This window comes from Pseudophryne corroboree, chromosome 6 (genome assembly GCF_028390025.1).
Source record: "Pseudophryne corroboree isolate aPseCor3 chromosome 6, aPseCor3.hap2, whole genome shotgun sequence".
Taxonomy (NCBI): Eukaryota; Metazoa; Chordata; class Amphibia; order Anura; family Myobatrachidae; genus Pseudophryne; species Pseudophryne corroboree.
The window spans coordinates 38,381,837-38,483,986 of NC_086449.1; the positions used below are offsets into that span (position 1 = coordinate 38,381,837).

The 102,150-nt window shown below is 45.1% G+C and overlaps 25 non-coding genes across 25 annotated transcripts; 17 read left to right on the forward strand and 8 right to left on the reverse strand.

Annotated features, from left to right (window-relative positions):
* Nucleotides 1–5,895: 5,895 nt before the first annotated feature.
* Nucleotides 5,896–5,977, reverse strand: TRNAS-GCU (transfer RNA serine (anticodon GCU)). The gene has a single exon. It is a non-coding gene; the product is annotated as a tRNA-Ser (tRNA).
* A 452-nt stretch (nucleotides 5,978–6,429) lies between these two features.
* On the forward strand, nucleotides 6,430–6,561 carry LOC134938857 (U8 small nucleolar RNA). The gene has a single exon (XR_010181308.1). It is a non-coding gene; the product is annotated as a U8 small nucleolar RNA (small nucleolar RNA).
* Nucleotides 6,562–8,931: 2,370 nt separating this feature from the next.
* On the reverse strand, nucleotides 8,932–9,005 carry TRNAI-AAU (transfer RNA isoleucine (anticodon AAU)). The gene has a single exon. It is a non-coding gene; the product is annotated as a tRNA-Ile (tRNA).
* A 728-nt stretch (nucleotides 9,006–9,733) lies between these two features.
* Nucleotides 9,734–9,867, forward strand: LOC134938849 (U8 small nucleolar RNA). Its single transcript, XR_010181300.1, has one exon. It is a non-coding gene; the product is annotated as a U8 small nucleolar RNA (small nucleolar RNA).
* A 1,395-nt stretch (nucleotides 9,868–11,262) lies between these two features.
* Nucleotides 11,263–11,334, forward strand: TRNAW-CCA (transfer RNA tryptophan (anticodon CCA)). Its single transcript has one exon. It is a non-coding gene; the product is annotated as a tRNA-Trp (tRNA).
* Nucleotides 11,335–17,139: 5,805 nt separating this feature from the next.
* On the reverse strand, nucleotides 17,140–17,221 carry TRNAS-GCU (transfer RNA serine (anticodon GCU)). The gene has a single exon. It is a non-coding gene; the product is annotated as a tRNA-Ser (tRNA).
* Nucleotides 17,222–17,718: 497 nt separating this feature from the next.
* LOC134938847 (U8 small nucleolar RNA) lies at nucleotides 17,719–17,852 on the forward strand. Its single transcript, XR_010181299.1, has one exon. It is a non-coding gene; the product is annotated as a U8 small nucleolar RNA (small nucleolar RNA).
* Nucleotides 17,853–25,287: 7,435 nt separating this feature from the next.
* Nucleotides 25,288–25,421, forward strand: LOC134938841 (U8 small nucleolar RNA). The gene has a single exon (XR_010181293.1). It is a non-coding gene; the product is annotated as a U8 small nucleolar RNA (small nucleolar RNA).
* Nucleotides 25,422–28,601: 3,180 nt separating this feature from the next.
* TRNAS-GCU (transfer RNA serine (anticodon GCU)) lies at nucleotides 28,602–28,683 on the reverse strand. The gene has a single exon. It is a non-coding gene; the product is annotated as a tRNA-Ser (tRNA).
* Nucleotides 28,684–29,161: 478 nt separating this feature from the next.
* LOC134938862 (U8 small nucleolar RNA) lies at nucleotides 29,162–29,293 on the forward strand. The gene has a single exon (XR_010181312.1). It is a non-coding gene; the product is annotated as a U8 small nucleolar RNA (small nucleolar RNA).
* A 3,227-nt stretch (nucleotides 29,294–32,520) lies between these two features.
* On the forward strand, nucleotides 32,521–32,654 carry LOC134938860 (U8 small nucleolar RNA). The gene has a single exon (XR_010181310.1). It is a non-coding gene; the product is annotated as a U8 small nucleolar RNA (small nucleolar RNA).
* Nucleotides 32,655–36,775: 4,121 nt separating this feature from the next.
* Nucleotides 36,776–36,857, reverse strand: TRNAS-GCU (transfer RNA serine (anticodon GCU)). The gene has a single exon. It is a non-coding gene; the product is annotated as a tRNA-Ser (tRNA).
* A 460-nt stretch (nucleotides 36,858–37,317) lies between these two features.
* Nucleotides 37,318–37,451, forward strand: LOC134938854 (U8 small nucleolar RNA). The gene has a single exon (XR_010181306.1). It is a non-coding gene; the product is annotated as a U8 small nucleolar RNA (small nucleolar RNA).
* A 26,094-nt stretch (nucleotides 37,452–63,545) lies between these two features.
* On the forward strand, nucleotides 63,546–63,679 carry LOC134938842 (U8 small nucleolar RNA). The gene has a single exon (XR_010181295.1). It is a non-coding gene; the product is annotated as a U8 small nucleolar RNA (small nucleolar RNA).
* Nucleotides 63,680–66,973: 3,294 nt separating this feature from the next.
* LOC134938856 (U8 small nucleolar RNA) lies at nucleotides 66,974–67,105 on the forward strand. The gene has a single exon (XR_010181307.1). It is a non-coding gene; the product is annotated as a U8 small nucleolar RNA (small nucleolar RNA).
* Nucleotides 67,106–69,311: 2,206 nt separating this feature from the next.
* On the reverse strand, nucleotides 69,312–69,385 carry TRNAI-AAU (transfer RNA isoleucine (anticodon AAU)). The gene has a single exon. It is a non-coding gene; the product is annotated as a tRNA-Ile (tRNA).
* A 722-nt stretch (nucleotides 69,386–70,107) lies between these two features.
* LOC134938853 (U8 small nucleolar RNA) lies at nucleotides 70,108–70,241 on the forward strand. The gene has a single exon (XR_010181305.1). It is a non-coding gene; the product is annotated as a U8 small nucleolar RNA (small nucleolar RNA).
* A 1,473-nt stretch (nucleotides 70,242–71,714) lies between these two features.
* TRNAW-CCA (transfer RNA tryptophan (anticodon CCA)) lies at nucleotides 71,715–71,786 on the forward strand. Its single transcript has one exon. It is a non-coding gene; the product is annotated as a tRNA-Trp (tRNA).
* Nucleotides 71,787–75,682: 3,896 nt separating this feature from the next.
* On the reverse strand, nucleotides 75,683–75,764 carry TRNAS-GCU (transfer RNA serine (anticodon GCU)). The gene has a single exon. It is a non-coding gene; the product is annotated as a tRNA-Ser (tRNA).
* Nucleotides 75,765–76,238: 474 nt separating this feature from the next.
* On the forward strand, nucleotides 76,239–76,370 carry LOC134938861 (U8 small nucleolar RNA). Its single transcript, XR_010181311.1, has one exon. It is a non-coding gene; the product is annotated as a U8 small nucleolar RNA (small nucleolar RNA).
* A 3,179-nt stretch (nucleotides 76,371–79,549) lies between these two features.
* On the forward strand, nucleotides 79,550–79,683 carry LOC134938858 (U8 small nucleolar RNA). Its single transcript, XR_010181309.1, has one exon. It is a non-coding gene; the product is annotated as a U8 small nucleolar RNA (small nucleolar RNA).
* A 1,735-nt stretch (nucleotides 79,684–81,418) lies between these two features.
* TRNAW-CCA (transfer RNA tryptophan (anticodon CCA)) lies at nucleotides 81,419–81,490 on the forward strand. Its single transcript has one exon. It is a non-coding gene; the product is annotated as a tRNA-Trp (tRNA).
* Nucleotides 81,491–96,314: 14,824 nt separating this feature from the next.
* On the reverse strand, nucleotides 96,315–96,396 carry TRNAS-GCU (transfer RNA serine (anticodon GCU)). The gene has a single exon. It is a non-coding gene; the product is annotated as a tRNA-Ser (tRNA).
* Nucleotides 96,397–97,728: 1,332 nt separating this feature from the next.
* On the forward strand, nucleotides 97,729–97,862 carry LOC134938852 (U8 small nucleolar RNA). The gene has a single exon (XR_010181303.1). It is a non-coding gene; the product is annotated as a U8 small nucleolar RNA (small nucleolar RNA).
* Nucleotides 97,863–98,312: 450 nt separating this feature from the next.
* Nucleotides 98,313–98,384, forward strand: TRNAW-CCA (transfer RNA tryptophan (anticodon CCA)). Its single transcript has one exon. It is a non-coding gene; the product is annotated as a tRNA-Trp (tRNA).
* The last annotated feature ends 3,766 nt before the right edge of the window (nucleotides 98,385–102,150 follow it).

Here is a 102,150-nt window from a genome sequence, read left to right on the forward strand (position 1 = left end):
TAGGGGAGGGAGAGGGGGCATCAGGGGGTACGGATTAAGGGGGGGGGGATCCGGCAGCATAGCTGGATTAAGGGGGGGCCCAGGGGGTACGTACCGCGGGCCCCACAGTTTTAGGGAGCCCCCCAGCTGGAGTAGTCCTGTCCCAGCTCTGAAGCTCCCCCGTCCTGCCAGCAACAGCATTGTGTTACAGTCACCACACGCTGCTGTGTGTTGGCAGGTCTGTGGTGTTGCAGGGAGGCAGCAGCCTCCCTGCTTTCTTCTGCCTGTACGGGTGTGTAGGGGGGAGCGACCACCCCCTCTGGATTTACCCCTAGCTAAGGGGCCAAAATCCCATAAAAGAAAAAAACCTGGAATTTGCATAAGGGGGCGTGGCCACGCGGCACATGATTAGGCCACGCCCCCAAACCCACAGCAGGCACAGCAATGAGATAGGGCCCCCCTGTCTCAAGTGCCCTGGCCCTCCCGGACTCATAATCTGCCCCTGGGGGCATGCCAGCAGCTCACAGAGCGCTGGGCATGCCCCCTCACTGACGAAAATGGGGCATGGCTCGCGATCACGGGTCCTCCACGAAGCCACACCGCCTTTCGGTGGCCACACCCCCTTTTTGCCACACGTGTGTCCCTCCTTCTGCCTGAAGAAAGCTGGGAGGTATGCACCCCTGCCTGTGCCATGCCCATACCATCTGCTTCTGTTCCTAGTCTCCTATAGATTTGCCCAGATCTGTGACTCATTTGACTAACTCCGCCCAGTGTTGTGACTCCGCCCAGCGTTAGCAAGTGAGGCACAAAGTCACAGATCTGGGCTAATATACAGGAGATATATATATATATACACATCATACTTGCCTACCTGACCCTCTCCATGAGGGAGAAAATGCTCTGTTCCTGGACTTTCCTGGTAATGTATGATTGCCATCACCTGTGGTGAAACACCTTTCTTATCAATTAACTAGCTCACCACAGGTGATGGCAATCATACATTACCAGGAAAGTCCAGGAACAGAGCATTTTCTCCCTCATGGAGAGGGTCAGGTAGGTAAGTATAATACACATTTATATTCATTCTGAGAACTGCAAGTGATATGTGGCCATTTCATGCCTTTATTGGTGGATGTGGCAGTATATTGGGGGGTAACAATAACAAGCAGATTATGAGTATGTAACACTATCTGGGCTGCTTGTACCTCGCACACAGGCAATATGTAGGGTATAAACAAAAGAACAAATAATCACCTGGCGCCAATTAAATAAATATCCATTTGCCTGGTGCTCTCTGTTATAACAGGGATTACTCAATCCTTTTATTACAAAACCTCCCAGAAAGAAATCAATAAAAAGCGCAGGCAAACAGCAATATATATATATATATATATATATATATGCATGAGTGGTGAGTGCAGACATTGCACCCCGCTTCTGGGGTGGCGATCGCTGTGGATTTATATTTGTTTATATATTGCAGGGTTAATCTTTGGTTAACTCTTATTAACCGTGGTCACAGGCCTTTTTATGCACCCCTATGTAATCTCACTTGTTCTAAACCTGTGTCAGCTGCTCCTTAGCAGGGACGTGCAGTCAGGGGAGGCAGTGCCTCCCCTGTCATTAATAAGTAAAATAATACAAAGAAGATACTTATGACACATAAGTATCTTCTTTATTATTTTACTTGTCATTAAAGTGTGCATAATTAGTTTGGGAGGCACCGATCGTGGTGCCTCCCATAGTGATTGGGAAAAGATATGGGGGCGGGGGGCGGGCGCGGACGGGGCCTAGCAATGGGCAGGAAAAGCCATTAGAGGTGCCGCTTTCATACAGGGACGTGCTTTCAACCTATGAAAGCACGCCCCTGTGAGTGAGGCCACAGTGATTGGTCAGCGGATCCGTCACTGGATCCACTGTCAATCACCGTGTGGGCATCGGTGGCGGCGGAGGTGCGGGATGCGGCGGCCCGGGCAGCGGAGGTGCTGGCGGCTGAGATGCTGGCGGCGGTAGCGGCGGCGGGATGCGGCATTCAGGGCCATCGTGCAGAGTTTGGCAGCGGAAGCGGTACCCATTTCAAAAATGGCGCCTCAGCGTCATTTTTAAATTTCCAGATGGCCGCCACGAGCCAATAATGGCTCCCCACGTCATCGCCCCGCCCCCTCCCGCTGACTTATATAAGTCAGCGCGAGGCAGCGGCGGTCAGTCCGACGGCGATGGAAAAGCAGAGAAGAGCTCCTGAAGACCGAAGACGCCGTGGAAGTCCTGGATGGGCGGTGGCTATGCAAAAGCACTTAGCAGCCGCCGCCCACCACGAGAAGACACTGGAAGTCCTGGGAAAGCGGCGGCCATGCAAAAGAGCTTAAAGGACGCCGCCTCCCAGGTGAAGATGCCGGAGGAAGACGCCAGAAGCCCTGGGGAGGTGGAGCCCCCCCAGGTGAAGATGCCGGAAGCCCTGGGAAGGCGGCAGCCATGCAAAAGAGCTTAAAGGCCGCCGCCCCCAGGTGAAGACCCTGTTTAATAAAGGTTTTTTAAAGAACGTGTAGTTTTTTTAAATATTTTCTTTACAGGTGGACTACAGGTGCCAGCGGGCCCTTTTTGTCCGGGCATGCTGGCACTTGTGGTTCTCCAAGTGCCAGCATTCTGGGGCAGGCTTGCTGGGACCTGTAGGCCACCTGTAAAGAACAATATTACTATTCTTTGCAGGTGGACTACAGGTGCCAGTGGGCCATTTATGTCCGGGCATGCTGGCACTTGTGGTTCTCCAAGTGCCAGCATGTTGGGGCAGGCTTGCTGGGACCTGTAGGCCACCTGTAAAGAACAGTATTAGCATACAATGAACCCCGCACCCACCGCCACTAGGGGTGCGGGGCATAGCACTGGGCTATCAGCACAGTGCTGATTATTGCTCGGGAGGGGGGACCCCATTTTGATTTTTGTGGGGCCCCACTTTCCGAGGAATTCCAGCCCTGGGCTGACTGGTTTGGGGGGTATTTAATGGCATGGCAGGGGGACCCCACACTGAGTGTCTCCCCTGCTGTGGCATTACCCCCCTGGCTGGTTCCGCCTGGTGCTGGTTTTAGCGGTGTGGGGGGAATGCACTCCCCCCCCCCCCACCTGGGTGTGTGTGTTTAGCTGCAGTGCCTCCCCAGCTCCTGACCTCACCGCTTGTCACTGCTCTTTAGTAATTAATCAGCCAGTATCAGGTGACTAGTGTACCTTTAAAAGCCATAAGGTGTGTGGCAGATACACATTAAACCAAGTAGGCTTATTTGCAGTTATATTATGTGTGATACAGTTGCCAGGTTTTAATTTTTGAGACTCTGTGATAGTGTAGGACCTGCAAGAAGGTGGGGGGTACCTTGGCGAGCGGTATGCAAGCTTCCGTGCATTGGCCAATCCACTAACTAAACCCCCATAATTTATTTATTGATGTTGTGAGAATAAGTGAGCTTGCTATGGTGAGTGCTGAACTTTCTCTCTGTATATATATATATATATATATATATATATATATATATATGGAATTCTTTAGTTATCCTTATTTTTATTTATTCCGTTTTCCATATAAAATATCAATAAAAAAAATCAATAAAAAATAAAATAAAGAAAGAAACACTTTCTCAATATCTTTCAGTTGGTCAAACATTACACATTCAATGCTGCTTAATTTGCTTGTACATAATCTGCTATTAAGCATACATTGTTTTTACATGTGCACAGAAAAACATCCTATACATTCAATAAAAAAAAGTCCTCTTATACAGTGCTCAGCATATACATAATATCCTTTGTTAATATAAAGAGAGATCTAGCAAAATGGATATTTGGTATCTTATTGTCAAACAGCTGTTATTTTCCAGATGTATTAACCTGGAGAAGGCATAAGGAAGTGATAAACCAGTGATATGTGCAAGGTGATAAACACACCAGCCAATCAGCTCCTAACTGTTCATTTACATATTGGAGCTGATTGGCTGGTGCGTTTATCACCTTGCATTTATCACTGGTTTATCACTTCCTTATGCCTTCTCCAGGTTAATACATCTGCCTCACAGTTAGATAATTTGTATCCAATTCTTGAAACAGGTGTAATGCTGGGTACACACTGGCAGATATATTGGCCAATCAGTTGGTTGTCCAATATATCTTTTGCTGATCTGCAGGTGTGTACAAGCAATATGTCTGTGAAAGACGTCTCTCACAGATATATTGCATCTGCTCTGCAACACAGCAGATTACCAATATATCTGCAGATATATTAGTGCATCTTTCAGTGTGTATGAACAATCTCTATCTGCATATATAGCTGCAGATAGATTTAACAGCAGATATATCTTTAAGATATATTGGTGCATCTTTCTGTGTGTATGAACAACCACCATCTGCAGATCGATTGAACTGTAGATATATCTGCCAGTGTGTACCCAGCTTTAGTCTTAAGGGCCCCATACACTTAAGGTGGGTACACACTATTAGATATATCTGCAGATCAATTGATCTGCAGATATATCTATGTACGGATCGGGCAGTGTGCTGTGCATACACACAGCCCGATCCGTCGGGGGACTGACGTCATGAACTGGGCGCGCCCGCCCAGTTCACCTGTCAATCACCGCCGGCCGCCGCAGCATGTGTACGGGCGGTCGGACGACCGCCCCGTACACACACAGCGACGCGCCAATATATCGTTAGATATATTGGCTGTCGGCTGTGCTGCGCGGCCGACGCGATACGTCTGTGAACGACGGAGTTCACAGACGTATCGCCCGTACACACTGGCCGACGGTCCCGCGATGTATCGGCCGTTCAAGAGAACGGCCGATACATCGACCAGTGTGTACGGGCCTTTATACGACATGACGGTCCATCATGTCGTATAAGACTTCGTCCAACCTCCCGGCAGCATCCCCGTTGGTAAGATAGTATTAGATATATCGTATGCAGTTTTTTTTTGCATACGATGTATCTTTTACTATCCTATCTATTTACTGCGGGATCCGATATATCACAAGTGCAGCACTCGTGATATGTCGGATCTAGGGGGATCCGATCCAATGCACATGGGAACACAGATCGGGGGAAAAGCACACCGAAAATGCCCGATTTCACCCAATATATCAGGACGAATGCCCGAATTGGGCTGAAATCGGGCATTATTGGTCTAGTGTATGGGGCCCTTTACAGTCCCATTTAAGAAATAATAGGGAAGTTTTCATGCAAAAGTGTGTAGAATTAGAAGCTTAGTTGCTCATTAATTATTAGTAGCTTAATTGTTAGTTAGATCTTAGAACATGGCCATGTCATACATAATTAGAAAAAGTTTTACCACTACTATTGTGGAGATTACGGTCCTGCCAATCTCTGGAAGACTTCTGTGATATCCTCCAGATATGGCTTTATAAAACGGAACCAGCTCCAGAGACGGGAGTCCAGGAGTTGTACTAACCAGAGGAAGGACGTGGTGAAACTTTCTCTAATTATGTATGACATGGCTGTGTACAGGGGGCAATATATTGGGAGTAACAAGCAGTCTGGCAGATAGATCATGGGGTGGATACAGCAATATATTGGGTACTTATCAATAGATAGTGTACAGGGGGCAATATACTGAGGGGAACACACCATCTGGTGGTGCATCATAGGGTACAGCACTGTGTGTGGGGTAATTATCAATAGATAGTATACAGGTGAGATATACTGGTGGTACATCATGGTGGTGGTAGCACTTTGTGTGGGAGGTACTTATCAATAGATAGTATAAAGGTGGCAATGTGCCATCTGCTGGAACGTTATGGGGGTTGTAGATCTTTGTACGGTATTTTGTTTCCTACATTAATGGAGCCTCTGTTCCTGCACATAGTTGTACAGGAAAAGAGCTTGTGAAAAATGGAAGCCAGGAGGAAAACCACAACCCGACGAGGATGGGATTCGAACCCACGCGTGCAGAGCACAATGGATTAGCAGTCCATCGCCTTAACCACTCGGCCACCTCATCCCTGTGTGCAGCCTTTTTCTCATCCCAGACAGGTGTCAGTATCTATTACTTACTAGGGGGTGGGGGATTACCTTCCTGCACACAGGCTACGGCAAGATGGCCACAGCAGGGCCCCCTAAAGACACGCAGTGGGGGAGGGGGGTGGGGGGGTAGTCTGCTTCCATGTATCAATGACCCCACCAGTCTCTCCTAAACATGTTCCACCAGGAAGATGGCCGACGACTGAGATCTTAGGGAGAGCAACAACTGAATGGGCTGGTTTTAGGATAAATTACATAACTAACTCTACCTCCTGTTATGTATATAGAGAGGATGCTTAGTAGAATCCCAGTGACCCAGTCGGGGGAGGGGTGGGGTATAACATGCCAGTGATAGGGTGCATGTGGGTGGTCTCCCTGAGCTCACAAGGAGGGGGCTATGGGGTGTCCCCAGTGTGACGCTATCAGTTAGTATAATCAGTGAGGTTGATCCTTATCTGTTCCTCCTTATGGAGAAACAGACATGATGAATGGGGGAGGCTGAGTATGTGATTATACAGAGCCCCTGCACCACCCTGACCGACAACTGGGGTGTGTCATTCCGACACCATCGCTCACTGATGGTCTTTATTATAGTTTTAATAGTAGATGTTTTTGCTAGGATTGGTTAGTTCTTAATAGCACCATTATTCCTTAACATTTGTTATGTGAAGCTATTGATGTAGAGCCATTGATCCTCAATCTTCAAAAAATGTAGTTTTTTTTATAACTGATGCATCATGATATTCAGATTGATTCTGGAGATTTGACATATGAATGGAATCTATCCGAGAAACACGATGTGGAAGCACCCATGCTCCTACCTGGTCCTAGACGCATGCTCTATTTTTAACTGATTACCTAGAGATGATCAATATCTTATTTTGCCACTGATTTTCTGCATTAACTGCAGACATAGCGATCCTGTATCCATATGAAAGATAGATAAATGACCGCCAATTTGCCACCCCTTTGCATCATAGATGTCCATCACTGCTGTGGGGCTATTTGCCAATCAGGAACAGGGGTGGGGCCAAGCGCTGTGACTCTGGTGTTGGGAAGAAAACTATCAATGAGTGGCTTACATTGATGGTGTGGAACCCAAGATCTCTGCCATCAATGGTAAAACCATTAACCATCTGTGCCAAGCCATCAATGGTTGAGGGTTTTCTCATTGGAGACTAAGGTCTGATCCTTCTTCACCATAGATGGGTGATGGTGTTGTCATTGATGACTAAGTTCTCATCTCCTTCTCCACCATAGATGGTTGATGGTGTTGTCATTGATGACTAAGGTCTGATCTTTCTTCACCATAGATGGTTGATGGTGTTGTCATTGATGACTAATGTCATATATGTCTTCACCATAGATGGTTGATGGTGTTGTCATTGATGACTAAGGTCTGATCTTTTTCCACCATAGATGGTTGATGGTGTTGTCATTGATGACTAAGGTCTGATCTTGCTTCACCATAATGGTTGATGGTGTTGTCATTGATGACTAAGGTCTGATCTTTCTCCACCATAGATGGTTGATGGCCATCCCTAATTTATATTAATTCAATGCATTGCACTGACCGATAACTGAGATGTGTATTATCCTTAAAACCAGGACTGTGATTGAGAAGCTCTGCTGTAGCCTCTGTGCGAGAAGATAATCCTCCCATAATAATATCTTTGCTGTATGGTTGTTGCTATAGGTTAAATAATAGATGTTCCGTGTGTCTAACATAGGTTAGTTCTGGAGTAATAGGTATTTGTATAGACTTCTGGCAAGCAACATTTTATAGTAAAAAGAGCCATCAGGAGATTGCTGATAATATGGTTGTCCTTGTCAGTGTTCTATCACGGGTTATTTCCCATTTTCAGGGAGGTCTGACCAGTAATGTTCCTCAATGGTTTTAATCCATCATCAAAACCCCAAAGATCAGTATTTTCAAAACTCCTCCATTACTGTCCAGGATTTAGAGATATCCATGGTTGAATCCAGATGGTTACATTAAATTGAGTTACTATTTATGTCATCTGAGTTCAAGCATGGATATCCTTAAAACCTGGACTGTAATGGCGGAAAGTCTGAAACTCTGCCATAGATAGTTGAGCCATCATCAATGGTTGACCTGCACCTTCGAGCTACCACAACAACAAAAATGTTGTCATCGGTCAAAGACTATCAATTGTGGCAAAGCCATTGATGGTTGATGGCCATCCCTAGATGCACCGAAGCCGCACTACTGGCCACCAGGTGCCATTCCAAGCACATTGCTTGCCAGATGCAGAGGATGTGGGATAGCGCTCGTACATCACCCCCTCCAGCACGGAAACTGAAATCCCAGGTGGCACTCTACTGCATAGGCATTACCCAAATTGCTTGAGTACAGATTTGTCTAAACTCATGAGATGCAAGGCTCCCTAATCTTAGTTGCTGGTCCAAGCTACCTGGAAGAGTATTCATGTATCCTGGAGCTGCTCACAGCTGCCCAGTGCCGCCCACTTCTCAAGTGAAGTGCGCAGTCCTGGGCAACCAATGATGTGATTCTCGTTGAATAGTGCCATCATTGCCAATCTCCCACATTACAATAACAGCAATCTTGGCATTTTATAGCAGAGGACAGGGCCACTATGACACAATCATGCCATCATGCCTCCTCACCGCCCACCTATGCTATACCCCACACTGTGCCAACTTGGATATCCACTTCAGGAGTGGGCAGCCAGAAAGTAGACAAGCATGGTTTGGTATAGCTCCAGAAGTGGTGTCTTTACAATTATAATGTACTTATGGTTACAATGCTGTAAGTAACATATTGGTTTGTCATTCCAAAATAATGGGACGATACAATGAGAATCTTTATGCATGAAGAAAAGGACATACTGAAAATTATACAGAAAAAATAGTTATATGTCACTTGCTGAGGAAGGGAAAAAAATTCAATGCTGGCCCGTACATGGATCAAACCCGCGACCTTGGCGTTATTAGCACCACGCTCTAACCAACTGAGCTAACTGGCCAATCTGCCTGTTTCACCTGTAATACAAAGCTACACCCCAACTTTTCTACTCTGCTCTGCTTATAATCTCTGTCTCCCCTTTCTATCTTATAGTCCATATGTAATAGGCTGCTATTTGCTGGTCCTGATATGATTTTGGCGATACAGAAAATATATCCTGGTTTTGCTATAAAGCGAATTGCCTCTTTAAATCTAGAAGCTATCTCGCTGAGAACACGCCGTGACCAGCCAGTCCCAGCCTATCACATATGGGCTTATGTCCCATGTCAGTCTGTCTATATCAATAGTCCCTGTTATGCCGTATGCTTAGTGTTAGGTGTGAGCGCTTGATGGTTACATAATATACACTGAAGTGTCCCAGCCTGGTTTATATTCCTGATTATTGCACCGAGTCTCTGATTGTGCTTACTTGTGTGCTATTATAATTATTTGTACTTGTTACTATGCTCAGTTGTATTAATATACTGGTATGTATACTGATTGCTGATTGGCTAACACTGTGGAACTTGTGGTGCCCTATAAATAAATGGAGGTGATGATGATATGTCCTGCTATCTGCCATGTGCTGGACTACATGTAACAGGCTCACCAGCCCATGGGTGTAAGCAGATCCAAAGCTTCTCATTTTGTGATAAAATATAATCATTGTGTAACAGCTGATGTGGAGTCTCCCTGATGTTACTAAACATTTCCAATCATGTGTCCACAGCGTGACGCCATCAGCTGGTATCATTAGTGAGGTTGATTCTTACCTGTTCCTCCTTATGGAGAAACAGACATGATGAATGGGGGAGGCTGAGTATGTGATTATACAGATCCCCTGCACCGCCCTGACCGACAACCGGGGTGTGTGTCATTCTGATACCATCGCTCACTGATGATCACGTGTTATGGTTAAAAACAGAGGAATTGTTGAATAATTGTAAACAAGGGTCAGCTACTGACCATGTATTTTTATTGAAGCATACAGGGCCGTCTTAACAGCAGTGTAGGCCCCTGGGCAAAGCAATGCGCTGGAGCCCCTACCCGTCCTGCAGCAGTAGGGGTGGGGGGTGCTATCAGCGGCAGCTTTGATGTCCCGTGGACGGTAGGGGGTGTTCTGCTCAGCATGTAGGACCTGGAGCAGTAATTTCTGCTAATTACTCCTTTACTACACAGATGGTGGGAGATGGTGCTGGTGGGAGAACACTAAACTGTAGAAGGGGCCATTGGGCTGAAAGAAGGGCCCCGGTACATGACTTACAGGGTGGTAGGGCAAGATTTAATACACAGGGGAGGGGTGGATAGTGGAGTGGACTTATTATTCATAATTTTCCAGTAGGAGGGCAGCTTGCTTGACTGCAGATATCTCCAGTTCCTTGAAATAGATGTCTTAGCTTTCAATTGGGTAAAACTCTAGAGAGTCCCACCTTTTGGGAGGTACTGGGGACACCTTTCAGGAGGTACTGGGGACACCTTTCAGGGGGTACTGGGGACACCTTTCAGGACATACTGGGGACACCTTTCAGGAGGTACTGAGGACACCTTTCAGGAGGTACTGGAAACCCCTTTCAGGAGGTACTAGGGACACCTTTCAGGAGGTACTGGGGAAATATAAAACTGCATACCAGGTGTGTGGAGCTGGAGCATGGACCAGTTGCTGGGGAAGAGTGCAACCTTTTGGAGTATTCCCTCAGAAATACTCCAAGTCAGACAGAACCCGAGATATCTGACTGGGAAGAGCAATTATCAGGCTCGGATGGGGACCACTGCTTTGAAGTCGAATATCTCAGGTTCCCTGGGGACGATTTTAAAAATTTTGGTACCCATGGAAAAAGGAGTCCCTCAGCTATCAGCCTAGAGCCCTTAGACTCCAGGGGCCCTTGGGCAAGAGCCCATTGAGCCCATATGAAAAGATGGCTCTGGAAGCATACTCTGTACTCTTGGTTTCTTTATGAGTAAGTTTTGTTTCATATTGCATCGTTTCAATTCTAGTCACAGACAACTTCAAAAATTTACATAAGCGCTACCACCACCATTTCTCTTATTTAATAATACATTTAGAAGCAAGATGATTTTTTGGATTAATTTTTCCTTTGATCCTACCTATTTTGTTGTTAATAATAATGACTTTGCACTTAAGGGAAGTCAACCAGTCCTATTCTTTATTTATTTTTTATTTTTGCTTTTGCAATTATCTAATTCCCAATTTAGTCTGTGCAGGTGGTCTATTAGTAATATAAAGCACCCGCAGCACATAACAACTGATTTTCACATGGGACCTTGTGGCGCAACGGTAGCGCGTCTGACTCCAGATCAGAAGGTTGCGTGTTCAAATCACGTCGGGGTCAATTATCATTTTATTTTTATGCTACATTAATGTTATTACAGTTGCAATATGTATATATATATATATATATATATATATATATATATATATATATATATACAGTATCTCCACTACGTGGAAAGACAGCACTCTCCAAATTAAAATAGAAAATCAAAAAAGTGAATATTTATTTCAAAGTTTTATCTCACAGTTTTCCAGGTAATATCCAACGTTTCGGTCCACACCGGGACCTTTATCAAGGTAACACAGCAAAAAACATCCATACAGCAGTGCAACGGGAGCCAAAGTTGAGTAGGGAAACTGGAGCACCAGATGGGCCTCACAGGCCCCTATTATATACCCATAAAAGGCGCCAATCCCGCCTTCCTGATGATTGAAAGCGTGGTGGAACGCATGGTGACACGCACGGGGTCACTTCCTGTGAAACCGGAAGTGATCGCGCTTGTTAATATGGACTTAATATAAAGGTCCCGGTGTGGACCGAAACGTTGGACATTACCTGGAAAACTGTGAGATAAAACTTTGAAATAAATATTCACTTTTTTTATTTTCTATTTTAATTTGGAGAGTGCTGTCTTTCCACGTAGTGGAGATACTGTATGTTGTACTATGGGCCCCATCCCCTACGGGATTGGACTCTGACTGGCACCCCACCACTTATCTATGTTAAGTGAGAGTGCAGGGACCCCCCAATATATATATATATATATATATAACTGCAGTAATGTATATATAATGAATATCTCCTATATATTAGCCCAGATCTGTGACTTTGTGCCTCATTTGCTAACGCTAGGCGGAGTCACAACACTGGGCGGAGTTAGTCAAATGAGTCACAGATCTGGGCAAATCTATAGGAGACTAGGAGCAGAAGCAGATGGTATGGGCATGGCACAGGCAGGGGTGCATACCTCCCAGCTTTCTTCAGGCAGACAGGGGTGCATACCTACCAGCTTTCTTCAGGCAGAAGGAGGGACACGCATGTGGTGAAAAGGGGGGGTGGCCACCAAAAGGGGGCGTGACTTCATGGAGGACCCGTGATCGCGAGCCCAATTTTCGTCAGTGAGGGGGCATGCCCAGCGCTCTGTGAGCTGCTGGCATGCCCCCAGGGGCAGATTATGAATCCGGGGGGCCCAGGGCACTTGAGACAGGGGGGCCCTATCTCATTGCTGTGCCTGCTGTGGGTTTGGGGGCGTGGCCTAATAGTGGGACACGTGGCAACGCCCCCTTATGCAAATTCCGGGTTTTTTGTTTTATGGGACTTTGGCCCCTCAGCTTGGGGTAAAACCAGAGGAGGTGGTCGCTCCCCCCTACACACCCGCACAGGCAGAAGAAAGCAGGGAGGCTGCTGCCTCCCTGCAACACCACAGACCTGCCAACACGCAGCAGCGTGTGCTGACTGTAGCACAATGCTGCTGCTGTTGTTGGCAGGACGGGGGAGCTTCAGAGCTGGGATAGAGCTACTCCAGCTGGGGGGCCCCCTAAAACTGTGGGGCCCATGGTACGTACCCCCCGGACGCCCCCTTAATCCAGCTCTGCTGACGGACCCCCCCTTAATCCGTACCCCTGATGCCCCCTCTCCCTCTGTCTCCCCTAAATAGATGCTGTGCGCATGCGTACAGCATCTATTCACCGCTGCTCTGCTAAGCAGAACGGCGAGTACAGGAGCTTCCTAACTGCCTTTCCCCCCCCACGGGACACTGCGGCCCACGGGTGGGACAGACCCAAAAAAATGGGACTGTCCTGCAAAAATCGGGAGAGTTGGGAGGTATCTGGGTGTGTGAGGGGGTATGCCGTACAGACAGACGGGCACCGGCTCAATGTGTGCTTGACCCCCCACATCAGCATACTCAGCAGGGTCTCTCTGGCGCGGAGGAGCGTCACTTTCTGGCACACTCCACGCTTCTTAGCTGCAGTTTTGTGGGGCACCTGCCGCTGTGCAGGTTCCGTACTGCCTCTGTTATCTCCAGCCCCGGCAACCCCACCGCTAGCTGCAGCGCTGCCACCCGCAGTGAGGTGCATCCAGCTCCTTCACAAACTTTAGCCGGCGGGTAGCGCTGCAGAAGTCCGTGCTGCTTGCAGGCTCCAACCCCCTCCAGCCGCAGCGTCTCCTGGGGGCTGACCAGTCACTCCCAGTCTCCCCTTACCACAGCGCCCGGCAGCCGCGCGAGGTCCGCGGTGTGTGACTGAGGAGTGGGGGGTAGGGATACGGGCAGGTAGAGGAAGCAGGACTCCAGCCTGAGAGAGTCAGCCATGCCAAGTCTCCACCAGCAGCAGATCCCAACAGGTTGGAGTGGAACAGCAGCAGCCAGCAGCAGCCAGCAGCAGCGACTGCGGTAAGACACATCTGTCTGTCACCACTGTTCTGTCCCTAATACCAATCTCTCCCGTGCCCTGTGTTCTGTCATGTCCCTGTCACCCCTGGCCTTGCCCTGTCACCCTTATCCTGGCCCTTTCACCCTTATCCTGGCCCTGTCGCCCCTGTCCTGGTACTGCCGCCCCTACCCTGGCCCTGTCACCCCTATCCTGTCCCTGTCATTTCTGTCCTGGCCCCGTCGCCCCTGTTCTTGCCCCGTCACCCCTGTTCTGACCTTGACACCCTTGTCCTGGCCCTGTTACTGAATACCCTCCAACTACCTTTTTGGCAGGTACAGTACCCACAGCGCCTCCCCAATGCACCACACCTACGCACCTTCCCCTCCACCACATGTGGCACCCCACCCCTCCCCCACGCTGTGCCTCCAGACCCCCTACACCACCCGCGGCTCCCACTCCCCTTCCCCTTCACCACCCACAGCACCTCCAGACCCCTCCACCCCCCATATATGTCTCCCCCCACACCTGTCCCCCCTCCACCCGCAGCATCTACAGACACCCTCCTCCATCCGTGGTCCCCCCCCTCACCCACCCCCGCACCTCCACCACCTGCAGCGCCTCCGGACCCCTTGCCCATCCGCCGCACCACCCGCACCTGCCCCTCCCTCACCCGCAGCGCCTCCGGACCCCCTACCCCACTCCTGTCCATTCCCCATCCAGACCCCCCCTTGCATCCGCCCCCTCCACCCGCAGCATCTACAGAAACCCTCCCCCATCCGCAGTCCCCCCCCGCACCCGCTACATTCTGTACATCGTGCCCTGCAGGTGCTGTTCACGCCATCGCAAGGGGCTGCGCCTACTTCACCATCGCACGCCCTTTCATTGTGCAATATTTAACCACTAACAAAGGAATGCAGGTAATACTCCATATAATACAAATATTGAACCCCAGAAAGGCATGCAAGGGTTAAGGGGGCATAGCTCCTTGCGACGGTGTGAAGAGCGTCCATAGAACGCGATGAAGCACCTAGTATATATATATATATATATATATATATATATTTATATTCATTCTGAGAACTGCAAGTGATATGTGGCCATTTCATGCCTTTATTGGTGGATGTGGCAGTATATTGGGGGGTAACAAGCAGATTATGAGTATGTAACACTATCTGGGCTGCTTGTACCTCGCACACAGGCAATATGTAGGGGATAAACAAAAGTACAAATAATCACCAGGCGCCAATTAAATAAATATCCATTTGCCTGGTGCTCTCTGTTATAACAGGGATTACTCAATCCTTTTGTTACAAAACCCCCAGAAAGAAATCAATAAAAAGCGCAGGCAAACAGCAATATATATATATATATATATATATATATATACATACATATATATACATATATATATATATATATATAGTGAGCTTGCTATGGTGAGTGCTGAACTCTCTGTTTGTGTGTGTATGTATGTATGTATATATATATATATATATATATATCTATCTATCTAGAGCATAGGCGAATTGGCACTCCCTAAAAAGTATGAAGCCTGCACCGGTGCCTTTTCCAAATGGATTGTAGCATATACAGGAAAGAAGGAGTGGCACTCGGCGTCTTGAGAGGAGAAAAGTGTATTAAATACACTTTTCTCCATCAAGACGCCGAGTGCCGCTCCTTCTTTCCTTTCTATATATATATATATATATATATATATATATATATATATATATATATATATGGAATTCTTTAGTTATCCTTATTTTTATTTATTCCATTTTCCATATAAAATATCAATAAAAAAAAATCAATAAAACATAAAATAAAGACAGAAACACTTTCTCAATATCTTTCAGTTGGTCAAAATGATTGGTAACTTTTACATTAATCCTTATATGACATCACACATTACACTTTCAATGCTGCTTAATTTGCTTATACATAATTTGCTATACATTGTTTTTACATATGTACAGAAAAACACCCTATACATTCAAGAAAAAAAAGTCCTCTTATACAATGCTCAGCATATACATAGTATCCTGTATTAATATAAAGAGAGATCTAGCAAAATGGATATTTTGTATCTTGTTTTCAAACAGCTGTTATTTTCCAATTCTGTTAGAGCAGCAAGAGAAACTTTAATGCAAAAGCACACAAGGGGGCAGATGTATTAACCTGGAGAAGGCATAAGGAAGTGATAAACCAGTGATATGTGCAAGGTGATAAACACACCAGCCAATCAGCTCCTAACTGTTCATTTACATATTGGAGCTGATTGGATAGTGCTTTTATCACCTTGCACTTATCACTGGTTTATCACTTCCTTATGCCTTCTCCAGGTTAATACATCTGCCTCACAGTTAGATAATTTGTATCCAATTCTTGAAACAGGTGTTACTCTAAAGGGCCCCATACACTTATACGACAAGACGGTCCGTCATGTCGTATAAGATTTCGTCCAACCTCCCGGCAGCCTCCCCGTTGGTAAGATAGTATTAGATATATCGTATGCAGGTTTTTTTTTTTTTTTTGCATACAATGTATCTTTTACTATCCTATCTATTTACTGCGGGATCCGTCATATCACAAGTGCAGCACTCATAATATGTCGGATCTAGGGGGATCCGATCCGATGCACATGGGAACTCGGATCGGGGGAAAAGCACACCAAAAATGCCCGATTTCACCCAATATATTAGGCCGAATGCCCGAATTGGGCTGAAATCGGGCATTATTGGTCTAGTGTATGGGGCCCTTTACAGTCCCATTTAAGAAATAATAGGGAAGTTTTCATGCAAAAGTGTGTAGAATTAGAAGCTTAGTTCATTAATTATTAGTAGCTTAATCGTTAGTTAGATCTTAGAACACGGCCATGTCATACATAATTAGAAAAAGTTTTACCACTACTATTGTGGAGAATACGGTCCTGCCAATCTCTGGAAGACTTCTGTGATATCCTCCAGATATGGCTTTATAAAACGGATCCAGCTTCAGAGACAGGAGTCCAGGAGTTGTACTAACCAGAGGAAGGACGTGGTGAAACCTTCTCTAATTATGTATGACATGGCTGTGTACAGGGGGCAATATATTGGGAGTAACAAGCAGTCTGGCAGATAGATCATGGGGTGGATACAGCAATATATCGGGTACTTATCAATAGATAGTGTACAGGGGGCAATATACTGAGGGGAACACACCATCTGGTGGTGCATCATAGGGTACAGCACTGTGTGTGGGGTAATTATCAATAGATAGTATACAGGTGAGATATACTGGTGGTAGATCATGGTGGTGATAGCACTTTGTGTGGGAGGTACTTATCAATAGATAGTATAAAGGTGGCAATGTGCCATCTGCTGGAACGTTATGGGGGTTATATGGTATATGGTACTTTATTTCCTACATTACATGGAGACTCTGTTCCTGTACATAGTTGTACAGGAAAAGAGCTTGTGAAAAATAGAAGCCAGGAGGAAAAACCACAAACCGACGAGGATGGGATTCGAACCCACGCGTGCAGAGCACAATGGATTAGCAGTCCATCGCCTTAACCACTCGGCCACCTCGTCCCTAGGTGCAGCCATTTCCTCATCCCAGACAGGTGTCAGTATCTCTTACTTACTAGGCAGTGGAAGTTTACCTTCCCGCACACAGTCTACGGCAAGATGACCACAGCAGGGCCCCCTAAAGACACGCAGTGTGGTGGTGGTGGGGGGGGGGGAGTCTGCTTCCATGGTTCAATGACCCCACCAGTCTCTCCTAAACATGTTACACCAGGAAGATGGCCGACGACTGAGATCTTAGGGAGGCAAACAACTGAATGGGCTGTTTTTAGGATAAATTACTTAACTAACTCTACCTCCTATTATATATATATATATATATATATATATATATATATATATATATATATATATAGAGAGAGGATGCTTAGTAGGATCCCAGTGACCCAGTCGGGGTAGGGGGGGGGTATAATATACCTGTGATAGGATGCATGTGGGTGGTCTCCCTGAGCTCACAAGGAGGGGGCTATGGGGTGTCCCCAGTGTGACATTATCAGTCAGTATCATCAGTGAGGTTGATTCTTACCTGTTCCTCCTTATGGAGAAACAGACATGATGAATGGGGAAGGCTTAGTATGTGATTATACAGATCCTCTGTACCACATTGACCGACAACCGGGGTGTGTGTTATTCTGACACCATCGCTCACTGATGGTCTTTATTATAGTTTTAATAGTAGATGTTTTTGGTGCTATTATTCCTTAACATCTGTAATGTGAATCTATAGCTGTAGAGACATTGATCCTCAATCTTCAAAAAATGTTCTCAATCTTCAAAAAATGTTAGTTTTTTTTTTTTATAACCGATGCATCATGATATTCAGACTGATTCTGGAGATTTGACATATGAATGGAATCTATCCGAGAAACACGATGTGGAAGCACCCATGCTCCTACCTGGTCCCAGACGCATGCTCTATTTTTAACTGATTACTTAGAGATGATCAATATCTTATTTTGCCACTGATTTTCTGCATTAACTGCAGACATAGCGATCCTGTATCCATATGAAAGATAAATAAATGACCGCCAAATGGCCATCCCTTTGCATCATAGATGTCCATCTCTGCTGTGGGGCTATTGGCCAATCAGGAACAGGGGTGGGGCCAAGCGCCGTGACTCTGGTGTTGGGGAAAAGAAACTATCAATGAGAGGCTTACATCGATGGCGAGGAACCCTGGATCTCTGCCATCAATGGTAAAACCATTAACCATCTGTGCCAAGCCGTCGATGGTTGAGGGTTTTCTCATTGGAGACTAAGGTCTGATCTTTCTTCACCATAGATGGTTGATGGTGTTGTCATTGATGACTAAGGTCTGATCTTTCACCACCATAGATGGTTGATGGTGTTGTCATTGATGACTAAGGTCTGATCTTTCTTCACCATAGATGTTTGATAGTGTTGTCATTGATGACTAAGGTCTGATCTTTCTTCACCATAGATGGTTGATGGTATTGTCCTTGATAACTAAGGTATGATCTTTCTCCACCATAGATGGTTGATGGTGTTGTCATTGATGACTAAGGTGTGATCTTTCTTCACCATAGATGGTTGATGGTGTTGTCATTGATGACTAAGGTCTCAGCTTTCTCCACCATAGATGGTTGATGGCCATCCCTAATTTATATCGATTCAATGCACTGCACTGACCGATAACTGAGATGTGTATTATCCTTAAAACCAGGACTGTGATTGAGAAGCTCTGCTGTAGCCTCTGTGCAAGAAGATAATCCTCCCATAATAATATCTTTGCTGTATGGTTGTTGCTATAATTTAAATAATAGATGTTTCACGTGTCTAACATAGGTTAGTTCTGAAGTAATAGGGATTTGTATGGACCTCTGGCAAACAACATTTTATAGTAAAAAGTCCCATCAGGATATTGCTGATAATGTGGTTATCCTTGTCAGTGTTCTATCACTGACTAGTGATGTTCCTCAATGGTATTACTCTATCATCAAAACCCCATAGATCAGTATTTTTCAAACTCCTCCATTACAGTCTAGGATTTAAAGATATCCATGGTTGAGTTCAGATGATTACATTTATTTGGGTTACTATTTATGTCATCTGAGTTCAAGCATGGATATCCTTAAAACCTGGACTGTAATGACGGAAATCTCAAACTCTGCCATAGATAGTTGAGCCATCAATGGTTGACCTGCACCATTGAGCTACCACAACAACAAAAATGTTGTCATCGATCAAAGACTATCAATTGTGGCAAAGCCATTGATGGTTGATGGCCATCCCTAGATGCGCCGAAGCCGCACTACTGGTCAACAGGTGCCATTCCAAGTACGTTGCTCATCAGATGCAGAGGATTTGGGATAGTGCTCATACATCACTCCCTCCAGCCTGGAACTGAAATCCCAGGTGGCACTCTACTGCATAGGCATTACCCAAATTGCTTTAGTACAGATTTGTCTAAACTCATGAGATGCAAGGCTCCCTAATCTTAGTTGCTGGTCCAAGCTACCTGGAAGAGTATTCATGTATCCTGGAGCTGCTCACAGCTGCCCAGTGCCGCCCACTTCTCAAGTGAAGTGCGCAGTCCTGGGCAGCCGATGATGCTATTCTCGTTGAATAGTGCCATCATTGCCAATCTCCCACATTACAATAACAGCAATCTTGGCATTTTATAGCAGAGGACAGGGCCACTATGACACAATCATGCCACCATGCCATCATGCCTCCTCACCGCCCTCCTATGCTATGCTACACTCCACACTGTGCCAACTTGGATATCCACTTCTGGAGTGGGCAGCCAGAAAGTAGACAAGCATGGTTTGGTATAGCTCCAAAAGTGGTGTCTTTACAATTATAATGCACTAATGGTTACAATGCTCTTGTAACCCTGATTTAGGGTTTAAACAACACTTATACTGAGGTAGTTATAATATGGTGATTAAAATGGAGTATAAGCATATATATTATTCATATAAAAGGTAATGGATGTTGTAATACTGTATGCATGTTTTGAGGTAAATAATATAGTTCACATATATGTAATTGTATGTACATTGATGTAAATGTAGTGGTGAATACAATTAAGGTTTATTTTATGGTTTCACGGTGTATCTAAAGGGTTAATGTCCTTGTGCTCCTAACTGTCAATCACCTAGTGGGGTGATTGCCATCGGGCGAGACATCACCTCAGAGTGGGTCATGTGATTACGAGAGAGGGGTGGAGAGGCCACCCGTGCTGTGAGTGTAGCTGGGAGAGAGACTGCATATCCCTTGGAGAGAGGACAGAGTTTTTTGCTGCTCCGGCCGTCGCCCGCATTAGAGCTGAGCGGTATACATTGCGGCGGCCGGAGGGGGCTTAGTGTGTGTAGCCAGAACAGGGCTTCCTTACTGTAAAGGTGGTGACAGCAGCATTGAGACTCAGAACTGTCAACTCACCCAGCAGTATTGGAAGGGCGCATCTATGACAGGGAGACAGAGAGGGTTCCTTCCTACCTATTACCGGCACAGACTCTGACAGCCACAACAAAGAAGCCAGGACCAGCAGCAGAGGCTCCATTCTGTGTGGCTGTAAGTGTAAGGGAGGAGTCGGGGGAGCAGCCTGCAGCAGCATCACTAGATGGTAGAAGTGTGAGTGTATAATCCAGCCATTTATATTACCCCTACACTAAGCACAGCAAGCCATAGGTGACTATTGTACATAGTCAATTTCATATTGGGACTAAGGACTCCAGGGCTAGGCCGCTATAACGGCTATTAAGCAGGAGGATAGTAATGGGTCACAGTAGTCAGTGACCGATAATTACAGTAACATGTATGGCTTAATCATAGTGCTAAGGAGAAGGTAGGAAGCACTGGGTATATATATATGTAACAGAAGTGGAGTGAAACTTGAACTGTTTAACGTTTCATAAATGCAGTTTTAAAGCTCCCCACATATATCAGCATCACATCAGTCAAAGGAGAGCCAGAGACATTGTTCTGCAGCGCTAAATAGAAAGTAACACCCTAATTAGCAGAATTAGAGTCAAGGACATTAAAGGTAGCCATACTACAGTGACATTGGATGAATGTTAAAGCCTCTGAGCCACAAAGGATTAGAATATCATCCCAATTCAAGGACTAGCTTGTGGCACTTTAATACAACTGTGTTATATGTATACAGGTTGAGTATCCCATATCCAAATATTCCGAAATACGGAATATTCCGAAATACGGACTTTTTTGAGTGAGAGTGAGATAGAGAAACCTTTGTTTTTTGATGGCTCAATGTACACAAACTTTGTTTAATACACAAAATTATTACAAATATTGTATTAAATGACCTTCAGGCTGTGTGTATAAGGTGTATATGAAACATAAATGAATGATGTGAATGTAGACACACTTTGTTTAATGCACAAATTTATAAAAAATATTGACTAAAATCCTGTGTGTATAAGGTGTATATGTAACATAAATGCATTCTGTGCTTAGACTTAGGTCCCATCACCATGATATCTCATTATGGTATGCAATTATTCCAAAATACGGAAAAATCCCATATCCAAAATACCTCTGGTCCCAAGCATTTTGGATAAGGGATACTCAACCTGTATTCGTGAACCCGTAAGAAGGACTGACACGTAAGAGACTATTAGTTATAAAGTTAAAAGATTTGAGCTCACTGTGACTATGAAAAGAGAAACCATCTCTTGCAGATATATTTAATATAGACTCATCCTAAGAGACAACAATAATTTGAGCCATACAGGAATCAAAAAGCTATATATGCTCTGAAATATAGAAAGCATCAGCTACTTCAAATGGACACAAGGACGCAGCATAACAAAGGTTTATCATAGTAGCTTCTTAGGAGTTTAGTTTATTACTGGACAACTACGGTAACATTTTTACTGAGGAAAGGCTACAGATCCCTTGGTAATCAACTGTTGATGTTACTATCTATGAGCTAAATAGATACTTTCTGTTATCTGCCAATGAGGAACTATAAGTAACCTTACAGGAGAAAGTAATCGCTACCATAAGTAGACTGAGCCAAACATCTTTCTCTTTAACTGAAGGGAGAACTGATAGTTGATACTAAAACATAGTGTCAGACATTCTGTATTAACTGCTGTTATTTTTAGGAAGTTTATGGGCCCTTATAGTGCACTATCATATTAAGAGTACCGGGGTCACTCAAACACCTAAGGGTGTCTTGAAAAGAAAAGGATTTGTTGTATTGCATGCAGGTACTGTGTATAGGCCTAATTGACAGGGGGTTAGCATGGATTAATGACTTAAAGGGGAATGTGTAATTGATGAAATGTTAATGTATACTTAATCCATTTGGTACTGGTCATTAAAGTGTTATACTTTCCATGTGTGTCTGGTCCGTCTGGAAGTTGATCTGAAGATTCTGGAAGAAAGAGACAGGTATATTAGATAATATATCTATGATATAAGGGAATTATCCCCTAAGGATAGAGATCAGGCTTACTCAAGCAAGCCTTAACGGTAGTTAAATACTACACATAGCTTGAGTGGAGCCACAACTATTAGGTAACCATCCCTTAATAGACTACATAGACAGCTCTTGTTCAAGGTATTGAGGGTAGGGTTACACTCTAAGTAACATATTGGTTTGTTATTCCAAAATAATGGGACGATACAATGAGAATCTTTATGCATGAAGAAAAGGACATACTGAAAATGATACAGAAAAAATAGTTATATGTCATTGTGGCCGGAGAGACCCCCCCAGCCACATGTGTAATGACGGCTGTGGCACTGAAGGGGTTAACCCTTAAGTACCTGCACCATTACAAAGGACATTGGGCGCTTGCCACCACTTTTAAATGTATACCGGCACTAGGCACCATCTTTAAAATGTGTGGGCGCTAGGCGCCGTGTATTTAAAAAATGTATATTTATGTGTGCCGCAGTCCCGGACCTCTCCGGCGACTGCGGCAGTGAGGGCAGCCCCCTGCATGCTGAGCTGTGTGTGCGCGCCGGGGGAGAGGAGAGCCGCTGCAGCCGGGAGATCAGCTCCCACTGCAGCACTAAGTGTGTGTGCCGCTGTTGGGAAAGCTCCCAGCGCCTCAGCACTATAGTTGGTCAGCCGTGGCAGCCGGGACGAGTGTCCCATGCTGCTGCGCTGCTGGGGAGGGTGCGCTGCTCACGGGGGACCGGGCTAGCTGGCTCCCTAGCGGCGGGGGCATGTGTAGGGCACGGGACGCTGGGGCCCGGGAGCTACGCTCCCGGCACCTTAGCGCTCCAGACAGACAGAGAGCCACAGTGGCCAGGATGAGCGTCCTGGGCTGCCGGCCTCCAGGAGTGCATCAGGGGTCACCGGACCAGGGGGGTGCGCTGCACGATGTAGCGAGGCCGATAAGTAGTGCTGCACTGAGGGGGCAGGGAGAGCCAGCTCCCTGGACCCCAGTAGCAGGCAGTGTCCAGGCAGGCTGGGGGATAGGGGGGAGCCAGCCCCCATACCTCCAGCACTGGGAGAGCCCTAGCAGCCAGGCTCCCAGCAGCAGTGCCTGGGTATGTGGAGCCTGTGCAGTGCACAGGCTCAGTGTATATTTAAAGAAACATGTACAGTGTATTTAAATGTGTTTTAAAGGTAAAATGCACTTACTGGTTGTTGTGTCCCAGGAGAGGGGAATCCATGGCTGTGCAGGCTGTTGGATTCCTCCAGACCTTTTACCCAAAAACGGAATGCCTTCTCCTCCAGCCTCAAACTTAAAAGTAGCATGGGAAGAGAGAGGAAAAGCTCAGTTTTTCAACAAGCTGAGTGGTTTGCTGGAGCTTTATAGGGATCGCCTTTTGTGAGCAGGAAACCCTGACCAGGGATCCAGGCTGCCCAACTCTGGAGCCCGAATTCAGGCTGCAGATGCTGAGCTGGGTCCCAGGCAGAATCCTGGAAGTAAGTTTCGGCGGGAAACTCCCCCCAATTCAGACTGAAAGTCACCGGGACAGACCCAGATCCTCCAGCGTCTCCAAGCTTCGCCTTCCGCCTGCTACTGGCAGAGGCCTAGCTAAGCGACTAGTGGGGATTGGTCAGCACCACACAGGTGTGGTAAGGCGGCGTGTCGATGCATATAGAGCAGGGCCGTGGTTCCAGACATGGCAGGTTAGGAGTTTGGTGGTGGCAGCGTAGAACCCGCCCACTGCGTAGAGTCAGTAACAGGCGGTTACTGATGGTAAGTGGGAATCCCCTATGTGGCCAGGTCCCGTGTGACCTAAACAGCCATTCTGTGTACTGGGGACGGGACGCGAAAGCAGTGAAGGCTTTCGTACGGGACCGTACGGTCAGTCATTTGCTGAAGAAGGGAAAAAATTCAATGCTGGCTCACAGGGGGATCAAACCCACGGCTTTGGAGTTATTAGCACTATGCTCTAACCCACTGAGCTAACCGGCCAAGTCATCTAGCTCACCCGTACTACAAAGCTACACTCCAGCTTTTCCACTCTGCTCTGCTTATAATCTCTGACTCCCCTTTCTATCTTATAGTCCATATGTAATAGGCTATTTGCTGGTCCTGATATGATTTGGCGATACAGAAAATATATCCTCGTTTGCTATAAAGCCTCTTTAAATCTAAAAGCTATCTCGCTGAGAATACGCCGGGACCAGCCAGTCCCAGCTTGTCCCATGTCAGTCTGTCTATATCAATAGTCCCTGTTATGCTGTATGCTTAGTGTTAGGTGTGAGCGCTTGATGGTTACATAATATACACTGCAGTGTCCCAGCCTGGTTTATATTCCTGATTATTGCACCGAGTCTCTGATTATGCTTACTTGTGTGCTATTATGATTATTTGTACTTGTTACTATGCTCAATTGTATTAATATACTTGTATGTATACTGATTGCTGATTGGCTAACGCTGTGGAACTTGTGGTGCCCTATAAATAAATGGAGGTGATGACGATATATCCTACTATCTGCCATGTGCTGGACTACATGTAACAGGCTCACCAGCCCATGGGTGTAAGCAGATCCAAAGCTTCTCATTTTGTGATAAAAGATAATCATTGTGTAACAGCTGATGTGGAGTCTCCCTGATGTTACTAAACATTTCCAAACATGTGGCCCCAGCGTGACGCCATCTATTGGTATCATCAGTGAGGTTGATCCTTACCTGTTCCTCTTTATGGAGAAACAGACATGATGAATGGGGGAGGCTGAGTATGTGATTATACAGATCCCCTGCACCACCCTGACCGACAACCGGGGTGTGTGTCATTCTGATACCATCGCTCACTGATCATCACTTGTTATGGGTGAAAAACAGGAATTGCTGAATAATTGCAGACAAGGTTCTGCTGCTGACTATTTTTTGACGTTGAAGCATATGCTCTTTGTTTCTTTTTGAATAAGGTTTGTTTCGGAGTGCATCCTTTCAATTCCAGTCACAGACAACTTCAAAAATTTACGTGAAGTCCACCACCAACATTACTCTTATCTAATAATACATTTAGAAGCAAGAAGATTTTTTGGATCCATTTTTCCTTTGATCTTATCTATTTTGTTAAGAAAAATGACTTTGCACTTAAGGGAAGACAACCAATCATTTTCTTTATTTATTTTTTATTTTTGCTTTTGCAATTACCTAATTCCCAATTTAGTCTGTGCAGGTGGTCTATTAGTAATATAAAGCACCCGCAGCACAAGGAATTCTTTAATTATACTTATTTTTATTTATTCCATTATCCATATAAAATATCAATAAAAAAAAAATCAATTCAAAATAAACTAAAGAAAGAAACACTTTCTCAATATCTTTCAGTTGGTCAAAATGAGTGGTAACTTTTACATTAATCCTTATATGACATCACACATTACACTTTCAATGCTGCTTAATTTGCTTATACATAATTTGCTATACATTGTTTTAACGGGTGGTCTTCTGTATGCCGAATGTCGGGATCCCGGCGCACAGTATACCGACAACTATTCTCCCTCGTGGGGGTCCACGACCCCCCTGGAGGGAGAATAAAATAGTGTGGCGCGCGTAGCGCGCCACCGTGCCCGCAGCATGGCGAGCTCAGCGAGCCCGCAAGGGGCTCCTTTGCGCTCGCCACGCTGTCGGTATGCCGGCGGTCGGGCTCCCAGCGCCGGTATGCTTGGCGCCGGGAGCCCGAGCGCTGGCATACCGTACAACATCCGTTTTTACATATGCACAGAAAAACACCCTATACATTCAAGAAAAAAAAGTCCTCTAATACAATGCTCAGCATATACATAGTATCCTTTATTAATATAAAGAGAGATCTAGCAAAATGGATATTTTGTATCTTGTTTTCAAACTGCTGTTATTTTTCAATTCTGTTAGAGCCGCAAGAGAAACTTTAATGCAAAAGCACACAAGGGGGCAGATGTATTAACCTGGAGAAGGCATAAGGAAGTGATAAACCAGTAATAAATGCAAGATGATAAACAAACCAGCCAATCAGCTCCTAAGTGTTTATTTACATATTGGAGCTGATTGGATGGTACTTTTATCACCTTGCACTTATCACTGGTTTATCACTTCCTTATGCCTTCTGCAGGTTAATACATCTGCCTCACAGTTAGATAATTTGTATCCAATTCTTGAAACAGGTGTTACTCTAAAGGGCCCCAAACACTTATACGACACGACGGTCCGTCATGTCGTATAAGATTTCGTCCAACCTCCCGGCAGCCTCCCCGTTGGTAAGATAGTATTAGATATATCTTATGGAGGTTTTTTTTTTTGCATACAATGTTTCTTTTACTATCCTATCTATTTGCTGCTGGACCCGTCATATCACAAGTGCAGCACTCATGATATGTCGGATCTAGGGGGATCCGATCCGATGCACATGGGAACTCGGATCGGGGGAAAAGCACACCGAAAATGCCCGATTTCACCCAATATATCGGCCCGAATTGGGCTGAAATCGGGCATTATCGGTCTAGTGTATGGGGCCCTTTACAGTCCCATTTAAGAAATAATAGGGAAGTTTTCATGCAAAAGTGTGTAGAATTAGAAGCTTAGTTCATTAATTATTAGTAGCTTATTTGTTAGTTAGAGCTTGGAACACGGCCATGTCATACATAATTAGAAAAAGTTTTACCACTACTATTGTGGAGAATACGGTCCTGCCAATCTCTGGAAGACTTCTGTGATATCCTCCAGATATGGCTTTATAAAATGGATCCAGCTCCAGAGACAGGAGTCCAGGAGTTGTACTAACCAGAGGAAGGACGTGGTGAAACTTTCTCTAATTATGTATGACATGGCTGTGTACAGGGGACAATATATTGGGAGTAACAAGCAGTCTGGCAGATAGATCATGTGGTGGATACAGCAATATATTGGGTACTTTTCAATAGCTAGTGTACAGGGGGCAATATACTGAGGGGAACACGCCATCTGGTGGTGCATCATAGGGTACAGCACTGTGTGTGTGGGGTAATTATCAATAGATAGCACACAGGTTCTCAAACTCGGTCCTCAGGACCCCACACGGTGCATGGTTTGCAGGTCTCTTCACAGAATCACAAGTGACATAATTAGCTCCACCTGTGGACCTTTAAAAATGTGTCAGTGAGTAATTAATACACCTGTGCACCTGCTGGGTTACCTGCAAAACATGCACTGTGTGGGGTCCTGAGGACCGAGTTTGAGAACCACTGAGATAGCATACAGGTGAGATATACTGGTGGTAGATCATGGTGGTGGTAGCACTTTGTGTGGGAGGTACTTATCAATAGATAGTATAAAGGTGGCAATGGGCCATCTGCTGGAACGTTATGGGGGTTATAGATCTGTGTGGGATACTTTGTTTCCTACAATACGTGGAGCCTCTGTTCCTGCACATTGGCCCTCATTCCGAGTTCTTCGCTCTGTAATTTTCTTCGCATCGCAGCGATTTTCCGCTAATTGCGCATGCGCAATGTTCGCACTGCGACTGCGCCAAGTAAATTTGCTAAGAAGTTTGGTATTTTACTCACGGCATTACGAGGTTTTTTCTTCGTTCTGGTGATCGTTGTGTGATTGACAGGAAGTGGGTGTTTCTGGGCGGAAACTGGCCGTTTTATGGGAGTGTGTGAAAAAACGCTGCCGTTTCTGGGAAAAACGCGGGAGTGGCTGAAGAAACGGGGGAGTGTCTGGGCGAACGCTGGGTGTGTTTGTGACGTCAAACCAGGAACGACAAGCACTGAACTGATCGCACTGGAGGAGTAAGTCTTGAGCTACTCAGAAACTGCACAGAAAAATCTTTTCGCAATATTGCGAATACTTCGTTCGCTATTCTGCTAAACTAAGATTCACTCCCAGAGGGCGGTGGCTTAGCGTGTGTTCTGCTGCGAAAAGCGGCTAGCGAGCGAACAACTCGGAATGAGGGCCATAGTTGTACAGGAAAGGAGCTTGTGAAAAATGGAAGCCAGGAGGAAAACCACAATCCGACGAGGATGGGATTCGAACCCACGCGTGCAGAGCACAATGGATTAGCAGTCCATCGCCTTAACCACTTGGCCACCTCGTCCCTGTGTGTAGCTGTTACCTCATCTCAGACAGCTGTTAGTATGCAGCCATTTTCTCATCCCAGACAAGTGTCAGTATCTATTACTTACTAGGGGGTGGGGGATTACCTTCCTGCACACAGGCTACGGCAAGATGGCCACAGCAGGGCCCCCTAAAGACACGCAGTGGGGAAGGGGGGAGTCTGCTACCATCTATCAATGACCCCACCAGTCTCTCCTAAACATGTTCCACCAGGAAGATGGCCGACGACTGAGATCTTAGGGAGGGCAGCAACTGAATGGGCTGGTTTTAGGATAAATTACATAACTAACTCTACCTCCTGTTATATATATAGAGAGGATGCTTAGTAGGATCCCAGTGACCCAGTCGGGGGAGGAGTGGGGTATAACATGCCTATGATAGGGTGCATGTGGGTGGTCTCCCTGAGCTCACAAGGAGGGGGCTATGGGGTGTCCCCAGTGTGACGCTATCAGTCAGTATAATCAGTGAGGTTGATCCTTATCTGTTCCTCCTTATGGGGAAACAGACATGATGAATGGGGGAGGCTGAGTATGTTATTATACAGAGCCCCTGCACCACCCTGACTGACAACTGGGGTGTGTCATTCCGACACCATCGCTCTCTGATGGTCTTTATTATAGTTTTAATAGTAGATGTTTTTGCTAGGATTGGTTAGTTCTTAATGGTGCTATTACTCCTTAACATTTGTTATGTGAAGCTATTGATGTATAGCCATTGATCCTCAATCTTCAAAAAATGTAGTTTTTTTTTATAACTGATGCATCATGATATTCAGATTGATTCTGGAGATTTGACATATGAATGGAATCTATCCGAGAAACACGATGTGGAAGCACCCATGCTCCAACCTGGTCCTAGACACGTGCCCTATTTTTAACTGATTACCTAGAGATGATCAGTATTTTATTTTGCCACTGATTTTCTGCATTAACTGCAGACATAGCGATCCTGTATCCATATGAAAGATAGATAAATGACCGCCAATTGGCCACCCCTTTGCATCAGAGATGTCCATCACTGCTGTGGGGCTATTGGCCAATCAGGAACAGGGTGGGGCCAAGCGCCGTGACTCTGGTGTTGGGAAGAAAACTATCAATGAGTGGCTTACATTGATGGTGTGGAACCCAAGATCTCTACCATCAATGGTAAAACCATTAACCATCTGTGCCAAGCCATCAATGGTTGAGGGTTTTCTCATTGGAGACTAAGGTCTGATCTTTCTTCACCATAGATGGGTGATGGTGTTGTCATCGATGACTAAGTTCTCATCTTTCTCCATCATAGATGGTTGATGGTGTTGTCATTGATGACTAAGGTCTGATCTTTCTTCACCGTTGATGGTGTTGTCATTGATGACTAATGTCTGATATTTCTTCACCATAGATGGTTGATGGTGTTGTCATTGATGACTAAGGTCTGATCTTTTTTCACCATAGATGGTTGATGGTGTTGTCATTGATGACTAAGGTCTGATCTTTCTTCACCATAATGGTTGATGGTGTTGTCATTGATGACTAAGGTCTGATCTTTCTCCACCATAGATGGTTGATGGTGTTGTCATTGATGACTAAGATCTGAACTTTCTCCACCATAGATGGTTGATGGCCATTCCTAATTTATATTAATTCAATGCACTGCACTGACCGATAACTGAGATGTGTATTATCCTTAAAACCAGGACTGTGTTTGAGAAGCTCTGTTGTAGCCTCTGTGCGAGAAGATAATCCTCCCATAATAATATCTTTGCTGTATGGTTGTTGCTATAGTTTAAATAATAGATGTTCCGTGTGTCTAACATAGGTTAGTTCTGGAGTAATAGGGATTTGTATAGACCACTGGCAAGCAACATTTTATAGTAAAAAGAGCCATCAGGAGATTGCTGATAATATGGTTGTCCTCGTCAGTGTTCTATCACAGGTTATTTCCCATTTCCAGGGAGGTCTGACCAGTGATGTTCCTCAATGGTTTTAATCCATCATCAAAACCCCATAGATCAGTATTTTCCAAACTCCTCCATTACAGTCCAGGATTTAAAGATATCCATGGTTGAATCCACATGGTTACATTAAATTGAGTTACTATTTATGTCATCTGAGTTCAAGCATGGATATCCTTAAAACCTGGACTATAATGGCGGAAAGTCTGAAACTCTGCCATAGATAGTTTAGCCATCATCAGTGGTTGACCTGCACCATCGAGCTACCACAACAACAAAAATGTTGTCATCAGTGAAAGACTATCAATTGTGGCAAAGCTATTGATGGTTGATGGCCATCCCTAGATGCACGAAGCCGCACTACTGGCCACCAGGTGCCATTCCAAGCACTTTGCTTGCCAGATGCAGAGGATGTGGGATAGCGCTCGTACATCACCCCCTCCAGCCCGGAACTGAAATCCCAGGTGGCACTCTACTGCATAGGCATTACCCAAATTTCTTGAGTACAGATTTGTCTAAACCCATGAGATGCAAGGCTCCCTAATCTTAGTTGTTGGTCCAAGCTGCCTGGAAGAGTATTCATGTATCCTGGAGCTGCTCACAGCTGCCCAGTGCCGCCCACTTCTCAAGTGAAGTGCTCAGTGCTGGGCAACCGATGATGCGATTCTCGTTGAATAGTACCATCATTGCCAATCTCCCACGTTACAATAACAGCAATCTTGGCATTTTATAGCAGAGGACAGGGCCACTATGACACAATTATGCCACCATGCCATCATGCCTCCTCACCGCCCACCTATGCTATGCTACACCCCACACTGTGCCAACTTGAATATCCACTTCAGGAGTGGGCAGCCAGAAAGTAGACAAGCATGGTTTGGTATAGCTCCAAAAGTGGTGTCTTTACAATTATAATGTACTTATGGTTACAATGCTGTAAGTAACATATTGGTTTGTCATTCCAAAATAATGGGACGATACAATGAGAATCTTTATGCATGAAGAAGAGGACATACTGAAAATTATACAGAAAAAATTGTTACATGTTACTTGCTGAGGAAGGGCAAAAAATTCAGTGCTGGCCCATATGGGGATCCAACCTACGACCTTGGCATTATTAGCACCACACTCTAACCAACTGAGCTAACTGGCCAATCTGCCTGTCTCACCTGTAATACAAAGCTACACCCCAACTTTTCCACTCTGCTCTACTTATAATCTCTGTCTCCCCTTTCTATCTTATAGTCCGTATGTAATAGGCTGCTGTTTGCTGGTCCTGATATGATTTTGGCGATACAGAAAATATATCCTGGTTTTGCTATAAAGTGAATTGCCTCGTTAAATCTAGAAGTTATCTCGCTGAGAACACGCCAGGACCAGCCAGTCCCAGCCTATCACATAAGGGCTTATGACCCATGTCAGTCTGTCTATATCAATAGTCCCTGCTTTGCCGTATGCTTAGTGTTAGGTGTGAGCGCTCTATGGTTACATAATATACACTGTTGTGTTCCAGAATAGTTTATATTCCTGATTATTGCACCGAGTCTCTGATTGTGCTTACTTGTGTGCTATTATGATTATTTGTACTTGTTACTATGCTCAGTTGTAATAATATATTTGTGTGTATACTGATTGCTGATTGGCTAACGCTGTGGAACTTGTGGTGCCCTATAAATAAATGGAGGTGATGATGATATATCCTGCTATCTGCCATGTGCTGGACTACATGTAACAGGCTCACCAGCCCATGGGTGTAAGCAGATCCAAAGCTTCTCATTTTGTGATAAAAGATAATCATTGTGTAACAGCTGATGTGGAGTCTCCCTGATGTTACTAAACATTTCCAATCATGTGTCCACAGCGTGACGCCATCAGCTGGTATTGTCAGTGAGGTTGATTTTTACCTGTTCCTCCTTATGGAGAAACAGGCATGATGAATGGGGGAGGCTGAGTATGTGATTATACAGATCCCCTGCACCGCCCTGACTGACAACCGGGGTGTATGTCATTCTGATACCATCGCTCACTGATGATCACGTGTTATGGTTAAAAACAGAGGAATTGTTGAAAAATTGTAAACAAGGGTCAGCTGCTGACCATGTATTTTTATTGAAGCATACAGGGCCGTCTTAACAGCAGCGTAGGCTCCTGGGCAAAGCAATGCACTGGAGCCCCTACCCATCCTGCAGCAGTAGGGGTGGGGGGTGCTATCAGCGGCAGCTTTGATGTCACGTGGACGGTAGGGGGTGTTCTATCTTCTGCTCAGCATGTAGGACCTGGAGCAGTAATTCCTGCTAATTACTCCTTTACTACACAGATGGTGGGAGATGGGGCAGGAGGGAGAACACTAAACTGTAGAAGTGGCCATTGGGCTGAAAGAAGAGCCCCAGTACATGACTTCCAGGGTGGTAGGGCAAGATTTAATACACAGGGTAGGGGTGGATAGTGGAGTGGACTTAATATTCATAATTTTCCAGTGGGAGGGCAGCTTGCTTGACTGCAGATATCTCCAGTTCCTTGAAATAGATGTCTTAGCTTTCAATGGGGTAAAACTCTAGAGTCCCGCCTTTTGGGAGGTACTGGGGACACCTTTCAGGAGGTACTGGGGACACCTTTCAGGATGTACTGGGGACACCTTTCAGGGGGTACAGAGGACACCTTTCAGGAGGTACTGGAAACACCTTTCAGGAGGTACTGGGGACACCTTTCAGGGGGTACTGGGGACACCTTTCAGGGGGTACGGAGGACACCTTTCAGGAGGTACTGGGGACACCTTTCAGGAGGTACTGGGGACACCTTTCAGGAGGTACTGGGGAAATATAAAACTGCATACCAGGTGTGTGGAGCTGGAGCAGGGACCAGCTGCTGGGGTAGAGTCCAACCTTTTGGAGTATTCCCTCAGAAATACTCCAAGTCAGACAGAACCCGAGATATCTGACTGGGAAGAGCAATTAACAGGCTCGGATGGGGACCACTGCTTTGAAGTCGAATATCTCAGGTTCCCTGGGGACGATTTTCAAAATTTTGGTACCCATGGAAAAAGGAGACCCATCAGCCTAGAGCCCTTAGACTCCTGGGGCCCTTGGGCAAGAGCCCATTGAGCCCATATGAAAAGATGGCCCTGGAAGCATACTCTGAACTCTTGGTTTCTTTATGAGTAAGTTTTGTTTCATATTGCATCATTTCAATTCTGGTCATAGACAACTTCAAAAATTTACATAAGCGCTACCACCACCATTTCTCTTATTTAATAATACATTTAGAAGCAAGATGATTTTTTGGATTAATTTTTCCTTTGATCCTACCTATTTTGTTGTTAATAATAATGACTTTGCACTTAAGGGAAGTCAACCAGTCCTATTCTTTATTTATTTTTTATTTTTGCTTTTGCAATTATCTAATTCCCAATTTAGTCTGTGCAGGTGGTCTATTAGTAATATAAAGCACCCGCAGCACATAAGAGCAGATTTTCACACCGGACCTTGTGGCTCAACGGTAGCGCGTCTGACTCCAGATCAGAAGGTTGCGTGTTCAAATCACGTTGGAGTCAATTACCATTTTATTTTTATGCTACATTAATGTTATTACAGTTGCAATATGTGTGTATATATATATATATATATATATATATATATATATGTATAACTGCAGTAATGTATATACAATGAATATATATATATATATATATATTTATATTCATTCTGAGAACTGCTAGTGATATGTGGCCATTTCATGCCTTTATTGGCGGATGTGGCAGTATATTGGGGGTAACAAGCAGATTATGAGTATGTAACACTATCTGGGATGCTTGTACCTCGCACACAGGCAATATGTAGGGGATAAACAAAAGAACAAATAATCACCTGGCGCCAATTAAATAAATATCCATTTGCCCGGTGCTCTCTGTTATAACACGATTACTCAATCCTTTTATTACAAACCCCCCCCAGAAAGAAATCAATAAAAAGCGCAGGCAAACAGCAATATATATATATATATATATATATATATATATATATATATATATACATATATATATATATATATATATATATATATAGTGAGCTTTCTATGGTGAGTGCTGAACTTTCTCTCTGTGTGTGTGTATGTATGTATACATATATATATATATATATATATATACATATATATATATATATATATCTAGAGCATAGGCGAATTGGCACTCCCTAAACAGTATGAAGCCTGCACCGGTGCCTTTTCCAAATGGATTGTAGCATATAAAGGAAAGAAGGAGCGGCACTCGGCGTCTTGAGAGGAGAAAAGTGTATTAAATACAATTTTCTCCTCTCAAGACGCCGAGTGCCGCTCCTTCTTTCCTTTATATATATATATATATATATATATATATATATATATACATATATATATATGTATGGAATTCTTTAGTTATCCTTATTTTTATTTATTCCGTTTTCCATATAAAATATCAATAACAAAAATCAATAAAACATAAAATAAAGACAGAAACACTTTCTCAATATCTTTCAGTTGGTCAAAATGAGTGGTAACTTTTACATTAATCCTTATATGACATCACACATTACACTTTCAATGCTGCTTAATTTGCTTATACATAATTTGCTATTAAACATACATTGTTTTTACATATGCACAGAAAAACACCCTATACATTCAAGAAAAAAAAGTCCTCTTATACAATGTTCAGCATATACATAGTATCCTTTATTAATACAAAGAGAGATCTAGCAAAATGGATATTTTGTATCTTGTTTTCAAACTGCTGTTAGAGCAGCAAGAGAAACTTTAATGCAAAAGCATACAAGGGGGCAGATGTATTAACCTGGAGAAGGCATAAGGAAGTGATAAACCAGTAATAAATGCAAGGTGATAAAGGCACCAGCCAATCAGCTCCTAACTGTTCATTTACATATTGGAGCTGATTGGATGATGCTTTTATCACCTTGCACTTATCACTGGTTTATCACTTCCTTATGCCTTCTGCAGGTTAATACATCTGCCTCACAGTTAGATAATTTGTATCCAATTCTTGAAACAGGTGTTACTCTAAAGGGCCCCATACACTTATACGACACGACGGTCCGTCATGTCGTATAAGATTTAGACCAACCTCTCGGCAGCCTCCCCGTTGGTAAGATAGTATTAGATATATCGTATGCAGGTTTTTTTTGCATACGATGTATCTTTTACTATCTTATCTATTTACTGCGGGATCCGTCATATCACAAGTGCAGCACTCATGATATGTCGGATCTAGGGGGATCCGATCCGATGCACATGGGAACTCAGATCGGATCGGGTGAAAAGCACACCAAAAATGCCCGATTTCACCCAATATATTAGGCTGAATGCCCGAATTGGGCTGAAATCGGGCATTATTGGTCTAGTGTATGGGGCCCTTTACAGTCCCATTTAAGAAATAATAGGGAAGTTTTCATGCAAAAGTGTGTAGAATTAGAAGCTTAGTTCATTAATTATTAGTAGCTTATTTGTTAGTTAGATCTTAGAACACGGCCATGTCATACATAATTAGAAAAAGTTTTATCACTACTATTGTGGAGATTACGGTCCTGCCAATCTCTGGAAGACTTCTGTGATATCCTCCAGATATGGCTTTATAAAACGGAACCAGCTCCAGAGACGGGAGTCCAGGAGTTGTACTAACCAGAGGAAGGACGTGGTGAAACTTTCTCTAATTATGTATGACATGGCTGTGTACAGGGGGCAATATATTGGGAGTAACAAGCAGTCTGGCAGATAGATCATGTGGTGGATACAGCAATATATTGGGTACTTATCAATAGATAGTGTACAGGGGGCAATATACTGAGGGGAACACACCATCTGGTGGTGCATCATAGGGTACAGCACTGTGTGTGGGGTAATTATCAATAGATAGTATACAGGTGAGATATACTGGTGGTACATCATGGTGGTGGTAGCACTTTGTGTGGGAGGTACTTATCAATAGATAGTATAAAGGTGGCAATGTGCCATCTGCTGGAACGCTATGGGGGTTATAGATCTGTGTAGGGTATTTAGTTCCCTACATTACGTGGAGCCTCTGTTCCTGCACATAGTTGTACAGGAAAAGAGCTTGTGAAAAATGGAAGCCAGGAGGAAAACCACAACCCGACGAGGATGGGATTCGAACACATGCGTGCAGAGCACAATGGATTAGCAGTCCATCGCCTTAACCACTCGGCCACCTCGTCCCTAGGTGCAGCCATTTCCTCATCCCAGACAGGTGTCAGTATCTCTTAGTTACTAGGCAGTGGAAGTTTACGTTCCCGCACACACTCTACGGCAAGATGACCGCAGCAGGGCCCCCTAAAGACAAGCAGTGTGGTGGGAGGGGGGGGGGGGGGGGAGTCTGCTTCCATGTATCAATGACCCCAACCAGTCTTTCCTAAACATGTTACACCAGGAAGATGGCCGACGACTGAGATCTTAGGGAGGGCAACAACTGAATGGGCTGTTTTTAGGATAAATTACATAACTAACTCTACCTCCTATTATATATATATAGAGAGAGGATGCTTAGTAGGATCCCAGTGACCCAGTCGGGGTAGGGGGGGGTATAATATACCTGTGATAGGATGCATGTGGGAGGTCTTCCTGAGCTCACAAGGAGGGGGCTATGGGGTGTCCCCAGTGTGACGCTATCGGTTAGTATCTTCAGTGAGGCTGATTCTTACCTGTTCCACCTTATGGAGAAACAGACATGATGAATGGGGGAGGCTGAGTATGTGATTATACAGATCCTCTGTACCACATTGACCGACAACCGGGGTGTGTGTTATTCTGACACCATTGCTCACTGATGGTCTTTATTATAGTTTTAATAGTAGATGTTTTTGGTGCTATTATTCCTTAACATCTGTAATGTGAAGCTATAGCTGTAGAGACATTGATCCTCAATCTTCAAAAAATGTTCTCAATCTTCAAAAAATTTTAGTTTTTTTTTTTTATAACCGATGCATCATGATATTCAGACTGATTCTGGAGATTTGACATATGAATGGAATCTATCCGAGAAACACGATGTGGAAGCACCCATGCTCCTACCTGGTCCCAGACGCATGCTCTATTTTTAACTGATTACTTAGAGATGATCAATATCTTATTTTGCCACTGATTTTCTGCATTAACTGCAGACATAGCGATCCTGTATCCATATGAAAGATAGATAAATGACCGCCAATTGGCCATCCCTTTGCATCATAGATGTCCATCTCTGCTGTGGGGCTATTGGCCAATCAGGAACAGGGGTGGGGCCAAGCGCCGTGACTCTGGTGTTGGGAAAAAGAAACTATCAATGAGAGGCTTACATCGATGGCGAGGAACCCTGGATCTCTGCCATCAATGGTAAAACCATTAACCATCTGTGCCAAGCCGTCGATGGTTGAGGGTTTTCTCATTGGAGACTAAGGTCTGATCTTTCTTCACCATAGATGGTTGATGGTGTTGTCATTGATGACTAAGGTCTGATCTTTCTTCACCATAGATGTTTGATAGTGTTGTCATTGATGATTAAGGTCTGATCTTTCTTCACCATAGATGGTTGATGGTATTGTCATTGATAACTAAGGTATGATCTTTCTCCACCATAGATGGTTGATGGTGTTGTCATTGATGACTAAGGTGTGATCTTTCTTCACCATAGATGGTTGATGGTGTTGTCATTGATGACTAAGGTCTGAGCTTTCTCCACCATAGATGGTTGATGGCCATCCCTAATTTATATTGATTCAATGCACTGCACTGACCGATAACTGAGATGTGTATTATCCTTAAAACAAGGACTGTGATTGAGAAGCTCTGCTGTAGCCTCTGTGCGAGAAGATAATCCTCCCATAATAATATCTTTGCTGTATGGTTGTTGCTATAATTTAAATAATAGATGTTTCACGTGTCTAACATAGGTTTGTTCTGAAGTAATAGGGATTTGTATGGACCTCTGGCAAGCAACATTTTATAGTAAAAAGTCCCATCAGGATATTGCTGATAATGTGGTTATCCTTGTCAGTGTTCTATCACTGACTAGTGATGTTCCTCAATGGTATTACTCTATCATCAAAACCCCATAGATCAGTATTTTTCAAACTCCTCCATTACAGTCCAGGATTTAAAGATATCCATGGTTGAGTTCAGATGATTACATTTATTTGGGTTACTATTTATGTCATCTGAGTTCAAGCATGGATATCCTTAAAACCTGGACTGTAATGACGGAAATCTCAAACTCTGCCATAGATAGTTGAGCCATCAATGGTTGACCTGCACCATTGAGCTACCACAACAACAAAAATGTTGTCATCGATCAAAGACTCTCAATTGTGGCAAAGCCATTGATGGTTGATGGCCATCCCTAGATGCGCCGAAGCCGCACTACTGGTCAACAGGTGCCATTCCAAGTACGTTGCTCATCAGATGCAGAGGATGTGGGATAGCGATCGTACATCACTCCCTCCAGCCTGGAACTGAAATCCCAGGTGGCACTCTACTGCATAGGCATTACCCAAATTGCTTTAGTACAGATTTGTCTAAACTCATGAGATGCAAGGCTCCCTAATCTTAGTTGCTGGTCCAAGCTACCTGGAAGAGTATTCATGTATCCTGGAGCTGCTCACAGCTGCCCAGTGCCGCCCACTTCTCAAGTGAAGTGCGCAGTCCTGGGCAGCCGATGATGCTATTCTCGTTGAATAGTGCCATCATTGCCAATCTCCCACATTACAATAACAGCAATCTTGGCATTTTATAGCAGAGGACAGGGCCACTATGACACAATCATGCCACCATGCCATCATGCCTCCTCACCGCCCACCTATGCTATGCTACACCCCACACTGTGCCAACTTGGATATCCACTTCAGGAGTGGGCAGCCAGAAAGTAGACAAGCATGGTTTGGTATAGCTCCAAAAGTGGTGTCTTTACAATTATTATGGACTAATTGTTACAATGCTCTTGAAACCCTGATTTAGGGTTTAAACAACACTTATACTGAGGTAGTTATAATGTGGTGATTAAAATGGAGTATAAGCATATATATTATTAATATAAAAGGTAATGGATGTTGTAATACTGTATGCATGTTTTGAGGTAAATAATACAGTTCACATATATGTAATTGTATGTACATTGATGTAAATGTAGTGGTGAATACAATTAAGGTTTATTTTATGGTTTCACGGTGTATCTAAAGGGTTAATGTCCTTGTGCTCCTAACTGTAGCACCTCACATTACTGGCAGCTATAGGTGTGCAGTCTAAGGCCCCTCCCTAGCTCCTAACTGTCAATCACCTAGTGGGGTGATTGCCAGTGGGCGGGGCATCACCTCAGAGTGGGTCATGTGATTACGAGAGAGGGGTGGAGAGGCCACCCGTGCTGTGAGTGTAGCTGGGAGAGAGACTGCATATCCCTTGGAGAGAGGACAGAGTTTTTTGCTGCTCCGGCCGTCGCCCGCATTAGAGCTGAGCGGTACACATTGCGGCGGCCGGAGGGGGCTTAGTGTGTGTAGCCAGAACATGGCTTCCTTACTGTAAAGGTGGTGACAGCGGCATTGAGACTCAGAACTGTCAACTCACCCAGCAGTATTGGAAGGGCGCATCTATGACAGGGAGACAGAGAGGGTTCCTTCCTACCTATTACCGGCACAGACTCTGACAGCAACAACAAAGAAGCCAGGACCAGCAGCAGAGGCTCCATTCTGTGTGGCTGTAAGTGTAAGGGAGGAGTCGGGGGAGCAGCCTGCAGCAGCATCACTAGATGGTAGAAGTGTGAGTGTATAATCCAGCCATTTATTTCTCTGACATCCTAAGTGGATGCTGGGACTCCGTAAGGACCATGGGGATTAGCGGCTCCGCAGGAGACTGGGCACAACTAAAGAAAGCTTTAGGACTACCTGGTGTGCACTGCCTCCTCCCACTAAGACCCTCCTCCAGACCTCAGTTAGATTCTTGTACCCGGCTGAGCTGGATGCACACTAGGGGCTCTCCTGAGCTCCTAGAAAGAAAGTATATTTAGGTTTTTTATTTTACAGTGAGATCTGCTGGCAACAGACTCACTGCAGCGAGGGACTAAGGGGAGAAGAAGCGAACCTACCTAACAGGTGGTAGTTTGGGCTTCTTAGGCTACTGGACACCATTAGCTCCAGAGGGATCGACCGCAGGATAGAGATGTGCACTTGAAATTTTTCGGGTTTTGTGTTTTGGTTTTGGGTTCGGTTCCGCGGCCGTGTTTTGGGTTCGACCGCGTTTTGGCAAAACCTCACCGAATTTTTTTTGTCGGATTCGGGTGTGTTTTGGATTCGGGTGTTTTTTTCAAAAAACACTAAAAAACAGCTTAAATCATAGAATTTGGGGGTCATTTTGATCCTAAAGTATTATTAACCTCAAAAACCATAATTTACACTCATTTTCAGTCTATTCTGAATACCTCACACCTCACAATATTATTTTTAGTCCTAAAATTTGCACCGAGGTCGCTGGATGACTAAGCTAAGCGACCCTAGTGGCCGACACAAACACCTGGCCCATCTAGGAGTGGCACTGCAGTGTCACGCAGGATGTCCCTTCCAAAAAACCCTCCCCAAACAGCACATGACGCAAAGAAAAAAAGAGGCGCAATGAGGTAGCTGTGTGAGTAAGATAAGCGACCCTAGTGGCCGACACAAACACCTGGCCCATCTAGGAGTGGCACTGCAGTGTCACGCAGGATGGCCCTTCCAAAAAACCCTCCCCAAACAGCACATGACGCAAAGAAAAAAAGAGGCGCAATGAGGTAGCTGTGTGAGTAAGATAAGCGACCCTAGTGGCCGACACAAACACCGGGCCCATCTAGGAGTGGCACTGCAGTGTCACGCAGGATGTCCCTTCCAAAAAACCCTCCCCAAACAGCACATGATGCAAAGAAAAAAAGAGGCGCAATGAGGTAGCTGTGTGAGTAAGATAAGCGACCCTAGTGGCCGACACAAACACCGGGCCCATCTAGGAGTGGCACTGCAGTGTCACGCAGGATGTCCCTTCCAAAAAACCCTCCCCAAACAGCACATGACGCAAAGAAAAAAAGAGGCGCAATGAGGTAGCTGTGTGAGTAAGATAAGCGACCCTAGTGGCCGACACAAACACCGGGCCCATCTAGGAGTGGCACTGCAGTGTCACGCAGGATGTCCCTTCCAAAAAACCCTCCCCAAACAGCACATGACGCAAAGAAAAAAAGAGGCGCAATGAGGTAGCTGTGTGAGTAAGATAAGCGACCCTAGTGGCCGACACAAACACCGGGCCCATCTAGGAGTGGCACTGCAGTGTCACGCAGGATGTCCCTTCCAAAAAACCCTCCCCAAACAGCACATGACGCAAAGAAAAAAAGAGGCGCAATGAGGTAGCTGTGTGAGTAAGATAAGCGACCCTAGTGGCCGACACAAACACCGGGCCCATCTAGGAGTGGCGCTGCAGTGTCACGCAGGATGTCCCTTCCAAAAAACCCTCCCCAAACAGCACATGATGCAAAGAAAAAAAGAGGCGCAATGAGGTAGCTGTGTGAGTAAGATAAGCGACCCTAGTGGCCGACACAAACACCGGGCCCATCTAGGAGTGGCACTGCAGTGTCACGCAGGATGTCCCTTCCAAAAAACCCTCCCCAAACAGCACATGACGCAAAGAAAAAAAGAGGCGCAATGAGGTAGCTGTGTGAGTAAGATAAGCGACCCTAGTGGCCGACACAAACACCGGGCCCATCTAGGAGTGGCACTGCAGTGTCACGCAGGATGTCCCTTCCAAAAAACCCTCCCCAAACAGCACATGACACAAAGAAAAAAAGAGGCGCAATGAGGTAGCTGTGTGAGTAAGATAAGCGACCCTAGTGGCCGACACAAACACCGGGCCCATCTAGGAGTGGCACTGCAGTGTCACGCAGGATGGCCCTTCCAAAAAACCCTCCCCAAACAGCACATGACGCAAAGAAAAAAAGAGGCGCAATGAGGTAACTGTGTGAGTAAGATAAGCGACCCTAGTGGCCGACACAAACACCGGGCCCATCTAGGAGTGGCACTGCAGTGTCACGCAGGATCTCCCTTCCAAAAAACCCTCCCCAAACAGCACATGACGCAAAGAAAAAAAGAGGCGCAATGAGGTAGCTGTGTGAGTAAGATAAGCGACCCTAGTGGCCGACACAAACACCGGGCCCATCTAGGAGTGGCACTGCAGTGTCACGCAGGATGGCCCTTCCAAAAAATACTCCCCAAACAGCACATGACGCAAAGAAAAATTAAAGAAAAAAGAGGTGCAAGATGGAATTGTCCTTGGGCCCTCCCACCCACCCTTATGTTGTATAAACAGGACATGCACACTTTAACCAACCCATCATTTCAGTGACAGGGTCTGCCACACGACTGTGACTGAAATGACGGGTTGGTTTGGACCCCCACCAAAAAAGAAGCAATTAATCTCTCCTTGCACAAACTGGCTCTACAGAGGCAAGATGTCCACCTCATCATCATCCTCCGATATATCACCGTGTACATCCCCCTCCTCACAGATTATCAATTCGCCCCCACTGGAATCCACCATCTCAGCTCCCTGTGTACTTTGTGGAGGCAATTGCTGCTGGTCAATGTCTCCACGGAGGAATTGATTATAATTCATTTTAATGAACATCATCTTCTCCACATTTTCTGGATGTAACCTCGTACGCCGATTGCTGACAAGGTGAGCGGCGGCACTAAACACTCTTTCGGAGTACACACTTGTGGGAGGGCAACTTAGGTAGAATAAAGCCAGTTTGTGCAAGGGCCTCCAAATTGCCTCTTTTTCCTGCCAGTATAAGTACGGACTGTGTGACGTGCCTACTTGGATGCGGTCACTCATATAATCCTCCACCATTCTTTCAATGGTGAGAGAATCATATGCAGTGACAGTAGACGACATGTCCGTAATCGTTGTCAGGTCCTTCAGTCCGGACCAGATGTCAGCATCAGCAGTCGCTCCAGACTGCCCTGCATCACCGCCAGCGGGTGGGCTCGGAATTCTGAGCCTTTTCCTCGCACCCCCAGTTGCGGGAGAATGTGAAGGAGGAGATGTTGACAGGTCGCGTTCCGCTTGACTTGACAATTTTCTCACCAGCAGGTCTTTGAACCCCAGCAGACTTGTGTCTGCCGGAAAGAGAGATCCAAGGTAGGCTTTAAATCTAGGATCGAGCATGGTGGCCAAAATGTAGTGCTCTGATTTCAACAGATTGACCACCCGTGAATCCTTGTTAAGCGAATTAAGGGCTCCATCCACAAGTCCCACATGCCTAGCGGAATCGCTCTGTGTTAGCTCCTCCTTCAATGTCTCCAGCTTCTTCTGCAAAAGCCTGATGAGGGGAATGACCTGACTCAGGCTGGCAGTGTCTGAACTGACTTCACGTGTGGCAAGTTCAAAGGGCATCAGAACCTTGCACAATGTTGAAATCATTCTCCACTGCGCTTGAGACAGGTGCATTCCACCTCCTATATCGTGCTGAATTGTATGGGCTTGAATGGCCTTTTGCTGCTCCTCCAACCTCTGAAGCATATAGAGGGTTGAATTCCACCTCGTTACCACTTCTTGCTTCAGATGATGGCAGGGCAGGTTCAGTTGTTTTTGGTGGTGCTCCAGTCTTCTGTACGTGGTGCCTGTACGCCGAAAGTGTCCCGCAATTCTTCTGGCCACCGACAGCATCTCTTGCACACCCCTGTCATTTTTTAAAAAATTCTGCACCACCAAATTCAAGGTATGTGCAAAACATGGGACGTGCTGGAATTTGCCCATATTTAATGCACACACAATATTGCTGGCGTTGTCCGATGCCACAAATCCACAGGAGAGTCCAATTGGGGTAAGCCATTCCGCAATGATCTTCCTCAGTTGCCGTAAGAGGTTTTCAGCTGTGTGCGTATTCTGGAAAGCGGTGATACAAAGCGTAGCCTGCCTAGGAAAGAGTTGGCGTTTGCGAGATGCTGCTACTGGTGCCGCCGCTGCTGTTCTTGCGGCGGGAGTCCATACATCTACCCAGTGGGCTGTCACAGTCATATAGTCCTGACCCTGCCCTGCTCCACTTGTCCACATGTCCGTGGTTAAGTGGACATTGGGTACAACTGCATTTTTAGGACACTGGTGAGTCTTTTTCTGACGTCCGTGTACATTCTCGGTATCGCCTGCCTAGAGAAGTGGAACCTAGATGGTATTTGGTAACGGGGGCACACTACCTCAAGAAATTGTCTAGTTCCCTGTGAACTAACGGCGGATACCGGACGCACGTCTAACACCAACATAGTTGTCAAGGCCTCAGTTATCCGCTTTGCAGCAGGATGACTGCTGTGATATTTCATCTTCCTCGCAAAGGACTGTTGGACAGTCAATTGCTTACTGGAAGTAGTACAAGTGGGCTTACGACTTCCCCTCTGGGATGACGATCGACTCCCAGCAGCAACAACAGCAGCGCCAGCAGCAGTAGGCATTACACTCAAGGATGCATCGGAGGAATCCCAGGCAGGAGAGGACTCGTCAGAATTGCCAGTGACATGGCCTGCAGGACTATTGGCATTCCTGGGTAAGGAGGAAATTGACACTGAGGGAGTTGGTGGGGTGGTTTGCGTGAGCTTGGTTACAAGAGGAAGGGATTTACTGGTCAGTGGACTGCTTCCGCTGTCACCCAAAGTTTTTGAACTTGTCACTGACTTATTATGAATGCGCTGCAGGTGACGTATAAGGGAGGATGTTCCGAGGTGGTTAACGTCCTTACCCCTACTTATTACAGCTTGACAAAGGCAACACACGGCTTGACACCTGTTGTCCGCATTTCTGTTGAAATACTTCCACACCGAAGAGCTGATTTTTTTGGTATTTTCACCAGGCATGTCAATGGCCATATTCCTCCCACGGACAACAGGTGTCTCCCCGGGTGCCTGACTTAAACAAACCACTTCACCATCAGAATCCTCCTGGTCAATTTCCTCCCCAGCGCCAGCAACACCCATATCCTCCTCATCCTGGTGTACTTCAACACTGACATCTTCAATCTGACTATCAGGAACTGGACTGCGGGTGCTCCTTCCAGCACTTGCAGGGGGCGTGCAAATGGTGGAAGGCGCATGCTCTTCACGTCCAGTGTTGGGAAGGTCAGGCATCGCAACCGACACAATTGGACTCTCCTTGTGGATTTGGGATTTCGAAGAACGCACAGTTCTTTGCGGTGCTTTTGCCAGCTTGAGTCTTTTAATTTTTCTAGCGAGAGGCTGAGTGCTTCCATCCTCATGTGAAGCTGAACCACTAGCCATGAACATAGGCCAGGGCCTCAGCCGTTCCTTGCCACTCCGTGTGGTAAATGGCATATTGGCAAGTTTACGCTTCTCCTCCGACAATTTTATTTTAGGTTTTGGAGTCCTTTTTTTTACTGATATTTGGTGTTTTGGATTTTACATGCTCTGTACTATGACATTGGGCATCGGCCTTGGCAGACGACGTTGCTGGCATTTCATCGTCTCGGCCATGACTAGTGGCAGCAGCTTCAGCACGAGGTGGAAGTGGATCTTGATCTTTCCCTAATTTTGGAACCTCAACATTTTGTTCTCCATATTTTAATAGGCACAACTAAAAGGCACCTCAGGTAAACAATGGAGATGGATGGATACTAGTATACTTATGGATGGACTGCCGAGTGCCGACACAGAGGTAGCTACAGCCGTGGACTACCGTACTGTGTCTGCTGCTAATATAGACTGGATGATAATGAGATGAAATCAATATATATGTGTTATGCACACCAGTGCCTGCAGGAAAGTACTGGTGTCAGGACTGTTATGCACTCCAGTGCCTGCAGGAATGTACTGGTGTTTGAACTGTTATGCAAAACAAATGGACTTACAGACAGACTGGGGAATATGACATAACGTACACAGAAGGTGATAGGTTAACAAAATACACACAAAGTGAACAGAGAAGCCCAGAGGCTAAGGAACTGGGTATCTCCCTTGTATTAGAACTGCTCAGATGGGAAAAGCAAGATGTTGTGTTTTAATACGTAGAGAACCCGAAATGCTGTTGCTAAGGGCAACAGCAAAACCCTAAAGGGTTACCAACGGGTGTGGCAGTAAACTCCTTGGTCAGAGATGGAATGATAGACACAAGGAGAGTCTCCACAATCCTAATTCTCACTTGCAGTGCACAGGTTCAGCTTACTGCCACTAAACTGACCCCTGACACCTAGCACAGTGAGACAGGATTAGACAGGCAAGTCTTAGAATACAGCCGCAAACTTGCTAAGTTCACAGAGTAGTAACAGAACCCCAGAAAGCTAAACGACTGACTCCAGTCTTACTGCTAGGTCTGGATTGGCAGAGTGTAATACCAAATCCCCAGGCCTATTTGCAGTAAGCAACAAACAAATACAAAGCTACACAGTACTGGCTAACTTTCAGAAACTGACTAACCAACAAAGATTCAGCAGCATCTGCTTACCCTGAGAAGAGGCCTTATAAAGCAGGTGCTGTCCACGCCCCACTCAGACCTCACAGACTGTGAGCACAAAAACCAGCACCGGATCCCCTGCCATGCACAGAGCCTATAACCACTGCACAGCAAAAGACCCGAACCGGAGTATCAGCTGCGCTCAGGTCACTCCGCTAGCACTTGTCTCCCGGTTGCCATGACGACGTGGCAGCACAGGGCAGGAGACCCTAACAGTACCCCCTCTCTGACGAGGGGTCAAAGAACCCCTACCACCGGGTTTATCGGGGAACTGCGAGAAGAAAGAGCGTATCAGTCTGGGGGCATGAAGATCACAACTGCGCACCCACGACCGCTCCTCCGGGCCATACCCCTTCCAGTGCACCAAAAATGACAGCCGACCCCGAACCACCTTGGAGTCAAGAATCCTTTCAACAACAAACTCCCTCTGGCCACGTATCAGAAGAGGGGAAGGTCTTCCACTGGAAGAAGGATTACTAATCGCCCGTTTTAAAAGGGAACAATGAAAGGTTTTATTGATACCCAAAGAACGGGGCAGATCTAACTGAAATGCCACCGGATTGATAACCCTGGTGATCTTATAAGGGCCGATGAACCGGGGGCCTAACTTATGAGATGGCTGTCTCAACTTCAAATTCTTGGTAGACAACCAGACGAAGTCTCCTAATTTGAAGCTGCAGGGTCTTTTCCGCTTATCAAAAACCCTTTTGGTCACTAATGACACAGACACAAGGGCTTTCTTCACTTTCCGCCAAATACCTCTAAGGACCGAAACCACAGAGGAACCACCAGGCGTGGAGTCCAGGGGGTCAAAAGAATTGGCCTTAGGATGATGCCCATACACACAAAGGAATGGAGAGATCCCTGTAGCAGAGTGAGCCGCGTTGTTATAGGCAAACTCCGCCATGGACAGATGAGCAACCCAGTCAGTCTGACACTTGGAGACATAACACCTGAGGAACTGCTCCAAGGACTGGTTCACCCTTTCAGTCTGTCCATTAGACTGCGGATGGTAGCCCGACGACAAGCTGACAGAAATCTGGAGATCGGAACAAAATGCCCTCCAGAATTTGGCCACAAACTGGGATCCGCGGTCAGAGACCACATCAAGTGGCAACCCGTGGAGACGCACAACATGCAGCATAAATAATTCAGACAGGCGTCTGGCCGATGGCAGCCCAACCAGTGGAACGAAGTGCGCCATCTTCGAAAACCTGTCAACGACAACCCAGATGGCTGTCATCCCCGAGGATTTGGGCAAGTCCACCACAAAATCCATTGAAATGTGGGTCCATGGCTTAGATGGGATAGAGAGTGGATGTAATGGGCCAACCGGAACCCCTCTAGGAGTCTTATTTCGGGCACAGATGTCACATGCCCGAACCCACTGATCCACATCCTTAGCCACCGAGGGCCACCACACCGCCCTAGATAGCAACTCCCGAGTTCTGGCAATACCCGGGTGACCTGCAGACTTCTTGGCATGGAATTCCAGGAACACTCGCTGTCTTAACCTAGGAGGCACAAACAAAAGACCTACCGGAAGGTCTGGAGGAGCCTGCTCCTGTGCTCTAAGGACTAATGATAAGAGGTCCTGGGTAATGCCCACTTTAATACATGATGGGGAAACAATGGGCAACGGCTCCTCGGTGGTCTCCTGGATTGGAGCAAAACTCAGCGAGAGCGCATCAGCCTTGATGTTTTTTGACCCAGGGCGATATGTTATCAAAAAATTAAAGCGAGCAAAAAACAAAGCCCATCGTGCCTGCCTGGCATTGAGACGCTTCGCTGACTCTAAATATGCCAGATTCTTATGGTCAGTGAGAATTGAGACCACAAACTTAGCCCCCTCAAGCCAGTGTCTCCACTCCTCGAGTGCATCCTTAATAGCCAACAATTCCCGGTTACCCACGTCATAATTCATCTCGGCAGGCGAAAATTTACGGGAAAAGTAAGCACAGGGATGAAGGCGATTATCAGACACTCCCATCTGAGAAAGCACTGCCCCAATACCCATCTCAGAGGCATCCACCTCCACCACAAAAGGACACTCTGGATCTGGGTGTCGCAGCACCTTGGCCGAAACAAATGCCCTTTTGAGACGGGCAAAAGCCGCTTTAGCCTCACAAGACCAGTGAGCAACATCCGCCCCTTTCTTAGTGAGTGCCACCAAGGGCGCCACTATAGACGAAAATCCAGCGATAAATCGTCTATAAAAATTCGCAAAGCCCAGGAAACGCTGAAGCGCCTTCAAACTAGTGGGCTGCACCCAATCCAGGACTGCCTGTACCTTGGAACCCTCCATTTGGAAACCTTCTGGGGAGATAATATATCCTAGAAATGCGATTTGCTGAACTTCAAATTCGCACTTCTCCAGCTTCGCCCCAAGCCGGTGGTCTCTGAGTTTCTGGAGGACTAAGCGTACATGCTTCCGATGTTCCTCCAGGGAATGGGAGAAGATTAGGATGTCATCTAAGTATACAACTAAGAATCTATCCAAATATTCCCTGAGCACATCATTCATGAAATCCTGGAAGACTGCCGGGGCATTACAGAGCCCAAAAGGCATCACCAAATATTCATAATGCCCTGAGTGGGTATTAAAGGCAGTCTTCCATTTATCCCCCTCTCTTATTCGGATTAGATTGTACGCACCGCGTAGGTCAATCTTAGAAAAAATGGTGGCAGTACGAAGCTGGTCAAACAAGACCGAAATGAGAGGCAGTGGGTATGAGTTTTTAATCGTGATACGGTTCAATTCCCTGAAGTCGATGCAGGGTCGCAACGAACCGTCCTTTTTACCCACGAAGAAGAACCCCGACCCAACTGGAGACTGTGAAGGTCTGATAAATCCCTTAGCCAAGTTCTCCTGAATGTACTCTGCCATAGCCTGAGTCTCAGGACGTGACAGGGAGTACAACCTGCTCTTGGGAAGCTTAGCATTTGGCAACAAATCAATGGCACAGTCATAGGGGCGATGGGGAGGTAGTACCTCTGCAACTTTTTTGGAGAACACGTCCGCAAAATCTGCATAACACCCTGGCAATCCTGGCAAACTTAGCTGCGAGAGCCTGACTGGAAGGCTCAAGCAACTCCTGAAACAATCAGTACCCCAACTAAGAATCTCCCCAGAGACCCAGTCAAATTGAGGATTGTGGGCCCTCAACCAGGGTAACCCCAACACCAATGGGGCAAAAGTACAGACAGTCACATAAAAGGACAATTTTTCAGAGTGTGTGGCTCCAATAAACAAAGAAATCTGGCTAGTGCAAGAGGTAATTTTACCTTGGGATAATGGTTCCCCGTTTAACCCACAAATCTCAATTTCCGATGCCAGGGGTACTAAGGGAACAGAGTGTTTCAGGGCGGATTGGCGGTCCATAAAAACCCCGTCGGCCCCACTGTCCACAAAGGCCTCAGTCTTGACAGTTTGACCGAGGATCTTCAAGGTCACCGGAATGATAAAAGTCTTCTTGGGAAATTCTGACTTCTGGCCTGACAGGATATTTCCCATCACCCTCAGGCCCTGAAGTTTTCCGGCTTTTCTGGGCATGATACTACCACATGACCTTTATTCCCACAGTACAAACACAACCCCTGCTGTCTCCTCCGCGTCTTCTCACGCGAGGAGAGGCGGGTAGCCCCAATCTGCATAGGCTCCTCTGAAAATTCCTCAGAGTCTGAGGTTCCCTTGGGAAGGAAGGAAATCTCAGTCTCCCTTTCAAGCCTACGCTCTCTCAGCCGTCTATCCACCCGGATGGATAACTGCATGAGCTGATCCAAGCTATCAGGCAAGGGATATTGTACCAGTTGGTCCTTTATCTGGTTAGAAAGACCTCTTCGGTACTGGTGTCTCAGGGCTGGGTCATTCCACTGGGTATCATGGGCCAACCTCCGAAACTCCGTACAGTAAACCTCAACTGGCCTTCGCCCTTGCTTAAGGATCGAAATCTGAGCCTCGGCTGAGGCCGTCTTGTCAGGGTCATCATACAACATGCCCAGTGCCGTAAAAAAAGCATCAACACTTTTAAGCGACGGACAGTCAGGCTGCAACCCATATGCCCAGACCTGTGGGTCTCCTTGTAGCAAGGAAATCACTATGCCCACCCGCTGAATCTCCGACCCAGAAGACTGAGGCCTAAGCCGGAAGTATAGCTTGCAGCTCTCCTTGAAACAAAAGAACTGCGAGCGATCTCCAAAAAAACGATCCGGGAGATTTACTTTCGGCTCCTTAACCCCTGCAGGTGCTGCTGCTGCGGGAGCTCCGCCAGCAGCCTGGGAGGTGTGCATTTTAATGGACAAATCATTAAATTGTCGAGTCAGGACCTGCACCTGATCGACCACCTGTTGCAACGTATTTTGAGGGGTATGCTCCATATTCCCACAAAATTTCAACAGGAGTATTAGGCTGCTGAATATGTTATGCACACCAGTGCCTGCAGGAAAGTACTGGTGTCAGGACTGTTATGCACTCCAGTGCCTGCAGGAATGTACTGGTGTTTGAACTGTTATGCAAAACAAATGGACTTACAGACAGACTGGGGAATATGACATAACGTACACAGAAGGTGATAGGTTAACAAAATACACACAAAGTGAACAGAGAAGCCCAGAGGCTAAGGAACTGGGTATCTCCCTTGTATTAGAACTGCTCAGATGGGAAAAGCAAGATGTTGTGTTTTAATACGTAGAGAACCCGAAATGCTGTTGCTAAGGGCAACAGCAAAACCCTAAAGGGTTACCAACGGGTGTGGCAGTAAACTCCTTGGTCAGAGATGGAATGATAGACACAAGGAGAGTCTCCACAATCCTAATTCTCACTTGCAGTGTACAGGTTCAGCTTACTGCCACTAAACTGACCCCTGACACCTAGCACAGTGAGACAGGATTAGACAGGCAAGTCTTAGAATACAGCCGCAAACTTGCTAAGTTCACAGAGTAGTAACAGAACCCCAGCAAGCTAAACGACTGACTCCAGTCTTACTGCTAGGTCTGGATTGGCAGAGTGTAATACCAAATCCCCAGGCCTATTTGCAGTAAGCAACAAACAAATACAAAGCTACACAGTACTGGCTAACTTTCAGAAACTGACTAACCAACAAAGATTCAGCAGCATCTGCTTACCCTGAGAAGAGGCCTTATAAAGCAGGTGCTGTCCACGCCCCACTCAGACCTCACAGACTGTGAGCACAAAAACCAGCACCGGATCCCCTGCCATGCACAGAGCCTATAACCACTGCACAGCAAAAGACCCGAACCGGAGTATCAGCTGCGCTCAGGTCACTCCGCTAGCACTTGTCTCCCGGTTGCCATGACGACGTGGCAGCACAGGGCAGGAGACCCTAACAATATGTATATATAATATCACTAGTACTGCAGCCGGACAGGTATATATTATACATTTATTATGTAATGACTGATGACGGACCTGCTGGACACTGTCAGCTCAGCAGCACCGCAGACTGCTACAGTAAGCTACTATAGTAGTATGTATAAAGAAGAAAGAAAAAAAAAACAACCACGGGTAGGTGGTATACAATTATGGATGGACTGCCGAGTGCCGACACAGAGGTAGCTACAGCCGTGGACTACCGTACTGTGTCTGCTGCTAATATAGACTGGATGATAATGAGATGAAATCAATATATATGTATATATAATATCACTAGTACTGCAGCCGGACAGGTATATATTATATATTTATTATGTAATGACTGATGACGGACCTGCTGGACACTGTCAGCTCAGCAGCACCGCAGACTGCTACAGTAAGCTACTATAGTAGTATGTATAAAGAAGAAAGAAAAAAAAAACAACCACGGGTAGGTGGTATACAATTATGGATGGACTGCCGAGTGCCGACACAGAGGTAGCTACAGCCGTGGACTACCGTACTGTGTCTGCTGATAATATAGACTGGATGATAATGAGATGAAATCAATATATATGTATATATAATATCACTAGTACTGCAGCCGGACAGGTATATATTATATATTTATTATGTAATGACTGATGACGGACCTGCTGGACACTGTCAGCTCAGCAGCACCGCAGACTGCTACAGTAAGCTACTATAGTAGTATGTATAAAGAAGAAAGAAAAAAAAAACAACCACGGGTAGGTGGTATACAATTATGGATGGACTGCCGAGTGCCGACACAGAGGTAGCTACAGCCGTGGACTACCGTACTGTGTCTGCTGATAATATAGACTGGATGATAATGAGATGAAATCAATATATATGTATATATAATATCACTAGTACTGCAGCCGGACAGGTATATATTATATATTTATTATGTAATGACTGATGACGGACCTGCTGGACACTGTCAGCTCAGCAGCACCGCAGACTGCTACAGTAAGCTACTATAGTAGTATGTATAAAAAAAAAAAAAAAAAAAAAAAACACGGGTAGGTGCTAGGTGGTATACAATATTATATATATATTATATACAATTATATATATATATATATATATATATTAAACTCATAAACTGGTGGTGATTATTAAACTGGTGGTCAGGTCACTGGTCACACTATCAGCAACTTGCAAGTAGTACTCCTGAGTCCTAAGCAGACAATCACAATATATATTATACTGGTGGTCAGTGTGGTCACAAACAATGGCAGTGTGGCTGGCACTCTGGCAGCAAAAGTGTGCACTGTACGTTATATGTACTCCTGAGTCCTGAGTCCTGCTCTCAGACTCTAACTGCTCCCCACTGTCAGTGTCTCCCCCACAAGTCAGATAATACAGTCACACTATCTCTCTCTATCACTTCAGCAAGTACTAGTAGTAGTAGTACTCCTCCTAATGCTCCCCAAATTACTACTGTGTCTCTCTCTGTCTCACTCTCTTCTCTAATCTCTATAAACGGAGAGGACGCCAGCCACGTCCTCTCCCTATGAATCTCAATGCACGTGTGAAAAATGGCGGCGAGACGCGGCTCCTTATATAGAATCCGAGTCTCGCGATAGAATCCGAGCCTCGCGAGAATCCGACAGCGTGATGATGAAGTTCGGGCGCGCTCGGGTTAACCGAGCAAGGCGGGAAGATCCGAGTCGCTCGGACCCGTGTAAAAAAAACTGAAGTTCGGGCGGGTTCGGATTCCGAGGAACCGAACCCGCTCATCTCTACCGCAGGACCCGACCTTGGTGTTCGTTCCCGGAGCCGCGCCGCCGTCCCCCTTACAGAGCCAGAAGCATGAAGAGTCCGGAAAATCGGTGGCAGAAGACTTCGGTCTTCACCAAGGTAGCGCACAGCACTGCAGCTGTGCGCCATTGCTCCTCATGTACACCTCACACTCCGGTCACTGATGGGTGCAGGGCGCTGGGGGGGCGCCCTGAGGGCAATATATGACACCTTGGCTGGCAAATCTACATCATATATAGTCCTAGAGGCTATATAGATGTAAAATTACCCCTGCCAGTATTCCAGAAAAAGCGGGAGAAAGTCAGCCGAAAAAGGGGCGGGGCTTCTCCCTCAGCACACTGGCGCCATTTTCTCTTCACAGTGCAGCTGGAAGACAGCTCCCCAGGCTCTCCCCTGTAGTTTTCAGGCTCAAAGGGTTAAAAAGAGAGGGGGGGGCACTAAATTTAGGCGCAATATATGTATACAAGCAGCTATTTGGGGAAAAATCACTCAGTTATAGTGTTAATCCCTGCATTATATGCGCTCTGGTGTGTGCTGGCATACTCTCTCTCGGTCTCCCCAAAGGACTTTGTGGGGTCCTGTCCTCAGTCAGAGCATTCCCTGTGTGTGTGCGGTGTGTCGGTACGGCTGTGTCGACATGTTGGATGAGGAAGGTTACGTGGAGGCGGAGCAGAGGCTGATAAATGGGATGTCGCCCCCTGTGGGGCCGACACCAGAGTGGATGGATAGGTGGAAGGTATTAACCGACAGTGTCAACTCCTTACATAAAAGGCTGGATGACGTAACAGCTGTGGGACAGCCGGCTTCTCAGCCCGCGCCTGCCCAGGCGTCTCAAAGGCCATCAGGGGCTCAAAAAACGCCCGTTACCTCAGATGGCAGACACAGATGTCGACACGGAGTCTGACTCCAGTGTCGACGAGGTTGAGAAATATACACAATCCACTAGGAACATCCGTTACATGATCTCGGCAATGAAAAATGTGTTACGCATTTTCTGACATGAACCCAAGTACCACATAGAAGGGGTTTTATTTTTGGGGAGAAAAAGCAGCCAGTGTTTTGTTCCCCCATCAGATGAATGAATGAAGTGTGTAAAGAAGCGTGGTTTCCCCCGATAAGAAACTGGTAATTTCTAAAAAGTTACTGATGGCGTACCCTTTCCCGCCAGAGGATAGGTCACGTTGGGAGATATCCCTTAGGGTGGATAAGGCGCTCACACGTTTGTCAAAAGGTGGCACTGCCGTCTTAGGATACGGCCACCTTGAAGGAACCTGCTGATAAAAAGCAGGAGGCGATCCTGAAGTCTGTATTTACACACTCAGGTTATATACTGAAACCTGCAATTGCCTCAGCATAAATAGTGCTGCTGCAGCGTGGTCTGATACCCTGTCAGATAATATTAATACGCTAAGACAGGGATAATATTTTGCTAACATTGAGCATATTTAAGACGTTGTCTTATATATAAAGGATGCACAGAGGGATATTTGCCGGCTGGCATCCAGAATTGATGCAATGTCCATTCTGCCAGGAGGGTATTAGAAACCCGGCAGTGGACAGGTGATGCTGCCTGTAAAAGGCACATGGAGTTTCTGCCTTATAAGGGTGAGGAATTGTTTGGGGATGGTCTCTGGGACCTCGTATCCACAGCAACAGCTGGGAATAAATTTTTTTTACCTCAGGTTTCCTCACAGCCTAAGAAAGCACCGTATTTTCAGGTACAGTCCTTTCGGCTTCAGAAAAGCAAGCGGGTCAAAGGCGCTTCCTTTCTGCACAGAGACAAGGGAAGAAGGAAAAAGCTGCACCAGTCAGCCAGTTCCCAGGATCAAAAATCTTCCCCCGCTTCCTCTGAGTCCACCGCATGACGCTGGGGCTCCACAGGTGGAGACAGGTGCGGTAGGGGCGCGTCTCGGGAACTTCAGGGACCAGTGGGCTTGCCCACAGGTGGATCTCTAGGTTCTGCAAATAGTATCACAGGGATACAGGCTGGAGTTCGAGGCGACTCCCCCTCGCCGTTACCTCACATCAGCCTTGCCTGCTGCCCTCGGAGAAAGGTAGTACTGGCGGCAATTCACAAGCTGTACTTCCGGCTGGTGAAATCAAGGTACCCCTCCTTCAAGAAGGCCGGGGTTACTATTCCAAAATGTTGTGGTACCGAAACCAGACGGTTCGGTGAGACCCATTCTAAAATGGAAAGCCTTGAACACTTATATATGAAGGTTCAAGTTCAAAATGGAATCGCTCAGGGCGATTATTGCAAGCCTGGAGAATTTCATGGTATCACTGGACATCAAGGATGATTACCTGCATGTCCCTCTTTACCCTCTTTACCAGGAGTACCTCAATATTGTGGCACAGGATTGTCATTACCAATTCCAGACGTTGCCGTTGGTCTGTCCCCGGCACCGAGGTATTTACCAAGGTAATGGCCGAAATAATTATCCCGTACTTGGACGATCTCCTTATAAAGGCGAGGTCCAGGGAGCAGTTGTTCGTCGGAGTAGCACTATCTCGGGAAGTGCTACAACAGCACAGCTGGTTTCTGAATATTCCAAAGTCGCAGCTGGTTCCTACAATGCGTCTACTGTTCCTGGGTATGGTTCTGGACACAGAACAGGATAAAAAGGTTTTCTCCCGGAGGAGAAGTCCAAGGAGTTGTTGTCTCTAGACAGAGACCTCCTAATACGTATACAGGTGTCGGTGCATCAATGCACGCGAGCCCTGGGAAAGATGGTAGCTTCTTACAAAGAAATTCCATTCGCCAAGTCCCATGCAAGGATTTTCCAGTGGGATCTGTTGGACAAGTGGTCCGGGTCGCATCTTCAGATGCATCGGCGGATAACCCTGTCTCCAAGGGTCAGGGTGTCGCTGTTGTGGTGGCTGCAGAGTGTTCATCTTCTAGGGGGCCGCAGATTCGGCATACAGGACTGGGTCCTGGTGACCACGGATGCCAGCCTTCGAGGCTGGGGGGCAGTCACACAGGGAAGGAACTTCCAAGGCTATGGAAAAGTCAGGAGACTTCCCTACACATAAATATTCTGGAACTGAGGGATATTTACAATGCCCTAGGTCAGGCTAGACCCCTGCTTCAACACGGGCGGTGCTGATCCAGTCAGACAACATCACGGCGGTCGCTCATGTAAACCGACAGGGCGGCACAAGAAGCAGGATGGCGATGGCAGAAGCCACAAGGATTCTCCGATGGGCGGAAAATCATGTGTTAGCACTGTCAGCAGTGTTCATTCCCAGAGTGGACAACTGAGAAGCAGACTTTCTCAGAAGACACGACCTCCACCTGGGAGAGTGGGGACTTCATCCAGAAGTCTTCCAAATGATTGTACACCGTTGGGAAAGGCCACAGGTGGACATGATGGCGTCCCGCCTCAACTAAAAGTTACAAAGATATTGCGCCAGGTCAAGGACCCTCAGGCGATAGCTGTGGACGCTCTGGTAACACCGTGGGTGTACCAGTCGGTGTATGTGTTCCCTTCTCTGCCTCTCTTACCCAGGGTAATGAGAATAATAAAAAGGAGAGGCGTAAGAACTATACTCATTGTTCCGGGTTGGCCAAGAAGAGTTTGGTAACCAGAACTCCAAGAAATGATCTCAGAGGACCCATGGCCTCTGCCGCTCAGACAGGACCTGCTGCAGCAGGGGGGCCTGTCTGTTCCAAGACATACCGCGGCTGCGTTGACGGCATGGCGGTTGAACGCCGGATCCTGAAGGAAAAGGGAATTCCGGAGGAAGTTATCCCTACGCTATTTAAAGCTAGGAAAGAAGTGAACGCAAACCATTATCACCGCATATGGCGAAAATATGTTGCGTACTGTGAGGCCAGGAAGGCCCCAAAGGAGAAATTTCAGTTAGGTCGATTTCTGCACTTCCTACAGTCAGAGGTGACTATGGGCCTAAAATTGGGTTCCATTAAGGTCCAGATTTCGGCTCTATCGATTTTCTTCCAAAAATTGAACTGGCTTCACTGCCTGAAGTTCAGACTTTTGTTAAGGGAGTGCTGCATAGTCAGCCCCCGTTTGTGCCTCCAGTGGCACCATGGGATCTCAACGTGGTGTTGGATTTCCTGAAGTCGCATTGGGTTGAGCCACTTAAATCCGTGGAGTTATAATACCCCACGTGGAAAGTGGTCATTCTGTGGGCCTTGGCGTCGGCCAGGCGTGTATCAGAATTGGCGGCTTTGTCATAAAAAAGCCCTTATCTGTTTTTTATATGGATAAGGCGGAATTGAGGACTCGTTCCCAATTCCTTCCTAAGGTGGTATCAGTTTTTCATGTGAACCAACCTATTGTGGTGCCTGTGGCTACTTGGGACTTGGAGGATTCCAAGTTACTGGATGTAGTCAGGGCCCTGAAAAGTATATGTTTCCAGGACAGCTGGCGTCAGGAAAACTGACTCGCTATTTCTCTTGTATGCACCCAACAAGCTGGGTGCTCCTGCTTCTAAGCAGACGGTTGCTCGCTGGATCTGTAGCACGATTCAACTTGCACATTCTGCGGCTGGACTGCCACACCCTAAATCTGTAAAAGCCCATTCCATGAGGAAAGGGGCTCTTCTTGGGCGGCTGCCCGAGGGGTCTCGGCTTTACAATTTTGCCGAGCTGTTACTTGGTCGGGTTCAAACACTTTTGCAAGAGTCTACAAGTTTGATACCCTGGCTGAGGAAGACCTAGAGTTTGCTCATTCGGTGCTGCAGAGTCATCCGCACTCTCCCGCTCGTTTGGGAGCTTTGGTATAATCCCCATGGTCCTTACGGAGTCCCAGCATCCACTTAGGACGTCAGAGAAAATAAGATTTTACTCACCGGTAAATCTATTTCTCGTAGTCCGTAGTGGATGCTAGGCGCCCATCCCAAGTGCGGATTGTCTGCAATACTTGTATATAGTTATTGCCTAACTAAAGGGTTATTGTTGAGCCATCTGTTGAGAGGCTTGGTTATATTTCATACTGTTAACTGGGTATAGTATCACGAGTTATACGGTGTGATTGGTGTGGCTGGTATGAGTCTTACCCGGGATTCAAAATCCTTCCTTATTGTGTCAGCTCTTCCGGGCACAGTATCCTAACTGAGGTGTGGAGGAGGGTCTTAGTGGGAGGAGCCAGTGCACACCAGGTAGTCCTAAAGCTTTCTTTAGTTGTGCCCAGTCTCCTGCGGAGCCGCTAATCCCCATGGTCCTTACGGAGTCCCAGCATCCACTACGGACTACGAGAAATAGATTTACCGGTGAGTAAAATCTTATTATTACACCTACACTAAGCACAGCAAGCCATAGGTGACTATTGTACATAGTCAATTTCATATTGGGACTAAGGACTCCAGGGCTAGGCCGCAATAACGGTTATTAAGCAGGAGGATAGTAATGGGTCACAGTAGTCAGAGTGACCTATAATTACAGTTCCATGTATGGCTTAATCATAGTGCTAAGGAGAAGGTAGGAAGCACTGGGTATATATATATGTAACAGAAGTGGAGTGAAACTTGAACTGTTTAACATTTCATAAATGCAGTTTTAAAGCTCCCCACATATATCAGCATCACATCAGTCAAAGGAGAGCCAGAGACATTGTTCTGCAGCGCTAAATAGAAAGTAACACCCTAATTAGCAGAATTAGAGTCAAGGACATTAAAGGTAGCCATACTACAGTGACATTGGATGAATGTTAAAGCCTCTTAGCCACAAAGGATTAGAATATCATCCCGATTCAAGGACTAGCTTGTGGCACTTTAATACAACTGTGTTATATGTATATTCGTGAACCCGTAAGAAGGACTGACACGTAAGAGACTATTAGTTATAAAGTTAAAGGATTTGAGCTTGTTGTGACTATGATAAGAGAAACCATCTCTTGCAGATATATTTAATATAGACTCATCCTAAGAGACAACAATAATTTGAGGCATACAGGAATCAAAAAGCTATATATGCTCTGAAATATAGAAAGCATCAGCTACTTCAAATGGACACAAGGACGCAGCATAACAAAGGTTTATCATACCAGCTTCTTAGGAGTTTAGTTTAATACTGGACAACTACGGTAACATTTTTACTGAGGAAAGGCTACAGATCCCTTGGTAATCAACTGTTGATGTTACTATATGAGCTAAATAGATACTTTCTGTTATCTGCCAAGGAGGAACTATAAGTAACCTTATAGGAGAAAGTAATCGCTACCATAAGTAGACTGAGCCAAACATCTTTCTCTTTAACTGAAGGGAGAACTGATAGTTGATACTAAAACATAGTGTCAGACATTCTGTATTAACTGCTGTTATTTTTAGGAAGTTTATGGGCCCTTATAGTGCACTATCATATTAAGAGTACCCGGGTCACTCTAACACCTAAGGGTGTCCTGAAAAGAAAAAGGATTTGTTGTATTGCATGCAGGTACTGTGTATAGGCCTAATTGACAGGGGGTTAGCATGGATTAATGACTTAAAGGGGAATGTGTAATTGATGAAATGTTAATGTATACTTAATACATTTGGTTCTGGTCATTAAAGTGTTATAGTTGCCATGTGTGTCTGGTCCGTCTGGAAGTTGATCTGAAGATCCTGGAAGAAAGGGACAGGTATATTAGATAATACATCTATGATATAAGGGAATTATCCCCTAAGGATAGAGATCAGGCTTACTCAAGCAAGCCTTAACGGTAGTTAAATACTACACATAGCTTGAGTGGAGCCACAACTATTAGGTAACCATCCCTTAATAGACTACATAGACAGCTCTTGTTCAAGGTATTGAGGGTAGGGTTACACTCTAAGTAACATATTGGTTTGTTATTCCAAAATAATGGGACGATACAATGAGAATCTTTATGCATGAAGAAAAGGACATACTGAAAATGATACAGAAAAAATAGTTATATGTCATTGTGGCCGGAGAGACCTCCCCAGCCACATGTGTAATGACGGCTGTGGCACTGAAGGGGTTAACCCTTAAGTACCTGCACCATTACAAAGGACATTGGGCGCTTGCCACCACTTTTAAATGTATACCGGCACTAGGCACCATCTTTAAAATGTGTGGGCGCTAGGCGCCGTGTATTTAAGAAATGTATATTTATGTGTGCCGCAGTCCCGGACCTCTCCGGCGACTGCGGCAGTGAGGGCAGCCCCCTGCATGCTGAGCTGTGTGTGCGCGCCGGGGGAGAGGAGAGCCGCTGCAGCCGGGAGTTCAGCTCCCACTGCAGCACTAAGTGTGTGTGCCACTGCTGGGAAAGCTCCCAGCGCCTCAGCACTATAGTTGGTCAGCCGTGGCAGCCAGGACGAGTGTCCCATGCTGCTGCGCTGCTGGGGAGGGTGCGCTGCTCACGGGGGACCGGGCTAGCTGGCTCCCTAGCGGCGGGGGCATGTGTAGGGCACGGGACGCTGGGGCCCGGGAGCTACGCTCCCGGCGCCTCAGCGCTCCAGACAGACAGAGAGCCACAGTGGCCAGGATGAGCGTCCTGGGCTGCCGGCCTCCAGGAGTGCATCAGGGGTCACCGGACCAGGGGGGTGCGCTGCACGATGTAGCGAGGCTAATAAGTAGTGCTGCACTGAGGGGGCAGGGAGAGCCAGCTCCCTGGACCCCAGTAGCAGGCAGTGTCCAGGCAGGCTGGGGGATGGGGGGGGGGGGAGCCAGCCCCCATACCTCCAGCACTGGGAGAGCCCTAGCAGCCAGGCTCCCAGCAGCAGTGCCTGGGTATGTGGAGCCTGTGCAGTGCACAGGCTCAGTGTATATTTAAAGAAACATGTACAGTGTATTTAAATGTGTTTTAAAGGTAAAATGCACTTACTGGTTGTTGTGTCCCAGGAGAGGGGAATCCATGGCTGTGCAGGCTGTTGGATTCCTCCAGACCTTTTACCCAAAAACGGAATGCCTTCTCCTCCAGCCTCAAACTTAAAAGTAGCATGGGAAGAGAGAGGAAAAGCTCAGTTTTTCAACAAGCTGAGTGGTTTGCTGGAGCTTTATAGGGATCGCCTTTTGTGAGCAGGAAACCCTGACCAGGGCTCGAGGCTGCCCAACTCTGGAGCCCGAATTCAGGCTGCAGATGCTGAGCTGGGTCCCAGGCAGAATCCTGGAAGTAAGTTTCGGCGGGAAACTCCCCCCAATTCAGACTGAAAGTCACCGGGACAGATTCAGATCCTCCAGCGTCTCCAAGCTCCGCCTTCCGCCTGCTACTGGCAGAGGCCTAGTCAAGCGACTAGTGGGGATTGGTCAGCACCACACAGGTGTGGTAAGGCGGCGTGTCGATGCATATAGAGCAGGGCCGTGGTTCCAGACGCCACGGCAGGTTACGAGTTTGGTGGTGGCAGCGTAGAACCCGCCCACTGCGTTACTGACGGTAAGTGGGAATCCCCTATGTGGCCAGGTCCCGTGTTACCTAAACAGCCATTCTGTGTACTGGGGACGAGACGCGAAAGCAGTGAAGGCTTTCGTACGGGACCGTACGGTCAGTCATTTGCTGAAGAAGGGAAAAAATTCAGTGCTGGCTCACAGGGGGATCAAACCCACGGCTTTGGAGTTATTAGCACTATGCTCTAACCAACTGAGCTAACCGGCCAAGTCATCTAGCTCACCCGTACTACAAAGCTACACTCCAGCTTTTCCACTCTGCTCTGCTTATAATCTCTGTCTCCCCTTTCTATTTTATAGTCCATATGTAATAGGCTATTTGCTGGTCCTGATATGATTTGGCGATACAGAAAATATATCCTGGTTTGCTATAAAGCCTCTTTAAATCTAGAAGCTATCTCGCTGAGAACACGCTGGGACCAGCCAGTCCCAGCTAGTCCCATGTCAGTCTGTCTATATCAATAGTCCCTGTTATGCCGTATGCTTAGTGTTAGGTGTGAGCGCTTGATGGTTACATAATATACACTGAAGTGTTCCAGCTGGTTTATATTCCTGATTATTGCACCGAGTCTCTGATTGTACTTACTTGTGTGCTATTATAATTAGTTGTACTTGTTTCTATGCTCAATTGTATTAATATACTTGTATGTATACTGATTGCTGATTGGCTAATGCTGTGGAACTTGTGTTGCCCTATAAATAAATGGAGGTGATGATGATATGTTCTGCTATCTACCATGTGCTGGACTACATGTAGCAGGCTCACCAGCCCATGGATGTAAGCAGATCCAAAGCTTCTCATTTTGTGATAAAAAATAATCATTGTGTAACAGCTGTTGTGGAGTCTCCCTGATGTTACTAAACATTTCCAAACATGTGGCCCCAGCATGATACCATTAGCTGGTATTATCAGTGAGGTTGATCCTTACCTGTTCCTCCTTATGGAGAAACAGACATGATGAATGGGGGAGGCTGAGTATGTGATTATACAGATCCCCTGCACCACCCTGACCGACAACCGGGGTGTGTGTTATTCTGATACCATCGCTCACTGATGATCACATGTTATGGTTGAAAAACAGGAATTGCTGAATAATTGCAGACAAGGTTCTGCTGCTGACTATTTTTTGATGTTGAAGCATATGCTCTTTGTTTCTTTTTGAATAAGGTTTGTTTCGGAGTGCATCCTTTCAATTCCAGTCACAGACAACTTCAAAAATTTACGTGAAGTCCACCACCAACATTACTCTTATCTAATAATATATTTAGAAGCAAGAAGATTTTTTGGATCCATTTTTCCTTTGATCTTATCTATTTTGTTAAGAAAAATGACTTTGCACTTAAGGGAAGACAACCAGTCATATTCTTTATTTATTTTTTATTTTTGCTTTTGCAATTACCTAATTCCCAATTTAGTCTGTGCAGGTGGTCTATTAGTAATATAAAGCACCCGCAGCACAAGGAATTCTTTAGTTATACTTATTTTTATTTATTCCATTATCCATATAAAATATCAATTAAAAAAAAATCAATAAAACATAAAATAAAGACAGAAACACTTTCTCAATATCTTTCAGTTGGTCAAAATGAGTGGTAACTTTTACATTAATCCTTATATGACATCACACATGACACTTTCAATGCTGCTTAATTTGCTTATACATAATCTGCTATTAAACATACATTGTTTTTACATATGCACAGAAAAACACCCTATACATTCAAGTAAAAAAAGGCCTCTTATATAATGCTCAGCATATACATAGTATCCTGTATTAATATAAAGAGAGATCTAGCAAAATGGATATTTTGTATCTTGTTTTCAAACAGCTGTTATTTTCCAATTCTGTTAGAGCCGCAAGAGAAACTTTAATGCAAAAGCACACAAGGGGGCAGATGTATTAACCTGGAGAAGGCATAAGGAAGTGATAAACCAGTGATAAATGCAAGGTGATAAACGCACCAGCCAATCAGCTCCTGTTTATTTACATATTGGAGCTGATTGGATGGTACTTTTATCACCTTGCACTTATCACTGGTTTATCACTTCCTTATGCCTTCTGCAGGTTAATACATCTGCCTCACAGTTAGATAATTTGTATCCAATTCTTGAAACAGGTGTTACTCTAAAGGGCCCCAAACACTTATACGACACGACGGTCCGTCATGTCGTATAAGATTTAGACCAACCTCTCGGCAGCCTCCCTGTTGGTAAGATAGTATTAGATATATCTTATGCAGTTTTTTTTTGTTTGTTTTTTGCATACGATGTTTCTTTTACTATCCTATCTATTTACTGCGGGATCCGTCATATCACAAGTGCAGCACTCGTGATAAGTTGGATCTAGGGGGATCCGATCCACATGGGAACTCGGATAGGATCGGGGGAAAAGCACATCGAAAATACCCGATTTCACCCAATATATCAGGACGAATGCCCGAATTGGGCTGAAATCGGGCATTATTGGTCTAGTGTATGGGGCTCTTTACAGTACAAGCTTAGTTGTTCATTAATTATTAGTGGCTTAATTGTTAGTTAGATCTTAGAACACGGCCATGTCATACATAATTAGAAAAAGTTTTACCACTACTATTGTGGAGATTACGGTCCTGCCAATCTCTGGAAGACTTCTGTGATATCCTCCAGATATGGCTTTATAAAACGGATCCTGCTCCAGAGACGGGAGTCCAGGAGTTGTACTAACCAGAGGAAGGACGTGGTGAAACTTTCTCTAATTATGTATGACATGGCTGTGTACAGGGGGCAATATATTGGGAGTAACAAGCAGTCTGGCAGATAGATCATGGGGTGGATACAGCAATATATTGGGTACTTATCAATAGATAGTGTACAGGGGACAATATACTGAGGGGAACACGCCATCTGGTGGTGCATCATAGGGTACAGCACTGTGTGTGGGGTAATTATCAATAGATAGTATACAGGTGAGATATACTGGTGGTACATCATGGTGGTGATAGCACTTTGTGTGGGAGGTACTTATCAATAGATAGTGTACAGGGGGCAATATACTGAGGGGAACACACCATCTGGTGGTGCATCATAGGGTAATTATGGGGTAATTATCAATAGATAGTATACAGGTGAGATATACTGGTGGTACATCATGGTGGTGGTAGCACTTTGGGTGGGAGGTACTTATCAATAGATAGTATAAAGGTGGCAATGGGCCATCTGCTGGAACGCTATGGTGGTTATAGATCTGTGTGGGATACTTTGTTTCCTACATTACGTGGAGCCTCTGTTCCTGCACATTGGCCCTCATTCCGAGTTCTTCGCTCTGTAATTTTCTTCGCATCTCAGCGATTTTCCGCTAATTGCGCATGTGCAATGTTCGCACTGCGACTGCGCCAAGTAAATTTGGTAAGAAGTTTGGTATTTTACTCACGGCATTACGAGGTTTTTTCTTCGTTCTGGTGATCGTTGTGTGATTGACAGGAAGTGGGTGTTTCTGGGCGGAAACTGGACGTTTTATGGGAGTGTGTGAAAAAACGCTGCCGTTTCTGGGAAAAACGCAGGAGTGGCTGGAGAAACGGAGGAGTGTCTGGGCGAACGCTGGGTGTGTTTGTGACGTCAAACCAGGAACGACAAGCACTGAACTGATCGCACTGGAGGAGTAAGTCTCGAGCTACTCAGAAACTGCACAGAAAAATCTTTTCGCAATATTGCGAATACTTCGTTCGCTATTCTGCTAAGCTAAGATACACTCTCGAAGGGCGGCGGATTAGCGTGTGTACTGCTGTGAAAAGCGGCTAGCGAGCGAACAACTCGGAATGAGGGCCATAGTTGTACAGGAAAGGAGCTTGTGAAAAATGAAAGCCAGGAGGAAAACCACAATCCGACGAGGATGAGATTCGAACCCACGCGTGCAGAGCACAATGCAGCCATTTTCTCATCCCAGGCAAGTGTCAGTATCTATTGCTTACTAGGGGGTGGGGGATTACCTTCCTGCACACAGGCTACGGCAAGATGGCCACAGCAGGGCCCCCTAAAGACACGCAGTGGGGGGGGAGTCTGCTTCTATCTATCAATGACCCCACCAGTCTCTCCTAAACATGTTCCACCAGGAAGATGGCCGACGACTGAGATCTTAGGGAGGGCAACAACTGAATGGGCTGGTTTTAGGATAAATTACATAACTAACTCTACCTCCTGTTATATATATATAGAGGATGTTTAGTAGGATCCCAGTGACCCAGTCGGGGGAGGAGTGGGGTATAACATGCCTAAGATAGTGTGCATGTGGGTGGCCTCCCTGAGCTCACAAGGAGGGGGCTATGGGGTGTCCCCAGTGTGACGCTATCAGTCAGTATAATCAGTGAGGTTGATCCTTACCTGTTCCTCCTTATGGGGAAACAGACATGATGAATGGGGGAGGCTGAGTATGTGATTATACAGAGCTCCTGCACCACCCTGACTGACAACTGGGGTGTGTCATTCCGACACCATCGCTCTCTGATGGTCTTTATTATAGTTTTAATAGTAGATGTTTTTGCTAGGATTGGTTAGTTCTTAATGGTGCTATTACTCCTTAACATTTGTAATGTGAAGCTATTGATGTAGAGCCATTGATCCTCAATCTTCAAAAAATGTAGTTTTTTTTATAACTGATGCATCATGATATTCAGATTGATTCTGGAGATTTGACATATGAATGGAATCTATCCGAGAAACACGATGTGGAAGCACCCATGCTCCAACCTGGTCCTAGACACATGCTCTATTTTTAACTGATTACCTAGAGATGATCAATATTTTATTTTGCCACTGATTTTCTGCATTAACTGCAGACATAGCGATCCTGTATCCATATGAAAGATAGATAAATGACCGCCAATTGGCCACCCCTTTGCATCATAGATGTCCATCACTGCTGTGGGGCTATTGGCCAATCAGGAACTGGGTGGGGCCAAGCGCTGTGACTCTGGTGTTGGGAAGAAAACTATCAATGAGTGGCTTACATTGATGTTGTGGAACCCAAGATCTCTGCCATCAATGGTAAAACCATTAACCATCTGCGCAAAGCCGTCAATGGTTGAGGGTTTTCTCACTGAAGACTAAGGTCTGATCTTTCTTCACCATAGATGGGTGATGGTGTTGTCATTGATGACTAAGGTCTGATCTTTTTCCACCATAGATGGTTGATGGTGTTGTCATTGATGACTAAGGTCTGATCTTTCTTCACCATAATGGTTGATGGTCTTGTCATTGATGACTAAGGTCTGATCTTTCTCCACCATAGATGGTTGATGGCCATCCCCAATTTATATTAATTCAATGCACTGCACTGACCGATAACTGAGATGTGTATTATCCTTAAAACCAGGACTGTGATTGAGAAGCTCTGCTGTAGCCTCTGTGCGAGAAGATAATCCTCCCATAATAATATCTTTGTTGTATGGTTGTTGCTATAGTTTAAATAATAGATGTTCCGTGTGTCTAACATAGGTTAGTTCTGCAGTAATAGGAATTTGTATAGACCACTGGCAAGCAACATTTTATAGTAAAAAGAGCCATCAGGAGATTGCTGATAATATGGTTGTCCTTGTCAGTGTTCTATCACAGGTTATTTCCCATTTCCAGGGAGGTCTGACCAGTGATGTTCCTCAATGGTTTTAATCCATCATCAAAACCCCATAGATCAGTATTTTCCAAACTCCTCCATTACAGTCCAGGATTTAAAGATATCCATGGTTGAATCCAGATGGTTACATTAAATTGAGTTACTATTTATGTCATCTGAGTTCAAGCATGGATATCCTTAAAACCTGGACTGTAATGGCGGAAAGTCTGAAATTCTGCCATAGATAGTTTAGCCATCATCAATGGTTGACCTGCACCATCGAGCTACCACAACAACAAAAATGTTGTCATCAGTCAAAGACTATCAATTGTGGCAAAGCCATTGATGGTTGATGGCCATCCCTAGATGCACCGAAGCTGCACTACTGGCCACCAGGTGCCATTCCAAGCACATTGCTTGCCAGATGCAGAGGATGTGGGATAGCGCTCGTACATCACCCCCTCCAGCCCGGAACTGAAATCCCAGGTGGCACTCTACTGCATAGGCATTACCCAAATTGCTTTAGTACAGATTTGTCTAAACCCATGAGATGCAAGGCTCTCTAATCTTAGTTGCTGGTCCAAGCTACCTGGAAGAGTATTCATGTATCCTGGAGCTGCTCACAGCTGCCCAGTGCCGCCCACTTCTCAAGTGAAGTGCGCAGTCCTGGTCAGCCGATGATGCGATTCTCGTTGAATAGTGCCATCATTGCCAATCTCCCACGTTACAATAACAGCAATCTTGGCATTTTATAGCAGAGGACAGGGCCACTGTGACACAATCATGCCACCATGCCTCCTCACCGCCCACCTATGCTATACCCCACACTGTGCCAACTTGGATATCCACTTCAGGAGTGGGCAGCCAGAAAGTAGACAAGCATGGTTTGGTATAGCTCCAAAAGTGGTGTCTTTACAATTATAATGTACTTATGGTTACAATGCTGTAAGTAACATATTGGTTTGTCATTCCAAAATAATGGGACGATACAATGAGAATCTTTATGCATGAAGAAAAGGACATACTGAAAATTATACAGAAAAAATAGTTATATATCACTTGCTGAGAAAGGGAAAAATTTAAATGGTGGCCCATACGGGGATCAACCCCGCGACCTTGGCGTTATTAGCACCACGCTCTAACCAACTGAGCTAACCGGCCAATCTGCCTATATAACCTGTAATACAAAGCTACACTCCAACTTTTCCACTCTGCTCTGCTTATAATCTCTGTCTCCCCTTTCTTTCTTATAGTCCGTATGTAATAGGCTGCTGGTCCTGATATGATTTTGGCGATACAGAAAATATATCCTGGTTTTGCTATAAATCTAATTGCCTCTTTAAATCTAGACGCTATCTCGCTGAGAACAGGCCGGGACCTGCCAGTCCCAGCCTATCACATAAGGGCTTATGACCCATGTCAGTCTGTCTATATCAATAGTCCCTGTTATGCCGTATGCTTAGTGTTAGGTGTGAGCGCTTGATGGTTACATAATATACACTGCAGTGTCCCAGCCTAGTTTATATTCCTGATTATTGCACCGAGTCTCTGATTGTGCTTACTTGTGTGCTATTATGATTATTTGTTATTTGTTACTATGCTCATTTGTATTAATATACTGGTATGTATACTGATTGCTGATTGGCTAATGCTGTGGAACTTGTGGTGCCCTATAAATAAATGGAGGTGATGATGATATGTCCTGCTATCTGCCATGTGCTGGACTACATGTAACAGGCTCACCAGCCCATGGGTGTAAGCAGATCCCAAGCTTATAATTTTGTGATAAAAGATAATCATTGTGTAACAGCTGATGTGGAGTCTCCCTGATGTTACTAAACATTTCCAAACATGTGGCCCCAGCATGATACTATTAGCTGGTATTATCAGTAAGGTTGATCCTTACCTGTTCCTCCTTATGGAGAACCAGACATGATGAAAGGGGGAGGCTGAGTATGTGATTATACAGATCCCCTGCACCACCCTGACCTATCTCTGGGGTGTGCGTTATTCTGATACCAATGCTCACTGATGATCACTTGTTATGGTTAAAAACAGAGGAATTGTTGAATAATTGCAAACAACGGTCAGCTGCTGACCATGTATTTTTATTGAAGCATACAGGGCCATCTTAACAGCAGTGTAGGTTCCTGAGCAAAGCAATGCTTTGGGCCCCTATCCATCCTGCAGCAGTAGGGGTGGGGGGTGCTATCAGCGGCAGCTTTGATGTCCCATGGACGGTAGGGGGTGATCTGCTCAGCATGTAGGACCTGGAGCAGTAATTCCTGCTAATTACTCCTTTACTACACAGATGGTGGGAGATGGGGCAGGAGGGAGAACACTAAACTGTAGAAGGGGCCATTGGGTTGAAAGAAGGGCCCCGGTACATGACTTACAGGGTGGTAGGGCAAGATTTAATACACAGGCTAGGGGTGGATAGTGGAGTGGACTTAATATTCATCATTTTCCAGTGGGAGGGCAGCTTGCTTGACTGCAGATATCTCCAGTTCCTTGAAATAGATGTCATAGCTTTCAATGGGGTAAAACTCTAGAGAGTCCCGCCTTTTGGGAGGTACTGGGGACACCTTTCAGGAGGTACCGAGGACAACTTTCAGGAGGTACTGGGGAAACCTCTCAGGGGGTACTGAGGACACCTTTCAGGAGGTACTGTAAACACCTTTCAGGAGGTACTGGGAACACCTTTCAGGAGGTTCTGGGGACTTGGGGATCAGAGATCAGGAGCCAGAGCAATCCACCGACGAAAATATAAAACTGCATACCAGGTGTGTGGAGCTGGAGCAGGGACCAGCTGCTGGAAGGCTGATATTTCTGGTTCTGGGCATAGTAGAGACAAGCTGCCAGTGTCCACCAAAAGGGGAGAGTCCAACCTTTTGGAGTATTCCCTCAGAAATACTCCAAGTCAGACAGAACCCGAGATATCTGACTGGGAAGAGCAATTAACAGGCTCGGATGGGGACCACTGCTTTGAAGTCGAATATCTCAGGTTCCCTAGGGACGATTTTAAAAAAATTGGTACCCATGGAAAGAGGAGACCCTCAGCTATCAGCCTAGAGCCCATAGACTCCTGGGGCCCTTGGGCAAGAGCCCATTGAGCCCATATGAAAAGATGGGCCTGGAAGCATACTCTGTACTCTTGGTTTCTTTATGAGTAAGTTTTGTTCCATATTGCATCGTTTCAATTCTGGTCACAGACAACTTCAAAAATTTACATAAGTGCTACCACCACCATTTCTCTTATTTAATAATACATTTAGAAGCAAGATGATTTTTTGGATTAATTTTTCCTTTGATCCTACCTATTTTGTTGTTAAGAATAATGACTTTGCACTTAAGGGAAGTCAACCAGTCATATTCTTTATTTATTTAGTATTTTTGCTTTTGCAATTATCTAATTCCCAATTTAGTCTATGCAGGTGGTCTATTAGTAATATAAAGCACCAGCAGCACATAACAGCTGATTTTCACATGGGATCTAGTGGCGCAACAGTAGCGCGTCTGACTCCAGATCAGAAGGTTGCGTGTTCAAATCACGTCGGGATCAATTACCATTTTATTTTTATGCTACATTAATGTTATTACAGTTGTAATATGTGTATATATATATATATATTAGAAAATGAAGTATAAAAAGCGCCTGGTAGTGTTGGTGACTCACTCCTCGTGAAAAAAATTGTGATAATAAAACAGATAAATTATAGTAAACTTAGCTGCGGGTATTTCTGGTAGATGACTCTTATAGACGGCACATGTAAAGGAGAGATAAAATAGACATAGTGTGTACTGTTTTTAAAAAACCACAGGTGTTTGTCTGTGTATATAACATACAATTTATAGGAACTATGCAGGTTCCAATTTTAAAGGAGAAACTATGTTTAGTTAAAAACAATAGTTTAATAGACACACTCCTGCCAGAACATGCAGGTTACACATATAGATAAAATAGTACACAAAATCAAAGGACATATATAGCAGCTGGTTCAATTATAAAAATGCAGGTATTAATCGTACAATGTTAAAAAATATAGCAGGCTTATCTGTCCACAAATCTGGGTATTGGATTAAATTTCATCCATAAATGCAAGTATCAAACGTACAGGATATAAGGTAAAAACATGGCTTATCTGTCCACGGATAGGAAGTCAGAAAGGGGTGGGCATCCAGTCCCTGTCCCAACGCGTTTCGTCCTAGAATGAGGACTTCTTCCCCTTGAAGAAGTCCTCATTCTAGGACGAAACGCGTTGGGACAGGGACTGGATGCCCACCCCTTTCTGACTTCCTATCCGTGGACAGATAAGCCATGTTTTTACCTTATATCCTGTACGTTTGATACTTGCATTTATGGATGAAATTTAATCCAATACCCAGATTTGTGGACAGATAAGCCTGCTATATTTTTTAACATTGTACGATTAATACCTGCATTTTTATAATTGAACCAGCTGCTATATATGTCCTTTGATTTTGTGTACTATTTTATCTATATGTGTAACCTGCATGTTCTGGCAGGAGTGTGTCTATTAAACTATTGTTTTTAACTAAACATAGTTTCTCCTTTAAAATTGGAACCTGCATAGTTCCTATAAATTGTATGTTATATACACAGACAAACACCTGTGGTTTTTTAAAAACAGTACACACTATGTCTATTTTATCTCTCCTTTACATGTGCTGTCTATAAGAGTCATCTACCAGAAATACCCGCAGCTAAGTTTACTATAATTTATCTGTTTTATTATCACAATTTTTTTCACGAGGAGTGAGTCACCAACACTACCAGGCGCTTTTTATACTTCATTTTCTAATATTTAGCTTTATACTGTTTAAAAGCTGCCACTTACGTATATGTGAGGTGTGTTAGGTGTGACTATATAGTCATTTTATCCCTTTGCTTATAGGGGTCTTACTGAATACACCTAGGCGCTATTCTCCACTTTTTCACATATATATATATATATATATATATATATATATATATATATATAACTGCAGTAATGTATATATAATGAATATATATATATATATATATATATATATTTATATTCATTCTGAGAACTGCAAGTGGTATGTGGCCATTTCATGCCTTTATTGGTGGATGTGGCAGTATATTGGGGGTAACAAGCAGATTATGAGTATGTAACACTATCTGGGATGCTTGTACCTCGCACACAGGCAATATGTAGGGGATAAACAAAAGAACAAATAATAACCTGGCGCCAATTAAATAAATATCCATTTGCCTGGTGCTCTCTGTTATAACAGGGATTACTCAATCCTTTTGATACAAAACCCCCCAGAAAGGAATCAATAAAAAGCGCCGGCAAACAGCAATATATATATATATATATATATATATATATATACACACATATATATATATAGTGAGCTTGGTATGGTGAGTGCTGAACTCTCTGTTTGTGTGTGTGTGTGTGTATGTATGTATATATCTATATATCTATATATATCTAGAGCATAGGCGAATTGGCACTCCCTAAACAGTATGAAGCCTGCAACGGTGCCTTTTCCAAATGGATTGTAGCAAAAAAAGGAAAGAAGGAGCGGCACTCAGCGTCTCGAGAGGAGAAAAGTGTATTAAATACACTTTTCTCCTCTCAAGACGCCGAGTGCCGCGCCTTCTTTCCTTTATATATATATATATATATATATATATATATATATATATATGTATATGGAATTCTTTATTTATCCTTATTTTTATTTATTCCGTTTTCCATATAAAATATCAATAACAAAAATCAATAAAACATAAAATAAAGACAGAAACACTTTCTCAATATCTTTCAGTTGGTCAAAATGATTGGTAACTTTTACATTAATCCTTATATGACATCACACATTACACTTTCAATGCTGCTTAATTTGCTTATACATAATTTGCTATACATTGTTTTTACATATGTACAGAAAAACACCCTATACATTCAAGAAAAAAAAGTCCTCTTATACAATGCTCAGCATATACATAGTATCCTTTATTAATATAAAGAGAGATCTCTCAAAATGGATATTTTGTATCTTGTTTTCAAACAGCTGTTATTTTCCAATTCTGTTAGAGCAGCAAGAGAAACTTTAATGCAAAAGCACACAAGGGGGCAGATGTATTAACCTGGAGAAGGCATAAGGAAGTAATAAAACAGTAATAAATGCAAGGTGATAAACACACCAGCCAATCAGCTCCTAACTGTTCATTTACATATTGGAGCTGATTGGATGGTGCTTTTATCACCTTGCACTTATCACTGGTTTATCACTTCCTTATGCCTTCTCCACGTTAATACATCTGCCTCACAGTTAGATAATTTGTATCCAATTCTTGAAACAGGTGTTACTCTAAAAAGCCCCATACACTTATACGGCACGACGGTCCGTCATGTCGTATAAGATTTCGTCCAACCTCCCGGCAGCCTCCCCGTTGGTAAGATAGTATTAGATATATCTTATGCAGTTTTTTTTTTTGCATACAATGTATCTTTTACTATCCTATCTATTTACTGCGGGATCTGTCATATCACAAGTGCAGCACTCATGATATGTCGGATCTAGGGGGATCCGATCCGATCCGATGCACATGGGAACTCGGATCGGGGGAAAAGCCCACCGAAAATGCCCGATTTCACCCAATATATTAGGCCGAATGCCCGAATTGGGCTGAAATCGGGCATTATTGGTCTAGTGTATGGGGCTCTTTACAGTCCCATTTAAGAAATAATAGGGAAGTTTTCATGCAAAAGTGTGTAGAATTAGAAGCTTAGTTCATTAATTATTAGTAGCTTATTTGTTACTTAGATCTTAGAACACGGCCATGTCATACATAATTAGAAAAAGTTTTACCACTACTATTGTGGAGAATACGGTCCTGCCAATCTCTGGAAGACTTCTGTGATATCCTCCAGATATGGCTTTATAAAACGGAACCAGCTCCAGAGACGGGAGTCCAGGAGTTGTACTAACCAGAGGAAGGACGTGGTGAAACCTTCTCTAATTATGTATGACATGGCTGTGTACAGGGGGCAATATATTGGGAGTAACAAGCAGTCTGGCAGATAGATCATGTGGTGGATACAGCAATATATCGGGTACTTATCAATAGATAGTGTACAGGGGACAATATACTGAGAGGAACACGCCATCTGGTGGTGCATCATAGGGTACAGCACTGTGTGTGGGGTAATTATCAATAGATAGTATACAGGTGAGATATACTGGTGGTACATCATGGTGGTGATAGCACTTTGTGTGGGAGGTACTTATCAATAGATAGTATAAAGGTGGCAATGTGCCATCTGCTGGAACGTTATGGGGGTTATAGATCTGTGTAGGGTATTTTGTTTCCTACATTACGTGGAGCCTCTGTTCCTGCACATAGTTGTACAGGAAAAGAGCTTGTGAAAAATGGAAGCCAGGAGGAAAACCACAAACCGACGAGGATGGGATTCGAACCCACGCGTGCAGAGCACAATGGATTAGCAGTCCATCGCCTTAACCACTCGGCCACCTCGTCCCTAGGTGCAACCATTTCCTCATCCCTAGATGCAGCCATTTCCTCATCCCAGACAGGTGTCAGTATCTCTTACTTACTAGGCAGTGGAAGTTTACCTTCCCGCACACAGTCTACGGCAAGATGACCGCAGCAGGGCCCCCTAAAGACACGCAGTGTGGTGGTGGTGGGGGGGGAGTCTGCTTCCATGTATCAATGACCCCACCAGTCTCTCCTAAACATGTCACATCAGGAAGATGGCCGACGACTGAGATCTTAGGGAGAGCAACAACTGAATGGGCTGGTTTTAGGATAAATTACATAACTAACTCTACCTCCTGTTATGTATATAGAGAGGATGCTTAGTAGAATCCCAGTGACCCAGTCGGGGGAGGGGTTGGGTATAACATGCCTGTGATAGGGTGCATGTGGGTGGTCTCCCTGAGCTCACAAGGAGGGGGCTATGGGGTGTCCCCAGTGTGACGCTATCAGTCAGTATAATCAGTGAGGTTGATCCTTACCTGTTCCGCCTTATGGAGAAATAGACATGATGAATGGGGGAGGCTGAGTATGTGATTATACAGAGCTCCTGCACCACCCTGACCGACAACTGGGGTGTGTCATTCCGACACCATCGCTCACTGATGGTCTTTATTATAGTTTTAATAGTAGATGTTTTTGCTAGGATTGGTTAGTTCTTAATGGTGCTATTACTCCTTAACATTTGTTATGTGAAGCTATTGATGTAGAGCCATTGATCCTCAATCTTCAAAAAATGTAGTTTTTTTTTTATAACCAATGCATCATGATATTCAGATTGATTCTGGAGATTTGACATATGAATGGAATCTATCCGAGAAACACGATGTGGAAGCACTCATGCTCCTACCTGGTCCTAGACGCATGCTCTATTTTTAACTGATTACCTAGAGATGATCAATATTTTATTTTGCCACTGTTTTTCTGCATTAACTGCAGACATAGCGATCCTGTATCCATAAGAAAGATAGATAAATGACCGCCAATTGGCCACCCCTTTGCATCATAGATGTCCATCACTGCTGTGGGGCTATTGGCCAATCAGGAACAAGGGTGGGGCCAAGCGCTGTGACTCTGGTGTTGGGAAGAAAACTATCAATGAGTGGCTTACATTGATGGTGTGGAACCCAAGATCTCTGCCATCAATGGTAAAACCATTAACCATCTGTGCCAAGCCATCAATGGTTGAGGGTTTTCTCATTGGCGTCTAAGGTCTGATCTTTCTTCACCATAGATGGGTGATGGTGTTGTCCTTGATGACTAAGTTCTCATCTTTCTCCACCATAGATGGTTGATGGTGTTGTCATTGATGACTAAGGTCTGATCTTTCTTCACCATAGATGGTTGATGGTGTTGTCATTGATGACTAAGGTCTGATATTTCTTCACCATAGATGGTTGATGGTGTTGTAATTGATGACTAAGGTCTGATCTTTTTCCACCATAGATGGTTGATGGTGTTGTCATTGATGACTAAGGTCTGATCTTTCTTCACCATAATGGTTGATGGTGTTGTCATTGATGACTAAGGTCTGATCTTTCTCCACCATAGATGGTTGATGGCCATCCCCAATTTATATTAATTCAATGCACTGCACTGACCGATAACTGAGATGTGTATTATCCTTAAAACCAGGACTGTGATTGAGAAGCTCTGCTGTAGCCTCTGTGCGAGAAGATAATCCTCCCATAATAATATCTTTGCTGTATGGTTGTTGCTATAGTTTAAATAATAGATGTTCCGTGTGTCTAACATAGGTTAGTTCTGGAGTAATAGGGATTTGTATAGACCTCTGGCAAGCAACATTTTATAGTAAAAAGAGCCATCAGGAGATTGCTGATAATATGGTTGTCCTTGTCAGTGTTCTATCACGGGTTATTTCCCATTTCCAGGGAGGTCTGACCAGTGATGTTCCTCAATGGTTTTAATCCATCATCAAAACCCCATAGATCAGTATTTTCCAAACTCCTCCATTACTGTCCAGGATTTAAAGATATCCATGGTTGAATCCAGATGGTTACATTAAATTGAGTTACTATTTATGTCATCTGAGTTCAAGCATGGATATCCTTAAAACCTGGACTGTAATGGCGGAAAGTCTGAAACTCTGCCATAGATAGTTGAGCCATCATCAATGGTTGACCTGCACCATCGAGCTACCACAACAACAAAAATGTTGTCATCGGTCAAAGACTATCAATTGTGGCAAAGCCATTGATGGTTGATGGCCATCCCTAGATGCACCGAAGCCGCACTACTGGCCACCAGGTGCCATTCCAAGCACATTGCTTGCCATTTGCAGAGGATGTGGGATAGCGCTCGTACATCACCCCCTCCAGCCCGGAACTGAAATCCCAGGTGGCACTCTACTGCATAGGCATTACCCAAATTGCTTTAATACAGATTTGTCTAAACCCATGAGATGCAAGGCTCCCTAATCTTAGTTGCTGGTCCAAGCTACCTGGAAGAGTATTCATGTATCCTGGAGCTGCTCACAGCTGCCCAGTGCCGCCCACTTCTCAAGTGAAGTGCGCAGTCCTGGGCAACCGATGGTGTGATTCTCGTTGAATAGTGCCATCATTGCCAATCTCCCACATTACCATAACAGCAATCTTGGCATTTTATAGCAGAGGACAGGGCCACTATGACACAATCATGCCACCATGCCTCCTCACCGCCCACCTATGCTATGCTACATCCCACACTGTGCCAACTTGGATATCCACTTCAGGAGTGGGCAGCCAGAAAGTAGACAAGCATGGTTTGGTATAGCTCCAAAAGTGGTGTCTTTACAATTATAATGTACTTATGGTTACAATGCTGTAAGTAACATATTGGTTTGTCATTCCAAAATAATGGGACGATACAATGAGAATCTTTATGCATGAAGAAAAGGACATACTGAAAATTATACAGAAAAAATAGTTATATGTCACTTGCTGAGGAAGGGAAAAAAGTTTAATGCTGGCCCGTACATGGATCAAACCCGCGACCTTGGCGTTATTAGCACCACGCTCTAACCAACTGAGCTAACCGGACAATCTGCCTGTTTCACCTGTAATACAATGCTACACCCCCAACTTTTCCACTCTGCTCTGCTTATAATCTCTGTCTCCCTTTTCTATCTTATATTTCTATCCATATATAGGTTGCTATTTGCTGGTCCTGATATGATTTTGGCGATACAGAAAATATATCCTGGTTTTGCTATAAAGCAAATTGCCTCTTTAAATCTAGAAGCTATCTCGCTGAGAACACGCCGGGACCAGCCAGTCCCAGCCTATCACATAAGGGCTTATGACCCATGTCAGTCTGTCTATATCAATAGTCCCTGTTATGCCGTATGCTTAGTGTTAGGTGTGAGCGCTTGATGGTTACATAATATACACTGAAGTGTCCCAGCCTGGTTTATATTCCTGATTATTGCACCGAGTCTCTGATTGTGCTTACTTGTGTGCTATTATAATTATTTGTACTTGTTACTATGCTCAGTTGTATTAATATACTGGTATGTATACTGATTGCTGATTGGCTAACACTGTGGAACTTGTGGTGCCCTATAAATAAATGGAGGTGATGATGATATGTCCTGCTATCTGCCATGTGCTGGACTACATGTAACAGGCTCACCAGCCTGTGGGTGTGAGCAGATCCAAAGCTTCTCATTTTGTGATAAAAGATGATCATTGTGTAACAGCTGATGTGGAGTCTCCCTGATGTTACTAAACATTTCCAATCATGTGGCCCCAGTGTGACGCCATCTATTGATGTCATCAGTGTGGTTGATCCTTACCTGGTCCTCCTTATGGGGAAACAGAAATTATGAATGGGGGAGTCTGAGTGTGTGATTATACAGATCTCCTGCACCACACTGACCGACAACCGGGGTGTGTGTCATTCTGATACCATTACTCACTGGTGATTGTTATGGTTGAAAAAACAGAGAAATTGTTGAATAATTGCAAACAAGGATTAGCTACTGACCATGTATTTTTATTGAAGCATACAGGGCCGCCTTAACAGCAGTGTAGTCCCCTGGGGAAACCAATGCACTGGTGTTCCTACCCATCCTGCAGCAGTAGGGATGGGTGGTGCTATCAGCGGCAGCTTTGATGTCCCATGGGCGGTAGGGGGTGTTCTGCTCAGCATGTAGGACCTGGAAGAGTAATTTGTGCTAATTACTCCTTTACTACACAGATGGTGGGAGATGAGGCAGGAAGTGGAACACTAAACTGTAGAAGGGGCATTGGGCTTACAGGGTGGTAGGGCAAGATTTAATACACAGGGGAGGTGTGTATAGTGGAGTGGACTTAATATTCAACATTTTCCAGTGGGAGGGCAGCTTGCTTGACTGCAGATATCTCCAGTTCCTGGAAATAGATGTCTTAGCTTTCAATGGGGTAAAACACCACAGAGTCCCGCCTTTCGGGAGGTACTGGGGACACCTTTTAGGAGGTACTGGGGACACCTTTCAGGAGGTACTGGGGACACCTTTCAGGGGGTACTGGGGACACCTTTGAGGAGGTACTGAGGACACCTTTCAGGAGGTACTGGGGACACCTTTCAGGGGGTACTGGGGACACCTTTCAGGAGGTACTGGGGACACCTTTCAGGGGGTACTGGGGACACCTTTGAGGAGGTACTGAGGACACCTTTCAGGAGGTACAGGGGACACCTTTCAGGGGGTACTGGGGACACCTTTCAGGAGGTACTGGGGACACCTTTCAGGGCGTACTGGGGACACCTTTCAGGAGGTACTGGGGATACCTTTCAGGAGGTACTGGAAACACCTTTCAGGAGGTACTGGGGACACCTTTCAGGAGGTACTGGGGACACCTTTCAGGAGGTACTGGGGACACCTTTCAGGAAGTACTGGGGACTTGGGGATCAGAGATCAGGAGCCAGAGCAATCCACCAATGAAAATATAAAACTGCATACCAGGCGTGTGGAGCTGGAGCAGGGAGCAGCTGATGGAAGGCTGATATCTCTGGTTCTGGGCATAATAGAGACAAGCTGCCAGTCTCCACCAAAAGAGGAGAGTCCAACCTTTTGGAGTATACCCTCAGAAATACTCCAAGTTAGACAGAACCCGAGATGTCAGACTGGGAAGAGCAATTAACAGGCTCGGATGGGGACCACTGCTTTGAAGTCGAATATCTCAGGTTCCCTAGGGACGATTTTCAAAAATGTGGTACCCATGGAAAGAGGAGACTTTCAGCTATCAGCATAGTGCCCTTAGACTCCTGGGGCCCTTGGTCAAGAGCCCATTGAGCGCATATAAAAAGACGGCCCTGGAAGCATATTCTCGTTTCTTTATGATTAAGTTTTGTTTCATATTGCATCATTTCAATTCTAGTCACAGACAACTTCAAAAATTTACATAAGCGCTACCACCACCATTTCTCTTATTTAATAATACATTTAGAAGCAAGATGATTTTTTGGATCCATTTTTCCTTTGATCCTACCTATTTTGTTAATAATAATGACTTTGCACTTAAGGGAAGTCAACCAGTCATATTCTTTATTTTTTTTTAAATTTTTGCTTTTGCAATTATCTAATTCCCAATTTAGTCTGTGCAGGTGGTCTAGTAGTAATATAAAGCACCCGCAGCACATAACAGCTGATTTTCACATGGGACCTCGTGGCGCAACGGTAGCGCGTCTGACTCCAGATCAGAAGGTTGCGTGTTCAAATCACGTCGGGGTCAATTGCTATTTTATTTTTATTTTATGCTACATTAATGTTATTGCAGTTGCAATATATATATATATATATATATATATATATAAAACCAAGTCACGTCCGGCACTCCCAAATGGATAAATCACCTGTGAAAATGCTCCGGTGCCCTCCTCACGGACACTGCGGTCCGTGCATGCACAGAGAGAGACAAAAACAGCGGCACTCAGGAGACGTAAATATGGTGAAACCAAGTGGTGCTTTATCTACGTTTCGGGGTTCGGAGCCCCGTCATCAGGACACACACAGTGAAGCACAAAAACAGTGACAACTTAAATACCTTACCTGGCGCTGTTCCAGCCGTCCATGCCGCGCCTCCGCTCCGCTTCCGGGATCTGGGCTTCTGTTCACAGGGACAGTCACCTGACCGGATGCCTGCTCACCGGGCTGTCAGTCAGAGGCCGGGGGGGGGGGGAATTATTGCTAGGCAACGCCTATAAACAAACACACATATAAATCACTGAATGGAGACGGAGAACATATTGTACAGTGAACCAGCATTTGGACAGCTGACACTCTGCCTAATGAGGATCTGTATAGGGAACTTTTCAAATTAAAGAAAAGAGAGATAGATTTTCTCTATCATGGAAAAACCCTTTCTGACTATTATCGGGTCAAACAGATCCCCCGCGGTTTTCGTATCCACAATATGCCAACGATTTGCAGGTAAAATTTAACGTTCTGTAAGCGCTGGATCTCAATATTAAATAAGTGTTCAATGGACCTGATCCTGCTTGTGATCGAGGAGTCCAAGAAAGAACTTAATAGCACTAAAGAAAACATCACTATATTTGAGTCACAGCACGGAACAAGTCTTATGGCTGATACGTCCACTAAGTGGATGGAAAAATTAACAACACAGGTGGAACAATACCAAAGAGAACTGATCCGTTATAAAAAGCAGAAGCTTGCACGTGTCCAGCAGGATTACATCCAACATAAAGTTTATGCATGGCTAGGGGCCAAAACACAGCCACAGCAGCAAGGACCGAGAGTACCAGCAAGGAGACGTCGGACGGCTCAATTCTCTAGCACGTCAGCCAGCGACAATGATGAATTGCACCCTGCCCGGGGGCAACGCACGCAAGATGTCCCTTTAGGGGTACGCACCCAGGCTGGCATCAGTGGCAGAAAAGCAGGCCCTCGAGGAGGGGCGGGCAAACGAGGCGGAGGGAGAGGAGCCGCATTAGACAGGAAGCCTCCCAAAGGGAATCACAATTAATTTTTAATTTGTCATCTCTTCCTCTGTCAAAAGATATGGTCGGGGTTTTGAGCAAAGGCTTATCATATGTGCCAACGCACAAACCCGACTTGATGCAATGGAAGATTGACAATTACAGATTGCAAAGGAATTTAAAGTTAAAATAATTTTATGGCAACAAGTCTGCAGTTACAACTACAGCGGCGGAATCATCCTCATTTTTACCTGAGCCTCTAAGAAAAATTAAGCCCAAGTCCCAATTTGAGCCTACTTCATCTAACTCTTCTGTTAAGACATTCAGCCAGATGTTGGAAGCATCCATTGAACATAAGGGGAGTAAATACTGTTCCAATTTATCAAGAGGGGAACAACAAGCCTTGAAAGACCTGAGTGACAGAGATGACATCGTGATCCGGGGAGCCGATAAGGGAGGTGCCATAGTCATCATGGACATGGACAAATATAAAAAGGAATGCTCCCGACTCCTTGGTGATGCCTCTACTTATATTTGCCTGACTCAGGATCCTACAGTTAGGTTTCATAAAGAACTAGAGACCTTGCTATCTGCAGCTCTTAATGAGGACATCATCATGCCAGTCATTCACAAGGCACTAAGCAGGGTACACCCGGTTACACCTTTATTCTATCCCTAAGATTCACAAAGATGCTAATGATCCTCCTGGCAGACCTATCATCTCTGCCAGGGGATCATTATGTGAACCTATAGCAGTGTATCTGGATTCCTTCTTACAGCGCCGTATCCAAGCCACTCAAACGCATCTTAAAGACACGCCGGCGCTGCTGAGGAAATTGGAGACACTAAAATCAGTCCCTACCTCCACAATGCTGGCCACCATTGATGTCTTTAGTCTATACACCTGTATTCTACACCACCAGGGAATACAGGCAGTTAAGACACTCATCACCAATAATCCTTTATACACTGGGCTGGAGATTGGTTTCTTTTTGTCTTTACTTGAATTTACACTCACTCACAATTACTTTGTACACGATAACACATTTTATTTACAGCTCACTGGGTGTGCAATGGGGTCCTGTGTGGCCCTGTCGTTTGCAAATTAATTTATGTGGGAGTTGGATAAGGATCTTTTCCTTACACAAACGATTATTGCTCAATATCTTATTTTATACACTAGATATATAGATGACCTGTTGGTGTTGTGTCTGGTCCAAGAGAAATGCTTGAGGACCTGATCACTACACAGAATAGGTCATCTAGTCCAATTAAACTCACCATGGTCATGGATGACCATCAAATTAACTTTTTAGATGTGCAGATATCTATAAGGAATGGGATGATCAGCACTTCCTTGTACAAAAAGGAAACTGATCTCAACACCTTACTTAGGTTTGATAGTTTTCACCCCAAGGCTACCATATATGGTCTACCCTATTCACAGATGCTATGGGTGTGTAGGATCAACAGTGATCCCCTCATGCGTGATAGACAACTTGATGAGGGGATCCTAAAATTCAGAGATAGAGGATACCCCTTGGATTTGCTATTACAGGCTCGTACCAAAGCCTTGAGCAAACCCCGACAACAACTGTTGGAGATTAAAGAGAATAAACAAGGTGAAAATATCTTTCCATGGGTCAACCAATATAACACGCGTAGTACATTCACCAGTAAAAAAGCTAAAGAACTCTGGCCCATCATCCAAACAGACCCTGATCTGTGGATGTTTAAAAACAGCAGGTTAATGCCCAGCTACACTCGTAGCAGGAATATCAGAAGTCTGGTAGTAAAAACGGATATATCTAAGACAGCCAGCACCAGTACTCATTTCTTGAAACAAAGAAAGGGTTGCTATAAATGTGGATGTACCACGTGCAATTTTCTCATACCTGGGGATGTGTTTCAGCATCCCTACACCGGTAAAAAAATCAACATCCGGGTAGTAGTTAATTGCAACTCAAAATTCGTGGTGTACCTACTCAAATGTGCCTGCGGACAACATTATGTAGGGAAGACAGAATGCAGCTTCACAGTTAGAATGACGCAACACATGCCGGCCATTAGAACTGCCCTGAACACAGGCTCTAGTGAACAACCTGTAGCCAGACACTTTGCTTTAGCCAGACATAGCTTGGCTACTCTACACTACCGGATTATAGATCAGGTTCCCTTCTCAGGGGCGGATATAGGGCTATGCGCCTATTACAGCTTGAGACCAGATGGATTCTGACCTTGAACACACTCAGCCCAAGAGGATTGAATGAATCTTTGGGCATGAGTAATTTCATTTAGTGGTATATTCAGTTTTTCGTTTTTCTCTCCTGCCCTGGTAATTTGTCCACGGCATGACGGTGGTTGATTGGTCTAGGTAACCACGCCAGTTCAATTGATGACTGGATTCCAAGATTCAGCGAATGTGGATCTTTTTAGGAGCTCGCTCTACAAGATCTCTTTAATAGCAAAAGTAGATACGCATACATGTATATAAAAGATCTCTGACAAATATTTCTGTAAGTGTGCTTTTTAGGCTTTGAGACTGTTTATGCTACTTAGATGGCATAACCCTAGTATGGGGGATATAGGCTATCCATACACTGTGTATTTTATGTTTACTACTGCTTTTTTAATGTTTGTCTTATCAAACTGTCTTTTTAGATGAGCACGTAATATTGTAAACACTTTTGTATTAGAGATGTTTTCTTCACTTGTTTTATTCAGGCATTAAGATTAGTAGCCTGTCACACTTTGTGTTACTCACGTTCAGTGATTTATATGTGTGTTATTATTGTTTATAGGCGTTGCCTAGCAATAATCCCCCCCGCCTCTGACTGACAGCCCGGTGAGCAGGCATCCGGTCAGGTGACTGTCCCTGTGAACGGAAGCCCAGATCCCGGAAGCGGAGCGGAGGGGCGGCGTCGACGGCTGGAACAGCGCCAGGTAAGGTATTTAGGTAGTCACTATTTTTGTGCTTCACTGTGTGTGTCCTGATGACGGGGCTACGAACTCCGAAACGTAGATAAAGCACAGCTTGGTTTCACCATATTTACGTCTCCTGAGTGCCGCCGTTTTTGTCTCTCTCTGTATATATATATATTATATATATATATATATATATATATATATAAAACTGCAGTAATGTATATATAATGCATATATATATATATATATATATATATATATTTATATTCATTCTGAGAACTGCAAGTGATATGTGGCCATTTCATGCCTTTATTGGTGGATGTGGCAGTATATTGGGGGGTAACAAGCAGATTATGAGTATGTAACACTATCTGGGATGCTTGTACCTCGCACACAGGCAATATGTAGGGGATAAACAAAAGAACAAATAATCACCTGGCGCCAATTAAAAAATATCTATTTACCTGCTGCTCTCAATCCTATTTGCTTGCTGTTTCACAATCCTAATCCTCAATTACTCAATCCTTTTGTTACAAAATCCCCCAGAAAGAAATCAATAAAAAGCACTGGCAAACAGCAATATATATATATATATATATATATATACCGCTCTGTTGGGTCTGGCACTCCTCGTCCCTGCTGGGAATATGCTCCGGTGCCCTCCCTGAGCAAAGTGGCTCTATGTAGAATGCATGGAAGGCGGCACTCAGGAGACTTTCAAAGATGTGAAAAAACGTGCTTTAATATCAACGTTTCGGGAGACGCACTCCCTTCCTCAAGATACAGCAAGACAAGTGACAAATGGTGCAAATAACAAACTTAAATACCTTACCTTCCCCTGGCTTGGTCGTCTCCGTCGCGGCCAGCATCGTCCCGGACCACGGAGTCCGCACTTCCGGTTTCGGCAAACCCGCCCCTTCCGGATGACGACCTTCCGTTGCCGGGCGACGCAGCCGCCGGGAGGACCCACGCAAGCAAGAGCCAGCGTTGTCATGGGGATGTGGTGCTATGGCAACAACAAAAACATAAACAAATGAACATTTGTGCTAATCTGACCACTGAAAGTGGATCTGGTGTCAAATACATTAAAAACATTGTGAAACAGCCCGGATGACACACGCTGCGCTCGCAGAGTGTGATGTAAACAATCCTATGAACATAGGGACATATGGGTGTATATATAAAACTAGAAAAGGTGCTATTACAGGTGCAGATATCAAAAATAAAATTTTTTAAAAAAAAACCTTCGGGCACATGTTGCTAATATCGTCTAGATACCACTATGTACGGCAATATAGCCAACAACTCTCTGGACCTCACTATGGAATCCGACACATATGTGGAGAGAGGGGGGAAGGGCAGCTTCAGGAGGATCGTGCCCCCAGGGGGGTGGTGGAACCCACTGTCAATGTAGGCATAGGGTAATCGCATACCCTTGTTGTTCCTGAATCTATCACTGCTCTCAAAGGAAACAACTCAAGCTTAGGTATTCATTTAAGCCACGAGGGTGGATCGTATCTAACTTGTGGATCCATCTCGCCTCCAGTTGCAGCAGTTGTTTTGCTCGATTACCTCCACGTATTGCATCAGGCACCTGGTCCACTATTTTGTAGCGGACTGAGGCTAAACTGTGGCGCATCTGTGCGAAATGACGTGCCACAGGTTGTTCGCTATTCCCTGACACTAGTGCTGCTCTAATAGCTGACCTATGTTGGGCCATGCGTTCTTTAAATAGACATTGGGTTTTGCCCACATAGTACAGGCTGCAGGGGCAGATCAGCACATAGATAACGAACATGGAGCTACATGTCAATGGTTTAAGGATTTTCATCTTTTTCCCAGTGTGGGGATGTGGGATGGAATCCCCCGTCAGCATGTAGCTGCATGTGGTGCAGCCCAAGCATTTGAAACAGCCTGCCTTTCGGGTCAAAAAATGTGTGGTGGGCCGTGCTTTTGTAAACCCTGTAACATCATTCTTGACTACCATATCTTTGATGTTAGAGCTGCGCGTATAGCATAGCATTATTCTACTATTCTTTAAACTAGAAAGATTGGGATCTGATGTGATCATGGGCCACCACTGTTTGACTCTTCTGTTGGTCCTTCTACTTGAGGTATTAAACTGATTTACCCAGGCCATTTTAGGAGCAGTGGGCGCTGGGTCCTTGGCCTGTAGTAATTCCTGTCTGTTGAGGGATAGGGCCTTCGCTCGTGCTTTCTTTAAAAGGTTTGGCGGATAGCCTCTCTGTAAGAATCGGTTGGTCATTGTTTCTAACTGGGCCTCTAATTCCTCCGGGGCACTAGTGATTCTACAAACCCTGAGGTACTGAGAATATGGTAACCCCTGAATTAAGGCTGGAGGATGGAAGCTATCGTACCTAAGGAGTGTGTTGCGGTCCGTGGGCTTGGAATATAACGTAGTACGCAACACATCTCCTTGCACCAAAATTTTGGTGTCTAAGAAACATATCTCAGACCTGTGAGTAGTCAAAGTAAACTTAATCGGGCTGGATGTGTTGTTATGTACCTCTATTACTTTGACTAGGGCTCCCTCATCTCCTGTCCAAAACAGTAAGAGATCGTCTATATATCTCGAGTACAGAAAAATAGACCTGGTGATCTCAACATCCTCAAAGAAAATCTGCCTCTCTACCTCCCACATGTATGTGTTTGCTAGCGAAGGGGCCACTGCTGACCCCATCGCACAACCGGTCTTCTGGAGAAAGAACCTACCGTTAAACAAGAAATAGTTATGGCTCAGGGTATATTCCAGTAGGTTAACAAATAGGTCCACATCCGGGCCCGTATATTTGGGATTATTGGTGATAAGATGTCTCACCGCTACTAGCCCCGCCTGATGTGGAATGCATGTGTACAGGCTGGCCACATCAAGCGTGGCCAGTATCATGCCGGGAGGAATAGGTCCTAACTGGGCAAACTGTCTTAACAGCGTGCTTGTGTCTTTCAAGTGGGTGGGAGTGGCTTGGATGCATGGTTGCAAGAAGAAATCTAGATATCTAGCTATTGGTTCACATATGGAACCTCTAGCTGAGATTATGGGGCGCCCGGGCGGATGCTGCGCATCCTTGTGGAGTTTGGGAATGGAGTAGAAGACAGGAACTACTGGATGTGGGCACTGAAGTTTGGTGTATATGTCTTGAGAAATCAGCCCTTCCTCTTTGGCACATGATAACATCTGCTCTAGTTCTGTCTTGAACCGAGCAGTCGGATCGCCATTAAGCAACACATATGTCTGACTATCAGAAAGCAGACGATCACATTCTGCTATATAGTCGTCAGTGTCCAGGATGACAATGGCGCCCCCTTTATCCGCGCCCCTGATAATGATATCCTGTCTGGCGCTCAGATCTTTGAGGGCGCTGTGTTCTTCTTTGGACATGTTTCTGTATACATGTGGAGGGGGATCGTCCTGCAAATGTTCCAGCATACGTGTGAATGTTTTAATTGCCGCATTTTGTGACACCGGATCGAACTGTGAGCCAGAAGTTAATCCTTTTATCAGAGGCGTTGATGTCCCCTTTTGTCTGTGATCGACCTGCTTGTCAAAATGCTCTTTAAGCTTTAGGCTTCTATTAAATTTATATGTTTCAATCTTCCACTGGAAATCATCTGGTGTTTTAGTGGGTACATATGACAGTCCTCTGCTCAAAACAGCAGACTCAGCTGGCGTTAGTGCTGAACGGGAAAGATTGAAAATTAAGTCCGACGCGGCTTGGGTGGTCTTCCTCCCCGCTTGCCGCCTCGACTGGCCACCCCGTCTGGTGGGTTTCTTCTTCTGCCTGACGCCAGTGCCCGGGTGACCGCCCCTAAAGGGACACCCTGGGCAGATACTGCTGAGTCAGACACCGCTGTCTCATCCGTTTCACTTGCCGAAGTGCTTGCATGAGGTCTGTAGGTCCTTCGCCTGTAGACCCTCTCAGTCTTTCCTCTAGTGGCCACATCATTGGCTTTTGTTAGCCAGGTATATACCCGGTGTTGCTCATAGTCAGCCTGTACTCGGAGCAATTTGGTTTTCTTATATTTAAGCAGCTCAAGCCTGTATGTTTCTACCTGATTTTTCAGTTTATCCAGCCAATTGGTGGTTTTGTCATTAGAAAGACTCTGGAGATGTTGTTCCTCGAATGCGCGGAGCTTCTCCCTGGTTACATTAACCTCCCGGGTGGATTCCTCTATAACCAGGAGCATGAGGTCCATTGCGCATTTGTTTAGGACCGAGATCCATCTTCTACAGAAGTTCGCGTTATGGCGTCCAATAGTCGGAATGTTTTGAACCCGAAATCCCCTAGGGATCTGCTTACTTCTGTAATAATCTGATAGTGTTCGTCCGTGGTACATAAAGTCCACTTCTCTCTTGCGTAGCTTGTACAACTCTCGGAACAGTTCCTCATTAGAAGATGTCAACTTTTCTTCAAAGGCAGGCTCTTTCAGCAGAATGTTTTCTGCCTCGATGTCAGAAAAACTTAAGACGTCGTAATTATCACATTGTAATAGGTAAGTCTGTGCGTCCCCAGGATCCCCTTCAGAAGTGGCCATGTTGAATGGAGAGGGACCAACTCTTCCGTGATTTGCTGCAGATGTATATCACCTGCTATCGCCGTGTAGCTGTAGCATGTACCAGAAAGTACACCGTAAAGTGCAGCGTGCTCTGTGCTGAGTGCTCGTGTGGCTTGCCGAGCCAGTATCTGGATAGGTAGTTTAAGTATACCTCAGGAGGGTGCCCCGGCCTGGTGGAACTAGGAGAAAGCAGCTCCAGGTCCCCCGGATACTCCGCTCTGTTGGGTCTGGCACTCCTCGTCCCTGCTGGGAATATGCTCCGGTGCCCTCCCTGAGCAAAGTGGCTCTATGTAGAATGTATGGAAGGCGGCACTCAGGAGACTTTCAAAGATGTGAAAAAACGTGCTTTAATATCAACGTTTCGGGAGACGCACTCCCTTCCTCAAGATACAGCAAGACAAGTGACAAATGGTGCAAATAACAAACTTAAATACCCTACCTTCCCCTGGCTCGGTCGTCTCCGTCGCGGCCAGCATCGTCCCGGACCACGGAGTCCGCACTTCCGGTTTCGGCAAACCCGCCCCTTCCGGATGACGACCTTCCTTTGCCGGGCGACGCAGCCGCCGGGAGGACCCACGCAAGCAAGAGCCAGCGTTGTCATGGGGATGTGGTGCTATGGCAACAACAAAAACATAAACAAATGAACATTTGTGCTAATCTGACCACTGAAAGTGGATCTGGTGTCAAATACATTAAAAACATTGTGAAACAGCCCGGATGACACACGCTGCGCTCGCAGAGTGTGATGTAAACAATCCTATGAACATAGGGACATATGGGTGTATATATAAAACTAGAAAAGGTGCTATTACAGGTGCAGATATCAAAAATATTTTTTTTTTTTAAAAACCTTCGGGCACATGTTGCTAATATCGTCTAGATACCACTATGTGCGGCAATATAGCCAACAACTCTCTGGACCTCACTGTGGAATCCGACACATATGTGGAGAGAGGGGGGAAGGGCAGCTTCAGGAGGATCGTGCCCCCAGGGGGGTGGTGGAACCCACTGTCAATGTAGGCATAGGGTAATCGCATACCCTTGTTGTTCCTGAATCTATCACTGCTCTCAAAGGAAACAACTCAAGCTTAGGTATTCATTTAAGCCACGAGGGTGGATCGTATCTAACTTGTGGATCCATCTCGCCTCCAGTTGCAGCAGTTGTTTTGCTCGATTACCTCCACGTATTGCATCAGGCACCTGGTCCACTATTTTGTAGCGGACTGAGGCTAAACTGTGGCGCATCTGTGCGAAATGACGTGCCACAGGTTGTTCGCTATTCCCTGACACTAGTGCTGCTCTAATAGCTCTGCTCTACAGGCCAAGGACCCAGCGCCCACTGCTCCTAAAATGGCCTGGGTAAATCAGTTTAATACCTCAAGTAGAAGGACCAACAGAAGAGTCAAACAGTGGTGGCCCATGATCACATCAGATCCCAATCTTTCTAGTTTAAAGAATAGTAGAATAATGCCATGCTATACGCGCAGCTCTAACATCAAAGATATGGTAGTCAAGAACGATGTTACAGGGTTTACAAAAGCACGGCCCACCACACATTTTTTGACCCGAAAGGCAGGCTGTTTCAAATGCTTGGGCTGCACCACATGCAGCTACATGCTGACGGGGGATTCCATCCCACATCCCCACACTGGGAAAAAGATGAAAATCCTTAAACCATTGACATGTAGCTCCATGTTCGTTATCTATGTGCTGATCTGCCCCTGCAGCCTGTACTATGTGGGCAAAACCCAATGTCTATTTAAAGAACGCATGGCCCAACATAGGTCAGCTATTAGAGCAGCACTAGTGTCAGGGAATAGCGAACAACCTGTGGCACGTCATTTCGCACAGATGCGCCACAGTTTAGCCTCAGTCCGCTACAAAATAGTGGACCAGGTGCCTGATGCAATACGTGGAGGTAATCGAGCAAAACAACTGCTGCAACTGGAGGCGAGATGGATCCACAAGTTAGATACGATCCACCCTCGTGGCTTAAATGAATACCTAAGCTTGAGTTGTTTCCTTTGAGAGCAGTGATAGATTCAGGAACAACAAGGGTATGCGATTACCCTATGCCTACATTGACAGTGGGTTCCACCACCCCCCTGGGGGCACGATCCTCCTGAAGCTGCCCTTCCCCCCTCTCTCCACATATGTGTCGGATTCCATAGTGAGGTCCAGAGAGTTGTTGGCTATATTGCCGTACATAGTGGTATCTAGACGATATTAGCAACATGTGCCCGAAGGTTTTTAAAAAAAATTTTTATTTTTGATATCTGCACCTGTAATAGCACCTTTTCTAGTTTTATATATACACCCATATGTCCCTATGTTCATAGGATTGTTTACATCACACTCTGCGAGCGCAGCGTGTGTCATCCGGGCTGTTTCACAATGTTTTTAATGTATTTGACACCAGATCCACTTTCAGTGGTCAGATTAGCACAAATGTTCATTTGTTTATGTTTTTGTTGTTGCCATAGCACCACATCCCCATGACAACGCTGGCTCTTGCTTGCGTGGGTCCTCCCGGCGGCTGCGTCGCCCGGCAACGGAAGGTCGTCATCCGGAAGGGGCGGGTTTGCCGAAACCGGAAGTGCGGACTCCGTGGTCCGGGACGATGCTGGCCGCGACGGAGACGACCGAGCCAGGGGAAGGTAAGGTATTTAAGTTTGTTATTTGCACCATTTGTCACTTGTCTTGCTGTATCTTGAGGAAGGGAGTGCGTCTCCCGAAACGTTGATATTAAAGCACGTTTTTTCACATCTTTGAAAGTCTCCTGAGTGCCGCCTTCCATGCATTCTATATATATATATATATATATATATATATATAGTAGAGCATCAGTCCGGCACTCGTGAAAACTGGTGTATTAATCACGCCGGTGCCTTCACAGAAACTTTGACATAATTCACATACCATAATTCACATACCAGTGCGGCACTCAGCAATCATAAAACGGAAGCGAACAACCATATGGTTGTTCGCTTCCGTTTTATGATTGCTGAGTGCCGCACTGGTATGTGAATTATATATATATATATATATATATAGGAATTCTTTATTTATACTTATTTTTATTTATTCTGTTTTCCATATAAAATATCAATAAAAAATCAATAAAAAAGAAGAAGAAAGAAAAGTTATTTTATACAATGCTCAGCATATTCATAGGGATATATGCAATTTAAATTCGACACAATTCGACAGTCAGACAAACTCCCGCCGGGACCCGAATTCGACATACTCAATAAAAAATGGATTCGACAGTCCCGCTGTCGAAAAACGGACCAATTGACGATAGTGTGCGTCCTGGATTCGACTTCATGGACAGTGCAAAAGAGTTTAAAAAATCAAGAAAAAAAATGCGTGGGGTCCCCCCTCCTAAGCATAACCAGCCTCGGGCTCTTTGAGCCGGTCCTGGTTGTAAAAATACGGGGAGGGAAAAATGACAGGGTATCCCCCGTATTTTCACAACCAGCACCGAGCTCTGCGTCCGGTCCTGGTGCCAAAAATACGGGGGACAAAAAACATAGGGGTCCCCCGTATTTTTAACACCAGCACTGGGCTTCACTAGTTAGAGAGATAATGCCACAGCCGGGGGACACTTTTATATCGGTCCCTGTGGCCGTGGCATTAAATCACTAACTAGTCACCCCTGGCCGGGGTACCCTGGAGGAGTGGGGACCCCTTAAATCAAGGGGTCCCCCCCTCCAGCCACCCAAGGACCAGGGGTGAAGCCCGAGGCTGTCCCCCCCGTCCAAGGGCTGCGGATGGGAGGCTGATAGCCAAGTGACAAAATAAAGAATATTGTTTTTTTGTAGCAGAACTACAAGTCCCAGCAAGCATCCCCGCAAGCTGGTACTTGGAGAACCACAAGTACCAGCAAGCAGGGGAAAAACAGGCCCGCTGGTACCTGTAGTTCTACTGCAAAAAAATACCCAAATAAAAACAATACACAGACACCATGAAAGTAAAACTTTATTACATACATGCACACCGACACACACATACTTACCTATGTTGACACGCCAACTCGGTCCCCTTCTCCACGGGTTACCTGTAAATAAAATTATACTCACAAAAATCCAGTGTAGATCGGTCCGCTTCTTGTTTGTATTCCACGTACTTGGCAAAATAATAAAACGCAAAACCCGGACCAAGCACTGAAAGGGATCCCATGTTTACACATGGGACCCCTTTCCCCGACTGCTGAGACCCCCCGTGACTCCTGTCACAGAGGGTCCCTTCAGCCAATCAGGGAGCGCCACGTCATGGCACTCTCCTGATTGGCTGTGCGCGTCTGAGCTGTCAGGCGGCGCATAGCACTATGCCGCTCCATTATATTCAATAGTGGGAACTTTGCGTCAGCGGTTGAGGTTACTCGCGGTCAACCGGTGACCGCAAAGTTCCCACGATTGTTTAGGAGGGGGGACCCCACGCATTTTTTTTTCATGATTTTTAACCCATTCCCACCCCTTCCCACTGAAAAACATGCTCTGATCTCTCCATATTATTTTAGTCAGAAAAAAAAAATATATATTTTAAAAAATATATTAAATAATACTTGTGGCTCCTAATAGACAAACCAAGTAGATAATCCCTTCTAATATAAATAGATATGCTATTAGCAATAAAAAAAACACAAAAAAAACATGTTTTTAAATTTTTTTATTAGATCCCGCCAGCAAAATGAGGCGGACTGAAATTGACGTAATGACTGTCGAAAAGCACTGTTGTCGAATCGACATTCTTCAATTGAATATACTTTTGTCGAAAAACCGAATTTTTACCATTGCAGACATGAATTTGACAACTGTCGAATTGCAAAAAGTCGAATTTGAAACGGACGTTTTTTTGTTGAAAAGTACTGTATTGCATTGTCGAATCATTTTTTTGTGTTGAAAATGCCCAATTTTTCGACATTTGCGGCAATTCGACCGCAATTGCATATACCCCATAGTATCGTTTTTTAATATAAAGAGATATCTCTCAAAAGGGGCAGATGTATTAACCTGGAGAAGGCATAAGGAAGTGATAAACCAGTGATGAGTGCAAGGTGATAAACAAACCAGCCAATCATCTCCAATATGTAAATTAACAGTTAGGATCTGATTGGCTGGTGCGTTATCATCTTACACTTATCACTGGTTTATCACTTCCTTATGCCTTCTCCAGGTTAATACATCTGGAAAATAACAGCTGTTTGAAAACATAATACAAAATATCCATTTGGAGAGATCTCTCTTTATATTAATAAAGGATACTATGTATATGCTGAGCATTGTATGAAAGGATTTTATTTCTTGAATGTATAGGGTGTTTTTCTGTGCATATGTAAAAACAATGTCTGTTTAATAGCAAATTATGTATAAGCAAATTAAGCAGCATTGAAACTGTCATGTGTGATGTCCTATAAGGATTAATGTAAATTTACCACTAATTTTGACCAAGTGAAAGATATTGAGAAAGTGTTTCTTTCTTTCTTTTTTTTTTTATTGATTTTTTTATTGATATTTTATATGGAAAACGGAATAAATAAAAATAAGCATAAATAAAGAATTCTTTTTTTTTTAAATATATTGCTGTTTGCCAGCGCTTTTTATTGATTTAATCATGTAGGGAATAACAATCAGTCTTGGGGTAGATCATAAGTGCCCTGCTAGTAGCTCTCAGTGGGGTAATTACCAGTGGAATAGTGTACAGGGGACAATATATTGGGAGTAACAAGCAATCTGGCAGATGGATTATGTGGTGGATATAGCAATATCTTGGGTACTTATCAATAGATAGTGTATAGGGGGCAATATACTGAGGGGAACACGCCATCTGGTGGTAGATCATGGGTACAGCACTGTGTGCGGGGTAATTATCAATAGATAGTATGCAGGTGAGATATACTGGTGGTACATCATAGTGATGATAGCACTTTGTGTGGGAGATACTTAGCAATAGATAGTATAAAGGTGGCAATGGGCCATCTGCTGGTACGTTATGGGGGTTATAGATCTGTGTGGGATACTTTGTTTCCTACATTACGTGGAGCCTCTGTTCCTGCACATAGTTGTACAGGAAAAGAGCTTATGAAAAATGAAAGCCAGGAGGAAAACCACAATCCGACGAGGATGGGATTCGAACCCACGCGTGCAGAGCACAATGGATTAGCAGTCCATCGCCTTAACCACTCGGCCACCTCGTCCCTGTGTGCAACCAATTCCCCATCCCAGCCAGGTGTCAGTATCTATTACACAGGTTCTCAAACTTGGTCCTCAGGACCCCACACTGCATGTTTTGCAGGTCTCCTCACAGAATCACAAGTGAAATAATTAGTTCCACCTGTGGACCTTTTAAAATGTGTCAGTGAGTAATTAATACACCTGTGCACCTGCTGGGTTACCTGCAAAACATGCACTGTGTGGGGTTCTAAGGACCGAGTTTGAGAACCTATGACATACTTGCCTACCTGACCCTCTCCATGAGGGAGAAAATGCTCTGTTCCTTTACTTTCCTGGTAATGTATGATTGCCATCACCTGTGGTGAAACACCTTTCTTATCAATTTACTAGCTCACCACAGGTGATGGCAATCACACATTACCAGGAAAGTAAAGGAACAGAGCATTTTCTCCCTCATGGAGAGGGTCAGGTAGGCAAGTATGCATACCTCCCAACATGACCCTCTCCAGGAGGGACAAAATGCTCTGCTCCTGGACTTCCCTCTTAATTTGTGATTACCATCACCTGTGCTCAAACACCTTTCTTATCCATTAACCTGTCCAAAACAGGTGCCGACAATCATAGAGGGAAAAGTCCAAAAGCAGAGCATTGTGTCCCTCCTGGAGAGGGTCATGTTGGGAGGTATGAGTATGACCTATGATCTATTACTTACTAGGGGGTGGGGGATTACCTTCCCGCACAGAGGCTATGGCAAGATGGCCACAGCAGGGCCCCCTAAAGACACGCAGTGGGGGAGTCTGCTTCCATGTATCAATGACCCATACCTCCCAACGTGAGCCTCTCCAGGAGGGACAGAATGCTCTGCTCCTGGTCTTCCCTCTTAATGTATGATTGCCGTCACCTGTGCTAAAACACCGTTCGTATCCATTAACATGTTCAAAACAGGTGCTGGCAATCATAGATTAAGAGAAACGTCCATAAACAGAGCATTGTGTCCCTCCTGGAGAGGGGCATGTTGGGAGGTATGATGACCCCACCAGTCTCTCCTAAACATGTTGCACCGGGAAGATGGCTGATGACTGAGATCTTCAGGAGGGCAACAACTGAATGGGTGGGGTTTATGCAAATCAGCGGATCTTGGCTGGATTTAGGATAAATACATAACTAACTCTACCTCCTGTTATATATATATATATATCTATATAGAGAAGATGCTTAGTAGGATCCCAGTGACAAGGTCAGGGGGTGGGCGGTAGGGGGGTTACATGCCTGTTATAGGGTGCATGTGGGTGGTCTCCATGAGCTCACAAGGAGTGGGCTATGGTGTGTCCCCAGCGTGACGCCATTAACCAGTATCATCAGTGAGGTTGATCCTTACCTGTTCCTCCTTAGGGAGAAACAGATATGATGAATGGGGGAGGCTGAGTATGTGATTATACAGATCCCCTGCACCACCATGACTGACAACTGGGGTGTGTGTAATTCTGATACCATCGCTCACTGGTGATCACTTGTTATGGTTGAAAAACAGAGATGTTGTTGAATAATTGTGGACAAGTTGTAGCTGCTGACCATTTGTATTTATAAATGCATACTCTGTTTGTCCTTTTTTTTGTGTTACGACTATGTCTACTCTTGTTTCATATTACATCGTTTCATTTCTGGTCACAGGCAACTTCGAAAGTTTACATGAGGGCCACCACCAACATTTCTCTTATTTAATAATACATTTAGAAGCAAGATGATTTTTTGGATCCATTTTTACTTCGAGCTAACCTATTTTGTTAAGAATAATTACTTTGTACTTAAGGGAATACAAACAGTCATATTCTTTATTTATTTTTGCTTTTGCAAGTACGTAATTCACAATTTAGTCTGTGCAGGTTGTCTATTAGTAATATAAAGCACCCGCAGCACATAACAGCTGATTTTCACAAGGGACCTCGTGGCGCAACGGTAGCGCGTCTGACTCCAGATCAGAAGGTTGCGTGTTCAAATCACGTCGGGGTCAGTTATTTTTATTTTTATGCTACATTAATGTTATTACAGTTGCAATATGTGTGTATACACATATATAAATATATATATATATATACATACACAAGCAGGTCGCACTCTCATCTTCACAATAGCCAACAGCTGGGGTGTCCACTCAAAATACCACAGGTATTTCAGTTATAGAAACAGCCACAGTCCAGGCTTTGTAAATATGCAAGACATCATTTATTGTGATATACTTAACACAATCCACAAGGTAATTGGAAACATCCCTCAAGCGCTTACGGCCCTCAATGGGCCTTCATCAGGAGGCACTAAGTAGCAGTATGTAGCAGCATAGCATCAGAGTACAAAGTAGAGATTCAGTCAATCACAGTGCAGGTTATAAGGATAACCAAGCTTGGGCACAGGTGAGTTAATTAGTACCTCAATCCAGTGGCGGAACTACCACCAGTGCAAGCGGTGCCTTGCACTGGGGCCCGCCACTGTCAAGTGGCCCAAAGCCAGCGCGGCATGTAATGAGTCAAACTGACTCATTACATGCCGCCTGGCTGCTGCGGGCCCCCGCCCCCCACGGAGGAGAGGAGCAGCAGGGACGCAGCAGCCACGTGGAGGGGCAGGGGGGATGGGGATGGAGGAGGATGGAGCCGCAGCAGCGCAGTGTAATTGGTGGAGGTGCTGCCGCAGCTGTCCCTCTCCTTACACATAGGCTGTGAATGATGGGATGTGCTTCCCTCATCACAGCGGCGGACAGCCTATGTGGAAGGAGTGGGACAGCTGCAGTAGCGCCTCCACCAATTACACTGCGCTGCTGCGGCTCCCGAGTCCCCCTCTCTCCTCCTTCTTCTCCCCTGCCCGGGATCATCATCTGCCAGAAGCTGCACCGAGGAGCCTGACTGCCAGCGGAGACAGTAAGTATAATCTATTTATCTATCTATCATCTATCTATCTATCTATCTATCTATCTATCTATCTATCTATCTATCTATCTATCTATCTATCTATTCTATCTGCCTTAATGTGTAAAAAAGGGGACGCTGTCTGCCGTTATGTGTAAAATAGGGGACGCTGTCTGCCGTAATGTGTAAAAAGGGGACGCTGTCTGCCGTAATGTTTAAAAAGGGGGACAGTCTCCCGTAATGTGTGAAAAAGGGGACTCTGTCTGCCGTAATGTGTGAAAGGGGGACTGTCTGCTGTAATGTGTAAAAAAGAGGACACTGGGGGTCATTCCGAGTTGTTCGCTAGCAAATTTCGGTCGCAGCGATCAGGCAAAAAAAACAGCACTTCTGCGCATGCGTATGCGGCGCAATGCGCATGCGCATCATACTATTACAACGAATGATATAGTTTCACACAAGGTCTAGCGAAGCTTTTCAGTTGCACTGCTGGCCGCAGAGTGATTGACAGGAAGAGGGCGTTTCTGGGTGTCAACTGACCGTTTTCAGGGAGTGAGCGGAAAAACGCAGGCGTGCCAGATAAAAACGCAGGCGTGGCTGGGGAAATGTAGGCATGGCTGGCCGAACGCAGGGCGTGTTCATGACGTCAAAACAGGAACAGAATAGTCTGACGTGATCGCAAGCGCTGAGTAGGTCTGGAACTACTCTGAAACTGCACAAAACTATTTTGTATCCGCTCTCAGATCCTTTCGTTCGCACTTCTGCTAAGCTAAACTACACTCCCAGAGGGCGGCGGATTAGCGTTTGAACGGCTGCTAAAAGCAGCTAGCGAGCGAACAACTCAGAATGACCGCCTCTGTCTGCCGTAATGTGTAAAAAGGGAACACTGTCTGCCGTAATGTGTAAAAAACGGGACGCTGACTGCCGTAATGTGTAAAAACGGGACGCTGTCTGACGTAATGTGTAAAAAGGGGACTCTGTCTGCCGTAATGTGTAAAAGGTGGACTCTGTTGTCTGCCGTAATGTGTAAAAAGGGGACGCTGTCTGACGTAATGTGTAAAAATGGGAATCTGTCCGCTGTAATGTGTAAAAGGAGCCTCTGTCTCCCGTAATGTGTAAAAAGGGGACGCTGTCTGCCGTAATGTGTAAAAAGGGGGACTGTCTGCCGTAATGTGTAAAAAGGGGACGCTGTCTGCCGTAATGTGTAAAAATGGGACGCTGTCTGCCGTAATGTGTAAAAAGGAGACTCTGTCGGCCGTAATGTGTAAAAAGGGGAATCTGTCAGCCGTAATGTGTAAAAAGGGGAATTTGTCTGCCGTAATGTGTAAAAAGGGGACGCTGTCTGCCGTAATGTGTAAAAAGGGGGACTGTCTGCCGTAATGTGTAAAAAAGGGGACTCTGTCTGCCGTAATGTGTAAAAAGGGGATGCTGTCTTCCGTAATATGTAAAAAAGGGGACGCTGTCTATCTTAATGTGTAAAAAGGGGACACTGTCTGCCGTAATGTGTAAAACGGGGTTGCTGTCTGCCGTTATGTGTAAAAAAGGGGATGCTGTTGATAATGCCGATTTATTACCTTATAACCTTCACTATATACTGGTAAGAGGCTCAGTACGCAATTGGCGTATGGGGTACCATAAGGGTACGCACTTAGCGTTGCATACGCTTAGCCGTGGTCGAGACGCACATGCGGCACGCTCGCTCACAGCTTAACGCGTGGTGTCGAGCATGCTATAGGCGGCCAACTACCGTAATGCTACGCTACCAGCGTAGCGGACGCTCGTGACCATGAGGGGAACACGAGCGGCGCAGACGCTCACGGGATGACACTCAGTAAACCTTGTATGCAGCACACTGAAAGATTGAGTTTGTACTGTAAACCTTACTACTGAAATACTGTAGCGATATAACGCTGCTTAACTTTGTTAATGTGAAAGCTGTTTGAGCGATTGAGACGCTCCGATTACCCTCCGCAATGTAATAAACACACGATACCTTGCTAAGGTTCCAACACCTTTACTAACAATGTCTAGCTATGTAAAAAGGGGAAAACAGTTAACAGTTCATACACTACAGTCTAACATCAATATCTAAGCAGAATAACTACACATAAATATACAATAGCGTCACAATCTTATACAATAACAGAGAGTGAGAGAATATGGCAAATACAAACAGGGAATAAGTTGGTTACAGAGAATAACTTGCACACACTGGGGAATGATCGCTGCGCAGTCCTGGTACCAGCTCCGAGTTAGTCAATGATGAAAACCGTTTGTGGAGAGAAGACTGAGATGGCCAGGCTGGCTGTCCTTATATACACTGCGTACAGTATACTACAAAGGGACCTATAATCTCATTGTTCATTGGACACAGGAATGTCTCCTCGCATCATAACAAAAGGTCATAGGTTAGTTTGAACAGGTGGGCTGTGACTATATCAAACTGCTCAGGTGGGAGGGAATCTCAGAATTCCCGCCGCATGGATAATGAACCGCAAATATAGTAAATGTCCAGAAACTACTAACAGACATAACTATACGCAGGAGCGATTAATCTTTACCTAACCAGTACCGGATTGTTTCTAATAAAATGTTCTTTAGTTAGGTACCAAACACAACTGCTCAAACCCTGTCTGACCCTTCGTACCATGCAAAGAGGAATTCCTCTGTCCAGCGACCAGTTACATTAAACAAACTTACTGTTATTATTAAGGGGAACATTACCTATAAAACATACTATTTGAATTTATTATGTAACGATTGAGTCGCCCGCTAGACGCACACAAACTCCACCGTAAATGCACATACCATGTGCTCGAGCGCATGGCCGAGGAGGCGCCGTCACGCAACTGCGAATATGCGCACGCACGGGAGAGAATGTGC